Below are 144,179 nucleotides of genomic sequence, written 5' to 3' on the forward strand. Positions count from 1 at the left end.
AGAAGCCTGTCCCTAGGTGGGGATGCTCCCCTCTGGGTCTGGAGTGGAGACACCTGCTGCCAGAAAGCTCTGGGAACACAGCTGAATAGGCGCTAGAATGCAGAGGAAGTCACAGCCCCAACCCAGGGAGCCCCTTGTTTACACTGGGACCTGGACAAAACCTGAAACTCACAAGAGGAAGCCCAGCACTCACAGAGACAATCAAACGTTCTTTAAATTCCCTTGCCTGTTCCCACATGTGACTCGTGATTGAAAATGTCTGTGATTGAACAGGCATTCATAAACCACCCACACCTCCCTGAGGGGGTTAGGAAAGGGTGAGAGGGTGGGGAATGCTGTTTTTAAGGTGGATAAAATGCCACCCAGCAAGGGGACCTCGAGAGTGCAGCCACAGAGGGCCCAGAGATTACCGGGCCCAGCAAACCAAGGCTGGGCCCAGGCCTGGTGGAATGACTGGGAAGCAGCCAGGAGGGTGTGCACCTGCCTTGGCAGCATCCAACAGCTTGAGGTGGGGTGACAGGAGGCTAATAAGGGCTACCCAACCCCCAAGAAGCATAAACCCCATTTACAGTGTGTCTACTCCTCCCCAGAGAGCCAGAGCCACTCACATCTGCTCTGGAGGCCAACTGTACTCATATCGTCCAGCACCAGGATCGATGGTAGCACTGGAAGCCCAGAGTCGGCCCAGGTCTTTTACACCCACAAGCCAGCCCACCATGAACACTAAGGCCTTTCTTCTTGCCCGCACACCACCATACCCCTAAGTCCAAGTGGCTAGACTAAAGCAAATTCTGGTTGTCTCTAAAAATCCTGACACGTCATGTCCTTAGGCCTGCAAAGGGTTCTGTTAAGTCAGAAAGGGACTAGAAACATGTCCGCCCACTCCTGAAGGCATGAAAGGAAGGTGTCATCTCTCCCAAGAGTGCAGCTTCCTGCCTGTGTTGGGGGAACCAAGAATAAGGGTGAATGTTCACAAAAGGGAACACTTTCTCTCTCAGAGCACATACTTATTGAGCACTTTGCATGATTGCATTATTTACTTCTTTTAGAATTCAAGGAACAGACACATTTTATGCCCAATGTATTGATGAGGAAACAGAATCTCAGGCAGCCAAAGTGTATGGACCTCATGCCATGGTAGGGGCCAGAATCCCCCAGTGCTGTGGAGAGGGGTTCTGATCCCAGGGACTTCCTGGAAACCACTTCGGGAGCCAGGGTGGGGGTGCACACAGGAAAGCCGGGTATACCCCCAAACGAGCATATGGCATGCACTTCTCTTAGGGGCCACAGAGACCAGGTTGTTGAATGATACCCCCACAGAGCCAGGTCCTTAGGTCCCCCACTGCACAGGTATACACCCCTAGTCTCTGGGGTGAGACAGGTCACCCACAAGTGTGTGGGTGCGACAACAGAAGTCACACTCCACCAGGGAGAGCCCAGGCCACCTCCAGGGGTTGCTTTTCTATGGGGCTGCAGACTGTGGGGGCAGCCCAACTGGAAGACCGTTCACCTGACCAACAGCGGGCTGCTCTTGGACGCGGACTCAGGTCTCTGACAGTTTCTGGGAGCTCTGCCAAGGAGTCAGGGAGAGCAGCAGGGCTCCTCGCGGGGCGCCTGAACCCGGCGGCAGCAGCGTCTCTAGCTGGTGGGAGCAGTGAGAGCACAGCAGGCGGGCGGTTAGGAGGCCGTGGTGCATCCTCTCTACGCCTCTAGTGAAACACCTGGGTGTCTCTGAGGTCCATTCCAACTCAAACTTTGCTGCTGGGACTCGTCTTCTTCCTGTACCGCACCATCGGGCCCAGGAACAGGCACTGTTGTGTGGCCCCAGGCCCTGGCAGTCTCCCTCCACTCCCTCCTGGGACCCCCGCCCATGGACAGGTAGAGGTCCCACCCCTCGATGTGATTAAGCCATCTGAAGCCGTTAGGCAGGATCATCGACTAAAGAGTGCTAAACAGGCTGCACACTTAAGTCCAGGGTGACAGAGAGAACAGGCTGTCTGATCTGTTGTTAAGCAGTAGATTGTCATTCAAACACGATGTTCGTCATTCCACTGTGTGGATTCTAATTAACTGTCAGAAATGCACTGTTGAGGGGATGATGGATTGTACTGGGGAAACTATTAATACAGCTCATTCACTTCTGCCATGTGCAGCCTGGGCCCAGAGCACTTGACTCCGGAGTTGCCCAGCGGCACTGAGATGGCTGCTCCGAGCCAGCAATGAAGAGGTCATCAGCGTCACCACACCTGCACCAGTTCCAGGTCTGCCAATTGCAGCAGACCTGGGGGTGGCCTCAGATGACAGCCCACAGAGTAGTAAAGGATGCCTACAGCCTGAAGCAGGGCACTAAACTCAATGAAATGGAAATTACACATAGAGCTGTATGTATGTTGCTCTGCCAAAACTAATGGCATGATGGTGAGGAAGATGTAGGGTTGACAATAAGAGTCGCTAAGAAGGGTAAACCCACCACCCAAAAAGCTGGTGCAAAAACAGTCTGCACTGAGAGATGTTCCCTGTACGTATAGCTCCGTGAGGCTGCCTGCCTCCTGGTTTTACATTGGTCACAGTGTGCAAGTCTATCAAACACATATATTAAAAGATTATATTAGTTTGGGCTCTCTACAGAAACAGAATCAATGGGAGAGAGAGAAGGATTTCTTTGAAGGAATTAGGTCATGTGATTATAAGGATGGCATGCCCACATCCACAGGGCAGGCCAGCAGGCTGGAAACTGAGGTGAGCATTGATTCAGCTGTCCGAGCAGAATTCCTTCTTCCTTAGAAAAACTCCGTGTTTGGTCTTAAGGCCTTCAGCTATCCTCATGCAGGATAATCTTATTTACTTCTTTATAGTCAACTGATTGCAAACGTCGATCACATCTACAAAATACCCCCATAGCAATATCTAGACTAGTGTTCAACCACACGGGCAGCAGAGACTGACCAAGTTAACACAAAAATTAACCACCACAAACCAACCTGAACTTATTCAAAGGAGAGAGAACACAATTACATCACCATGTCATATGAGAATTACCTAAAGGAACCACTGATATTTGTGACTTACCTAATACTATATTACACTGAATCTGAGACATTAATGATTGTATTGTAGTTTTTATTTTATGCTCCATAAAGATAAGACTACCAATTAAAGTAGGAAGCTATGCATTCTTATGAAAAATTTTTTATTTTATATTTGTTCAAAGAGCTGCTTAGGCTTCTTTTCCTGTGTCTTTTATTACATGACGCTCTTTTATGTATGGAAAAAGAAAATGCTCAAATAAATTGAGTAAGATATTTTTAAAACTTCTTGCCATTCAGGGTCCAACTCCCCCATATTCCTTTTGATTCAGAGCTAGTGATGGTCAGGTTTTTCCACTCGATGTCATCTGTGCTGCCACAAGCATGGCTAACAACATTTTTAAAGGAAGCGATATAAGCTCTAAAAGCCTCAGGAGCTCTTAAACAGGTTTTGCAATTATGTAGCTTTGACTAACCAACTGTGACCCTCTCTTTGGGAAGGTTGTTAAACACTCCTAATTCACCATCCCCTGCAACACTTTGATCCTGGGGGTTTGAATGAGTCCATCTCTACTGTCCCCTGGGTGGTTTTCTGGGCCACTGACACCCTATCTGCAAGTTTGGAGGCTGGAGCTTTGATGTCTGTGCACCGGCAGGCAACAAGCCCACCCAGCTGAAGCCACTGTGAGAAGTGGTGCCACATTTCCATGGCGAAGCCATGGAAATGGGGGGCAAATTTGCCTTTCAAATCAATGAAACACATTCATGCCAAGTAATTCTGGGGCTCTTGCCATATGGCAGTCACTGGCCTGCAAGCCCCACATACATTGCCACATTTAATCCACACAGCAGTGTGTCAGGAGGCACTACCACCATCTCCATCTTACAAATGACATAAACAAGGGTGGGAGAAATTAAGCAACTTGGCCCACCTGACAGCTTGTCGGTGAAGATAGTGAGTGATAACCCGAGACCAGCCCTGGCTCTTCCCAAGCCTCTCAGAGGGGATGTCACCTCACAGAAGAGATGGTGGCCTGCCAGCACTTTGAAGGCTCTCTAGTGCTAAAATTGTGGGGACAGTGGAAGGGTCTGGCTCAGAGGGCAGCGAGCAACCCCATCCGCACACTGAGGTTTCTACTTGTGGTCAGGGCCCGGCCCCCACGTTATCTCTCCCCAGGTGTACATTTTAAAGAGGGGGGCAGGTGCAAGCAGCCTGCACACCTGCCGGAAACAAGCCCCACCCACCGGCACTCACGGGCGGGGGGGCGGCCACTCAGACCCTGCCTGGAGGAGCAGAGGACTCCTGTGCTGACAGACTAGCCCCCACCCTAATGAGGGAGTCATCCCTGTCAGCAGTAGAGGAAGGAAATCAGTATCTCAACTAACAGAAAGATCTTTAATGTTTTATTCCCTTGGATAAACATTGTGAAATCCTTATCGATTTTAAGTATGGTACTGGGCAAATACACCTTTTGAAAAGTGGCCTTTTAGAAAGTTGCTCACTGTTGATACAAAGTTGATCTTCCCCTCACCTGCTGAAAACCCTGAGGTCATCTCTCCCCAACCTGAGAGGACCTCCGGGGACTCGTGGAGGCACCTCAGATGGAGCCATCACTTTCAGGAAAGCCTGTGATGACCCTGTGCTTTGTGCCCTGGCAGCCCCCTGCCCCAGCTGGTGAGCACCTGCTGGTGAGCAGACCCCTTCTGCCCTCTTCAGATGCAGTTGTACTTAAAAGTTAAACTTCACAAAGCTTCACTTAAAAATTCTGCATATGGTCTTTCCCTGGCCATTAACTCATAATCAGGTAGGATCTACAAGCCCAACTATCTATGTGAAATGATTACTAGAGGGCTTATTTCACCCAGGACCTTAGAAAGACATCAGAAGTATGTATTGAGAATGTGTGAGACCACTTCTACAATGAGAAATATGTGTTTATTCTACAGGCTTATATACAGTGTCTGCGAAGACATGCTGTAGTTTTTTGTGTTGGCCTTCAGCTCTTCCTCAGTAAGAAGAATATAAAATACTCTTTTTACATTTACCAGAAGCTCTCCTGGCCCTGCATTTGGCAGAAAGTCCCTGATCCCATGTGGACCTCTTCTGGGAGCCCCAGGCAGTCTGCACTGTGCTGGGCCAACCCTCCTTTCCTCTGTCCTCACCAGTGCGGAGACAAAAGCACAGCTGCTAGGTGTCACACTTAACCAACCGTTACCTTTCAAAGGCTTTGCCCCCTCCCCGCCTGCACCAGTGCCGCCACTTACATCTTTCCACAGTGAATGTGCTAAGTTTGTGTGTGGTCTCATGCCCCGGGGGCTGTGCTGGCCCTTGGCAAGACCCACCCCACCCGCCACCACCTCTTCCCTCCTGCCTACCCTGGCTGAGCCAGAGAGTTCTGGTGGAAGAGACAGAAGACCTGGATTTGATTCCTGGAAATGAGATTGTGCACAAGGCACTTGGTTTCTTAGAGCTTCAGTTTCCTCATGGGTAAAGTCAGGATATATAGATGTTCCCCGTGATGGCTTCATGACCAAAGAACATTGTGTATATTAACAATCATTTATAAATATGTGAATCATCGTCACCATCATCCTTGTCATTGAAGAGGCATGATTACCATTAGCACTGTCATGTTTTCCTGTGAAAGCCGCGCCTGTCTCTGAGATAAGGCCTTCCAGGACTGGGTCCTCAAGATCAGGGGCTGGGAAGTGTTACTGTCACCATTAACCCCATTCAACAGCATTTATTAAATCCCCGGGTACTCTGGGCAGAGCTGGACAGGGGACAGGCAGAGTGCCTCTGCCTTCAGGGAGTTCAGGGTTTGACCTGGAGGCTGCCAGAGCTAATGTGTGGTGGGACACAGCAGAGGAGAAGTCAACTGCCATGGAGAGGGGTGAGCCTAGGGTCAAGGTGCTCCAGTCTCCACCTCCCATCAGGAGGCCTAGAACAATCCAGCGTGTGAACTATGCTGGTCCAACCCTTGGCCCTGAAGAAATGGCTTCTCAAAGACAAGGAATAACATCGGCAACTTCTAATATTCATATTACTGATATACTGAAATATGAAAAAGTAAAAACAAAGCAGTGTTATAAAAATTGAGATATAATTGTTTGCATGTAACAAACTAATCTATACAAAACTTGATGAGAAGTCTGCATTCAAAGCCCCTGAGTGAGACCTGGGCCTTACACGGCACCCTGACACCCCCCTGAGGGCACCACTTTCAGCATTTTGAGCTTCCAAGGAACTGGGGTTGTTCAAGGGGACATAACACAGAGTAGATGGTAACACAGGACTGAGTGAGACCCATCACATGCCCCAGCACACATTCTCTCAAGCTGCTACCAGCCTGTCGCCTCTGTCACCTCAGCTGCACTGCACACCTCTCTGTCTATGCAGCTTGGTTCTGAGGCACATACTGCCCCGGAAAGTGTGCACGTTAACACCCAGTGGGGTCACTGCTTGACCTCCTTTCTCTGTCCCACAGGAGATAATTCTGATACACATCCTACAGAAACCCAGTAGGGTGGAGCCCCAGTGGCCTCAGAGTGATGGCCAGCTCAGCCAAGCAGCCTTGGGAAAACTCCCCCATGCCCACCTCCTCGCCCTAACCCTTCACCCCGGGTCCTTGGTGTCACTGTCCAAATGAACAGTCTGCATCCAAGCCCTTCTCCTGGATGCTGTTTTTGGGAAAAACATAGGTAAGATGAGGACTACTGTGCTATGATTTTGGACTCCAAATGCAGAGAAGAGAAGGCTCAAGCGTCGGAATAGGTGAGATGTGAGAGAAAAGATGGAGAGAGCAGGAGACAGAGGCTGTGCACAGACTTTGGGGAAATCCTCATTTATAGGGTGATGAGGAAGGGAATGTGCTGGTCTTGATGGTGCATGACACGCCTCGGTCCCCACACTCGCCACTCTGCCCTCAGTCCTGCTCTCCTCCCACCATCCGTCCTCCCACCAGGCTCTCCAGCAGAGGGGAGGAGAACCCCAGGCGGTGGGAGGGTGCCCGAGGACCTGGCGTCACTGCACAGGGAGGCGGCGGTGAGCACGAATGGCGGTCATCGCATCTGATCACCAAGAGCCGCTGAGGCAGAGGAGGGCTGAGGAAATGCCGCTGACCCAGCATCTCAGGCCCTGGGGACCCTGGAGAAAGTGGGATGCAGACCGCGTGAAGCCAAAGACTGGGCGGCTGGCAGAGCCAGAGGGAGCGCCGGGGTCAGTGACTAGGCAGTGAGCAGGCGGGGACAGCCCCAGGGGAAGGGTGGGCACAGGACCTTGGAAAGGAAAGGGTCTGGGGGAGTGTGTCAGAGGACGTGCCAGGAGGGGGGACAGCACTGTGAAGATGGCAGGAACCCCTGCTGCCCTTAGCACCAGGCTCCACAGGCCCTGGCAAGGGAGTCTGTCTTGTTCTGTGTCCACACCACACACACCGGTCACCTAGCAGAGTCCAGCACACGCTGGGTGGTGCACAAGTACCTGCAAGTGAAATAGGAGAGAAGAAAGAGGGGAAGGTGAGGAATAGAGACTTTGAGATACCAAAGAAGGGAGTTAGATGAGGGTTTCCACTGAGTAATCTCAACTTTCTCACTTGAGTAGGAGGGAAATGTCATCTGCTTAAAATGAGATGGATGGAGGAAGCTCCAGAGGGTTCTGCCATGTGGAGGGGGCATGGAAAAGCCTCCATCTGCTAAGCAGAGCTTCCCAACTGTCCGGGCAGGTCAGAGCCTAAGACTGGAGCACCAGCCCTGAGCGCAGAGGGCCAGGTTGGCCCTGATGGTCCAAGCAGCCCAGAGGGGCTTCTCGAGAGTGACACACACACAATAAAGTCACCAGCACGGGACCAGCAGCCCAGCATGACGCTCTGAGTGTGGCAGAAGGGTGCCAGGCCACAGCTCCTCTGCTGCAGAGGCCCCTGCTTCTGGCCAGCAAGGGGGCCAAGGAGTCTCTGTGACCCCATCACCCAGGGCAGGGCCTGTAGCTAAGGAGCAGCCCTGCAGGCAGGGGCAGGGGCTGGAGGGGCCCGGCAGGGGGGCCTGCAGGGGAACCTGCAGGCAGGGGCCTGTATGTCTCTGACTACGTACTATCTGTGGCTGCTCTACCCTTCAGCAGTGTCCAAACTGGCCATTCGGATACTACACACAAATTCATTATTTTGAAATACTTGATATGAGAAAGACCAATAAGAAATGCATTAAAATCATTACAAGAAGTTCCAACATTACTTTTGCCAGTGAAAGAGAAGAAAAGAAGAATTGTATGAGCCTTTAAATATAATTTCAACTGCTGTAAATTTTTGAATGGTTGTAAAAAAAATGGTTTTAAAACTTTTATCACCTACTTGTGTGAACAAGGTTTTTAGTCAATGGTGCCTTCAGGAATTTGAACAAATTATCACTAAGTCTGAGGCATAAACTTAATTGTAGCTATTTTAATCCTCAAAACTGATATACAGAAAAAGTCAGCTCATGAAAGCCTGCTCACCTTTCTCATTTAAGAAGTTTTATGCATTCCTAGAACACTTACACAAGTTTATTATTTAATGTCTTTCTTAAAATTGTGTATTTTATAATTTCTCATCAACCTTAAGTAATATAAAAATAATGTAATGAATATTTTCACCAAGTGTCAAATAAACCCCCAAATCCCCTGCAGGTCACTCCAGTGCACCATTCAAATATTGTTTTCTGTGTAAGACACACAAGAAAGTAAGGTCAGGAAATGTTGTGGAAAGGAATCAAAGAGAAATGAATAAAAGGTTGATGTACATATGTGGGCCAGGCTGCCACACACCAGGCAACAGTCTTCCCAGCAAAGCGCCATGTCCAAGGGGTGAACCCCCAGGTGGGAACAGTACAGGAGGCCCAGAGGGTTACTGCAGCGGGTGGGGCCCAGGCAGAGTGAGCAACCAGCCGCATGCCTGCGCTTCAGGGGGAGAGGGTAGACGAGCGGCTGGTAGAAGGAGTGATGGGCTAAAACACAAGGCTTTGGGGAAGGGAGGAGTCAGGGATACCTGGGTTCAAATCCAATCCAGGTGAACGTCTGTGGGGCCCACTGCCTTTACCTGCTCCCCTTTCCACACAGAAGCCCTTCTCAGGGTGTCCAGAGGCACCCTCCCTGAGACGTCACACAGCATCACACAGGCAGGAAGTGTTTCCATTTCAGAAGTGCTCCTCGCATCTCGGACTTCAATCAGCCAAAATGTCGCTGTACTCCCTGTTGCAACCGCAGCCACAATGGGCACCCTCAGCCTGCCACTCAGCCACTCACAGACACCAAGTCTCCACCTGGAAAGTCAAGGGATGGGGTGGGCCTGCCCTGCATGATAGGAGACACTAAACAGACCTGGCTGCGCCCAGTTAGGGCCTCTGGCCAGCTGAGGGACTCGGCCCACCCATGCTCCTTTTCTGGCATCAGATTTCTCATTTGTGAAATGAAAGGGTTTTATTATACGATCTTTAAGGTACCTTCCATCCCTAACATTTTCCATTTCTGAGTTAACCAATATCCAGAAGATTTAATTAAATATTGGTTCAGATGATTGGATTAAAATCACTAGAATGCACTCCCTTGACAGGAAATATAGCTGCATTGTTCACAGCTATGTCCCTGGTGCTGAGAACAGACCTGGGCATACAGTAGGGACTCAATAAGTACTGGATGGATGGATGGATGGATGGATGGATGGATGGATGGATGGATGGATGGATGGATGTGCTTTCTAAGAATGTGGACAGGGCAAAGGCTGTTAAAGACATTGTTAAGTTAATTCACTTGGGAGAAATTCAACTGGGCACAAGGACTCATCCCACCATGACAAAAGTAACCTGATAGGGGCATCAGAGCCACATTGGGAAAATGCACTGAGAGTGGAGGCTTGTGGACACATGCACATCAGAATTCCCAGATGATGGGCTCAGGGATGCTGTCAATTCTCACTTCCCAATTTCGGAAGGTTTCTAGAAGGAGAGAAGACTTAAAACTCTGTGAGGAGGGTGAAACTCAATGCTGTGTGTAAAAGAGCACACAGACCACGTGTAAGAAGCCATCAGACGCAGACTGACGCCCAGGCGCAGGGACTGGGGGAGGAGGCGTGGCAGAACCACTCCTGAAGCTGAATGGCCCGGTTCTTTCATTTGTTCAGTGGCCCCAACATCGCTGCCCTGGCTCTTTTCTTAGGTTCTCCTCTGAGCCCTCATCAGGACGGTAATGCCCAGCATGCCAGAGAACGCCTAGGAGCTGCCCACCGTCCCCAGGGAGGACCTCCACCCTCTAAAGCCAGCACTGGGCACCGATTGGAGGTCTGTCCATCCTCTGGCAGTCGGCGCCTGCCCAGCTCTGGTCTCTTCCTCTGCTTTTATCAGCACTAGTCCCAGAAATGCAAAGACCTCAAAGGACAGCTGGGCAAAATCCTTAGGAAGGTGTCGTCCTCGGCATGGGACCACCCACCCACTGTGCAGGAGCCTCTGCTCTCGCAGACAGGTGAGAGGCTCTCCCTCCAGGCCCACCCGCTTCACTTACCTTTCCTCTCTGGGACTCCTGGTCCAGGGTCCGTGCCAGAACTCGATGTGCTTCGTCATCTGCAGTTGACCTGCAGGCCTCCCCCTACCCATCATCCCCTTTAAGTGGGAGAGCAGACTTCCCAGCTCCTAGCTCTGTTCTTCCAGTGGAATCACACACCCAGCCACCCAGAGAATTGCTCACTCATCATCAGAACACCATCCCTGACATTGTATTTGCTTCCTGATGTGGCACACATCTATTATTTTATAATCAATGGTCAGGAGGTCAGAAGCCCAAAATGGGTGAGGGGGCTGTGTTCCTTCTGGAGGCACCAAGGGACAGTCTGTGACTCTGCCTTTTTCAGCTTCTAGAGGCACCCGAAATCTCTGAGTGCTGGCCCTCCCCCACCTCCAAAGCCAGCGGCATAGTGCTGTCGTCTCCCCCCGACTCTGACTCCAACTCTGACTTCGACTTACTCTGCTTCCGTCCTCGCTTCTCCTCTCTCTCTGACTGTCCTGCCTCCCTCTTATATGGACCCTCATGATGACATTGGCCAGCCTAGATAATCCAGGGTAATCTCCCTGTCTCAAGATCCTTAGTCTAGTCATCGGCACATATTCTCAGGGCCCAGGGTTTGGAGTGGTGACATTGTTGGGGGCCATGGCATGGCTTCAGAGACTCAAAACCACCCAATGGCTTCCTATAAAAAAAAACGTAATGCCCTGACAATACCTGAGCCAGCAGGTCCCCAGCTACCTCTTTGAGGTCAGTATTGACTAGTCTCTTGTGCACACTTGGTTAGCCGCGTGAACCTGCTCGGGATTCCTGCGGGGCCTCAGCCTGCAAACCTTCTCTTGCAGATGAACATGGCGGCTCTCTCTCCTCTTCCGTCTCTGCCTGAATGTCACTTTCTCAGTGAGAACCTCCCAGACCACCCTTCCTAACATGGCAATGCTCCTCCTGCCTGCGCCTGCCTGGCATTCCCTACTCCCTGCTTTATTGCTCTTCTGGGCCCTTATCACCCTCCAGGACACTGTCTCAGTTCCTTTCCATCTGCTGACAGTCCACCCCTTGCACAGATAAGCTCCGTGAAGAAGCTTGTGTCTGTCTTGGCCTAACTATAATCTCAGGGCCTACAATAGCCCCTAAAACTGAGTGGGTACTCAGTAAACATCTGTGAAATTTCATTCCAAATAATATTTTAAGCACCTATTATCATTGCACAATTCCAGGAGGCTCTGTCCACATCATAGTTTATGCCCCATCGCATCTGGTGGGAGAGTCTCTGTGTTAGAAGCAGAAAAGATAAAGAAAGAAGACCGTCTCTGTCCTCAAGGATTAGGACATCTAGCAGGAAAGGCAGAAGCAAAACCAAATAACAGCACCGTGGTGAGGCAGGCAGTAACCGACGCCTCACCTCTCCATGTCACGTAGGCACTGACGGCACAGCCACCTTGCCTGTACTTGGCTTTGACAGCCTCATGCAGTAAACAGCAGGCTTCCTCCACGAGGCTCAGAAGGCAGGTGTGTGATGACTCAGAGGGTTGTTTCCAATAGAAGCATAATAAAGCAACCCAATATCACTGATGCCTTGTTGCAGAACTGGGTCAGGCCAGCAGAGGCCTTCGGCCGCATGCCGCCCATCTGAAAGAAGCTGGGTCCCCATGGCCCACAGCACAGTCTGCCAGGAGCCTACAGTGCTTAACTCCCTGAGCTCATACAACTAAGTGCCCAGCTTGGACTCAAAACCCACATTGCTCTCTTTTATCTCCTCCTGGAGATGCAGTAGAACAGCTAAAATGAAAACAATTAATCAAGGCTTCTAACACCAGAGCTTTTTATCTCTGTGTAGCACCAATTATTTAATGGCAAAGAAAGCAAGCTGCCTGCATGGGCTGAGGCTGCAATGCTTCCAGACAGCCTCCTCCCACAGACGAAGCAAAGGTAAAGTCCCTCTGGGTTGGGCAGCCTCTGCCGGTGGAAGGCCAGAGGCCAGGTCCCAGCCTGGAGATGCACGTGCGTCTGCAGCGCTGTGCCCCTTCATCCATGCCTGGACTGAACGTTCACTGCCTGGTCACGGAGCCTGGTCACGGAGGCTTCCTCCGCCTTAATTCAGGAGGCCAAGGGGCAGAAGGATCTACCCTGCTTACTCAGATCTGGCCATAAATGGCTTGCATTTGGGGGCACCAGTGAGAAAGGCACAGCCCTATCAGGCAGCAGACAGCGCCCTGGGTGAACCAGTGGGTCCTCCATCCCACAGTCCCCACTGTCCATGAGGCCTCAGGAGTGAATCAGCCCATTAGACAGAATTCCCAGAGCACTTACTACCACACCACACACCGTGGGGGAAAGAAGGAATTTAAGTAGAATCTGTGTTCTCAAGACTACATGGACAAGCAGCTGGAAAACCATCCCACTCACGTAAACACATACACAACTGGGAGCCACATAGAAAGCACAGAGAGGATGGGTCAAAGAGCCAGCCAGGGGACACAGAGGCCACAGTGAGCCGAGGCAGTCGGGGGAGGCGTCCCGGGAGACGGCGAGGGGGCTGCTTCCTGGTAACGAGGGTCTGGCAGGCACCCCCATGGGTGGAAGGAGGGGCATGTGCAGAGACCAGGCACAGGTGGTGCATGTCAAAAGGGTGACTGCAGACCCCTCTGCCTAGGACAGCGGAATCATTCGAGCAAAGCACAGGAGGCAAGCTTAGAGAAAGGCAAACAAGAAGCCAGCTGGTCTGCCTGCCAACCCACGTCATCCTCTTCCAAAATGGCAAACTCACAATGCCACCTCCAAAACCAACCACTCCAGAGCACGCACTGTGTCCAAGCACTGTCATCTGCACTTTTCAGGTCCCACGTTACTTATTCAAACCAACAACCCTATGACCTGGACGTCATTTTGTAAATGAGAAAACTGAGGCCCAGAAAGGCAGAAGTGAGTGGACTGAGGTTGCACAGCCAGCAAGTGTTGGAGATGGGTTTTGCAACTGAGAGAGTCTAGCTCCAGAGCTCACCGAGTTGTTTTTATTCCCAGTTCCTTTATTTCTTCAGAAGTGTTGTCCTTTTTAGTCGACACTTTGCCTGACAACATACATCAATGGAGCCTAAACAGAAACAACCACCCATAGCTGGACCCCCACAGATCAAAACCTGCGGGTCCTGGTTCCTGGAGCCTTGGAGCCCCCACCACTGGGTTGGTGTACTGGCCTCCCACACAGTCAGTTCACAGCAGCCTCTGATGCCTGTCCACTCTGCCTGCTGGAACACCTCCCTAGGACCCCCAGGCCTCCCCGCTCCAGCAACAAAAAGATTAATACCTAACAGCCCACATTTTTAACTGCTATGATACATTACCTTTTGCAAAACAAGTGCTGATGGTGTCCAGAGAGGATGATTACTTATCCCTCTTGAGTAAAAATAAGCAGAAGCCAACCTCAGGCTCTGGGGTTCCCTGTAGAATATGGCTCTACGTGTTGTCAGAGCAAGCAGTGGCTGTAATGAGACCTGGGAGAGGACACCTTCTGAAGGGCCAGCTCAGCCCTGCACATTTCCAGGTGCCTGCTCTCTCCCACCACAGGATGACCAGCAGGGAGCCTGTAAATGTGGGGACCTTTGGGGCTGGTGACAATTTTGATGGGCTGCACTAAAAGAATCTGTTAAGATGGTTAAGATTTAACATGAATGACTGCCTAAATGCTTCTTTTTATGTGTGTATAAAACTGGTATCATCAAAGCAGAGCCTTGGAATGATTAATGTGCCTGCATTCTGCAGGGAGCCCGGGCAAGGATTATTACCTGCCCAGAGGTATGGCCAGAGGGGCCCTGACAGGAAGGATGTGGGCAGCAGGTGAGAAGGAGCAGCGACAAGGCAAGGAGACGGAATGGGCCCGGGCGAGGGGCAGGGGCTCATCAGCGATGCTGGGCTTTGAGATGCCACCAGGAGAATGGAGATGCCACACATTGATGGGGAGGTTAGAAGGAGAGGAGTTTTATTTTATATGATAAATTGGTAGACTAGGCCAGCCTGGAACTCAGGAGAGAAGGGAGAGGTGGCGTCCCACCTCAGCTGGAGGGCCGGGTTCATACCTTGCTCATCACAGTATTCTCTGCGCATGAAGACGCGAAGCCCATGGCAGTCACTCATGTCTGGAACACGACGATTTGAATACTGTCACTGTGACCATGGAATCAGACCTTGACGTTTAACCAGGTTTGTGAGGACTCGGGACAGAAAGGTCGTGACTGTTAGGACCCATCCAGAAACCTGTGTATTTCTGTTCCGAGGTCATGAATGAGAGCTGTCTAATCTGATGACTGGAGCACAAAGGCCAGAAGCATGTAGTTCCAGCAGGAATTTTCCTGGGCTTCCATGTGCCCCTTCCACCACAATCCCCCAAATAGATGGCTCCATGAGAGAGAGCAGACCTCTGAAGCCACAGCCCATTTACAAAGGAGCTTGGGTGCTCACTAATGCAGCTCTGGTGCTACAGCAAAGAGTAGCAAAAGCCTCAGGGAAAATGGGGAGAGATTAAATCAAGGCTTTCTTATGTCTGGGTGATTTGAGAAACCACTGTTACCCAGAGGGCTGGCTCATGGTCTGGACTTTAAAATCCCTGGCCTGTGGAGTCTGGACCCACCAACCCAAATGCACCCAGGAAATCCCCCGTCCCTGCTGGAGTGTGACTATAGAGACCCTGCTTCCCATCCAGGCTCACAGCCCAAGACCCAGCCACGTCCCATCACCAAAGGCAAGGTTCTGTACTTCAAGCTCTCAGAATCACAGAGGTGGTTCACAATGTATAAGATAGAAATGTCACTCCAGATGACACATTGGCTTCCCCAGAGCTAGAGGGGTGCCTCACCCACTAACTGGGTTGCAGGGACAAGGGCACCCAGCCAATGACCTCAGTGCTCTGGGAAGACACTGTGCACCCCTCCCACCTCCCTCTGAGCAGCATGACCACCAGAAAAGAGCCAGGAGCTTCCTGGCTGGACTCTCAAATTCCACTCCCATTTCATAGGTAAGAAAACAGAAGTTCAGAGGAGGTAATGAGTTGCCCAGGAAATAAGGGGCAAGTCTGTGTTCTCACCCAGGTATGTGTGACCCAGAATCCTGCATGGGGCCAGGGGGATGGACTGAAGAATAAAGAAAGGGGAGCCACAGTCAAACAGCTCAGCACTGCCTCAGAGCCTGTCCACCCCCGGATGCCTTTCCCAGCCAATCCCTGTTAGGGTATAGGAAGGGTCAGGGCTCATACTGTAAGCTGGGCTCAGGCATCAGCCCGGCACACCCAGAAAGGAAGGGGATGTGTGTTCCATTCAGATGCCCCGGAATCTTACCTCACACAAAGTGGACATTATGTCATCCATTTCTCTCTCCACAATGGTAGATTTGACAGAAAGAGGAACTGTATGGGCTGAGAAACCTACTTCCCATCCCACCAATTCCCATCGGCTTGCCCCTCACGGAATCAGAGCATCTTATCTTCCTCTGCTGCATTCTCCCATCACCCAGGACTGTCGCCTGCTCTCTGTCCTCATCCCTCCAGCGCCGGGTCCTTCTCTGAGTGGCCCTGGGCTCTTTTACCACCACTCCGTCGCCCAGCAGAGATTCCTGCTAGACAGGATGACCCAAACCACTGCATGAAGGCTGTCCTGATGCCAGGACGGGCTGGGGTCTGTGCGATGGCCTGGGGGCTAGACCACACAGGAGCACCTGTGCCGCCTCTCCTGTGCTCATGGCCCAGCACCAACAGTGGAGAGGAAATCCTGGGAGACTTTCTCGAGGCAGAATCTGCTCTCTCAGAGGGGGCTCTCAGTGGCTATGATGCCTCAGCAACTTTAAAAAGCAATGATCTCTGTGCCAGGCTTCCCTCTGAGAGCTGATGGGACCAAAAGAACAGCTTCACTCAGGGGGAAAAACAAGGGACAGAAAGTGTCAGGGTGAATACAGCCAGTCAGAGAGCATGGCTCTGCTGAGCTGGAGACTCTGGGGTCTGGTTTCGTTTTTGCTTTTCTCTTTGATGAGATGCTTATGAGGCTGCTTCAGGGCACAGACAGCTCCTCTGGCTAAGATGCTTTGCAGGAGAGAAAGAAGGGAAGAGCCTCCAGCTTCCAGAAGAGTCTGCGTAAATCTGGGGGGTGATTTCAGGTCCAGAGCTGAGACTCTTGTATGAACGGGCAAGTCAGGGTAGTAAATAGGGATTACTAATCGGTAACTGGCTCCTACCCCTAGAATTTGTCAGGTGTTTGGTAGCTGTTCTGATCCTGCCTCCACTCTTCACAGTTCATGTGTCACAGGGGCCAGTGGGCAGACTGGAAGCAGACCCAGGATGCTTTCCTGCTGCCTGAGGTCCTGGCAGGGTGCAAAGGGCCTGGATGGAGCTGTGCTTCCTGTAGAGATCTGGGTAAAGGCACCTTGCCTGTGGACAGCAGAGAGACACTAGTCACAGGTGCAGACAGCTGTTGGGTTTAAACCTGGCTGCCTTATTTACCAGCTGCAGGGTCTTATTCTCAGAATAGGAACAGTTCCAGGTGGAAATGCTACCCAAGGCGAGAGGGAAACATCTCAGGCATCCATCTACCTCTTTCTGATGGACTTTGATCAGTATTTACTGATATATTAATAATAAAGTATTGATATATTTACTGCAACTAATACAGCACCTCAGATTCATTAAGCACCTTTTATGCACATAGTACTTTCTAAGCAATATGAAATAAAAAGCACAACACACCCCACATAGAACCACTAATACACAGAACAGCCCTTGAAAGCCCTTGGCTCATTTTCTACCCATTCACTCAGCATTTAATCACACTGCCCAGCAGCCCCAGCTCTGAGCTAGGCACTTCGGGAAATGCTAGGATGAGTTAGATACAGCTTCTAGCCTTACAGGGAATACATTCTGGTGGATAAAAATAAATTATGATTCACAAAAAGCCAGAGTGGAAGCTTAGGATTGTAGTGACTTCTGAGCTGGGCCCGGGCGTGTTCAGGAGGAGCTCAACAGATGGGAGAAGAATGGCTGCCTTTCCAGTAAAGACAGTGGATCACACATCGGGGAGGGGAGTTGCAAACACAGTAACAAATAACTGGCAAAGGGCAGAATGTGATAAATGTCAGATGAGTGTTTCTGACAGTAAATGTCAGACAAGTTAGAGAAAAGTGCCTGTTTGAATTGGGGGGATCGGGAAAACTATACAGAGAGGCCGGATTTTTACAAGGATCTTACAAAACACCCAGGCTTTGTTTAGTGGCTGGAGAAAGGAAGCGCACTCCAGGCAGAGGACAAGGTCAAGGAGAGCCAAATTCAGGACATCTGGAGGCAGGGCCACAGAGCTCAGAGTTTATTCTTGGAAGTGGGCAGTCGTGAAATGTCAGCTCCAAGGGGGCGGCTTGAGAAGAGGAGTGATTTCCCGTCCGAAGCAGAAAATCCCAAGCTGCAGAGCAGGACCGTCTCGGGCAAGCTCCGCAGCGAGGGATGGCAGGACAGCACCCATCTCCAGGGTGAGCCTGCTGCCCAGGGAAGCCTCCTTGCCCTTCAGAGGCTTACAAAGCACCCCTGCACCCCATCCGCCCCCACACACACAGTCCAGCAGCACTCACCCAGGGAGTGGCTGCTGCTCTTTATTCAGAGAGAGGCTTTTCTATCAAAAACAAAATGGAAACACCAAGGTCTCCTAAACAGTTCATCTTGAAAATACAATATTCCACTTTCTCTTTGCAGGTGGTGATGTGTGGTGCTCTGGACACCTTCTTAAGAAGATATGCCTCTTCTCTTGAAGCCTTGGAGCCCAGATGACTCCCCTCTGCTTTGTGCTACGTAGCAACTGCCCTGCCCAGTGGCCCAGCCAGACAACTCTCCAGTATTTACCTGAGGACACCAGGGAAGAGAAAACTGTGCATGAACAAATCAGTAGCCTGACTTCCACAGAAAGGAATCATGCAGGAAATAAAGATCACATATAATTCCATCAGCCTCTGCTAACATTTTAGTACTATATTTCTTCCTGGTATGTTTTTACAGATTTCTATACCATTGGTGTCATGTTATATGTACAATTGTGTATCCTACCTTTTTCCTAAGCACTTCCTGATGTCGGTTTGTAGCAGGATTCTCCTCTGACCCCTTGATCTGGCTAACTCTTACTCATTCTTGGTGTCCCAGCTTAGATGACATTTCTTCTAGGCAGAGTTCTCTGACTACTCATATTTTTAGTAACAGCCTCTCCTATGGGCTACCTTAGTCCTGTACCAAAGTCCTTATCAGCAGTAATAGAATTTCCTGGTTATGTAAGGGCCATGAGGCCAGGGAATGTGTCTGTTTTGACAATTGTATCCTCTATGCCTACCATAGTCCCTCACAATTATAGCCCCTATGCCTACCATAGTCCCTGACAATTGTATCCTCTATGCCTACCATAGTCCCTGACATTTGTATACTCTATGCCTACCATAGTCCCAGGTACATATTAAGTATTCCACAAATACTTGTTGGATGGATGCATGTCATTCTTTATAGACATCACATTTAAAGGTCACATAATATTTTAGTGTAAGAACATACCATAATTATACCATGGTTGTATACCATAGTTGAACAATCCTCTATTTTCTTACTTTCCAGTTTTATTGAGCTATAATTGACATATAGCATTGTAATAGTTTTAGGTATACAACATAGTGATTTTATATATGTATATATATATGTTGCAAAATAATTGCCACAATAAGTTTAGTCAGCATCTGTCACCTCACAGTTACAATTTTTTCTTTTAATGATAAAGAATTCTTAATTGTTTTACTCATTTGTTTCTTTTCTCTCCAGTAAACACTAAGTTCCACAAATTGCAGGAACCCTGTACTTTCTAGTCACCAGCATATCCCCAATATTGAATATGGTGTTTAGAACATAGCAGGTCTTGATATTTAAGGAATAAGTGATTTAAAGAGGGAATTAATATTTGGGTTGTGATTCTAATAAGTAACATTAGAATGAACATCCTTGTGCATGAATCTCAAACACAAAGGAGAACTATTTAATCAAATGGTTTGAACATATATAAAGACTTCTCATACATGTGCTCACACTGCTGTAGATTAAAGTCCTGCCATCAGTGATCAGCATATGAGAAAGCTGCTAATATGTCCTCAGTTCTTGAAGCACATCAAAACAGTTATCTTTCAAATCTTTGTTGATTTAGTAGGTGAAAATAGGAACTCATTTTCACTAATTTGCACTTATTTGATTCTAGGAAGAATTAACCTTTTTAATATGTTTCTTAGACCTTGGTATTTCAACCTGCCCACTTATTATCTTTATTATTTATGGGGTTTTAATATTTTTCTTCCCGATATAGGTGTGAGCTCTTCAGATAATTTATTCTTTGTTTTTGATAGCTGTAACTTTTTCCATTACATTTTCCTTTTCTCTATAGAACACTTCTGATGTACAGAATTTTCAAAAATCATCAAATTCTTGTTATTTCTTTTATTACTTTTATGTCTAAAATATGCTTTTTATTTCAAAGTATGCACAGACTTACATTTTTTTCTAATTTCAATTTCCCATTGACATATATCCCTTTAGACATATGGTATAAAGTGAAGTTCTAAAAAGCTTATTTTTCCCAAAGAACAAGTCATTTTTCCCCATAGTATCTGATTGCTTACCCCTTGCTGAGATGCCAGACCTCCTACAATCTATCAGGACTCTTATCTGGGTTACTCTGCGCTATATAAATCCCTCTCCTCCTCCTTGGCTACTATACTGCCTTGGTTAGTAATGATTTTTGATATGTTCTAACATATGGTAAAACACACCTCCCTATCATAATTCAACTCCTCTGTTCTCATTCTTAGCTGTTTTCTTAGCTCTGTATTTGGTGTGGGTGGGGCACGTGGGCAGGCAGAGAGCTGTGCGGGATCCAGTGAGCACTCACCCTTTCCGGCATGTCTCCCCCAGAAATAGAGGTCACAGGGCAGGGCCTGGCCCCTGCCAGCAAAGAGCTGCCAGCAGAAGATCCATACAGCAATTATGCAGCTAATCTAGAGCCCAAATGAACATTTTGATCTGAAATAATTTGGTACCTTGGGCCAAAATAAAGATAAGAAATAGAATATACAAAGTAGCAACATCATGGCATAATTACAAAAAAAAAAGGCACCTGTAAGTATGAATCCTGATCTCAGCTCTGCTGCTTCCCAGCTGTGTGATCAGGGATACCACGTCTCCTCTCTGGCTGCCCTATTTGCATCCGTGAATAGGTTGTATTAGATAGTCCTGAAATTCCTTTAGTTCTCTGAGTTTCTACCAGCCACATCTACAACTATTGTGCCTACATTTGCTTACTGATTAGCAAATTTGGAAGATCTCACTCATTGGCCCTTAACCGTAATTATATGACATGTAATTTATCTTCAGCATTCCTGTCAATGACCTTTAGGGTCAAGCCTAAGACACCTACAGGACACTGGAGCATATTCCTAGGACCTCTGTGCCGATGCTGAAACCAGGAGTCAGACGGCCCTCACACTGCCCCCTGCTCTTTGGGATCAAGGCTGATGACAATGCTCCGGCCAGCCTCTTTCCCTCAATGACCAGTCAAATGGAACCAGCATGGGAGACACAGCCAAAGCCACAGGACTCAGGAGGGTCTGGGGAGGGCAGGCACAGGGACAGCGTATCACTGAAGGGTGCAGTAGGCTGGAAATGCCCAGGGCTGTGGACCCTGCAGGCAGGCTGCCAGTCTCAGGGTAAGTCCCCTTACCGCTGCATGGACTGCGGTCAGCTGTGCGGTGACTTCTGGTGATACTTAGAAGAGGTCATTGTCCAGGTTCTTGTTGTTGCAGAAATTAGTTCTAATTCTGAAACACCCACTAACCCAAACAAATAAGGCTTTGCAGGGGGGCCCCAACTGTGGTTCTGGCTAAAATAAAGGAAATAGCTGAGTACCCCACAAAGCTCCATCATGAAGACTTAAGGGAGCTACACTGTGCCTGAACCCAGAGGAGAGATTGGGAAGAGAACCAGCCTATCCCAGAGCCAGAAGTATCGGGAATATCATGGAAAGAAGAAAGATACAATGAAATGAAGCCTGAAGCTAAATTCCAGCTCACCACTCAGCAGCTGAGCAACATAGGGCACGTTGTTTAACCCCTCTGGGCTTCAGTCTTCACCTATAAAGTAGGATTTATTATTCATATAGATAGTGTCTCCATATGAGAGGCAATCAATAAATATTATTTTCTTCCTTTCCTCTTCCCAACCCAGGAGCAGAGATAAACTAAATAGAGATACTGTCCAAAAAAAACTATTCAAATCCTGGCTCCCCACCTGTTTGTTAACAGTGTAAGTTGGATCTTCTCTTGAATCTCCCCCTTCTCAGCAGTGAAGGGGAATGATAATGCTCACAGCAGACAAGAGAGCAGTAGACAGATGTGAACATTCTTTATCCATTGAAAAGTGCCATGAAAAGGCAAGAACCCAGATTTTTAAAAATGGAGGAGGGCGCTTCTCTACAGATCCAGCGGTGCCTGGGGATGCCATGTGGCTGCTTGAGGGGTGGCTTCACCTAATGAGCACCCAGTTCCTGTCCTTAGAGCCAGTCCCGCAGGGGGCCTGGGTCCGGGAGGGAGGGCGCCCCCTGCTGCAGGAGCTAATGATGACATGATAACCTTCCCCGGGGGTGTCCTTCATCGCTGGGCAGCGAGCATGAGCTACTTTCTGGCTCGTCTTTGCCTCTCTCAGCGGGGCAGCGGCCTCTGTGCAGGAGCCCCGGGGACTCTCCAACAGTGGTTTTTCTTCACTGCAATGTTAGTCTTCAAGAAAATAGGATCAGAGGGCTCAGATACACTCCCTGACTCTGAGAAAATTTAAATGGGGCTGATATGTCCCTTAGACTCTGGGCTCTGCCGTCCTCCCTGTAGGACACCTTCTCCCTCTCCCTCTCCTGAGGGCCTTCTTCAGGATGCAGTTTGATGAGCCCAGAACGCCCCCAGAACTCACCACACCATACTGCTTACATGTCCCCTTCCCCAGGAGCATGACCAAGCGGACCGCACCTCCTCGCTGTGTGTGTCTCCAGCGCCTGCTCATAACGGGCACTGGATGCAAGACACACCTAGACGCGCCTCCCCCCAAGGTCACGTGCTGAGGGCCCAGAGCAGCCGGGGCGAGCAGGGCAGTGTGGGGGTGGGGCTTGGCACACTGAGAAGGGCAAGGGAAAAGAACTGCCAGGAAACGGGGGACTTTAGCAGTGGGCCACTCCTGATTCGGGAACGGCATCCCACAGTGGGGACAGAGGCCCCGTTTTTGCCAGGAGACTCCTCAATTTTGAGGTCATCTACCTACAGCAACCGTATTTTCGAACCAAAATCTGAAAAATGAGGATAAGAACTAAATCACACATGGTAGCGGATTCAAGGAATTTACTGAAATGAACACAATCATGAGAAATCAACAGCAGAGGTCGGGCTTTTTGGTGGAGGCATCCGTGCTCCCGGCCGAGCTGTAAGGAAGCCCCCCAAGCCAAGTTCCAGAAGCATATTGCAGGTTACTGTGCCGCAGCCAGTTCTGCGTCCTGGGCAACCTGGGGCAGTGGGGTGGGGCAGGAAGGGCTGTAGACTCACCCACCCAGTGCGTCGGGTCTCTGCAGAGAGCAGAGGTTTCCTCAGAGCCCATCTTGGCCAGGCATACTATCTTGAGCCCCTAAGGGACATAGAATGAACCAGGAGACCTGGGCCCTGCTCCAAGCTCTCAGATGCTGTGTGATCTTGGGCAAATCCCCTGGAACCTTAGTCTCCATACCCACAAAATGGGTGCATGGGACAGTCCATGGTTTTTCTGAGGCTCCCGGGAGCTCGCTGAGGTACTTGGGAAGCCAGGAAGAGGTGACCCACCACTGCCCCCACCACAGCCTGCCTCACCCTCAACCCCAGGGCTTAACCCACCTGAAGCAGGAACAGTAATTCTTTTATCTGTTGTAAACACTGGAGATTATTATTGTTTGGGAAAATCAAGTATGTAAACCACTGGACTGGATATCGTCTAAGAATCTTCCTGGCTTTTATCCCTGCGCGCCTCTTCAGTAGAGCTGGACAGCAGAGCAGAGCCTGGCTCCAGACGGTTTCCTAGGCAGCCCCATGAGCGGACACCTCCCAGAAGGCGGGGGCTTCTCCTGGTGGAACGAAAGGTTCAGGACGGAGGTAACGTCCCCCCTCTCAGCTGGGACCAGAAACACATGGTGCCCGCTGCCCTCCCGCTATAGTTCTGCACCCTCAAGCAGCTGTTTCAGCTTCTCTGACTTGCTGTTTCCCTGCCTGCTAACTAAGAGGAAAACACTTACCTGAAAGGTATTGACGCAAGGAAGTGTGGGACCCCTGGGTGCAGGTCCTTCCTTTCCCACTGTAAGGGGAGAACACTGGTTTGCTGCTTCTAAAAATAGCATTCCTGTATCCAGAGTTCTGTTTTTGGTTTATTTTTTCATAAGAGGCTTGACTGAGGAAAAATGTATAACCTTCTTGCATTATTATTAAAAGCATCCTTTAATCCTGCTGTGAAGAGCAGCAATTTATTTGGGGGTGGGGGCTCGGGAATAGCAAATTGCACCTCCAGAACAGAGTCGTCATCAGTTTATAAGCCCTCCAGGCCACTAAGCCAGGACTTCCACTGACCCTGCCAATGTGCAGGTACAGAAGAGGACAGGAAGGAGGGGGTCCCCTGCCCCTCGACCCCCACCCAGGATCCTGGGGAGCACCAGCCCCATCTCACGCAGCAGGACTGCAGCCTGACAAACATCTGGGAAAGGGAAGGTGAGCTGAGAGTGTGTGAGGTCCCCGAAGCTGCAGATGCTCACACCCCATGATCCGGCTTAGGCAGGGGTGTGTCAGTGCCTGCCTGTGGGCCCCAGATACTATGCTCAGCTACTGCTCATCCTGCCCCTCCTAGGCGAGTCCCTGTCTCTTCTAGGCCTCTAGGGCTGGCACACCCACTGCTTACCCCCTTCCAGGAACTGGGAAACTTTAGTTCATACAGTTGGTCTCCTGCTGCATCCGCCAGAGCTTTCTGCATAAGCCTCCTGCCAGCCTGACCTTCTCAAGGCACCTCTGTGCCAAGCTCTCCCACCTGCCAACCTTTTAGTTCACCTCCCCATTCCATGGCCCCTGGGATCCAGCTGGCTGTCTTCCCTGCTGCTAAAACCTGCTCTGTGGACTGCCCTGAGCTGCCCAGTCTCTTAACTCATAATCCTGATATTTTGCTGTCAAGAAAACCTCAGATCTAAGAGACCTTGTTTCCATCATCTCCCTTGATAGTGGCCCTTGAATGCTATCAAGCCTACTACCACGCCCAATCTACCTGAAGATCAAGGTTCTTTATCACCATGATGCTAAGCAGACAATGCTAAACAAATTCCCCCACAGAATTACTAAGAAGTAATTAGGTTTAGACATAGTCATACATGCTAATCAAAGACATCTAGAATTAAAAGTGTCTTATACACAGCTCACCAAGCCCATCTACCCCATTTCAATGTAAAAAAAAACTCAAACTCAGGAAGGGGAAGTGATTGCTGGTGGTCACATAGCAAGTCAATCACTTACAAAGGGAATAGCAATTCCTCCAGACACCGTGGGTGATAGGGATGGTCTAGGAATGGTCCTGCCTGGAGACAGGAACAGGACTAAGAGGCAGGAGTGGACACCAGGGCTCAGCAGCAGGAAAATGGAAGGAGCATTTTACTAATGGTGAGCTTCTCTGGCCCCTTCAAGTTAGTGTGGCTCTGAAGAGTTAAAAGAAAGGTTCTGAAAGCATTTGGTCTCTGTATGCTCCCAGTCCCAGCAAATTTATTTCCATTCTCTTTCTCTTGTACTCATCAGATACCATAGGCCAAGGCAATGTGGCCAAGAGACCCATATGCAAAAGATGGACCAGATTTGAGACCCTACATTCCAGAACACTCACAGAACATGGGCAGAGGACACGTTTGGGAGAAAGAATATGCTGCTCTCTTCCTACCTCGGTCCAGAGCTGTCCTCCCAGGGAGGGAAGATGGGGGAGAGCATCAGACTGGGCCAAAAGAACACCTCGTGTTTCTGGGCTTTTCTCCTTGAGGAGCCTCAGGACCCCAGTGTGGCTGTGCTGGTCTAACTGGATTGTAAGAGAGAGAAGGAATTTGAAGCCCACATGACAGAAGAATCCAGCTTACTCTGCAGCTTGCACTGAAGAGCTAAATGACATGTAATTCAGTTAAAGGAAAAAGAAGCAAACCTCATCACAACAGTTGAAAACACAAAAACAACAAATAAACAGCTGCTTTGAGCCTGCAACAAGGAGGCCAATTTGATTTTTGCAGAAAGAAAAGTGCCGTCTTTTGTGTGTGTGTGTGTGTGTGTGTGTGTGTGTGTCTGTGTGTGTGTGTCTGTGTGTGTGTGTGCCTGTGTTGGGAGGGGCAGCTCTCTTCAAGAAGCTGCAGCTGCAAGCAGTTCAGAGCACGGCATTAGCCACGTTCCTGGAATAATTTGCTAGATTAGAACTCCACAGTTCACAGCACACAGAGTAGGGCCCCAGGTCACAAAAATAATGAGCTGCACCCCGTACATGCCACCAGTGCACGTGCACACACACACTCACACACACACACGCACACAGGATTCTTGGCTGGACCATAGAGAGAAATATTTGCACCCTGAGGCCAACAGCCCTGATCTTGAAAAATGTATTCCGACACTCCTTCCCACCAGCCATGGGCCACTGAGGCAAGCAGTGCGGCTTTTCCCGTTCAGTGTGTATTAAGGCAAACCCCTGTCACAGAGCTTCAAGGCATCAAGTCAGGATGAAGATTCCTGGGGCCCTTCCGCATATTAGTAAATCTGAATCTCCTGGGGTCCAGTGAGCCTGTGTTTCCACAGGAATCTCAGTGAACCTTTTGCAGACAAAAGTTGAAGAAGTACTTGGTGACACTGCGTCTCAGAGCTTCAGCTGGCTATTGCTATAGAAATTCTGCGTAATGGAAACAAATGAACAAAACCTTAGTGGCTTAAAACAACGGCCATTTGTAGTCACAGATCTGCAGCCCAACAGGGCAACTCAGCTTCAGGCTGCAGGCCTGCAAATGCTGGGGCCTGTCCACAGGTTCTGGGCCCAGGCCAAGGGGCAATAACTCTTCTCACAGCTATGGCACAGGTGGAAAAAGGCAAAGGTCTACAGAGCCTCTTAAGCCCTGGCTTCAGCATGGCTTGATGTCACTTCCACCCCATTCCGATGTCCCAGGTAAGTTACATAGACAGGCCCCGAGTCAAAGAACAGGAAACCATACTGCCTGCAGCAAGACTATGACAGGGGTGTACATTCAGGGAGCGGTGAAGAATTGGGACCAACTGAGCCTCACAGTTCCTTATTTTCTTCATCTACAAAAAAGCCTCAGTTCTCTTATTCTATCTGTAAAATGGGTACATAGTAATCCCTGTCCCTACCTCTCTCATGGAAGCAATTCAAAGATGTAACATAGTCATAATAAGAAGATAGTGTGTTAGACAGTGGTTTGTAAATGGTATGAGATGATATGTACATTAGCTAAGATGACTATTATTCCTAAGCACAAGCCTAGAATAGTGGAGGCTGCTAACCAGATGACCTCTGCATTCTGACAGGTCTTCCAAACCCACATCGGAGGCTGAATTATATGGTGTTCCCTGTGCTTGCTTGCCTGCTCGCCCCTCCTGCTGCCATGCTCTCAGCACACTAGGGAACACAGAAGGAGCACCTTTGACCTAAGCCTTCCTACTGGAGAGGGTACATTGAAATTTCTAAATGCCCCAGCCATGTGAAAAGATCCAGAACCTTTCACGGTGGACATGGCCCCAACCTGACGCCCCTGCTCCTCAATACCCTTCATCATTTTGGCCTCCAGGAATGGATGGATCCCAGCTGGTCAGCAGGTATGTCACTCTCAGGGTGACCAGAGCTCCAGCACTTATGGTAAAAGCCTGTTCTGTTTGGTGAATTGGTGTGGTCCCCATGTGCTTATTAGGAAGAGCTCTGCCTGGTCCCTCAACCTCAGGGAAGATGCAGATTGGTGCTGGGGTACGTCTGCCCCACACACTCATGATGCTGGGCCAGCAGCATGGAATCATAGCTCCAGGTTTCATCACGCCTCTCCACAGCCCTGTGCTCTGTTCCTAGGTCACTCAGGGACACTGGGCACCTGCAAGTGAGCATGCGGTCTAGTGGAGGGGAGCCCCAGGTGCCCGGAATATGCCCATTTCCCTTAGACCACTGAGCCTAAGCTTGAAGCCAGACACTGGTCCCTAGCTAACTCCTTTGACATTCATCTGGGACTGGGCTCCTTCTGTGTTCTTGGATCCATGAACGTCAGGTGAGTCCTGCCACTCACAGCAGAAACGTGGTCTGAAGCCACATCCTCCCTTCCCCCACTCCCCTACCTCTCCCAGAGCTCCCTCAGGGTCAGTGTTGACTGGGTACTCATCTGTCTAGAACTGAGGGAGAGGTAATAAAGATGTAACTAGAGCTCAATGAGCTTTTTCAATCTTCAGATTCAAGATTTTTGAAAAACCAAGAAAAATGTCCGTGTTGCTACCTTTTCTCCTTCTTTTCCTTCTGCAGCTCCTGCTACTTACATGTGAAGTCTCCAGAATCTGCCCTCCACTTCCCTCTTTTTTTCTTCCTCATAATTCCCAACTATTTTTTACCCTGTATTTGAGATATTTCTTCCACTTGATCTTCTAAGACACTAATTTGCTTCTCAGGAGTTGGCATTTTCTTTAATCCAGCTACTGAAGTTTTCAGTTTGGAAACATGGCTTCCGAGCCTAGAAAGTCCCCACTATGCTGTGATTTCATCTCCCTAGGTGTTTGGGTTCTGTAGTCACTCTTGTTGTTCCCCTCTGTGGCCTCTAGCAGAGGCACCTACCCTGCGTGTTCTGATTGTTCTCTCCCTCATGCCGAAGGGATCTTTTCACTGTGCTTCAGTTTTCCTTTGCTACCCCATATTTATTTCATGGTGCTTTCAAGATACTGAATTTCCATGAGCAGAGGCAAAGCAGCATTGCTGTGAGTCCTGGCGATAAACTCTCAGTCCAAAAGAAATGAAAAGATGGACATCCTGCTGCCTCCAAACTCTCATCCTGTCTTGTGCCCAGGCTCCAGAAGGAAGGCTCTCTGATTCTATTCCATGCAGCTAGAGTAAGATTCTCTCAGCCTCCGGGGTGGAGAGGGACACAGGCCAGCCCTGCAGCTTCCAGCAGTTTTTCTTAATCTGGGGAGACCAGTCATTTCCAACTGTCTATTCGGAATTCATACTTATACTCTCTATTCAGAACTCAATATCCATCTCAAACTTAAAGACCAAAACAGAATTCTTGGTTTGTCCTAAAAAATCTGATTCTCTTTCTGCTATTCCCCTTCTTTGATCCACAAACCTCTTAATTCCTCAGTGTCCCTCATCATGCACATCCAAAATCCATCAAATCTTCTTGGTATCCTAGGTCTCATTAGCACATTTTCCTATCAAGACATTTTTTTTATAACTACAGTAATCAGACTTTCCTTATCAGGCCGTGTAGTCCTAAGTTTTGCCTCCCATTTCTGATTATTTAGTAAGGCGTTCATGCATTCGAACATGTGTGTGAAGTACCTACTGGACACTAGGCCCTAGGTTAGGTGCTTGGAATGTACTGGTCGACCAGTCCTGGTCCTCACCCTCGAGATGCTTATTATGTACAGCTGGGGAAATGTGTCTACAAGCAGGAAATACTGCACAAAGGGCAGAGGACTATAGGGAAAAGAAACGGGAGTGAGGGGCGCCCGTTTTCTCTGACACCATTTCTCTGATTCAGTCCCTTCCTTCTTCTCTCTACCTCCCAATATCTCTTCCTATTTAACAGGAGTCCCGAATGTTTTGCATTCTGCCTGTCCCCACTCTCCGTGAATGTTTTCCCCACCTCTCTGATGCCTTATTTCTCTCACGCATCTCTCCTGCTCCACCCTCTTTCCCCGGCAGGAGCTCCTGAGACCTTCTAGTCTTAATCCTATAGAGCATTGCTGGAAGGAGCTGCCTCCCCTGTGAGTCCACCTCCCCCAGCAGCTTGAGAACCACATTTTATTACCTTCTCTTACCTGCTCCCCTTACTTTCAATATCTGAAGTCAGCACCATTTAAGAGTAAAAGATCCTGGCTTGGCAAACCTTCATTCTAGCTGTTCTCAGCTCTGCCAGCCTTATAATTTTAGGGAAATATCAGGACCTCTTGGACTACAGTGTCCTCATTTGTAAAATGAAAAAAATTACACAAGATCTCTTTTGGAGGAGAAGGTCTCTTCTAGACTTGACATCCTATGATTTTATAAAACTTGTTGACTATGAACATAATGGAACATAGGAAATGAAAAGAAATGAAAAGATGGACATTCCTGCTGCCTCCAAACTCTTACCCTGTCTTGTGCCCATGAACTTGGCTACTCAAGGAGAAATTATTGGACTCATGGTATCAGCATCACCTTAGAACTTTACAGAAATTCAGGATATAAGGCCTTCTGAATCAGAATCTACATTTTAATCAGATTCTAATCAGAATCAGTAGATTCCTAATTACTTTAAATTTTGAGAGGCACTAGAGCACGTGACCCACAGAGTTAAAGGGAGGCAGATTTCAGTTTTCATAGAAAGAACTTCCTGATTTAAAAAGCTACCGTAGAGGGAAGGGATGTCTTAGAAGGTAATGGGGCCTCTGGCATCGGGTTAAATCGATCTAAGACAGGCACCCCTGAGGGTGTTGTACAGAATAGCATATCCTGCAGGGGTTTGGGTGAATTACCTCCGGTTCCTTCTAGTTCTGAGCTATAGGGGTTTTAAATCTACCTCTGCCCATTTCCTTGGTTCTATCCAAGGGGCCGCTGGAGCCAGAATGTAAGCCCACTACTCTACTTAGCTGGTTTTGAGAAACTATTGCCCAATGCAGATGTAATGGTGGAAGACAGCAGAGCAGCACAGAGGAGAGTGACAGGTGCCCCTCCCAATGGTGCACTATTTCCCTCTTGCCCAGGGACCCTTTCTGGAAAAACCCCTTGGCTTGTAACAGACCCATAAATCTCTTTCCTGCCTGGACTGCACAGAGCCCCTTTTTCCTTTCATGGTCAAGGGCTTGGATTCTCAACTTAGAAGCTTATTCTTGTTCAAATTAGTCCATCTCATAGATAGAATTAGAAACTGGGCGATGATTTGGAAAATACAATCAATTTAGTCCAATTGCACTTGCATGTCAGCTCCATCCAATAATGAAGAATTTGCTCCTCAGGCTCTGGTGCTGCCAGAGTGCCATTATCAATGGACTGAGGTAAGTCTGACAGCACAGGAGCCAAATAGGTTAAGGGCTACCTTCGGCCCCAAGCAAAGGCTCCTGCCAGGGCCAGAAGGGAGGTAGGGGAAGGGAAACTAGTGATCAGATTCTACCAAAGAAGGAACACCTGACCACAGAGGACAATGACTGCTGTGAGGTCAGACCCCAAGACAGGGGCAGAACAAGACAGTCACCCATCTGTGCTCAGCTTTCTTATATATAATTTGGGGGTAATGGGACCCACCTTGCCCTTATCATGGGGTTATACTCAGGAACAAACAACATAATTTATGTGAAACTTCTTTCATTTTTAATAAACACTTACAACATCTGATAATCATCTGGCATCTAGCATGTAAGAAGCATTGCGCTCAGTGAAAGAACTGATTTGATGAACAAGACATAGTCTGAACTCCTGTGGAACTCATGTGTAATTATATACTGACCAAATAAATAGTGGAGATGATGGTGATGAGCATAGAGGTGGTGGCGATGGTGATTACAATGAAGACATGATGATGATTAAGCTTTTGCCCCAGAAGGTACTCTTGGCCAGGGCTTGATTCTAATGTGCAGTGAAAGATTACTCCTCCCATGCACATCTTGGCTCTGAGCTAAGAGAAATTAAAATGCTTTTGTACAAAGCAAACAATGTACATATTTTATGAAATACATTTCTCTGCCTGTTTAATTGTGGGATCTTCAAGAGAAGCAAAGAGAGTCACCATTCACCACTGAGATGAATGGATTGGGTTTTATAGACCTCAGCCTCAGCAGGGCCTCTGCCCACTGGAAATGTCCGGGCTCTCCAGGCCCACTGGGGGTCAAAGCATGCAGGAGAACTGGCAGCCATGTGATGTGGCCCGGGCTGCTTTCTTTCCTCTCTGGCCTCAGTGTGAACCAAATGGAAAAATTTAAATGTCTACTTTCCCATTGCTTAAGGTTTCTTAAGCCTGTTTTATCACAAATGAATCTGCTGAAATTCATGAAGATGATAGGGAGAGAAGAAGCAAGGACAGTGGGAATGGCCTGCCTAGTAGCTCTAGTTGTATTCCCAAGTTGTCTCATTGCAAACACACTCCCAGCCTACCCCTTAATCCCAAACCTAAAACAAGGACATTTCAGCAACACACCCCAAACAATACTAGGAGCTTTAAGGACTGTTTCCAATTGTGAGTGTGCTGGGCCTTCCTGTCTGGCAACCATGGAGTTAGTTCTACTAGATGGTGTTTGTGTGACCACTTAGCTAGGCTAAGTCTAGAGGAGGTTCTCTGATTGCCCTAGCTTTATCAGCAGGCTACTGTCATTCAGCAAGGTGTATTTAATCTAAAAACAAAACAAAACAAAATGAACAACACACAGTAGGCTCATAGACACTAAGAAGTGACTGCTGGTCACTATGGGGAGGGGTTGGGGTTGAAATAGGTGAAGGGGATAAAGAGGCACAAAACTTAAATCAGAGTATAAATTACGGGGATGAAAGTACAGCATAGATAAAATAGTAGTTCTGTAACATCCTTCTTTATGGACAGATAGTAACTACACTAGTTGGGGTGAGTATCTAATAATGTACATAATGTTGAATCACTATGTTGTACACTTGAAACGAATTTAATATTGCATATCCTTTGTATATACTTCCGTTCAATACAATATCTATTGTATATACCTCAAAAAAATTATTATTTTTAAGAATGAGAAAAAAGAAAAACAAGGTCGGTGTACCAGCAAACTGGTGACTCAGAGGTGGACCTCAGAGCTATGTCATGGACAGCTCACTTTCAAGTTCTGCCAGTTGGGCCACTGACATGCAGAGAGGATTGTAATTTGATTTGGGAGACCCATTGTGCCAGGAACTCATCATATTTGTACTACCAAGAACATGTCATCAATTCCATAGAGTGCTGTCTTTGTGTCTATTTATTTGTCCCTTTTCCCTTTAGGCTGTAAGCTCATTGCAGGAAATATAATGTACTGCCCAAAAAAAAGCACCTAACAGACACTGGTAGAAGTTAGTTGAAGGGTGAACTAACTAATTTTTTTTTTAAAGAAAGAAAAAAAGGAGAACACACAGAATCACTAAGTTTTAGGGACATATAATCCCAGAAGGTAAAAGGATCTTAGATATCACTAGCATGAATGGCCATCACTACCCTACTACCCATCAAGGCAAACCTCATGGTGCTCTGTCCTGCTTGCCACAGATGTAATTTTAGAACACTTTACACAGCACTTCACTCACCCACAACTAATTTACTAAAACTGGCATGCACAATAAAGTTGATTTGCCATCCCTGATCTAGTTCAGACCCTCATTTGGAATATGGGACATCTTAAACTTCTTCAGTCCTCCCCTGAATATATTGTTTCTACTCATATGTCTTATCTGGCTGTCACTTTAAAGAAGCTCCTGCCTTTTTCAAAGAAACACAGCTATGAGGCCTGGAAACAGGCCGGTTTTGCATTGCAGATGATGGTTTTATGGGACACTTCTGGGAGTCAGACTGTAGGAGCTGGGCCAGGACCACAGCAGAGGCAGGGCTCCTGTCCTGCTTAACTACACAATAAACACGTAATAGCTTGTCCCACAGGACAGACTCGGGCTTTGCATACTAAATATTTTGGTGCTAGGTTTGGGGGGCCTCTGAGAAGAGGGGCTTCCTCATGGTAGTTTAAGGAGGAGGAGGAGGAGATGAAGTCATTCAGGGAGATCCAGGGGCCACGCAGATGTTTCCAGCAAGGGCTAAGTGATGGAGATGCACTAAAGCTCGATGTGGAAGGGAAGGATCTCCACTTACCTGTAGAGGCCAAGCAGAAAGAAAGAAAAAGGGTAGGATGGTGGTAGTTATGACCCCAACACCCTGTGGGACTAGTGTAAATGAATGTGCTTGTGTGTGTATGCACATGCATGTCTTTATGTAGTGGTGGATGCAGGTATGCAGATGTGCATGCACACATGTGTGCACTTGAGGTATAAGAGAGTTTAGTGTGCTGGGTGTGTGTCTGTTCCTGTGTGCCTGCTATGTGTCTACATAGCTGTTTGTGTATTTGTGTGTGTTCATGCACTTGGGGTATTGCCAAAACTTCCCACGGAAACTAATGGCAGGCTGTTCTCTCTTCACTGAGACTTATCGTGCTAATTTTAATCCCACATTATTGTTTTAAGTTGGCTCTAAAAATTAATATTAAAAATTTCTGTAAACAGAGCCTGGGGCTAAATTGCAAGACAGGTCCCTAGGAAGGGTTTTAATATCACTATTGTTCTTATAAGAATGGTGAAGGTAAAGCTTGTCACCTTCCCTGTTCCCAGTGATTACCTCCGGTTAGCAAAAGGGAGAGCCCCCAGGATACCTGCAGAGGGGGTCCAACTGACCACAGCCTGTCAGGACCAGCTGGACTCAGACCAGTTAGTCCAACCCCTGGTTTCATTACTGCGGAGACTGGCTGTGAGGGAAGGCAGTCTCCCAAATTAGTCTGAACCCAGGCCTCCTTACTGTGTGAGTCCCACCATGAGAGGCTGTGCCTGTCCCAGAGGAATTAAGGGAGAAATAGTCATGATCCCCACCAAGGTCTCACGCACATTCCCTACATGCTGCTGCTGATCCCCTCTGTTGGTCTCAGTTTCCCTGTTTGTAAAATGAGGGGTTAGAGCTTGAAACTCTCTAAGGTCATTTCTGCCTTGCCATTTGGTGATCTTGTGACTGGGACTGGCTGGCTCGGCTGGGGAAAGAGGCAGTTTATACACCATGCAAACTGATGGCCAGGCCCCTCCTTGTACTCTTATGTGCTGCCCTTTCCTGCTCCTGCACCTGCCCTTCCCTCCCTCTAGATGGTGCGAAGGGGGAAGAAGAACATGGTCATGTGTAGGCAAGGAGAACACGGTCTCAGCACAGGTTCTCTCAGCTGATAGTCTGAAGCAGCAAGGTTATTCCAACTGGGGAAGGAAAATGCAGAGTAGAGTTCACTATAATTTATGCCTTATTAAGAGACTAAGGAAATGATCCTGCAGTGCAGCAGGAGGTACTCAGGTTAGATCTGAAAGAATTTCCTTGCTGGCAATGAGGGCTGTTAAGCACAGGAACAGAAGAGGGAGTGAGAGGGAGGGACAGTTGTCCGTAGAGGCAGTAATTAGTTATTTTTTCAAGTGTCTGTGAGATGATGTGGACCGTAGAGTCCCTTCCTCACCTTAAGGTCTTGACCAATGTGGCTGATTCTGAAGCCCCTGCCCTACTGCTACCCCACCCTCCAGCCCCTGTACATACTTGGGAGAAGCAGGACCTGGCTCAGTACTGACCAGGACAGAGAAGGTGGCAGGCGTGGTACAATTCTCATTTAACAGTGCCCAACAGTGGGTCTAGAGTTGGTTACCAGGAAAGGGAAGAAGGTGTCAGACCTTGTGGAAGATTCTGCTACTTAAAATCTCTGACACACTCTGGCCCTACTGGGGCCAGAACCCCAGCGACAGGCGCTGGTCTTCATCTGTTGCTACGGAGAAGGCACAGATGGCCCTGACCACAGGTGTCCAGGAAGAGGAATAGCCTGGGATACAAACCTTTAAAGCGTATATAAGGACAGCTTCTAAGTCTGGGAAGTTGACACGAAAACATCTAGAAGTATCTCTATAGATGGCTACGTGTCATGGCTAGGTCTGCACTCCCCATACATGCGTGCACACACACGTGCATAGGCACGGACTCACTGGTCACACGTCCCCCAGTCCACCCCACGCACCCAGCCCAGGAGAAGTGACTTCTTTGCCCAGGCAGCCCTGGGAAACTCCTGGATAGCCTGCTGGCTCCTGTGCTCCAACCCTTGTCCTATTCTAAGTCCTGCTCCACCCCAAGAATCGCCTCTGGCCTTTCCTTTGGACCGTCAGGGGGCACTGTGAGCGGTGCTGACACTCAGCAGCTCGACGTACACTTCCAGGAGGCAGTAGGCCCGCAGGTGAGACTGCTTTATTGCCCCGTGCCTGAAGATCCCCATCTCCATCCCACCGAGGCGGGTGCCATCTGCCCCCAACAGCCATCCCGCACTCTGGGTGCCTGAAGCCAAGGAGGGAGCCACACCCTCCCTGCTCCCCAGCTCTGCCTAGCGGTCCGGGAGAACCGCCCCCCACCCCAACTGCCCGGCCAGGAAACAATCACCGTTTGAGAAAGGCTGCCAAGCTGGGCACCAGGAACAGCCAGGATGGAGGCGGGGTAGGATGGGGGTGCAGGCGGCTGGCCGGCAGAGCTTTAACCCTCGAGAGCCGAGACCGGGGGTGCTACCCCGGCCAGCAGCCCCCGCCGCAGCGCCCGGAGCCGGGGCCGCCCCCGCCGGAAAGGGACGGTGCGCAAGTGTGCAAGGGGGTGATTCCAATCCCGGGGGCTGGCGGCCTCCTCCTCGCGCCCCCGCCGCAGCTGCCGAGGTTGGTACCGACCAGTAGCTGCACGGTCCCGCCGGCAGCTCCGCTTGCGGCAGGCCGCGTGGGGGCGGTGCCGGGGCGGAGGCGCTCTCATCCGCGGCGGCACCGGCGCACCGCCGCCGAGGGGACTCCGTGCCTGCCGGGTCTGCTCAGCTCCGGCCGCGCGCCCGCCCCTCCCTGCCGCCTCCTGCTCGCCCTCCGCCTGCGGCCGCAGTTCCACTGAGCCCGGAGGAGCTGGCCGGGCCAGGCGGGCGCGCTGACCCGCGGTCATGAAGTGGCCCCCAGGGGCCCGGAGCCAGATTGCCCCGAGGGAGGGAGGCGCTCGCGGCCCGGGACAGCCACCTGGAGGCAACGGGGCTGGCGCGTAGGGGCCGCCGCCCGCGATGGACGCTAGGGACGATCCGGACTCACCGCCGCAGGTCAGTGCCCCCGAGCTCCAAGCCCCGCGCCCCCACAGGCGCTGCCGCCGCGCAAAGAACCCCTTTATGCGTCCCCATCAGTACCCATGCCATGTCCTCCTGGTGAGAACTTTTGTGTGTGTGTGTGTGTGTGTGTGTGTGTGTGTGTGTGTGTGTGTGTGTGTGTGTGTGTGTGTGTGTGTGTGTGTGTGTGTGTGTGTGTGTGTGTGTGCGCGCGCGCGGTCTTGGTTTTGCGTGCAGTGGGCAGCTGGAAGGGAGATCCGGAACAGGGCCGGGGCTGGGAGGCGCTGCCTCTGAAGGGCTGTGAGACAAAACCTGGGGGATGCCTGCTCTCTGCCGGCAGTAAGGGGGAGAGCTGGTTCTTAGCAGCCTCTAACAACTGGCCCAGGCTCTGGGCTCCAGAGTCCCTTTCCACCTCAGCAGGTGATTCCTGGTGGCCCTGAGGGCTCAGGGGCCAGTACCCTGAACGCACCCCTGCATCCCAGCAATCATCCCCACCCACTTGGAGCCTCCAGGCACTGACAAGTTAATGCTCTTCAGGGGACCCCAGCTCTGCACCTCTGCAGGGGAGGCTGAGGTGCTGAGAGGTAGCAAAGGTGGCAAAGAGAACTTGGGATCTTCATTGTAGCCAAGAGCTAGGAGTCATAGCCAACCCACCCTTCTGCCCCTGGGCTTAGGCCTGAGGTCCTGATCCCTCCAAAGTCAGAACATGCTCCTTCCCAAAGGCAGCTGAGAGGAGCCAGACGAAAGAAGGAAGGAAGAGACCACAGGGTCTCACGGTGCCAGTGAAAGGAGGTGACAGCCTGACACCAAGCTGCTAAGGTCAAGAGACACACCCCTCCCCAACACACACTAACAGATAAATGAACAAGGCCTTGATTAGCGCCCCCTTATCCTTCCTCCACCCTTCCAGTCCTACTCTCAGCCGTGCACTATTTGGATGGATTCTTGCAGAAGTGGGATCTGAGGGACTCAGGGATGTCTTAGTTCACAGGACTCTGAAAGCAGCCCTTGCTGATAATTGCTAGCCCTGTTTTGGTGGCGCAGCTCTACCTACCTAGGTACCACCAGCCTGGGTGGAGAGTCCTTGGGACCCTGAGCTTGGTCTGTGGGGCCTGCACTGTTGAAAAGGGGATTGGGTGGGGATGTCCTGGGTGCATAGCACTGTAGAGTCGTACGTTTTTATGTGGGTCTGGGAGGCACACAGCTTCATAAGTGACTCTGGTTGCGGTGGCGTGGGGGGTGGGGGAAGTGGCTGCTCTAGGGTTTCTAAGATTCATCTTCCATGCCTCCTGTCTCCCTACCTCTGCTAGTAGCCACGGTAGAGATTGAGGCATTTCCTCGCAGAACCTGCTTAGCTGGTGACCATTATTGACCTTATTAGACTGAACATCAAGTCCCCCTTCCTTCATATGAGGTGAAGACACTTCCCCATGAGACCCTCAAAGATACTGTCCACTCTGCCCAATCCATGCCTGGCACATGGAGCTACCTGCCATCTTCCTCTGCCCCTTTTGGTGGCAGAGGTTGGGGTCTGCAGAACTCTAAAATAAGACTCCCTGATTTGCAAGATGTAGTGGCATCTGTGGGGGCAAGGGGAGCAGTAACTCAGAGCCAGCAAAGGCCTCAGCAGGTACTAGGGCAGCTTTCTCTTTTTGGTCCTGAGCAACCAGCCATGCTACTCAAGGCTGACCATGTGCAAATTCTCCAGCCACTCTCCTTTCTGCACAGGTGGATGACCAGGAGCACCACATACATTTCTTCTCAGCGGGAGGCCCTCCTACCACCACTGTCTTCAAGGTCACCCCATGGGCTTATAGCGGGTCACAGCCCTTTGGTATTGTCTTGCACCCATCAAGCTTCTGTGAACTGAGACTGTCTTTCTAAGACTCTACCAGCTGCTAGTAGGGGCTGCCCACAGAGCCACAGCTGCAACCTGAAGTGAGACCTGGTGTACCATGGACGGTGATAGGGAGGTTCCCCTGCCTGGGTACTTCCTTTCCCCCTGCTCACTTGATCCTGGAGGACATGTTTGTGCCATCATCACCATGGCCTTTTAGCATCTTTACATTATGCACTGAATACTTCCAACAAGAGCCATCCAATTCCATAATCCAAAATAATTAACATGTCCTGCAAATTCCTCCAGCTGCTGAAATGCTATTTCTAGGAGGTACAGGTACACCCACTAAGGCATTCTCTCCCACCAGTGTTCCAGCCCAGATCATCCCCGGTGAAAAGGTTTTAACAATTTCACCAAAGCCACATGCTTCATCTACCACCAGTGATGGGCTCTCATGGCTGGCTTCCAATGGATGACACATTTCCAAAATCCCATTTTAGAGTCTGCATCCTAAGACTACATCCCATACCAACTGATGTAGGCTGAGTTCCTAGGGAAACAAACCCCAGAAGATTCTGAGATTTGCACGCAGGGCGTTTCTTGAGAAGTGCTCTTGAAATGGCACCCCAGGGCTGAGGGGAGCTGTGTTGGGCAGAAGCGGAAGTTAAGCTGCGATGTAACTGCAGGAGAGATGCCAGCCCATCCTACCAGCTGCTCAGGAGCTGGATGACCCTTCAGAGTCATTCCCACTGGAGCTACAACATTGGCATTTGTAATGCTGAACTCACCAGTCATTGAATGCTGCTGCCAGTAGGAAGAGGGATCGTGTTGGGTGGGCCACCAGCCTTCAGGGAGGATTGTTGCAAAATGTCAACAGGCAATGCTTCTGAAAGCAGGGGTTTGAGTGTGTCAGTCAGGAACCAGGCAGCACAGCATGGCATCCCCTCCTGGAAGTACAACGACCAGATGCTCTCTGCCCTCTTCTCATGACAGGGCACCACAGAGCCAATGAAAATGCCTGCACTTCTGAGTCAGACACACATAAGTCTCCACCCTGAATCTTCCAAAACAAAGAAAAAAAAACCCTCAGAATAGGGCTAATCATGCTTATGAGGCAGGGACCATGGGTTTAGACAGAGTAGGGTGAGGGCCTCAGGAAACAACAAAGCAAGATATTCTGGGATCTGCTTTGGCCTGCTGGGGAGCCCAGCTTGGTTTTCTGACTTTACCCAGGTGCTGCTTCTCTTCCTCCAGCCCTAGTCAAGTGATTTGCCACGTGGGCAATTTAACAAGCAAGCCCAAAACAAACAGGAAGGATTCCATCTTGAAAATAAGATTGCATTTTAAAACGGAATTTGTTATAAAGTAACTTTCTTAACAGCTTCTTTAACAACAGACAATAACTCAGCCCACCTTGGGAGCAAAGCAGGCAGCCTTGAGTGATAGGCTCCCAAACCAGGAAGCTGCTATCCTGGGAGGAAATCAGAGCAGTACATTTCTTGTAAATAACCCAGAAGACTAATAAGAAACTTAATGTCTCTTCAAACATAAACATTTTGGGGCCACGTGGCAGGTGTACATCCCTAGTCCTTTGTCTCTCAACTGCCTATAAAACCCCTAGACAGGGCACCACCCCGGACTCCTGTGCCCTCCTGGCCTGAGCAGGAGCTCTGTCCTCTTGCTTTATCTCTAAATGAAAGCCTCTGCCTTGCTCTCCTACGTTGAGTGTTTGAGAACAAGAACTTCGACATCACTTATGACTCAGAGTTGTAAAGATTCAGTATATGCAATGGTTTATTAATAACCTATTCTGGGTCAGGCACACCCCCAGCTCCTGCCCTGGGGGTGGTTTCAGTACAGTGGGGGGATACAGGTAGATGCTGGGAAGGCACAGGGACAGGCCTGTGGAAGTGTTTACAAAGGAATGCTGAGAAAATAACTGCAAGGATCTGGGACCATCAGCTTCTCCATAAATGGAAACCCTGGGTCACATGACTCAAAAAAAGTGCTGGACTGATGTTCCTATATGAACATGTCTGGGGGTTTAAATGTGGCTCCATGTGCAACACGCCTCCAGGCAGCTAGTGAGAACACAAGGGTTACTGGTCTTCCTCCCTCCAACACCAAATCTCCGAAAGACACGCATGAAACTGCAGCACTCTGGGGCTAGTTAGCTCACAAATCTGCATTTGCAGGAAGCACATGAGAGCTGCTGCTCCAGGCCCCCAGGACCCAGAGTGGCCCTAGCCCTCTGCTTTTATCTCACAGCTGTGAGACACAAGGACAGGGGAGGGGGCGTGGCCGTGTGAGGAAGCCATGCATCCCTGAGAGACACAAGCTTCCCAGGAAGGAGGAGAGGGCCAGAGCAAGCTCCCTGGTCAGGCACGGGCAGGCTGAGGTAAGTCTGCAGTAAGAGAAAATGCTCTGAAAGGAGAGCCTGGGAACCTGCCAACCAGCCCGTATGGCCATGGGTGAAGCCGCAGTCCCTGGGAGCTGAGTTGCATTCCTCTGAATTGCGGCTGGTCTCTGTGGCATCCATGCTGGGAGCGGCTGGGAGCGGTTGCAGGAGCGCAGGCAGGATGCTTACATGCAGGAAAAGGTGCAGTGCGACTTCACACTGTGTTCCCCAAGCCAGCCTGGTGTTCTTCACCAGCACCACCCTTGCGTGGGCCACAGGTGGTGCTGGGGCCACGGGTCCTGCCACCACCTCTTTGGGGACACACTCCTTCCACTTGCTTCTTAGAGAGCTGCTGAATCTGGAAAACGCTGCAGAGGCACAGAAAATGGGGCAGGAAGTGCAGAGCAGCATGCCCCAGGGACAAAAGTCTTGTAAGTGGGCTGTCGGCAGTGTGTAGAAGGGGAATGTCTGTCTTTGACACACAGGAGGACCCCTCTGGCCCCTGAGTCTACCCTCCTGCCCCTCCAGATCCCTGAGGTATCGCAGAGATTCTATGGCACCGTCACAGAGTCACTCCCATGGACACAGCCTCCTGGTGACCCCCAAGGCTGCCCAGTGTTAAATTCAGCAGCCATCTGTGTCACTCCCGTCTCTACGACCTCGGCATCACTCTCTCCCAGACACACCCTGTGCCTCCCTGTCTTCTCACCTCTTGGCCTTGAAAGCCCTCTGCTCCCCTCCTCTGAGTCCTTCAGAGCTCCCCTCAGCACTCACCCACTCCCACCAGCAGACCAGAGAGGTCTGCACCCCCCTGCCAGCATCACCCACCACACCTACCCGAGGCCTGCTGTGCCCTCCCCCCAGCGTCTCTCTGGCTGACTCACAGCTCTCTCATGAGCAGGGGTCTCACCTTCCTGCTTCCTGGAACTTCGTAGGCATTTAAGGATAGACACTAGCTTCTGCTTCCCAAAGATCTCTTAAAGGTTAAAAAGCAAAACTTTTATACTCCAAGGAATCTATCTCTTGATATTCCATGTTTGTATTTATGATTTGGGTGAAGTATCAAAGTAAATTTTGCTAACTTGGTGGAGTCATCCAGATGACCTGCCAGCAGCGCCATGGAATTCAGAAAGGCCTTGACATATAAAAATTAATAGAAATGACTTGCTTTCCTTGTGGCAATGTTCTGCACTAAGCTCTAGCACCTTGTTAGCTATAGGATGTCCTGATCAACCTGATTTCAAGTGTGAAAGAAGGGTTGTGCTTAGGGGCAGGTTGACAACAGCTAAGCCGTGGTATAATTTCCAGAAATGCATGGGAGTCTGTGTTGATGAGAAGCTCGGTTGTTACATCCAAAGCTGGTGGGCAGGTTACCACCCAAGTCAGTTCAAGGAAAAACACGCAGGAGTGCAGCCTCTCGTTCTGAGCACCAGATGGCAGGAGGGGCTGGCAGATGGATCCTGTCCATGAGCAGCGTTCACGGTCACAGAAATACGGAAACCACATGTGAGGGCCATTCTGTGTGAGAGGAGGGGCCCAGGAACACCGCCAGGGAAGAAATAACCCCAGCGGCTGGCCCCTCGGTGTGCACACTGTGCAGTCATGGAGCCCTGAGCTTAGAGGGCCCTGTGCTTGGCTTACTGCTCCACTGGCCCCAGTTTCAAGCTCTGGACCACAACGGGGCCCTGCCATCCCAGTCAGAGGGCACAGTGTGTATGGTTATTTCTGTTGCTCTGAAGGAGAATCCACAGGCGTCTAGTCAGGCATCATCATGTCGGGGTGTCCTGAGGCCCTCTGTGCTGCACGCCACACTGAGCCCTGTCCTGATCGTGGGTCAAATACCAGCCAGCCGGGCAGCCGAGGTCCCTACCCTGTGGGAGTCACCTTCCATACAGAGAGAGGAAAATAAGCAAGCAAACTGCTATATGGGCTAGGATCATTTCAGATGATAGCTCTGACTGCTACAAGGAAGAACAAAATCCAGCCAAGGTACGGAGTGAGAGGAGCCTGGGGGTTGCCGCTCTCCTTCTGAAGAGATGTCTGAGCCTGAGGATGCGCAGTCGGCACGCAGCTGTCAGGAGAGAAATTCTGCACCGGAGAACAGGCATTGCAACGAAAGAGACCGTCAGGCAATCACAGTCTGGAGGGAACGCCCGTGCGGCTGGGCCAGGTGGACAGGGAACGCGGGGGTGGCCAGTGGATCAGGGGTCCCAGGCCACAGAGCTGGGGGTTGCGGCGTGGAATTTGGGTTTTATTTTAGGTGGCCCAGGAAGCCATCAAAGGAGTTAAGCCAGGACCAAGCAGAACGAGTAGGTGCACCAAGGAGGCGGAGCTTGTGGAGATGTGAGGTCTCCTGAGCGGCTGTCACCCTGCTTGGGACCCTGGAGGGAAGGAGATGCACCTGAGACGGGAGTGGCCCAGCACTCCTCAGAGTCAGGGTAGTTGATGAAAAGCCAGACTCCACTCAATGTCTCTACACTTCAGGTTATATTTTTTTATATCATTAATCTACAATTACATGAAGAATATTATGTTTACTAGGCTCCCCCCTTCACCAAGTCCCCCCCACAAACCCCTTCACAGTCACTGTCCATCAGGGTAGTAAGATGCTGTACAGTCACTACTTGTCTTCTCTGTGTTGCACAGCCCTCCCCGTGCCCCCCCACATTATACATGTTAAATGTAATGCCCCCCTTCTTTTTCCCTGCCCTTATCTCTCCCTGCCCACCCATACTCCCCAGTCCCTTTCCCTTTGGTAACTGTTAGTCCATTCTTGGGTTCCGCTTCAGGTTATTGTTGTTTTTGCTATTGTTTTAGTACATAACATACAGGTAGTACCTCCTCCGTAAGGTCGTTGTGATGATTTAAGTAGACGAGGTATCAGTTGCTCAGAACAGCCTGGGACACAGCGAGGGTTAAGAAATGCAGCGATGTTATTATTGGTGATGCACAACCAGGTGAGATTTGGGAGCATCAACTGCATAACCTGCCTGTAAGTAACAGTCCTCTTCGCTTAAGCAGGAGATACATCAGTTCTCATATCTGAGAGATGGATAAGCCAGTGATAACCAGGGTCTCAGTGATGACCACAGAACAGAAAGTCTGACTGATACCAGCTGGCCAGCAGGAAGGGTCGGCCCCAGTAGGATCAGGCAGGAATAGTGGCCAGGGCCAGGATGGTGACTGAGTCACGAGGAGGTGGCACTGGATCGCAGGTGCTGAGGGAAGGACACCTTCAAGGTCATGGCAAACAGGTGTGCCTTTTGCTCCTTCAGTTCTTCCCTCCAGGCATGCTGAATGTTGCTTTGCTGGTAGCCAAGGTCTGCAGGGCCTGCTTGTAGTTCAAGCTGAGCATTCTCAGCATCGGAATCCAAACCCCAAACTGCCAGGGCAGCTGAGGGGTGAGGGGCAGGCTTCTGAAATTTCCTTAAATAGAAGGATTGAGAGTGCGTGTGGGTGAGAGGACAGAACAAGAAGAGATTCATTAGAAAATCTTTCATTCTTGCTAATTGCAAGACAACAAGGTGTGTCTGCTTAGAAAGTTAGAAATACTCCACACAAATGTGAGGAAGCCCTCAGAGAAGAACAAAACCCGCCTGCAGCCCCACACACCCTCCTTAGAACCACTCGCACTCACAAAGTGGGAATGGCCATTGCTGAGCAACGAAAGATGAAGTTGGAACATAGCTGTGCTCCTGCTTAATGACAATTTCTCTCTCCTCTAAGTGAGAAAATCATCACTTTTCCCAAGCTAAGAGAAATGTGGAACAGGAATGTATTGAAAAAAAGAGAAGACAGATGCAAATTTCCACTGCCAGGTCAACATGTGAAGAGCTTGGAAGCCATCACTCATGGACTTCTAACAAGAAAAAAAGCTAAATAAACCAAAAAATTCTTCTTACATATATCAGAGTATTGGGGTCATAGGCCAAAGGCTGATCTAATAACTGGAGAGGAGATAGATGCAGAGAATCACTGCTTTGCAGGAGCTGAAACTGGTGCTGGAGCCCAGTAGGGACACTTAACTGCAGTTGATGGATTGCTGGAGGCTTGATGTGGACTAGCCTGAGACACAGCCAGCTGATCTTTCACCAGTAGCAAAGGCAGTTTAATGAAGACAGGGGGGTCTTTTCAACAAATGGTGATGGAACTATTGGACATCCACATGCAAAAAAAAGGAAATTTAGGCAAAGAACTTAACAACTCACAAAAACTAACTCAAAACGGATCAAAGACTTAAATGTAAAATGCAAACGTAAACTATAAAACATCTAGGTGACCTTGGTTTTGGTGATTACCTATTAGATAAAATATCAAAGGCACAATCCATGAAAAGAAAAGTTGGTAAGTTGAATACTATTAAAATGAAACACTGCTCTGTCAAAGAAAGAAGACAAGCCACAGACCGTGAGAAAATATTTGCAAAACACACATCTGATAAAGCACTGGTACCCAAAATATGCAAAGAACTCTTAAAATTGAACAGTAAGAGAACAAATATCCCAACTAAAAAATGAACAAAAGATCTCAACAGACATTTCACTAAAGAAAAAATTCAGGTGGCAAATAAACATATGAAGTGATGCTTCACATCATATGTTATCAGAGAATCACAAATTGAAACAATGTGGTACCACCACAGACCTATGAGAATGGCCAGAATCCAAAACACTGACAACACCAAATGCCGATGAGGATGCGGCAACAGGAACTCGTTCGTTCCTGTATGGATGCAAAATGGTGCAGCTACTCTGGAAGACAGCTTGGTACTTTATTACTAAGGTAAGTATACTCTTATCATATGAGCAGCAGTGCTCCTTTGTATTTACCCACATGAGTTGAAAACTTATGTCCACCCAAAAGCCTGCACATGGATGTGTGGAGCAGTTTTAGTCAAAATTGCCAAAACTTGGGAACAACCGCCATGTCATTCAATAAGTGAATGCATAAGCAAACAATTGCACATCAATAGGAGGGGATACTACATTCAGTGAGATGAACTATCAAGCCATGCAATGATGGAAGAGATTTCAATGTGTGTTGCTAAGTGAAAGATACCAACTTGAAATGCCACCTACTGTATGATTTCAATTATATGACATTTTGGAAAAGGCAAAACTATAGAGACAGTGAAATGATTGGTGGTTGCTGGGGTTCAGGAGGCTGGAAGAGGGGAGAAACAGCAGAGCACATAGAAATTATAGGGCAGGGGAACTACTCTGTATGATAATAATAGAATGGAGGACCCACGACATTATGTGTTTGTGAAAACCCATAGAATGGACAACAAAAGAGTGAACCCTAATGTAAACTATGGACTTTGGTTAATAATGTATCAATGTTGATGTATTAATTGTAACCAATGTACCATAGCATGCTAATCACGATGCAAGATGTTAATAATGAGGGATGCTTAGGCTGTACGGGAACTCTGTACTTCCTGCTCAGGTTTTCTGTAAACCTAAAACTGCTGTAAAAATTCAAGCCTATTACTGAAAAAACATGATAAAACACAATTTTAAGACCTCTGTAGCCAGACATCATTTTTAGGTAGGATGGTGTCAATATAATTCAGGGCATTAACTAAAAAGGGAGAAAAATTCAATGACTTTTTGATAATTTTATTTTTTATTTTTTATTTTTATTTTTATTTTTGAGAGGGCATCTCTCATATTTATTGATCAAATGGTTAACAACAATAAAATTCTGTATAGGGGGGTCAATGCTCAATGCACAGTCATTAATCCATCTCAAGCCTAGTTCTCTTCAGTCTCCAAACTTCTGAAGCATAACGAACAAGTTCTTACATGGTGAACTAATTCTCACATAGTGAATAAGTTCTTACATGGTGAACAGTACAAGGGCAGTCATCACAGAAACTTTCGGTTTTGATCACGCATTATGAACTATAAACAATCAGGTCAAATATGAATATTCGTATGATTTTTATACTTGATTTATATGTGGATCCTACATTTCTCCCTTTATTATTTTTATTTTTAATAAACTGCTGAAGTGGTAGGTAGAAGCGAGATAAAGGTAGAAATCATAGTTTAGTGTTGTAAGAGAGCAATTGTAGATGATCAGGTGTGTGCCTGTAGATTATGTGCTAATCCGAGCTAGACAAGGCAGTAAAACATCCATGGATGCAGAAGCTTTCTCTCAACACAGGGGGGGTGAGGTTCTAAGCTTCACCACTGTTGGTCCCCAATTTCTCACCTGATAGCCCGCCTGTGACTGTGCCTGTCTTAGGTTGTTCCTCCCTTGAGGAATCTTACCCGTCTCTGGCTAACCAGTCATCTTCCGGGGCCATACAGGGAAATGTAAAGTTGGTAAGTAAGAGAGAAGCCATATTATTTGAAAAGCTTAGCTTTTTACTTCTTTGCAGATTTATGCCCTGTGGCTTCTATACCCAGCACTTGTCTCGAGGTATCTTTACCACCTGGAGGAATTATGATACTCAGTAAATTCGATATGAGGCACGAATTCTATTTAAGGGTTGTAATTAGGAAGGAGGAAGAAAAGCTATAGAGGTAGCATATGGAAGAAAACATGGGAGGGTTCATTATTTCTTTGACATATCTTCTTGTAGAGTACCTTAAGCATGTATAGGTTTTAAACTACTAACTAACTTGCGCACACATATTAACATAATAGGAATAGGGTGACATAAACAAAGCAAATCTATAATTACCAGCCATCTCCAGTGAAGCCAAGAAAACCATTTAGGCACCCTAGGCATTTGTGAAAATTAGTCTATGATATGATGGATATTGTCCAGCTGCACTTGAACAGTCTGAGAGAAGTCAGACAAACTAAAGCAACCCATTTCTGGGATCTGTTCACATCCCATATGTTCTTTTAACCGTAGATAGTCTATAGTCGTAAGATTTTGGAGCGCTACAACTTGCACCCCTCCCAACTCCTGATTGAGTTCCAACAGTACAGATCTGGTCAAATTCGTTGTCTCACTGTATGCACATGCCAGCCTAGACATCTCCCTCCTCATTCCAGTGGCAAGTCCAGGAAACGGTGGGGTGGACACAGCCACACCTGCAGCATCACACGGATCCCTGTGGAGGCTTTTTGATGATCATCCCCCGGCACGAGTCCTCCAGAGAGTGCTGATGCCGGAAGCTCCTCCTCATATCGTATCTTAGTTCATTTTCTGGGTAGCCAAGCTAGGCCTTGATCTTCTGCATAGAAACAAACAGACCCTTTTCCCACACTTTGACATGCCCTCTACACCACTGTGCAGAACTCATTGGAGGTCAGCACACAGGAACTGATTTTTTTTTAATCTTTAATGTACACTTACATGAAGAATACTATGTTTACTATGCTCTCCCCTATACCAGGTCCCCCCTTAAAACCACATTACGGTCACTGTCCATCAGCATATCAAAATGTAGAATCCCTACTTGTCCTCTCTGTGTTGTACAGCCCTCCCTCCCCTTTCTCCCTCCCCCCACTATGCATGCTAATCTTAATATCCCCCTTCTTCTTCCTCCTCCTTATCCCCCCTGCCCACCCATCCTCCCCAGTTCCTTTCCCTTTGGTACCTGTTAGTCCATTTTTGGGTTCTGTAATTCCGCTGCTGTTTTGTTCCTTCAGTTTTTCCTTTGTTCTTATACTCCTCAGATGAGTGAAATCATTTGGTGTTTCTCTTTCTTTGCTTGGCTTATTTCACTGAGCATAATACTCTCCAGCTCCATCCATATTGCTGCAAATGGTAGGATTTTTCCTCTTCTTATGGCTGAGGAGTATTCCATTGTGTATATGTACCACATCTTCTTTATCCATTCATCTACCGATGGACATTTAGGTTGCTTTCAATTCTTGGCTATTGTAAATAGTGCTGCGATAAACATAGGGGTGCATCTGTCTTTCTCAAACTTGATTGCTGCGTTCTTAGGGTAAATTCCTAGGAGTGGAATTCCTGGGTCAAATGGTAGGTCTGTTTTGAGCATTTTGATGAACCTCCATACTGCTTTCCACAATGGTTGAACTAATTTACATTCCCACCAGCAGTGGAGGAGGGTTCCCCTTTCTCCACAGCCTCGCCAACATTTGTTGTTGTTTGTCTTTTGGATGGCAGCTCTCCTGACTGGTGTGAGGTGATACCTCATTGTAGTTTTAATTTGCATTTCTCTGATAATTAGTGATGTGGAGCATCTTTTCATGTGTCTGATGGCCATCTGTATTTCTTTTTTAGAGAACTGTCTGTTCAGTTCCTCTGCCCATTTCTTCATTGGGTTATTTGTTTTTTGTTTGTTGAGGCGTGTGAGCTCTTTATATATTCTGGACATCAAGCCTTTATCGGATCTGTCATTTTCAAATATATTCTCCCATACTGTAGGGTTCCTTTTTGTTCTATTGATGGTGTCTTTCGCTATACAGAAACTTTTCAGCTTAATGTAGTCCCACTTGCTCATTTTTGCTGTTGTTTTCCTTGCCCGGGGAGATATGTTCAAGAAGAGGTCACTCATGTTTATGTCTAAGAGGTTTTTGCCTATGTTTTTTTCCAAGAGTTTAATGGTTTCATGACTTACATTCAGGTCTTTGATCCATTTTGAGTTTACCTTTGTATATGGGGTTAGACAAAGGTCCAGTTTCATTCTCCTACATGTAGCTGTCCAGTTTTGCCAGCACCATCTGTTGAAGAGATTGTCATTTTGCCATTGTATGTCCATGGCTCCTTTATCAAATATTAATTGACCATATATGTTTGGATTAATTTCTGGAGTCTCTAATCTGTTCCACTGGTCTGTGGCTCTGTTCTTGTGCAAGTACCAAATTGTCTTGATTACTATGGCTTTGTAGTAGAGCTTGAAGTTGGGGAGTGAGATCCCCCCTACTTTATTCTTCTTTCTAAGGATTGCTTTGGCTATTCGGGGTCTTTGGTGTTTCCATGTGAATTTTTGAATTATTTGTTCCAATTCATTGAAGAATGTTGCTGGTAATTTGATAGGGATTGCATCAGATCTGTATATTGCTTTAGCAGGATGGCCATTTTGACGATATTAATTCTTCCTAGCCATGAGCATGGGATGAGTTTCCATTTGTTAGTGTCCCCTTTAATTTCTCTTAAGAATGACTTGTAGTTTTCAGAGTATAAGTCTTTCACTTCTTTGGTTAGATTTATTCCTAGGTATTTTATTCTTTTTGATGCAATGGTGAATGGAATTGTTTTCCTGATTTCTCTTTCTATTGGTTCATTGTTAGTGTATAAGAAAGCTACAGATTTCTGTGTGTTAATTTTGTATCCTGCAGCTTTGCTGTATTCCAATATCAGTTCTAGTAGTTTTGGAGTGGAGTCTTTAGGGTTTTTTATGTGCAGTATCATATCATCTTCAAATACTGACAGTTTAACTTCTTCTTTACCAATCTGGATTCCTTGTATTTATTTGTTTAGTCTGATTGCCGTGGCTAGGACCTCCAGTACTATGTTAAATAACAGTGGGGAGAGTGGGCATCCCTGTCTGGTTCCCGATCTCAGAGGAAATGCTTTGAGCTTCTCGCTTTTCAGTATAATGCTGGCTGTGGGTTTACAATATATGGCCTTTATTATGTTGAGGTACTTGCCCTCTATTCCCATTTTGCTGAGAGTTTTTATCCTGAATGGATGTTGAATTTTGTCAAATGCTTTTTCAGCATCTACGGAGATGATCATGTGGTTTTTGTCTTTCTTTTTGTTGATGTGGTGGATGATGTTGATGGATTTTCGAATGTTGTACCATCCTTGCATCCCTGGGATGAATCCCACTTGGTCATGGTGTATGATCCTTTTGATATACTGTTGAATTCTGTTTGCTAATATTTTATTGAGTATTTTTGCATCTACATTCATCAGGGATATTTGTCTGTAATTTTCTTTTTTGGTGTGGTCGTTGCCTGGTTTTGGTATTAGGGTGATGTTGGCTTCATAGAATGAGTTTGGGAGTATTCCCTCCTCTTCTATTTTTTGGAACACTTTAAGGAGAATGGGTATTAAGACTTCTCTGTGTGTCTGATAAAATTCCGAGGTTAATCCGTCTGGCCCTGGGGTTTTGTTCTTGGGTAGTTTTTTGATTACCGTTTCAATTTCTTTGCTCGTAATTTGTTTGCGTTTCTTCCTTGGTCAGTCTTGGGAGGTTGTATTTTTCTAGGAAGTTGTCCATTTCTTCTAGGTTTTCCAGCTTGTTGGCATATAGGTTTTCATAGTAGTCTTTAATAATTCTTGGTTTTTCTGTGGGGTCTGTCGTGATTTTTCCATTCTCATTTCTGATTATGTTGATTTGTGTTGATTCTCTTTTTCTCTTAATAAGTTTGGCTAGAGGCTTATCTATTTTGTTTATTTTCTCAAAGAACCAGCTCTTGGTTTCGTTGATTTTTGCTATTGTTTTATTCTTCTCAATTTTGTTTATTTCTTCTCTGATCTTTATTATGTCCCTCCTTCTGCCGACTTTAGGCCTCATTTGTTCTTCTTTTTCCAGTTTCAATAGTTGTGATGTTAGACTATTCATTTGGGATTGTTCTTCCTTCTTCAGGTGTGCCTGGATCGCTATATACTTTCCTTTTAAGACTGCTTTTGCTGCATCCCACAGAAGTTGGGGCTTTGTGTTGTTATTGTCATTTGTTTCTATATATTCCTTGATCTCTATTTTGATTTGTTCATTGATCCATTGATTATTTAGAAGCATGTTGTTAAGCCTCCATGTGTTTGTGAGCCTTTTTGTTTTCTTTGTAGAATTTATTTCTAGTTTTATACCTTTGTGGTCTGAAAAGTTGGTTGGTAGAATTTCAATATTTTGGAATTTACTGAGGCTCTTTTTGTGAGCTAGTATGTGGTCTATTCTGGAGAATGTTCCATGTGCACTTGAGAAGAATGTATATCCTGTTGCTTTTGGATGTAGAGTTCTATAGATGTCTGTTAGGTCCATCTGTTCTAGTGTGTTGTTCAATGCCTGTGTGTCCTTACTTATTTTCTGCCCAGTGGATCTATTCTTTGGGGTGAGTGGTGTGTTGAAGTCTCCTAAGATGAATGCATTGCAGTCTATTTCCCTCTTTAGTTCTGTTAGTATTTGTTTCACAAATGCTGGTGCTCCTGTGTTGGGTGCATATATATTTAGAATGGCTATATCCTCCTGTTGGACTGAGCCCTTTATCATTATGTAGTGTCCTTCTTTCTCTTGTTACTTTCTTTGTTTTGAAGTCTATTTTGTCTGATATTAGTACTGCAACCCCTGCTTTCTTCTCACTGTTGTTTGCCTGAAATATGTTTTTCCATCCTTTGACTTTTAGTCTGTGCTTGTCTTTGGGTTTGAGGTGAGTTTCTTGTAAGCAGCATATAGATGGGTCTTGCTTTTTTATCCATTCTATTACTCTATGTCTTTCTATTGGTGCATTAAGTCCATTTACATTTAGGGTGACTATTGAGAGATTTGTACTTATTGCCATTGCAGGCTTTAGATTCATGGTTACCAAAGGTTCAAGGTTAGCTTCTTTAGTATCTTCCTGCCAAACTTAGCTCGCTTATTGAGCTGTTATATACACTGTCTGGAGATTCTTTTCTTCTCTCCCTTCTTATTCCTCCTCCTCCATTCTTCATATGTTGTATGTTTTGTTCTGTGCTCTTTTTAGGAGTGCTCCCATCTAGAGCAGTCCCTGTAAGATGCCCTGTAGAGGTGGTTTGTGGGAAGCAAATTCCCTCAGCTTTTGCTTGTCTGGGAATTGTTTAATCCTGCCATCATATTTAAATGATAGTCATGCTGGATACAGTATCCTTGGTTCAAGGCCCTTCTGTTTCATTGCATTAAATATATCATGCCATTCTCTTCTGGCCTGTAGGGTTTCTGTTGAGAAGTCTGATGTTAGCCTGATGAGTTTTCCTTTATAGGTGACCTTTTCCTCTCTAGCTGCCTTTAAAACTCTTTCCTTGTCCTTGATCCTTGCCATTTTAATTATTATGTGTCTTGGTGTTGTCCTCCTTGGATCCTTTCTGTTGGGGGTTCTGTGTATTTCCGTGGTCTGTTCGATTATTTCCTCCCCCAATTTGGGGAAGTTTTCAGCAATTATTTCTTCAAAGAGACTTTCTATCCCTTTTCCTCTTTATTCTTCTTCCAGTACCCTTATAATAGGAATATTATTCCTTTTGAATTGGTCACATAGTTCTCTTATTGTTGTTTCGTTCCTGGAGATCCTTTTATCTCTCTCTATGTCAGCTTCTATACGTTCCTGTTCTCTGGCTTCTATTCCTTCAATGGCCTCTTGCATCTTATCCATTCTGCTTATAAATCCTTCCAGGGATTGTTTCACTTCTGTGATCTCCTTCCTGACATCTGTGATCTCCCTCCGGACTTCATCCCATTTTTCTCTGCATCTCTGTCAGCATGTTCATGATTTTTATTTTGAATTCTTTTTCAGGAGGACTGGTTAGGTCTGTCTCCTTCTCAGGTGTTGTCTCTGTGATCTTTGTCTGCCTGTAGTTTTGCCTTTTCATGGTGATAGAGATAGTTTGCAGAGCTGGTACGAGTGACAGCTGGAAGAGCTTTCCTTCTTGTTGGTTTGTGGCCTTCCTCTCCTGGGAGAATAGTGACCTCTAGTGGCTTATGCTTGGCAGCTGTGCGCAGACAGGGCTTCTACTACCTGTCCATTTGCTACAGAGTTTATATCCGCTGTTGCTGTGGGCGTGGTCTGGTTAGGGCTGCTCCTCCAAAATGGTGGAGCCCCGTTGGATGGGGAGCGGCCGGGAGGCTATTTATCTCTGTAATGGGCCTCTGTGCTCTCTGTTGCCCAGGGGTTTAGAGTGCCCAGAGATCCCCAGATTTCCTGCCTCTGGGCTAAGTGTTCTGTCCTGCCCCTTTAAGACTTCCAAAAAGCACTCTCCAGACCAAAACAACAACAGCAACAACAAAAGAGGAAAAAGAAAAAAAAAGGAAAAAAACACGCGATTTTCTTTGTCCTCAGGCGACGGTCTCAGGCACCCACTCACTGGTCTTGCTGCGCTGTTTCCCTACTATTGGGGTCCCTGTCCCCTTAAGGCTTCCAAAAAGCACTCGCCAAAAAAAAAAGGGAAAAATGTGTGATATTCTTTGTCCACAGGCGCCAGTCTCAGGCACCCGCTCACTAGCCTTACTGCCCTGTTTCCCTGCTATTGGGGTTCCTGTCCCTTTAAGGCTTCCAAAAAGCACTCACCAAAAAAGAAAAAAAAGAACTGCTCCACTTTCTTTCCACCCGCCGGGAGCCGGGGGGAGGGGCGCTCGGGTCCTGCCGGTCTTGGGCCTGTATCTTACTCCCTTCGTGAGGTGCTGGGTTCTCGCAGGTTTGGATGTGGTCTGGATGTTTTCCTGTGTCCTCTGGTCTCTATTTTAGGAAATTGTCTTTGTTATATTTTCATAATTCTATGTGGTTTTGGGAGGAGAGTTCCTCTGCTCTGCTCATTCCGCCATCTTGGCTCCGCCCTGGGCCCTTGATAATTTTTTAAATAACATTTGATGAATTTTATTCATGATGAAAAAGATCTTAACACTATTAATCTTAAAAATGGTATCTATTAAGTTAAATCATATGAAATTGCCATTCTTGTAGATCAGACCCCCAAAACAAATACCATATTTACAGTGAATTACTGAAAGAGCAAGAAAAGAATGCCTACTGTAATTGCTGCTATTCAGGATTGTACTGGAGGTCCTAGTCCGTGTCTGAAAAAAAGAAATGATACACATGAGTAATGGAGAGAAGGAAATAAACTGTACCTATTAACAGCATAATTGTGAACATAGAACCAGAAGAATTCATGTAACAATTTTTGGAATCAGTAAGTTTTGTTGTAAAAATTCACATACACACACACATTGCCCGTGCCCTTATCTAACTTGGATCCGGCATCGTCAACACTCAATACCGGTTTGTTGGATTATTTTCCATAAAGGGCCACTGGGTCAGTTCTGAGAGCGCAGTGTCTGGTCCAGGATTCAGGCCGGCAAATTTCCAAGTGGCCAGGGACAGATGAGAGGGCTTCCAGTCGTGCAGCCCACCATTCCCCCATCCCTACCCAGAAAAAGGTGGGAAATGTGTTGCTGATCTGTTGAAGGATGTTGAGCGGCCAGCAATTACCCTGTATCAGCCCTGCCCCACCCTGTGAACTCTAATTGAAAGTTTAATTGTCTGTCCTGCCTGCAGGATTAGGAATTAATTTTGTGGATATGATCTGATCACTTTGGTATCCCCAGCACCTGGCAAAGAAGTGGCTTATAAAAGGGCATTGGAAGTGTTTGCCACTCTCGAATATGTGTAGCTTACTTATCTTACTTCTGAGATGGGAATATAGAGTTAGCTTCCTTTTAGGCATTATACTGACAGGCCTTGGGAAACTACCTATGACACTTAGCCAGCACTGTGGTCTCAGCACAGCAGTGAATTCTCCTACCTCCAGCCTGACGTTACATATTGTACATTATCTGAATTTACTAAGTCTGTGGTGGAGTGCCAGCTTCCAAGGGCACTTAAGGCCTCTAATAGTGTATGATTCAGTGGTCATCTCTAAAACAGAATGTACTGCACAGACTTGGTGAAATATTCCTTAGAGTAAGGGGGATTTATAAATCTTATAAAGAAGCAAACTTTGTAAAATGCGTGAAATGCAGGTCAATCTCATCTTGAGCCTATTGACTAAGATCTTTTATGCTTTCAGACAATTAGATCAGGGACTCACATCAGTGGATGCATCTTTATTGCAGCCAATCAAAGCTTCAAAGAAACTACAGAAGAAAAGAAACTTTAAGTGCCCCTGAGGGACCAATTAACACCTTGAAATTTTCTTCTAAAAGCTTTTTTATTGGATACCTGACTAACACATGCTTAAATTCTAGGCTGATAATAGAATCCTAGTAGGGTTCTTTGGGTTTTCTTTTTTTTTTTAACCCATTTGCCAGTCTACACTGAGCCGTAGATAATCAGAGTATGAGGAAGAAACTAATTTTAAATAAGTAAGAGTAATTGTGCATGGGAGAAAAAGCAAATCGTCAGCAAAAACATTCTTCATGATACCGTTCTGGTTAGTATATTCTGCTATGTACTTTACCCATAATATAGTCTATGATTATAGAATTTTCACAGAGATACAGGTATATTTTAATACTCATGGTATTTACATAAACTTATAAGTTGATAAACAATATGTCTACATAAAAGTACACAAATACGTGTATACTCTGCGTTTTGCAAAGTGAACATAGCCATGTAACCACCACCAACAAGGGAATAAATAGAACCCCTATCCTGATTCAGTCACTATTCACATCCTCTCCAAAGGGAATTCGGTCCTAACTGCTTATACCATAAATTCACTTTGGCTGCTTTTGATCTGGAAGAAGATAAGTATATATACTTCTGTTTCACTTCTTTTGCTCAGCATTTTATTCATACCATTCAACCTGCTGTAGGGTCTAGCAGTAGTTTATCATTGTTCTATACTATAGCATTATATGAATATACTACAGTTTTCCCCCACTGTTGACAGATATCTGTGTCGTTTCTCACTTGGCACTATTAATGACAGCTGCCACATTCAATCCTGTAGATGGCTGAGTTTTGATGCACTGTGTTTCTGTTGGGCATATACCTAGAGGTGAAATTTCTGGCTCACCTTTGTGCATGTATATGTTACACTTTAGTCAATATTAATAGCCAGCTCTTCGAATGGCTTTACCAGTCAATATTCCAGCCCTCAGAATGAAAATTCCAGTAGTTCCTTTGCTCTCCATCCCACCATTTCTGTTTGCATTTCCTATTTCAACCATCCTGGGGGGTATATAGTGTTAGTTAGTTGTGATTTGAATTTGCATTTCCCTGATAACCAACTAGTTTGAGTGTCTTCTTCATGTATGTATTTATCAGTTTGGACATCCTGTTTTGTGGGATGCCCATTCAACTGCTTTGCCATTTTTAAAAATCCTACTGCTTTGAAAGTTCTCTACATTCTGGATAGAGGCCCTTTCTTTGTTCAGTGTAAGTAATGTGGGCACCTCCCATTCCTTGGGCAGCCTGTTCCTTCCCATAATGGTCTCTGTCAATGGACAGAAAGCCTTCATTCGAATGTAGCACAAGTTATCAGCCCTTTTCTCCATGTTTCATGCCTTCCCTCCTGAGCTCAGGAAGATATTCTCTCATGTTACACACCCGAAGATTTACTTCTCATGTTTCAGTCTATCATCATGGAAATCATTTTTTGTTTATTGGGTGAATTGAAGGTTAAGGTCACCTCCCCTTCTATTTGCCCTCTGTTGCTCTGAAGGCATGATCTGTGGGTTGTGTGCTCTTCGGTCCTTCCAGCTTCTGCTTCATTTTTAAATCCACTTCTTTCCTCAGTTACATTGCCTCCTTTCTGAGCTTCCTTAATTATTTTCTTATGCTGATTATTCTTAAGTATCTGGAGCTGGTTAGGTTGTAGTTTCATCTGTTCTGTGAGCATGTCTTTCTGACATTCTTTGCTGTAAGGATTCTATTCTGTTCCTTACTCTCATTGGTCTACAAACATCATATGGGATTCAGCTAGAATCCTTTCCTGTTGCTCATTTTTATATGAAATTGGTTTTCCTAGACTTTAGAAAGGAGAGATCAGTAGAGCTTTGCTAGTTCACCTCTGTCGCTCTTTCTGCTGCATAAGTAAAATGGGCAACAGCATGACTGGGTGCTTTCGTGACCACCCGGCTCTGTCCCCTCTCCACCTTATCTGGGCCTCCCATTTCACTGGCCCACTGGCCCTGTCCTGTTCAGCTCGGCTTCTCTTCCCAGCAGATTTCCTCCCTGCATACAGCTCTGTCTTGTAAGGGATCTTCAGATGGCTGTTTTTCACAGCTCACAAGGCTCAGCTTGCTCAAGCCCTCAAAACATGACAGAGGACCTTGCATTCACTGGGGAACTGGAGAAAGAAGAGCCCGTGTCAGTTTCAGCTGCTCCTCTCAGACTGGCCCCCAGCTGTGCCTACCAGTGTCCTCACCGGGATGCTGATGGATTCTGCTCTTAGATCATCACACAGTCTCTTGTTTCCCTCATGCTGACAACATGCAGCACATAGAACAGCTGAGGCATTCCCTACTTGTTCACACTCGGGGTTCTACGGGATGACTTTGTTGTATCTACTATCTTATTTTTCTGGATTTCCTATCCTCTATGATGTTATGAATGGTTTCAGAAGGATTAAAAATCTAAGCTGTAGCTGCTGAAGAATTTTCACAGCATTCTTTCAGTAGGGTCTGTTTTCATGTCCCTAGCATTTTAGAATTTGGCCCATGCCAAGTGGGGTGGAGAGGAAGAGCTTGGCTTTATGGCTGCTGTCTCCCTTCTCCATTCAAATGTCCAGCTGCCTCCCTCACACGGGGCCTGGGGAAGCCGGCTTGGAGAAGCGCTTGCAGAAGAGTCTGCGGATTATGCCTTGTCAATCTGGACTCTTTCCAGAACGAGAACTGACACGCTGCCCACCACGGTGCACTGTCGGTCAGGAGTAAGTCGACGGCAGAGAGACTTAGGACGAGGATGTGGGCTCCCAGGTGCCAGAGGGCCAAGTTAGTGGTGGAAGACAGGTGTGGATTCAGGTCCCTGAGGACTTGGATAAGGTCCTATGTTTGGGGCTTCTAGGGTTAGAGAAGATAAATGAGAATGAGAAAAAGTAGCTTCAAAAGCCCCCAGAAGGACCCATAACTCAGAGATTTGCATAGGCCTTATCTATAAATGTATTCTCCATTCTGACTGATTAGAAATACAAAGAATATAATTAGTTAAAAACCACTTTTTTCTAAATTCTGAAATACTTTGGGGACACAGGTTCCATGTACTGGGGAGTAGACACTATGGTAATCTCTCTCCCTTTAAGAAAGTATTCCTTTTGGAACAAGTATATCTGCTGTTTGAAAACATGCAGCCAGTGTTCTTGAGCCCTTGATAGATGCCGGAGCAGTAGTCATGGTCAGTCAGGCTTGAGGCCTGGAACAATGGGCATTCTGAGCAGTGATATGAGGAGATGTCACTGAAGGCGACCTTCACCGAGGTGAGGGCGAGGTTAGGAAAATCACCCAGGGAGAGTGCCATCTCCAAGGGCTAGCAGTGTGGGGGGAGCATAAGGCCGTGAGGCGAGGGGGCTCTTCCAGGACCCAGGGAACTAGGACGCCCCACTCTTCCAGAGCCCCTGGAGCGGACTGCAGGCCAGGGTCAGGTGCCATGGCTGCCACAGTGCGCCAGGAGGATGCAGGGCACAGTGGGTGATCTCCATCTGCCCTGACACAGGGGAGCAAGCAGCAGAGGTCCCCGACCCCAAGGAGTTGATTTTCTAGTGGAGAAGGGAGACAAAAAGCAAGCATACAGTTTAAAGTTCAGTAGGAAGAAAAGCCGGGGGAGAGGAGGGGAAGGGGTGGAAGCGGGGTGCTGACGCCCCCAGGGGTTCATCTAGTAGAGGTTCTGAGAAACGCCTTGGGAGCATAGGCTTGACTGGGAGGCCAATTCAGGAGCAGAGAGAGCAAGTGCCCAGGGATGGGAGCTTGCTTGGGATGCTTAAGGTACATCGGCATTAAAAGGGGACTTGTTTTCTGTTAAGCTACTGAATAAAGCACGAGGACTTACCAGTAAATATCACCACCTGGAAGCAGGGTTTCCTCTGAACCTATAAGAGCAGCAAGGAACACAGGACAAAGCAGAAGTGTTCTCAGACGCCGAGACACCTTCCTACATGTCCAAATATTCAGGGGAGTCCTACCTGCCTTCCTCGCTGCCCCACACTTTGCCCTTTCAAGGAGACGGTGAGCTGTGAAGTGGCAGCAGGGAAAATGCAGCTCCTGTCCTGGAGGGGATGTAAAATCCCAGGAGGAATCCTGGATTGGGAGGTGCTCATCAGGGAACCCCCACCATTGCCTGGGGCCTCAGCTGCACCTGGGAGTCCTGGGGAACCCTGGTAGGGTAAAGGAAGGAGGGAGGAATGAGGGAGGAAGAAGAGGAGAGGGGGGAGGGGGAGGAGGGGGGAGGGGAGGGGGAGGCGGGTAGGAGAGGGAGCAGGAGCAGGGGTCCGAGCACTAATGGAGCCCAGACTGTGCTGGGAATATTCTAAGCACTGTGCGTCGTTGACTCATTTAACCCTCAGTCCTATGGGTTGGTACCGGAATCACAGCTTTCTTAAAGATGATGGGACGGAGACACAGAGGAGTCAGCCAGTCTGTGCCAAGGCCTCAGAGCACAAGTGGAGGCACTGGCCTGTGAGCCTGGGGCCTGACTCTAGAGCCAGGGCCTAAGGGCACAAGTGGTGGCACTGGCCTGTGAGCCTGGAGCCTGACTCTAGAGCCAGGGCCTCAGAGCACAGGTGGTGGCGCTGGTCTGTGAGCCTGGGGCCTGAGTCTAGAGTCAGGGCCTAAGGGCACAAGTGGTGGCGCTGGCCTGTGAGCCTGGAGCCTGACTCTAGAGTCAGAGCCTAAGGGCACAAGTGGTGGCGCTGGCCTGTGAGCCTGGGGCCTGACTCTAGAGCCAGGGCCTAAGGGCACAAGTGGTGGCGCTGGCCTGCGGGCCTGGAGCCTGACTCTAGAGCTGCACTCTCAAGGCCACAGCTCCTCCAGATGAGCCTTGAAGCAGGAAGGACCACCCCAGGGCCGCACACCTCCACCTGGACCCGAGAAGCATGGCGCCTCTCCCTCCAGCCCCCATGCTCCAGGCAGGACTTGGAGGGCCACTTTTCTTTCTGATTATAATTAAGGCCACCCCTAATTATAATTCCTCCAGATTTCACTTGGGGTAGCTGGGAGGAGGGAAAGGAACGGTGCTACACCCAAGGTTTCCCTATTTGGAGGTACATACTGCACGTCCTCTCCTTTCCCTATCCCAGCTGTACCCCAGAAGCCCCCAGTCACAGTGGCCTTCTGCTGCACCATCCACCCACCAGCTCTCAAAAAAGGCCAGGCTTCTGTGGGGTACAGATTACATCAGGCAGAAGTACATCGAGGCACACTCAGATTGGTCACTGAGCAACTGCTGATTCAGGGAAGGACAGAATGCAGAGAAAACACTAAAAATGATCAAGTTCCCAAGAGCAGCAACAGCAGCGCCCCCACCCCCCGCCAGATTCTTGCAGGGGTTGTCAGCAGACAGGACTGGAGTCTGGAAGGAGAAGCTGTGGGGAGAGAGCCCCCTAAGCAGCCAGCCCTCGGTGACCCCACAGGACAGAGGGAAACCGACCCCCACCTCTCTACCCCTGCCGTGCCAGTGGTGTTCTGCCTACTGGTGGGGCCTGTCCAGCAGAGGGAGCACAAGGCAGGGCCCACAAGGGAAGCCCCCAGGCCTGCAGGACCTGGGGGAGGGTGCATGCAGCTTTATTTATAATAGTCTCTAACTGCGAAAAACAGAATCAGCTGTCACATATCAGTACAACGACATACTGCTCAACAACGAAAACGAATGACCAGCCAATGCACACAACATCATGAATGAATATCGAAAGCCATATGCTGAGTGAAAGAAAATGGATGCGAAAGTCTGCAATGAATTCTAGAAAAGCAGAGACACAGTGACAGAAAAGGAAATATGGGTGCCAATTCCCAGGGGTCATGGGGGCTGCACTAAAATGGACATAAAGAAAATCTTCTATAACTCATTGTGGTGATAGATATTCTACTATGCATACTTGTCAAAATGCATCAAATTGTATACTTAAAGTTGATAACTCTTATTGAATGTAAATTATGTGTTAATAAAACTGATTAAACAGCACTGACAGCAACTGAATACAGAAGTAAAGTAAAGCGCAAGCAGTTGTTCTGAGGGAAGCACGGTCGTGTACTGGAGCAGAGCAAAATAACCAGCCCTGTATTCACAGAGATCCCAGTGAGGGAAAGCGGGTGTAGTCACAGAACACACAGCCGTCCTCTTTTTGAAGCTGAAGGAGGCGATGTAAAGCGATCTTTCCTGAGCAGGGCTCCCTGAAACAGATTTCCTCCTGCCTGCGCAAATACGGGTAGAGCTCCGTGTAAAGCCCTTTGCGTTAGAGCACCAGCCTTGGCCAGTGGGTGGGGGTGTCTGAAGGCAGCACCCCGAGGGCGAGTGTGCTGGGCGCCAGGCGGGGAGCACAGGCCAGCAGGGTGGGGCTGGGGCTGGCAGTCACATCCCTGAGGCGGGTGTCAGGTGAGTCTGACCACCAGATGTAGACACTAGACTCTCATTTATTTAAAATCATGATTCTCTTTCCAGACGTGAGGTAACTCAGTATGGATTTAGGAGATACTGAATTTTTGTTTAATTACCTTAATCCACGTGCCAGGTAAAGGCCTTAAGTCCCACTCTGGCTTCCAAGTGATGTCTTCACTGTTCTCAGATCTACCTGCTTGACTTCAAAGACACCAACTTATCATTATAGATTCTGAAACACAAATTCTGGCAACATGTGTATACATCAGAGTATTATGTTGAATTTGTTCTGTCTTTGTTTTCTGGAGAAAATGGAACAACCCATTTATTCTCACTTCTTTTGCAAAGTGTATGTTATCTTCCTTGGAAACACCACTTTCTGGCCCATTCCAGCCAGTGAGGACTTTCCCTACCAGTATGACATACGGAGGACCATCACTGGATGACAAGAAATCCTGTTATTTATTGAGAGATATATGAAATGAAGGGATGAGGACACATTTAAAAGGTTTAAAGAGAAGTGGAAAGTGCTTCCTCACCTCAAGGGTACATTTTAAAGCCTCCAGCTTCAGCTCTCAATTAACAGATCCACAATTCAATTCCCAAGCCAGACTTTCCTCTGGTCGGGTCAGGCAGAATTATCACAAGTGCAGAGATGAGTTGTTCCAAAAAGTCTCTCAACCAGGGAATAACTCCTCTTGATGAAGTAACCAGCTCTGGAGGGTCAGAGGCACTGAGGACAGGTTGCTCCATTTTCAAAGGAGGGCATGTTTATGGGGCTCTGCACCACTCCAGGCAAAGGGCGTATTCGTTTAATGAGGATTCTCTGTCTGGAGTTGAAATGAGGCACCATCAGGCACTACAGTCTGCTGCAAATTCAAGGTTCCCAGGTCGAATTCAGACAAAGCTGTTTGAGAAGTACTGTACAAAATTAAATATAGCTCTTTCTTCATCTCTCTTCCCTTATTGAATGAGCACATACCCCACTGTGTCCACTGATGTGTGTGCATGACCTTCCTTCCACATGAGGACGCAGTCCGAAGTTTGCAGACTGCCACCTGGAAGGCAGCCCGCGCCAGAGCCCAGCCAGGCTGGCACCCTGATCTTGGACTTCCAGACTCCAGACGTAGGCGGAAAAGATTTCTGTTGCTTACTGGGCACCTGGGCTGCGGTACTTGCTGTGTCTCCCAAAGGGCCAAGGCACATGTGTTCCTTGATCTACGTTCTGGGCTCTCCAGGTGAGGAAAAGGCAAACAGCTGCAGTGACTGACGCCTGGGGAGAGTCAGCACATGCCGGAGGCCTTCACACCCGCTCCCTCTGTAGACGGGAGGCTGTGGGAGTCAGGAAGCTGGAGGCCTCACGGAGACCAACAAAGGGACGCTCACGGGGAATCACGTCTCACTGTGCACGGGTGAGATCGGCCAGGGGCTCCTTCATCCGCCTGTGGCAGACGGTGCCTTCTGAGAAGCCCGAGCCACCGCGTTAGAGACAGACTCGCAGAGAAAGGGGTCTGGGCTACTCCCTGCGTCCGTCAGGGTCCTCCAGAGACACAGAACCAACAGCATGGGTATAGAGACAGAAATTTATTTTAGGAAGTATCTCACATGAATAAGCATAGAACAAATACCTGTAAGGAGGCTGGCCATTCCAAAATCTGCAGGGTGGACCAGAAGGAAAGAGCCAAATTTGCAGTTTATCTCTGAAGCCTGTCTACTGGAGAATTCCCTCTTCCTCTGGGGATGTCAGCCTTTTGTTCTAACCAGGCCTTCATCTGATCGGATGAGGCCCACCCATTCCTGGAGAGCAATCTACTTTACTCAAAGTCCACTGACTTAGGTGTTAATGTCGTTCAAAAACACCCTCACAGACACATCCAGATTTACGTTTTTTTTTTAATTACCAAAGTATTGTTGATATACAATTGTATATTGATTTCAAGTATACAACACAGTGGTTCAACCCATATTATTAAATCATCTGTATTAATGTTTGACCAGACATCTGGGCACCATGGCCAGCCACATGGACACATGAAGCAAAATCCGAGCCACAGATTATGGCTGGTCAGAGCTCAGGGCCACAGACAGGGCAAAGCCCCAAGACACAAGAATCGCGCTCTGCGTCCCCTGTTCCCAGGCGGCATCTCAGGGATGGTATGAAGCTGGCCACAGCTATAGAGCTCCTCTAACTTCTGCACCTAATGAACCTCCAAAGCTCCTGCCAGCCGAGCTACTACTCCCAACCAGGAACGGCAGAGCCCATCTTCAGCACTTCCTCTGCAGTCACAGTGCAGCTGGACAGGCAGCCGGCCAGCCCTCAGACAGCAGTGCTCTCCTCCCAGCAGCTCTGACATCCCTGCCGGTGCACAGGGCCCCTCCCCCTGACCTGCTCCCCGCTTTCCCAGGGTGACTGCATGCTCTCTCTGCCCCAGGGCCCTCACCTACCACACTGCACCCCTGTCTCCATCACTTCCCTCGCCCCCTTCCGTTCCAGCCCCTCCACACTCTTTCTCTCTTCTCCACTGCTGTTCCCATCCCTCTCCCCTCCTCCATTCCCCTCACCGGCATGACCCTCCTCCCTTCCCAGCCGCTCTCCCCATTTACCCACCTTCCTCTCCCACCAGCCACCCACCCAGTGCTGCCCTCCATCGCTGAGCTCCTAACCCCTGACCCCTCCCACAGGACCAGGAGGGAGTGGGAGCTGGGAGTTGCCCCTCCGGCTGGTGCCCAGCAGCTGGGTTGGTCCCTGAAGGCATGCCCTGAGAGGCTAGGAGTCCGGGGCCCACCTCGGACCCACTTGCCGTGTTCTCCTTGGTTCTCCTCACGTCCGTGAGACAGCCTCTCCTGCAAGTGCACGTCTGCTGACAGAAAGTGACGGCAGTCACACATCCCTGGGCTGAAGCACCAGTGGTCACCCAGTATGAGATGTCCAGTGGCCATGAGCTTAGTGTGGAGGCAGCGTCCTATGTAGGTAAGGTGCCTTCTGGGGTTAGAAGGCCTAGGCTCACATCCCAGGCCTCCCGATTGTTAGCTGCGGGAGCTTGGGGGGCAGTGTAGCCCCTGCTCTAGTGTCTGCAAAATGGAAATGTGACGTGTGGCCCACAGCCTCTCAGGAGGCTTAGATACATGGATGCCTGGGAAGCAAAGGGGCCAGCACGGAAGAGCTCTGCCCACGCCCTGCTGTGTGGGCCTGGTTCAGCCTTGGGCACCAAGGGGAATTGTTCACGTACCAGGACACTGTAGGAGGAGTGGGGGAGTCCTGGCCACCAGGAATGGCGTCCCCTCAGCCTCTTCCTAACAGGTAACAAGGTCTCCTGACCCTCCCTCACCTAGATGGGGATGGGGCTGACTTCCTTTCTCCTCCCAAGTTGCCAGGCGAGCTCCATTCCTCCTGCTCTTTCCCTCCTGATGTAAAACCAAACATTTGCCCTGTGCTGTGTGTGTTGCAGGATATCCCGTGCGTCTCACTCAGCGCACACAGAACCGTGCTGCACAGGATGTCCTCTGGGAGAGCGACGGTGAGATTCAAAGCATGAACTCGGAACTACGAAGCCGGCTTTGTCAAGGCTGCAGACCTAGAGGATGTGACCGTCTCCGGGATGGCAGGGAAGGTCCCCCTGGGCCTCCAGAGGCCTGACCTCCAGCAGAGGCTGGGACCAGGCTGCAGTTGCTGGAGGCTGACTGGTGCTAACCAACCACCACCACTGGGCAGAAATAGCTTTCACCAGGTGTGGGACACAGGTTACACAGGGAAACATTCTTCTCAGCAAAGAAGAAAAGGTAAAGAAACATATCCAAGAAAGAAAGAAAAACATATGGCAATAGAGAAGGAATTCTGCGGGCTCAGAGGAGAAGATTGCTTTATTTATCAGGAGAACTCAGCAAGACACTATGAGCCCTTGCTTGTGGGGTGTTGCCAACTCTCCCTGGTTTACACCAGGATCCTTTTAAGAAACAAAGCTGGAAATGGGGAAGGAGAGATCTCAGGCCTCCAAACACTCTTCCCTTATCACCTGCCCCCCAGTGCACTGGTAAGGAGTGGGGGACCCTTACCCTCTCCCAGTCTGTGGTCACCTGAAGCCTCAGCCCTGCCTGCCTCACCAAACTCATGTGGCACCCCCCTATTGATGATGCCTCAAGTAACAATCACAAAGGGGGCGGGACTGGGAGGAGAAAATACAGCCTTGATTGGCCTTTGTGCTGTGGCCCTGGGTTGAAATTACTCTGTAGGTGAACTTCAGTCTTTGCAAAAAACAAATTTCAAATCACTTGTTGTCAAGACCATATTTCAAATTATGTGTCTTTCTGGTTCTTAATTATTTTGGGGAACCAAGGACATAATTATGAAGGCCAGCTAATGCCCTCAAGTATGCATGTGTGTATGTGTACATGCAGGCCTATGTGTATATATATATGTTCATGTAGGTATGTGTGTGTCTAAGTCTGTGTGTGCATGAACATGCTTGAGTTAGGTGTGTGTGCGCATGTGTCTGTTTGCTTAGATAACTCTTTTCCATCTCTTACATGCATGGTAGGTAGACATCCATGTCACCCAAGCCTCCAGGAAGGCCAGCTCTTGGCCAGCAGACCTGGTGTGAGGGGCAGTGGTAGGGGTCTACAGCAGAGGTTCCTTGTCCCAGACTCAAACACCGTGCACTGTAAACAGAGTCTGCACACCAAAACAGGTCATTAATGGGCTCTGAGAGGACAAGAGGCCTTCAAGGAGGCCAGGAACTTCGGCTCCTAGCACGCCCCATAGCACAGAACTGCCTCCACAGACACAGACAGCCTGCCTGCGAGTCCAGTGTGGACAGGGCAGGATTAGGCTCCTTGCCAGCCTGCCTCCCCCTATCATGTCTGTCCATCCCCCACACCTGTGAGTGTGCTTCCAGCTGCAAGTGTGGAGATATCCACTAGCTGGGACACCACTGTAAGGACAGTCACTTCCTCAGGTTCTAACTACAAGTCTGGATGCAGAGCGGTGCCCGCTCAGGTCAGCAGAGCAGGGGGACAATGACATCAAGGACTTCCCTCATGGCATCTTTCCAGCTCGCATCCTCACAGACTGCAGACATCCCTCTTCCTGTTTGCAGAATGGCAGTAGCAGGTCCCAGCCTGAAATGTAGGCATGACCTTGTCATGAAACAAAGAAGTGGGGCATTTTCTTCCCTCCAAGTGTTCACCAAGGAGGAAAAACTTTGTCCCAAACTCTGCATCTGACTTTGCCTCAAGCTTTTTGGATAAGATTGGGTCACAGTCCCATGAACTAGTCGGAAAACAAACTGGAAGAGCACATGTCTGACCTCTTCAGCCCCCTGTGGAGTGATGGGGAGATCATTTAGGGAAGCAGACACCCATATGTGTATGGGGCAGCTGTACCCCAACACACCAGCCATCACACATGCTGGTCCCTCTGTCCTTATTGCCTTCCCCTCCCCAATCCCATCTTTGCTTACAAACTCCTACTGGATCTAGAAAGTTCCCTCACCTCCCTCTGAACATCATGGACTCCCCATGTAGTAGAGTTGCTTTATTAAATCCCACCCTGAAAATTCCATCTCGTTACCGTCCACATCTGCTCTGCTAATGTGAGCTTCCTGACCCCAGGGACTGTGCCTTACTTGTCTGCATGCTCCAGACTCCTCCTCTCTGGCCCCACTGAACCCCACACCCAGCTGGTCAGCTTATAGTCGTAACTCCGGAGGAAATATATTTATCTGTTTCTCTAGACAGTGGAAAGGGTTATCAAGGAGAGAGACTTCGGCAGGTGAGAGACACACTTCCCCATCACTTGGAGGAGCTGAGCAATGACCTATGGGATGCCCTTAAGGGAGAGGGACAGTTATTGAGAAGACAGGTTGCGCTCCTGGGAGATGCATTAGCAGCAAGGGAGGAGGCAGCAGAATCCGTGTTGCAGGAGGCCTTGGGGGAGGGGGAGGAAAGAGCCCTTCAGCCCCGGAGATGGCAGAGGAGCTGTCCAGGGAGCATGAGGGATGCGGCCGAGGGCCAGTCTGTTGCCAAGGCCACCACCAGAGGCACCAGCCTCTCCCATATTAAAGGCCCACCTGATTGTAATTAAGAAAATAAAAACTCATCAGCCATGGGCTCCTCAGGGGAAGGAGCCTGCCAATCCCCAGGTTGTAGGGCACTCCATGCTCCGCTCCTACCCAAGATGAGCTGGTGGACGTGAGCTTCCAGTTTCAGCAGAAGCTTTCGGAACCTCTGCCTCCACGGCTTTTGCATGTCTGGAATATGGGGTTGGAAAACCTTGTTATGTTGGGTTCTGAAATGGGTGGACTGCCTTCCCTAACGACTCACCCTTCACTCCAGCAGCAGTGGCCAAGTGCCCCTCACACCTCAGGGAATCAGGCCCTTCTGGACTGGCTGACAGCAGCCATCAGGGCAATTTGGCCTAATCAGGGTGATATACCCTACTTAAACACCAGCTGGGAAACATATGTAGAACTCCAGCAAGTATTACGGGAGTTGGACATGAAAAATATCATCTATAACATGGACCCCCAGGGCCCCAGTGCAGAGCTGTTCACTGTAGGAATGAGAAACCTGGTGCTGCATACAGCTCCCCCAATTCTCTTTGTGTCCCTAGTGACTATTCTTCCTCCCACCACAGGTCAACCTCGTAAGTGAGGCTACTCGTACTTTAGAAGATCTGGGGGAGGTTGAAACAATAAGGGCACAGAAGGAAGTACAGGCTACAACCGAAAGGAGAGGTGCAAAGGGCCCTGTGAAGGTCTCGAGGACACAGATGTGGGGTAATTTGATAAAGGCCGAGGTAGTGAAAGAAAAACTTGATGGCCAGCCCAATAGGATCTTGTTAGAACTGTGGCACCAATTAAAGCCAGAGCAGCAGTTCCAGACACTGAGGCCCAGGACTCGGAAGCAGCATGCAAAGCCCCATATCTGGCCTGTGTCCTTGCAAGACTCCTGGTGGGCAGTACGCAGGATTTGCCTGGCCGCCCCCCCCCACAGGATGATGATTGGGTGTCGTGGCTTGACTGAGGTGGGGGTCAAGGCCCCCACTTTGGGGGACGTGTTGGCAACCAGAGGCCACATCTTGAATTAGTAATTTATTGGTCCCTGCTGTATGTACAACGTGTCCTGGTGCTGCTGGACACAAGGGCTGAGTGTTCCCTGATTTATGAAACCCTGAGCATTTTCCTGGGACCCCTGTGTGAGAGATGGCTATGCGGGTAAGATAATTAGAGTGAAGAAAGCCCAAATCCCACTGGGGATAGGGCGTTACCCTCAAAGGAGTATACTGTGTACACTTCTCCCATCCCTGAATATATTTTGGGGGTAGATATCCTCCAGGGCCTGTGGTTAATACTGCAGGTGAGTTCAGACTAAGGGTACATGTGGTAAAGGCAGTTCTGAGGATACATGCAAAGCACCCATCTGTAGCTCTGCCCGAACCCAGGTGGGTGACAAGTATTAAGCAGTATAAATTGCCTGGGGGACACAAGGCAATTGGAGAAACTCTATAGGAATTGGAGAAGGTGGGCATCATAAAGCCCACTCATAGTCCTTTTAATGCCCTGGTGTGGCCAGTGAGAAAGCCAGATGTCTCCTGGCATATGACTGTGGCCTACAGGGAATTGAATGAAATCACACTCCCTTTGCATGCTACTGTCCCCTCTATAGTAGCTCTTATGGACACACTCAGTCATGAACTAGAGACGTATCACTATGCTGTGGACCTTGCTAATGCTTTCTTCACTATTGACATAGCACATGTCAGTCAGAAACAGTTTGCCTTCATGTAGGAAGGCCGGCAGTGGACGTTCACTGTCCTTCCACAGGGGTATCTCCACAGTCCCACCATCTGTCACGGACTTGTAGCCCAGGACTTGGTCACATGGAAGAAACCACAAATGGTAAGGCTGTATCACTACATTAATGATAGTATGCTCACATCTGAATCTCTTGCAGATTTGTGAGGGGCAGTTCCTAGACTGCTGCAACATCTACAGGAGAAAGGATGGGCTGTGAACAGCACCAAGGTTCAGGGACATGGCTTGTCTGTAAAGTTCTTGGGGGTTGTCTAGTCAGGTAAAACTAAAGTTTTTCCTGAAGCAGTCATAGAAAAGGTCCAGGCTTTCCTTACCCCAACCACTGTGGCAGTATTACCAGAGTTCTGGGTCTTTTAGGCTACTGGGGAATGTTTATCGCACACTTGACACAAATTCTGAGGCTGTTATATCAGTTGGTGTGAAAGGGCATCAGGTGGGACTGGGATGAAATATGTGCAGCAGCTTTTCCTACTACTAAACCAGCAGTCAAGGCCACATAGGCCTTGAGTGTAATGGACTCACCAAGGCCCTGTGAGCTAGATGTTCATGTAACCAAAGATGTTCATGGGTGGGGCCTTTGGCAGCAGCTTGAATGGACATGCCAACCTATTGGATTCTGGTCACAACTATGGAAAGGCACAGAGATCTGGTATACCCTGATAGAGAAGCAACTGGCTGCTATGCATCATGTCTTACTGGCTATGGAGCCCATCACCAGAACAGCTCCAATCAAGATAATAACCACCTGTCCCATCATGGGGTGGGTGAGAGACTGGACCCAAATGCCACAGAGTGGCATGGACAGACATCTACACTGGTCATATGGGGTACATATTTACAGCAGCATAGCGCCCTCTCCAATAGCCCTTTAAGTGGAGAACTCTAACACTTATTGGGGCCAGTGACCTATACCAGTGGAAAGCAGAAAAGAATTTGCTTTGGAACCACTGGTAGCCAAGAGTCCCTATCAGGAGGGAAAAGCCCCTATATCTGAAGATGCTTACATCTGTACAAATGGCCTCCCAAAGTGGAGGACTGTGGCTTTCCATCCTAAGACTGAGAGAATATGAATGGAGGATGGAGAGGGGAAAAGCAGCCAATGGGCTGAGTTGTGGGCTGTATGGCTTGTGATCACCCAGGAGCTCTCCCCCATAGTTGTCTGCACTGACATCTGGGCCGTCTATTGGCGCTTGACTCTGTGGCTACTGACATGGTACCATACCACCTGAATGGTTGGTCACTGGCCCCTTTGGTGGCAAGAGCTGTGGCAAGACCTACAGGCCTCTGGTCAGACTAAGACTGTTACCATATATCATGTGACTGACCAGTTGCTTTTGACATCCCCAGGAAATGATGAAGCAGACACATTGTCCCAGGTGCGTTGGCTAGAAGGAAAGCCTGCCTCTGATGTAACCCAATGGTTTTTTGCACACAGGGCAAAAGACATTGTTGGCTATAGCCTGTCAGAAGGGCTTGCTGTTGACCTCTGAAGAAGTCAGCAGAGCCTGGAAGGAGTGCTTTGTGAGCTCTAAGAGGGATTTGCACTGAGTCCCACAGCAACACGGGACAATAGTAAAGGAACTGATACCCCTTCTCGGGTGGCAGATAGACCATACTGGGCCACTGCCCGTATCAGAAGGATATCAGTATGCCACGGCTTGTGTGGACACAGCTACTGGACTGTTGGTTGCTTTCCCTGCACATCATGTAGCTCAGCAAACCACCAGAAGGGGTCTAGAGCATCTCTTTGCAGCCTATAGCCAGCCTCAGGTGATTGACAGTGATCAAGGCACCCATTTTACTGGACATGTATTACAAGAATGAGTACAGCAATTTAAGATAAAGTGGAAGTTTCATATACCATATAACCATACTGGGGCAAGCATGATAGAGAGGTACAATGGTTTGTTGAAATCTGGCCTGAAGTGAGACAACAATAATCTACAGGGCTGGTCAGCTCGCCTATGGACAGTGCTGTGGCATTTGAATGAGAAGCCACATAAAGGAGCTTTGACCCTGTGGATATGCTCACACACCTTGCTGCCTCTCCTAAACGTACGTGCAAACCAAAGAGGAGTTATTGAAGCCAGGATATGGTCAGCACAGCAACATCCTGCTACCAGCCCCAAAAGCATTAAACCCTGGAGACTCTGTTGATTGGATGTGGCCCTGGACATTTAAACACATGGACCAGCAATGGCTGGCCCTCCTGGCATATTGGGGAGAAGGCCTGGAAGCTGGCCTCCTGTGTATTCCTGCAGTAACAGCAGAGTGGCCCCCAAAGATCACAGTAGTGAACCAAAAACATCTGGAAGGTAAGAGCATTTATGGGAAAGTTTTGTTTTATATTTACAGCCAGTGCATGTACCTCCCATAGATCTGTATATGGACACATCTGTAACTCCCACAGGTCTGGGAGTGAAAGTCTAAAATACTAGACCAGGATGAGAACCCATTCCTGCCACTGTGCTATCACAGGAGCACTCAATTGCATGCATCCTACCCGATGGACAAGATTTGCCTATGCTGGTGTCATTAAAACATCTATCTTATTGCCCTTAAGGTTATTTTCTCCTACAGTTCCTCTGGCCTGGACGTGGCTCCTGGATGCAGCTGCTGCCTGGTGATTGCTCTGGACTCCCTACCTGTTCAACCACCGACCACCTGTGGAATGAATGAGCTATGAACTTAATCTGATATGAATTTGGACCTAGCTGAATCCTTCAGCTTGAGGATTATTATGATGTTACTGTTGTTGTTATTGTGCATTATTAGTCTGGTTACAGGGCTTCAGTTTTCTCACCCAAGGGCCATTGCAGAAAATGGGGAGTGAGTAGATTGTGAGGTGAGATTTCTGGAGGGATGTACTGTGGGTGAAATTGCAATATTTCCAGAATCTCTTGCCTGTCCTTAGTGCATCTCCATATAAATAAGTGTTTCTGGGGGTGGAAAGGAGTAGTTCATCTCCATATCAATAGGTGATTACATTGGGGAGGAGGGCATATCTGGACCTGAAAGGTTGGGTGGGGTCCCTTTTTGCAGACGTGTCACCAGAGACATGGGCAAGCAGATATGGACAACTGCTTGTAATTATATAAATAGGTTTCTCCCACTTAATTTCTCCCTTTGACTGATTTCAGTTTCAAAGGTGTTTTCCCCCAGGCTGGGAAAGAATTTTCTCCCTGGAGTTATAGACACCCGTGCGCATTTGGGAGCCTGGAGCTTTTTTGGCTGAGAGGAGGAAATCGTTCCTGGTGTCGTGGAGCGAGGGATGGTGCTCAGGTCTTCAGGCACCAAGTCAGGTGCTCCTGACACCCTTCCTGCCAGCAGGTGTCACCACCAAAAATGACAGTGACTGCGCATCCCTCTCCCAGAGGCTGGATAGCAAATGGCATCTCAGGAGGAGAGACACAGCCTTCCCCAGGAGCTTATCTCTGATGTGACTCGGACCACCTCCCACAGGGTCCCCAGAGGCCCGAGCAATGACTGGGGAGTGTTGGGGCATCTGCCACTCTGGGCCCTGCACAAAGGCGAGCTTTCCATTTGGCACTGGCTTTCAGCTTGGCTGCACCCCACCGAGCTCACCGGCCACCCATGGTCTCTGCTTCAGGAGAGATTTCACCTGCTGGGAGGTGGCCCATGCTGGGTCTCTGCAAGGTCGGCTCTGGGGCATGGGCTCGTGTGTGTGTGCGCTCTGCTCCAGTCCAAGTATTCATAAAGTGGTGGGATGTGAAATACAGCTTTGGAGCTTACCTTCCACAGTCCGGGGAGAATGTGTATATCCGTGTCTGGTTAACAGGAAAGGGACTGTATTTTCTACATCACTGATTTGTCATCATTAAGGCTTCATATACAGTGCTGTGTGAGTCAGCCTCAGGAACATGCTTCTCTTATTTTATTTAGCTTCAGCTGAAATCACCTCCAGCTCTCTGAATGTTCAAATAGACTGGATTCAATGTGGGGTGACTGCCACCCCTACTCTGTCAAGGGTTATTTCTCATTTATGTTCAGAGTGGTTTTAGTGAGGCCCTCACAATTAAATCACAGTACTAACAAAAGCACCTTGGGGTTTGGGCACCCAGATTATGCATGCTTGTGGGGAAGAGCAGGGGAGCCAACCCCACCAGCCCCTGGCCCCTCACCAGGTACACCCAGACCAGCTCCTGAACCTGGCAGTGCCCTCTGGCTGCAACAGGGATTTCCCAGAAGAAGGAAGTAGACAGCTTCCCCAAGGCACAAGTTTGGGACATGGGTTGTAGAGACCAGATTCCTGATTGAGACAAATACCCATTGGACTCAATAAAGAGTCTACACATCCCCAAACCCTCAGCCCCATCCTGCACCTCTGGGCAGTCACCCTTCAGGATCCAGTCCCCTCCAGCTGTGTGACAGGCCTGCCAGAGCAGAGGTTTGCCTCCTGACTCACACAGAAGCAGGTGACAGTCATCCTAATGCACAGTCGTGCTGTCACACACAGAAACACACTCAGGAGCAAGAACATAGGCTCGCGGCCACATGGTCATCTGCAGACGCTCACAGGGAGAGTCACATGATGCACACAGATATTCATTTACTGTTACATCACTCTTTTCTTTACAGCAATTGTCACTAAACTGAAATTATGTTAGTTGTCTTGATTTTTGTCCCTCTTCATAAGGCAGAGATGTTTACCAAATCTCTTTTGTCCTCCTCCTGGACCTGGTTAGACTGACCTCCCAGCCCCCTGGTAAGTAGATGTGCTCAACCTATATGCCTTGTGATGGATGTCGTGCCCCCAAAATACCATTCTCCATGATCCTGCCCCCTTACTGCCAGCCTCCTGCCAATGAACTCAATGGACACATTTTGAAATTTTCATTACAAATTAGAAATTAGAAAAGAATTTATCAGTCATTAAGGCACTGAGATTTTGGAGTTTATTTGTAGAGCACCTAACAGTGTCTGAATTCCAAATGCTCAGTACATTCTTCCAACCAGGAAGCCAGCTGCGTGGGGGTAGAGGCAAGTCTTTGCTCTATGCCACCCTCCATCCAGCACCCAACACACAGCAGGCTCTCATAAGTACTTGCAGAATGAATGAGTGAGTGAATGAATGAATGAGTGAATGAAGGACTGTGCCCTGGGTACTTTCACATGCCCTCCCTCTGCGTCCCCTACTTCTCCAGCACAGACGTCACCCTCTCTGGGAGGCTCTCCCTGACCCAGTCTGGATTGGGTGCCTCTTCCTGGCCATGTACAAAGGAGGACCTGTCTCTCAGGTCAGGGAGTCTTGGCATTGCATCCCATGCCCTACAAGCCGCAGAGCCTTACATGGCATGGCTGGGCTCCCAACTCTACTGTGGGGCTCCTCTGACAGCAGAAGCTTCATGAACATGGGCTACATGAGCAAATGGAGAAACTAATATTTATTAACACATTAGCCTGAAAATCACTTTCACAGACAAATGTCCCCCGCCATCCAGATCTGTTTGATTCCTAGGTTCAGACAGTGAGAACAGTGGTAACAAGGGCAGCATGACCTGAATCTGCTACTTCTTGTGTTGATACCAAGTACTGAGAATGCAGGTGATAAACTGGATCAATGATCTCTTTTGTTAATCTTCTAGTTAGTAAGTAAGAGAGCAAGTGTCACCTGCACTTCAGTGCATTTCACCTCTGCAGTAATCCTCTGAGGTATTAACATCCCCGTGGTAAATGGCGCTCTGTGTTCAGAAATGTTGAGTGTTCTGCCGAACCACGCCCAGCATGTGAATGGTAAAACTAGACCTGGACCTCAGCCAGGATGCTCGCTCCCTCTGTGCCCTCTACAGAAACCTGAGATTGTCTAAGAACAGCAGCAGGAGGGCCTGAATTTTCTGGTAAAGCCTGATTTTAAATGGTTTCCCTATTATACTTGCAAGTGCCCTCGAACTTATCAGGCCCTGGTGCAGTTCCCCCTTGGAGAACATGGTTTCCACCTGCCCAAGGCCCAGCCCAGGCAGACATGCGTATTATCTATCAGGTACTTCAGACACTGAGCTCCATGAAGACTCATCCCTGAAACCACCGCCATCCACCCTTGCTGCCATGCTGCCTGTCTTATCCCTACCACCCATGCCCACAACAGACCCTTTTCTCCTAGGAAACCAGGGGCCTCCTGGGGAAGCCTTTCCTCTTTCCCTGGCCTCCCAGCATTCTGGGGTCCAAGCTGACAAGGAGTGGGGAAAGCTCAGGGCTGGGAGGGCTCCCTGACCAGGGTGGGGCTGGGGGACAAGGCATCCAGACCCTGACTGAGCCATTTCACTGAACAGCACGGGAAAGTTGGCAGCACAATTGACTCCTGCACCTGTGAAAATGTAGGTCCGTGTTTCAAAGCAAATAAAAAAGCATGACCATCTGAGGGAAAGATAGAAGGGAAGCAATTACAAAACATAGATTAAATAACCAGCAGATAACAAGCCAAGTAATAAGTATCAACACATGGAGATAAAGGAAAACAAGTCAGTGGCTTGCAACTGCTTCCCAAACTTGTCAGGAGGACCCCTCCTTCCTGATGATGGCCAGTGGAACGCTGCTCCATCTCTGGGACCTGCTCACTCTTCTCTCTGCCCTGTGCTTGCAGCTGTCTCAACCCAGGCGATTCCCTGTCCCGGAGGGAGTAGCGGTTGGCCCCTGCCACAGGCTGTGTGGGCTTAGGTGCAGTTTGTGGGTGTTAGGAGGAGCCAGCACTTGGGGGTGCTCTGGGAGCTCTGAGAGCCCCAAGACTTCTGCTGGGGTTGTTAGCCTTGGACAGTGTTACTGTGAAGTCCTCCAAAACCCCATGTCCAAAACCCCCACTTGAATGGAGTTGTCTCAATATTGTTACAGCTTTGCTCCTTTCACTGGCAATTTAACTGCCAGAAGGGAAAGGCCAGAGAGGGTTCTGGAAGGTGAGCAATAATCTTTGTGAGAACACCCACATCTGGAGTTGGTTCTGTTGGTTCCCTGTTAACCTACTGTGTGGCCTTGAGTAAGTTAGTTAACTTTTCTGGGCCTCAGTTTCCCCTCAGTAAGACAAGGGTTTCACAAGATGATCTTTCTGACAGCAGGACACAAGCAACAATGGAAGGTTTCTTGTCTGCTCAGTGGATGAGGTGCAAAGCGGACAGAGCCCAGGAGGCAGACCACCCTTTTCCTCCTCGAAGGACTAAACAAGCCATGTGAGGTGTGTCACCTGAGGTTCCCCCCAAGATGGTCGCCACGTCATCATCCCTGCATCCCTCACTCCCTCACCAGCATCCTTCCAACCTACCTGGGTGACAGCTGAGTGATAGCTGGGGGCCTTAGCTGGGTGGCTTAGGGGGTGATAGTGAAATGCTTGGTTGGGGGGTTCAGCTGGGTGGCTTAATGGGTAACTCAGCTGAGTGGCTTAGCTGGATGACTGGCTGGGTGGATTATCTGGGTTGTTAAGTGGGCGACTTAGTGGATGACTTAGCTGGGGGGTTTAGCTGGGTGGCTTAATGGGTATCTTAGCTGAGTGGCTTAGCTGGGTGACTTAGTAGGTGACTTGGCAGGGTGACTTGGCTGGGTGACCTGGATGGCTGACTTAGTGGGTAACTGACTGGGTGACTTGGCAGACACTCAAAACTTCTATGCTTTCTGTTCTCACCTGTCCAACAAGGACAAGAATACCCATCTTCATTGACTTCACTGTTATGTTGTAAGGAACCATCAGGAGCATAGACATGAAAAATATTTAAAAATATAAAAATACAAGCTGAAAAGAGGAAGGAGCCAAGATTGCGGCATGAATAGGGCAGCAGAAATCTCCTCCCAGAACCATATACATTTTTGAAAATACAACAAATACAACTATTGTTAAAGAGAGACCAGAAGATATCATACAACAGCCAGGCTACATCTACACCTGCAAAAACCCAGTGCCTCATGAAGGGGGTAAGACAGCCACGGCCTGGTGGGACCCAAGCGCACCCCCCACACCAGATCCCCGGCAGGAGGAGAGGAGTTGGAGCAGGGGGGGGGTGGGAGCCCAGGACTGCTAAATACCCTTATTTATCCCAGTCACCTTCACTGGGAGCACAGACACACAGTGTGTGGTGTGCTGGATACTTGGGAAATGGAACCGTAAAACCTAGGAACGGCTTCCCACAGCTGACACTCCTGGGACAAAAGAAAAGCGAGTGCTTTTTGAAAGTCTTAAAGGGATAGGAGCCTCACAGCTGGATGGAAGCATCTCAGCACACTCAGCCCAGCAGCTGGGAATCCTAGGGAACTCCAGGTGCCCTAACACCCTGCGCAGCAGTGCAGGCTCTGAGGCCCCTCATGGCGATAAACAGGCTCCCACCTGTTCCCCTTCTGGTACGGCCCCGCCATAGCGGGGCAGCAGCCTGAGACAGGCCCGGATCACAGCAGCTGTGCGGAGCCTCCCCCCACAGCTGCCCAGTCCAGACTCAGAGACCCCATTGACATGCAGCTGCCCAGCACAAGCCACTAGGGGTTGCCTTCTTGCAGGAGAGGAAGGTGAAGAGCAAGCAGGAAGGAACTTTCTTCTCCCAGCTAATACATGCGCCAACTGTTCATGACTACTTATATCACCATGAAAAGGCAGGAGAATTTGATCCAGACCAGAATCACACAGACATCCCCTAAGAGGGAACCTGGGGAGATAGATTTAACCAATTTTCCTGAAAAAGAATTCAAAATGAAGGACTTAACCATGCTGATGGAGCTGCAGAGAAAAATGCAAGAGATAATGGATAAAGTTGGGAGGGAGAATACAGAAATAAAACAATATCTGGAAGAACTTTAAAGCAGAATGGGCGAGGTGCAAGAGGCCATTAATGGAATAGAAACCAGAGAACAGGAACACAGAGAAGCTGATGCAGAGAGGGATAAAAGGATCTCCAGGAATGAAAGAATATTAAGAGAACTGTGTGACCAATAAAAATGGAACAAAATTTGCATTATAGGGGTACAAGAAGAGAGAAAAAAGAGCTAGAAAGTGACTTTGAAGAAATAATTGCTGAAAACTTCCTCAAACTGGGGGAGGAAATAGGTGCTCAGACCACAGAAGCACACAGAAGTCCCAACAGAAGGGACCCAAAGAGGACACCACCAAGACACATAATAATTAAAATCGCAAAGATCATGGACAAGGACAGAGTATTAAAGGCAGCTAGACAGAGGAAAAAGATCACCTACAAAGGAAAACCCATCAGGCTATCATCAGATGTCTCAACAGAAACCTTACAGGCCAGAAGAGAATGGCGTGATATATTAAATGCAATGAAACAGAAGGATCTTGAACCAAGAATACTGTATCCAGCAGGATTATCATTTAAATATGAAGAAGGGATTAAACACTTCCAAGACAAGCAAAAGTTGAGGGAGTTTGCCTCCCAAAAACCACCTCTACAGGGTATTTTAGAGGGACTGCTCTAAATGGGAGCACTCCTAAGGCTCCCAGAGAAATGTCACCAGAGAAAATAAAATCACAGCAAAGAAAGCAGACCAACCAAAGACTAACTAAAGATGAAAAATAAAATCAACTACCCACAAAAGCAGTCAAAGGAAACACAAAAGAGCACAGAACAAAACACCCAACATATGAAGAATGGAGGAGGAGAAATAAGAAGAGAGAGAAATAATCACCAGACACTGTTTATAATAGCTCAATAAGCAAGTTAAGTTAGACAGTAAGATACTAAAGAAGCCAACCTTGAACCTTTGGTAACCACGAACCTAAAGCCTCCAATGGCAATAACTACATATCTTTTAATAATCACTCTAAATGTTAATGAACTGAATGCACCAATCAAAAGACACAGAGTAATAGAATGGATAAAAAAAAGCAAGACCCATCTATATGCTGCTTAAAAGAGACTCACCTCAAACCCAAAGACATGCACAGACTAAACTCAAGGGATGGAAAAAGATATTTCATGCAAACAATGCGGAGAAAAAAGCAGGTGTCGCAGTACTACTATCAGACAAAATAGACTTCAAAACAAAGAAAATTACAAGAGATAAAGACATTACATAATGATAAAGGGCTCAGTCCAACAAGAGGATATAACCATTATGAATATATATGCACCCAACACAGGAGCAGCAGCATATATGAAACAAATACTAATAGAATTAAAGGAGGCAATGCATTCATTTTAGGAGACTTCAACATAACACTCACTCCAAAGGATCCACAAAACAGATCCACAAAACAGAAAGTAAGTAAGGACACAGAGGCATGAATAGCACACTAGAACAGATGGACTTAATAGACATCTATAGAAATCTACATCCAAAAGCAACAGGATACACATTCTTCTCAAGTGCAAATGGAACATTCTCCAGAATAGACCACCTACCAGGCCACAAAAAGAGCCTCAGTAAATTCAAAAAGATTGAAATCCTACCAACCAACTTTTCAGAACACAAAGGTATAAAACTAGAAATAGATTGTACAAAGAAAGCAAAAAGGCTCACAAACACATGGAGGCTTAACAACATGCTCCTAAATAATCAATGGATCAATGACCAAATTAAAATAGAGATCAAGCAATATATGGAAACAAATGACAACAACAACACAAAGCCCCAACTTCTGTGACATGCAGCAAAAGAAGTCTTAAGAGGAAAGTATATAGCAATCCAGGCATAATTAAAGAAGGAAGAACAACCCCAAATGAATAGTCTAACATCACAATTATTGAAATTGGAAAAAGAAGAACAAATGAGGCTTGGAAGATCATGGCAGTAAGAACAAAGGTCATTCTAACTTTATATAATTTTCATTATGAATGTCCTTTGCTTTTCCAAGATTGAGTATGGCAAAAAATCATCAGACATGAAGAAACAGCTGGATATGGGGATTTTTTATTGAGAAGAGTGGTCCAAATTGAGGGTGTTGACATGAAGTAAAATAGACCTTGAATAGAGTTGCTTGAAGAAGCTGCTCTACCACCACTTGCAAAAACAAGCATCCAGTGGATGAAACTTCATTGGCAGCAGTGTCAAAAGAGATAATGGTGTCTGGGAGGAAGAATAAGCTGTTTGTCATCAATAATGTGGACTCAGCAGGTCCCGTGGCAGCACCGCAGGTTGTGAAGGCTCTGAGGTGTACACGTGCCCACACTTAGGGAGCCTCCACGTGTAAGAGAAGCGGGCTACCAAAACATCCCCCTGGGTTAGGGTGCAGGGAAACTGCAGCACCCGGAAGCCTTAGCAGAATGCACGGATGCAGGGCTCGGTGGTGCAGAGTTATCCAGTGAGGGTCCACCTGAAGAAAGGGCCTGAACATCAGGATCCTGAGCTGCGCATGCTGTGCTGAGCAAGAGGCGCTTCTTGGCCGGGGCCTGGTCAGTCAGCTCCTGAGTCCCCTGCTCCCGAGGACGACGGCCAGGACCACGCCTGCCAGTTGGGTGGAGACCCAGGTCAGATGGGTCCTGGGTTGTCAGCAGGGCTGAGCCACGCTCCACGGACCGACAAGTGGCATCCCTGCCCTGAGCCACAGAGGGAGGAACAGAGGCCTGCACATGGCGCCGAGATGCGGGCAGCCTAGGGGCGCGGCGGTGACCCCCTCGCCCCACAGCCACATTCCTGGCAGGGCTCAGTGAGCGGCGGGGCGGCAGGTCCCGGAGGCCCAGTGTGGCTCTCCTGGTTGCCCACAACTCCTTCCAGGTGCCCAGCTCTTGGCTGCCCATTGCTGCAGGTGCCACATGGTTCACTGCCTCCCGGTCCTGCCCGCGCTTCCAGAGCTCATAGCGCTCAGGCTGCAGGGTGCGCACGAAGACATCAATGGGAAAGCTGACCCTGGCCTCCCCGCAGCTGCACTGAGAGGCCGCTTTGCCGTAATCGATCCAGCGCGGCATGGCAAAGTTGATGGCCTCCGCGCAGTTGAAGCCGTGGTTGAAGCCAGCGTGGTACCCGTACGGAAATGTCACTATGAACTCGCCAGCCTCCTGCGTGACCCGACTGAAGGGGATCCTGTTGTCCCTGAGGACAGTAGGAGAGATGAGGGCCACCTTGTGCCGCAGGAAGGCCCCACAGCTGTGGGCACTAGCCGGGAAGAGCTCCTTGGCCAGGTGTTCCAGGCGCCAGCCATGCTCCGGGGGCACTGCATACCACGTTTTGGGCTCCCCGAAGTGCACATAGTTGATACTGTATAAGTCCATGTCCTCCGTGTGCCACGCGAACGTGGTCTTCCACATCCCGAAGTACAGGTAGGGTGTGTTGACACCTTCGATGACCACCCCACACTCCTGCTCCAGCAGATCCTGAATGGTTCCCAGGTGTCTGAGGTTCCACTGCTTGGTGTTTTTAGCAAATAAGGAGCCGTTGACGTCAGCGCCATAGATTGGTGAACTGTAGAGCCGGGTTTTCCAGAATTTTCGCTCCAAATCGTCAAAATCTGCGTGTGGTGGTGCCTGATATTTACCACTCTTCGCCAGGTCACGATACTCCCCGACCGTCATGGCCTTCTTCTTTTTGGAGTACTGAGTGAACACACCAGCCCTACCCAGGACGTCCTGCTGGAGGGGAGAGGGGATTAGGATGTCACCGATGTCATCGTAGGTCTTCCTGGCTTCCCACCCCTTGGGGGGGATTATCTTGGCCACACCTGCTCGGTGTGCACCTTGAGATTCCATATAAATAATGTATTTCTCAAAATCATTAAACTCTTCTTCAGTTGGGTAGAAGGTCATGATTCTACAACTTGGGTTCTGGGTACAGCTTGGCTGAGACATCATGGCTTCCGTAATGAAGAACAAACAAACTCTCAGGTCTTCAGCTATGGTCTGGATAGTTGAGCATGGTGGAAAATGCTATTATTCCAAAATTGGTTTGAGTGTCTCTGAGTCAGCAGGAAACACCCGTGGACTTTGGTGTAAATGAGATGATGTTTTGGGGCTTGCTGATTCACCAGGAGACGGCCCCCTGGGCAGAAGCTGATACAGGAGCTGAACGTGCAACTCTGTGATGTTCCTCAGCTGGCACTGGGGTTTGTTCTCTGAGGCCTCCTGACTCAACCAGTCCTGGGTGCACGGTGTCCAAATGTACTGTCTTCAGGACAGTGTTTAAAACAAACCCTAGAAGAAAGAATACAAAAGCTTGAACATTAATGTTTGGAGGAAGTTATTCAGGAGCTACAAGTAAAATACCATGGGATCCCACCATGGGATATTATCCCACACTCAAAGAAAGGCTAAAATTTTATAAGATTGACAATGTAGGATGTGGTGTTGATGTAGATCAATGGGAATTCTCATACCCTCATAGAAAGAATGGAAATCACACTTTGGGGAACTATTTGGACAGTATCTACTAAAATTGAACTTATGCATGTGTAAGACTGGACATACGCATGTGCCATGATTCAACGGTTACCACATGTCTAGGTAATCTGTATAGCTCTGCATGGAAAGTCACCTCCATTAATGCTCATAACAATATTATTTCTAGTAGCAAATACTGGAGACAAGCCAAATGTCCATCAACAGTAGAATGGACATACACTGTGGCACAGTCCTACAGTGGAATACAATAGAGCACTGCAAATTACATGAGCATACAGGGATAATTTTGCACACATAATACTGGGCAATATTATCCAGACCTAAAAGAATATCAAATCCATTATTCCAATTTTACATGAAATTTCATCTTTTTATATAAGTATATATAAAGAAGGAGGTAAAGTAATCTATGTTAGAAGTTAGAGCAGTGGTTACCTTTGAGAAAGAGAGGTTGTGAGTGGGAACGTGAGGGGGTCTCTGGAGAAACATTAATATTTTGTTTGGAATCTAGGTGCTGGTTACACAGCCATCAGAATAGCTAATTGTTATCATTCATCTGGCAGTTATGATTTTCACAAATTTCCATATGTTTATTTAAAAACAGAGTTTAGAGTGAGAAGCACTGAAGACTAAGAGACATATTTCATTGTATTAAAAGAAAAAGGAAGAATGAAAATAAATGAACTAAACATTTGATTGAAGAAGCTAGGAAATGGGAGAAGGAGGAGTAAAGAAATAAGAAAGAATAAAGATGAAATTAATGAAAATAATACATACAAAACAGAAGGATGATGGCAAAAATGTCATTTGAAGAGACTAAGAAATGCAACAAACCATGAGCATAACTGCTAAGAAAGGATAGAAAGTGGAAATAAACAATACTAGGAATTAAACTGTGCATAGATCTAGTAATATAGTAGAGAATTTTTCTAAATCTCAAGAGAATCTTATGAGCATCTGACATCAACATTTTCAACAGATAAGAAGACAATTTTCTAGAGAGGAAACATACATAAAATGAATCCAAGTAAAACAAGAAAGCTCCAATATCCCAAATAAGAATCTGGATCAAAGCATGACTCTTAAAAAACCCTGAGACACACATTTATAGGTGAACCTAGCAAATTTTTAAGAAAACAACTGATTATACAAATCTTTCATGCTATAGAAAAGGTTGTAAAGTTACTCAGATGAGGCTAACTTATCTGATTGCCAAGCTGGAAAAGGACAACAGAAAATAAAGCATAAATGAAAGCTTGCTAAGTAGAATATTATCTAACCAATAAAGCAAAATGCTAAAAGAATAATATATCATGATCAAATAGACTGTATCTCAGGAATGCAAGGATGATTCAGCATCACAAGATCTAATGATATAATCAGATATTAATGAAGGAAATGAAAAATAACATCAGCTCATAGGTACCAAAAAATGATTTCATAAATTGAACATTCATTCATGATTTGAAAACTCTTTACTTGAAAACCATTCAGAAAAATTTCTACAGTAAGATAAAGTGTTTCAATGTAAAAACAAATAGCAAGTGTCCTTAACAGTGAAACAAGAGAAACATTCTCTTGTTTAAGGTAGAAAAACAAGATACATCAGCAAACTCTCTCATTAGCATGATCTCAAGTGGTCCTTTCTTATAATTTCCTAGTTGTTCCCCTCTACAAATAATCTGTTTTCACCTTAAACTTTGGACACGCTGACTCCATCCTACTTAGAATCCTCCCACTGTTCTGAAGGTCCCTGCATGATCTGGGCTGCCATCAGCCCTTCCCCAGGCTTTCTCCTATTCCTGGCTGGGTCTCCTACCCCTTCAAGGCTGAGCTTAGATATGATCTTTTCAGTGAGGTCTCCTCTGGTAGTTGTTTAGGATAAAATTAGTGATTATTTTCTCACAAGAAAACATATACACTCTTCTCAAGAAAACCTCGCCAAATGAAACATACTGCTGATCAGGATTTATAAGTCTCTTCAAAATTCTAATCAAATCAGCCGCACCCCAATTCCATCAACCCCAGTCTAATCACAACTGAATCCAATCAGCTATCCAACCAGCTCTTTCAATAGAAATACCCTTCCTTGTTCTAGTAAGTGGCATCCTTTTCAGTGTTATCAGCCCACAAAACATTGGTGTTCTGCCTGAATTTTTTTCTCTGAGATTTCTTATAAGAAAATAGAAAGGGAAAAGAGGACTGCCAACCCTCAACAAATCTGAAATCATATTTTAAAAATAAAAAAACTTGTAAGCTCAAACAAATGGCTTACTTCCACAGCCAGAGTTACAGAGACTAGAGCTCAGGTCTGCAGCAAGCATTGGTTTGCTACAGTCTTACAAAAGCCACTAGCAAGGGCCAGAGAGAGCAAGCCTGTCATTTGCCCCAGAAAGCAGCCCCAAAGGAATGAGAGACCTCGGAATAAAAGACACACCTGTTAAGAGGCGAAACATGCCTACTCCTGTCATAAGTTGGTGTATGAAATCAGAGACTTCCTAGAGGTTCTGAATCCACTTGGAGTCACCTTACAGAATTATTGGGAATTTGTGAATTACTGGTTCTGGACAAATTCTCTGAAAATTTGTCAGAAACCTAGGGCAGATCCAGGTTTGTGGGGTCTGAAGATAATACAAATGTCAGGGCCTTCTTAGGAATGGAAAGATTTCCCTGGGAAAGCTGCCGGGATGGGAGGGAAAGTCGTAGAGTAAAGAGCACGGTGGTCTGGGCACAAAACACCGTTGGTGCTGCGGGGTCTGCACAGAGCCACATGGAGATGAAAGTCAGGCCAAGAAAATGGGGTGAGGGGGGGCTCCCAGGAGGAGGGAACCCCATTCCCTTTAGAGGTCCAGCCGTTTAATTTTCCTCACCCTGTTGTCTCCCCAATAAGACTTCAAAAGATCAGCTTGCCTGCCACAGTGTAAAATAGTAACACCCCCTATACCTCCTGTGGTCCCCAAGCATCTGTCTTTCCTTATTGGAGGTCCATTCAGATGAAAGGAAGCTGGGGCTGGGGCCCATTCTGCTACTACTACTGCCCCCAGGGGTGTTGCCAGTTTGGCTTCTTTGACTAAATATAATCCCTTCTTCCTTTGGGTCTAGGGTTTGGGGCAAAAATAGCAAAGGAAGGACTTGCTCCCTGTGACCCCTGCTGGTGGCTTTTGTAAGAGTGTGTCAAACCAATGTTTGCTGCAGACATGAATACTAGTGGCAGGGACCCTTGAAGTGAGCAGTAAGTGACCTCTGCCTTAGCTGGACCCTCATGCACCGAAGAATCTGCAAAACGTGGGATAAGGAGGATCAATACACTCTTCTCCTTTTTCAACGTGAACATCAGAGGATGGAAGGAGGGTCACAGCTGGTGAAACTATCTCCAGGGCTTTGTAGGACATATTGTAATTAAATGGAGGTGGAGGGAGATGATGACAATCTGGCTCATTCTTAGGGAGTATGAAAAATGCAATTTATTTAGACTCTAAAGAACACCATCTCCCTCTTCCCTTTTCCAGATATACCTAATGAAAACTCAGAGTTTGGGGATAGGTTGTTATAAAAGAGCAGCTTGTCCAAAAATGACCCTTGATATTCCCCCAGATGGATGGAACATGCTCAAGTTCAGATTCCTGTGGGAACAGTGGCTTCCTTCCCATGGCTGGGGAACTGTACTGTCCAAAGGAACTTGAGGTCCCCAGCTGCCTCCTAAAGCAGAGGGCTGCTGGCCTTCCCAGACAGCTCCTGTATATGGTGGCATGACTTCCAGGCTACTTGATTCCCCAAGTCTGTACATCCTTTTCCTGATAAAGTTGCTGTCACCAAAGCTCTATATGAAGGAAGAGCATTGGGGGAAGGGGCCCCTCCCTTAGAACAAAACCCAAGACACGCCCAGGATTCCTCCTGAAAAAGGGATTCCTCTCTGTGGAATTCTGAAGAAATGGGAAGACTGTGTGCGTTGTTTTGACACACACTTACAAGGGTATCAAGTCCTTAACTCATACTGTATAACTTTGTGGCATTTGTCCCCATACTTTGCACTACTATTGGCAACTCCACAATGGCCAATGACAGAATTACTCCCCATAGAGGAGGAGCATTTAAATAATAAGCTTCCAGCAGGGTTAGGGCTTTACCAGGCAGGTGTATTTCAGGGAGAGAGAAACAAGGGTACTGATGACTGGATGGAGGGACAAAGTGGTGATTATAAGCATGGATAATTAAATTTATCCTGTGTAAAAAGGAGATGAGAACATGAGGGTAGAGATGGAGAATGAAAGAGTATTTGATTTGTGGGCTGAATTTCTCCATTAGGTCAAATAATTCTGTTAAAACACTGGGAAATGTAAGCTAGAAAGAGAATGGGATGCTTGAAACAGATTTTTGAACTCAGGACATTTCTTAACTATCTTACTGATGTCTTCAAATTTTCCCTTTCACTTCATGCTATTCAACTTTAAACTGCCCTCCTCTTCCACCATTATTTCTCCCATATTTCCCTTCCATCTTTGTCCTTAAATTCCATCCTTTCTCAAGTACATCAACTTGATCTCATATCTTCCCTTACTGACCCAAAAAGCACCATGTCTTCCTTCACCTCTTGTAGTTCTTGTTTAGCACTTATAATTTATACCTTATATAATATGAACAGCAAGAGACACCTATACTTAGCACTTCCCTCTGCCAGGCCCTTTATTAAGCACTTTCTATATAATATCTCATTGAAAGCTCACAGCTAGTTTATGAAGTCGGCACTATTATTACCCCTAATCAGTGGAGTAGAAAATGAATTGTAGAAAAATGTATATTTAATTCAACAGCTTGTGTCTCCATCTCTAGAACTTCTTCTGTTCTCCCCATGGCTATCTCTTCTGTTAAATTCCTTAAATCAACACCTCCCCCTTATTCCAGGACACAGTCAATTAAATATCACAGTCATCTTTGTCTCTCTTAAATCATCAGTTATCAGTCTCTTTCCTGACTTAAGTTACCGTCTTCCCTCTCACCTTCACTTCAATTCCAAACATGTTGAAAACATACATGAAAATAGTTTGCGTCCACAAACGCATTTCCTCCCCTCTCTCACCTTCTGGTTCTGCCCCCACTTCTCTGCTGAAACTGATGGCTACAGATCAAGCTGTTCCCTCCCAAATGCCGCTCCAGGGGTTACACTTTATCTCTGTACATCCTTGGTTCATACACACCTTCTTGCTCCTAAAAGGTCTCTGACCTCACAAATTAAATATAGCTCATATGAATATGTGCTCATAGGTTTTTCCCAGTTTGCCATTTAGTTTATAACTTTAATTCTATTTCATTTAAAGTGTTTTTGACATACATTTCAATGTCTTATAGTGCTGTTTGTCTTTTCCTTTGTAATGTCTTTCATGTCTTTTATATTCAGTAAGTTACTTCCCTGTCCAGAGGCAGGTAAGTATTCCTTCATGGTTTTTTCTTTTTTATACATTAATTTTATCTTAACTCTGATTTTAATTATACCTTTCATTCTAACTGGTTTATTTTATTAATTTGTTTTATTGTCTTGTGTGTATGGTGTGAGGAATAAGGAAGATGAAACTGGTCCACAGGCCTCTATATATGACCTGTTTGCTGTGTGTTTTCTCTGTTTACAGAAGCTTTTCGCTGTCCCAGTGTTCTTAAATTTTTTCAATCTTAAAATTCAGGTGCTTTGGTTTTAAGACATTTTTTAAGTTACTTCTTTGAAGACTTCCTCTACATTTTTCCTATGCACATTAACTCTAATTCCTGTTATTTGGATATTGGACCTCATGGATTGGACCTTAATTTTTGTATCTTTTCTTCTCCCACTTTTCTATCCTTTTACCACTACACACTCTCTTTTGAAAAATCCCCTCATCTTTACCTCCCCAAACTCCTTCAATTGTCTTTTTCATTTCCCCTATCAAAATTTTAATTTCCAGCAGGTCATTTCTGATCCCTTAGCTTTTTTTGTACCTTCCCCCACCCTTTTTCCCCTCAGTCTTATTGTCCTGTTCTTATTTCACAGGCACACTTCTTCAATCTCTCTGAAAATACTAAAGTGTCAATGGCTTTGAAATGTTTTTTTCCCCCTGCATGGTCTGTTTCTTGAAATTTCTTTTTACATTTTTTTTTTCATTTTGTTTTCTATCTTTCAGGTGTAAGGCTTTCCTCAAATGTCTGATGATCCTTAGTAGTTGGCTCATATATGAGTATAGCCCAAAAAAAGCTGATTCAAAACTGAGTGTAAGGATAGGTTTGGTGATTGTGCTTCCCTGAATGGTGATCTGGCGGGGCTGGGTCTGGGTGAAGCTCTGACACCGGCATCTCTAAGAGCTGGTCATATGCAACAGTGAAGGGTCTTCCAATCTTCCTCCTGGGAGGGACAGGCCTGCTTCCCCACCACATGGAAAAAGATCCTGAAATTTCCAATGCCCAACTTGTGAAGCTCACCAAATCAATTTGTTTTCCCGATGACAAGCACACTGCCGATGGTTCCTGGAAGTTCTCAGTTCAGAGACTACCTTTTCCACTTGCTCTGGAAAATGAAACTTGGTTTTCCATCAAGATGAGAGAGGAGTTTATCCTGCTACCAGAGAATGCGAGGGAGTCTGAGACTCCAGCTGCTTCATAGACTTTCAGCAAATCTTCCTTAGCCTCCGTCCACATCCAGAGGAAGCCAGTGCCGGGAAATCCCAAGCCTTTTGGAGTCTGTGGACAGTTGTGTTCCTGCTTAGCTTTTCTCACTGCCAGTTTAAGATTCAACTTTCTCGGGTTTGAGAAATCGGTTTCTATGTGTCCATCTGTTTTCAAATTTTACTACTATCTTCTTTCCTTTACTGTATGCTCTCTTTGTAACATTTCTTAAAACAAAAATTCTAGTACTGTCACTTCAGTGGAGTTTGGATTGAGCAAAGTAAAAGATTGTGTCACCATCTTTTTCTCTTTGTTTTCCCAGATGTATCTTTCAATGGCTGCTTCCACAAACCCTTGGCTGCAAATGCTCCTAGCCATTGTCTCTGACTCTATGTTATCTCCCCCTCACTTCTCTTTTCTTAGTTATAACCCCTGCCTTCCTGATATAGGTCCTACTTTAGGGACCCTTCCCTAGCAATCCTAGACCTTAGTGAGGACTCTGTCTTCCACATTCCATGAGTACTATTTGCTTGGACCATTTATTTGGTGCTTGATACAAATTGCTGAGGTGAGAGCTCTCCAGCATATTCCTTTCACCTCTAATGGGCACTTATCTAAAGTAATAAATTACTTCCATTAGATGTGCTTGCTTCTCTCTCTCCAAGATATTTTCATGTTTCTGCCTCACAAGCTTCAACATTCCCTTCTTGATAAGCTACATGGAAAAGTTAAGATAAAAAGGTGACTTTTTCTGTATACTTTGTGCTCCAAAGTCCAATATTTGGTGTAGATTTCCTACTTAGGAACATCCAGGAATGAAGATATAAAGACTTCTGGCAGGAAGTGTCAGGCATGAACACCATAGAGTAATTGTGACATAGTTGGAAGAGTGCAGATGAAATCATGACAAATATTGGAGCTTGACCTTTATTTTTACTTGCCGGGAGGACATGTCCTTCATATTAGCAACTTAAATATCACATTATGACTTCATTGTGACATGAAGTAAGTTGAGCATGGTAATATGAACCTCATTAGTCTTCTCTATTTGCTTTCCTCTGTTACAGGGGCACTTAGCAGTCACAGTGGTACCCGGAGCAGAGAGCAGCAGGAGCCAGAAGCCTTCTTGAGCCCCTTATCGCCAAGACACAGCCACGCTGTTGAGTTTGGAGGCAACATCTAATATATGCTTCTTTGAATTGTCAATACATTTTGAAGACATTGCTTGAGTAGCACATAAGCCTCGTTCTTGGATTCTCCAAGAGATTCTGTAAATTACTTTAATGCTTAAAAAAAACACTTCTTCGCCTTAATGTAGTGAATTCTATGGTATGCAACTAAAGAATCCTGACCAATACACTGTCTCCCTCATTCCCATTCCTAAATTACTCTTACATATTTTAGCTGTTTCTTTTGTTTTCCTAGTATTTGCAGACTTTTCAGTTTTAGAGATTGTGGGCACTCATACCACAAAAGGCATGGGTTAAGTTCTGTTTCATCCTAACACAGAGACTTCCCCTGCCTCAGCCTGTCATGTAGATACAAAAACTTTTTGGTTAAATCAAGTCTGAATTTTTACCATGTAAAATTAGTCTCAGCTGAGTCACGTAGTGTGCTATGATTACACTGCCTTGCATGTACAAAATTGTATCTATCCTATAGTAAATAATTTTCTTATTATGTCATTTGCTTGGGTTAATACACATTAACTCATTCCCAAATTCATTTCCACTAGTGTACACCTCTTCCAACTACATAAACCACATCAGATTTCTCTTTTTAAAATATTCTGCCTGGAGCTTTAATATGCTTTCTTCAACCAGGATTGGCTAGTCTTTAGACTGTTGCAGAGCCTGCATCCTGGGATTGGTTAACCATAATTCTGGGGATTCCCTTTCCCTCAATATTATGTTAGACCCTTGATTCCACCCATCTCTCTTCTTCCCTAGTTTATGCCCTTGTGTCAGTGAGCACATCCACCAGAAGCATCTTTGGAAGCTTCATTAGAGATTATGAAGGAGCTCACAGCATCTCCAACAGGACAGGGGAATAGGGTTTGGAGTCTGCATCCAGAAACAGTATCCAAATTATCCATCAATCTATATTAAGGTATTCCTATACCTCCTGTGGTCAAAGGCACCAAAGACCTTGAGCAAGGGACACTACCAACTGGAACTTATGCCACTATTGCCTCTGAAAGCCCAATCTCTCACCAGTCTCTCCAGGAACAGTTCCTGTACAAACTCGATTTCCTCGCATTTCCTAAAATTGAGGTCTCCATGGAAGTGTCTGACTGGAGGAGCCCAGGTCATGTGCCTACATATTTGCTGCAATAGATGCTGGACAATTGAGTTCTGGCTTCAACCTTGTAAAGGGAAGGGTCATAATGTGGGAATTTCCCAATATAAAAAGGGAATTCAGAGTTATTGGCTGGTCACAAATATAACCACTGTCTGGCAAAGTTTCTATGTCTGAAGTGTCTTTGTTCTAATTTTATACTTTTCTTTTGGGATTCTGATGACACTGTTTCACTGAATTCTAGCTTCTAGAAATCCAAAACCAATTTGTTTTCTGATCCTTTTTGTGCAACCCACTTTTACTCTCTGCATAACTTTAGGATATTCTTTTGCTCTTTATTTTCTCAGATTCAATCAAGATGATTGGTCTTATTTGTCAACAATTGTTCTAGAACTTCTGATGTAGAAACTCATGTCCTTCATGGCTGAGAAATTTTCTTAAATAATTTCTTTGTATATTCCTTTCCACTATTTTTAGTTCTTGCTCTGTGGAAATACATTTGGATATTAAACCTCTTAGACTGATCATCTAATTTTGTTATCTTTGCTCTATTTTCCATCTTTTTGTTCATTATATTTTATTTTCCAAGCTTTCTAGCAGTTCATTTCCAGAAATTCTTTTGTTGTCTGGATATTCCTTTTATTATAGATTTCTGATGTTTTTCTATGGCTGCAGCTTTTCTTTTCTCTCTCTAGAAGTGTAAATTTTAGGGATTTTTTTTTAAAGATTCATTTGTGCTCTATGTTATATCTGTCTATTTCCTCTGAATCCACCCTTCCAGGATATTTTGGTTTCTTTTATGTTAAATGTTTTCCTCATATGTCTAGTTATCCTTAGTGTATGTTTAAGAGTCAAGCATTATAGAGTTGGTTTCCTTTGTAAACCTGGTTGGCTTCACGGAGAGTGCTCTGACAAGGAGCCAGTCATTTTTTGCAGCTGGGGGCAACTGTCAGTATCTAGAGGTAAGAGTATAATAAAAAGACTTTAAATGTATGCATCTGTCTCATTTGAAAGTAGAGCCCAGGAATTTATGCTGTCTTAATATTTTGTTCTTCAGACACATTAAAAATAGTGAAAAAAGAATATATAGCAAAAACCTGCATTCCAACCAGCCCAGAATTAACATCTTTATATTGCCATGTTTGCTTCAAATGGTTTTTAAAAATAGCTTTATCGAAATGTAACTTACATAACAAAAATATCACCCACTCTAAGTGTACAATTCAGTAATTTTTGGTATATTTACAGAGCTGTGCAACCATCACCATTACCTGATTTTAGAACATTTTCATCATTCCAAAAAGAAGCCTCATGCCATTTGCAGTCACAGCCCATTTCCATCCTCAGCTCCAGACGACCATTAATCTACTTTGTCTTGATTTGCCTATTCTGGACAGTTCATATAAAAAGGGTCATATGATATACAGTCTTTTGTGGCCATTTATTTCACTCAGCATGTTTTGGAGTTCATCCATATTGTAGCATATATGAGCATTTTCTTTCTTTCTGTGGTTGAATAATTTTTCACTTTTATGAATAGATCACATTTTATTTATGCACTCATCAGCTGATAACATTTGGGTTGTTTTAATCTTTTGGCTATTATGAATAATGCTGTTATGAAATTCATGTACAAATCTCTAAGTGGACATTAATTTTTCCTGTGTAGATACCTAGGAATGGAATTGTGTTATATAGCAGCCCTATGTTTAATGTTTTGAGAAACTGTTATGCATTTTCCCAAAGTGCCTTCAACATTTTAAATTTCCACCAGCAAATACATATGAGGGTTCTAATTTCTCAATGTCCTAATGAACACTTGTCTTTTTGTCTTTTTTTTATTCCATTTCTAGTCAGCATGAAGTCTTATCTCATGGTTTTGATTTGCATTTCCTCAATGACTAACGATGCTGAGCATTTTTCCCTATGTTTATTGGCCATATATATTTTTTGAAGAAATTTCTATTCCAATACTTTGCTCATCTTTTTGAGTTATTTGTCTTTTTGAGTTGCAAGAAGTGTTTATATGTCCTGGTTACAAGTCCTTTGTTGAATGTATGATTTGCAAATATTTTCTCTCAGTCTGTGGGTAATCTTTTCACTTTCTTATATCTTTTGAAGTGCACAAGTTTTAAATTTTGATGAAGTCCAATTTATCAATTTTCTTTATTGCTTGTGCTTTTGGTGTTTTATGTAATAAATTATTGCCTAGCTCAATGTCATGGAGATATATGCCTGTGTTTTCTTCTAAGAGTTTCTGGTTTTAGCTTACATTTGGGTCTATAGCCAATTTTGGCTTCATTTTTGTGAATGGCATGAGGTAGAGATCCATGTTCATTCTTCTGTAGGTAGATATCCATTGATTCAGCAACATTCATTGAAAAGACTACTATTTCACTTTTGTCTTGAAACATTTGTTAAAATCAATTGACCACAAATATAAGGGTTCATTTCAGACTCTCAATTGTATTCCATTCAACTACATAGCTATCCTTATACCAGTGTCTTATTATAGCTTTGTATATAGTTTTGTATATTAAAGTTTTGAAGTGGAGAAGTGTGAGTCATCCACATTTTAAAATTCCTTTTCAAGACTGTTATGGTTATTCTGGGTCCTTTATGTTTACATATCAGTTTATGATCAGCTTTTAATTTCTGGAGGTTAGGGGTGGGGAGTCAGAGGAAAAATAGAGATTACACTGAATCCATAGATCAATTTGGTGAGTATTGCCATCTTAACAATATTAAATCATCTGATCCATGAATATGGAATGCTTTTCCATTTATTTAGCTCTTCTTTAAGAGTGTTTCATAATTTCTACAGTAGAAGTGATGTACTTTTTTGTTTATTCCTAAACATTTATGTTTTTGATGCTATTGTGAATGGAATTAACTTTGCAGAATTTTCATTGTGTATAGAAAGCAATTGATTTTTGAATAATGATTTTGTATCCTGTAATCTTACTGAACTTGTTTATTAGGTCTAGTAGTTTGTTCATGGTTCCTTAAGATTTTCTCTACATAAAATCATTTCATGTATCAATATAGTTTTATCCTTCCTAATTTGGATGCCTTTTATTTCTTTTTGTTGCCTAACAGCCCTGACTAGAAGCTCCAGTGTAATGCTTAATAGAACTAGTGAGAATAGACATCCTGAAGGGTCTTGTCCCTGCAGCAAGTACTTTTAAATAGAAGAAATAAATACTTCCAGTGAAGAAGTTCCTTTCAGATTCAAACCCAAATCCTAATTTCTTTCTCCTCCCTAGCATTGTGGATGTAGTGCATTTTCTGTGGATGTTTTTGTGTGTGCATGTGCATTATATACTAATACAGAGTATTGTTTTGTGCATCTATTTTTATTTTATATAAATGATTTCATACTAAATATGCTAACACTTCTGCAATTTTTAAATTCAACACTAACAGATTCAAGATATATTTATATATACCTATATATACCTACATATGTAGTCTGTCATAAGAATATATTTTATTGATGTATTTCTCTATTGGGGAGTATTTGGATTAGTTCCAGTGTTTTACTATAAACAATGCTGCATTCAAAACCTTTTATATGTGTCCTTGTAATTATATGTGATAATTTACCTAAGGTAGATCTTCCTAAGTGTTATTTTTATGTGGTATAGAAATTATATCACCATATTTTTAGGTAGTGTAGAAATAATACAAATTACATTTTGTATATTGTTATGCAATGTCAAGTTGCTTTACCTACTAATTTTCCTAATTAACACACTCACTAGCAGAGAAAGAGTTTCTTTGTCCACACCACCAGATGTACTTGATGTCAAATTTCTGGTTGTTGGTGATTTGATTGGCAAAATAATTTATCTCCTTTTATATGAATACCTTGCCTGTCTCCTGATGATGTGCATTTTCATAGATTTAATGGCCTTTTCTGAGTTTTAGTTTTGTAAATTACTGGTTATATACTTCATTTTTTCAGTTAAATTTTTTTTTTGATTTATAAAATTTTCTAAATATTTGGGATACTAATTCTCTATCTATTGTATTGCAGCAAATATATCATCCCACGCCATCATCTTCACTTGGATTTATGGGTTTTAATTATTTTGAAAAATTAAGCATAATAATTTATTCATCTTTTCCATTGTGATTTGTTCCCTTCCTGTTTAAGTAATCCATTCTTCCATGAAGTCACAAAGGTTCATTTTCATTGTTTTCTTTGTTTTTCATCTTTGTTTTACCCATTTAGAATTGTGTTATTGTTGGGAGGTAGGGATCTGTGTGGTTATTGTTAGGATTTTTGGTATAAATCTAATTGTCTACTACCATTTTCCCCACCGAGTTGGAATACTCCACTCTTATATGCCAAGTTCAAATATGAGCATGGATGTCTTCCTAGACTCTTCATTTAAATCCATTAATTTGCCCATTTCTGTGCCAAAACTATAGTTTTAATTTAATTAAGTAGCCTTACACTTGGTATAGGCAAGTCCCCATGCCTTTATTCATCTTTAAAATTAGTAGAGCTAAATGTCAGTATTTATTTTAGAATAAATTTGTCAAGTTCCATAAAAATCCTATTGATTTGAACTGAAATTGCATGAAGTTAAAATAAATTTGGTGGTGGACATAGCTCCCATATTGGGCATTCCCATCAATGAATTGGTGTATTCCTCCATTTATTCAGATCTTTTATGTGTTTATAAAGTTTCAGAATTTTACCCATAATGATAATGTATGTTTCTTTAAATATATCCTTAGGAATTTTATAATTTTTGAGTGCTTTGTAAATGAACACTTGTTCTATTAATTTTTAATTATTTATTAATCTTATATCTCTTTTCAAACCTTATACTTATTTCCTATTAGTTTGCAAGCTTGGACATGATTCTAAAGTTTTTCATATAGATGATATTTTCTGGAAAAAAGGCAAAAATTATTATCCCTTCTTTTCCAATAGTCATAGCTCTTATTCTCTTTCTTTCTTTCTTTCTTTCTTTCTTTCTTTCTTTCTTTCTTTCCTTCTTTCTGTAGCTAGGTGGGAATGGCAGTCTTACATAATTAGATACAATCTCCAGTAAAATGTTGAATGTTGACTTAGTAGAAATTATACCCTCATTTCAGACTTTAGCAAGAGTGGCTCTCACCTTTAACATTAAGATACATCCTATCATTTATCACCTTAAGACACACTTTTAAGACTACCAGGGACCAAGGGAAATCAGACATCAATCAGGACTCTACTAACTCATGAAGTAGTTGAAAAACAACAAAGAATACATGAGCAAGGCAATCTAAAAATTGACCTGATGGGCATATATTGAACTTCTGTAGTCCCAAACTGTAGTATCAAAATTTTTTCAAGTATTTCTTAAATTTCACAAAATTGACTATAAAGCTGTGGCCGTAAAACAAGTTTTAACAAATGTAAGAGGATAGAAAGCAGGTTCTCTGACCATAAAATAAAGTTATAAATTACTTTTAAAAAGATAACTAGAAAAATCCCCAATTTTATAAAATTAAAAATGTGTTCTAAATAAAACTTTAACTAGAAAGAAGTAAAAATGGGAATTAAGAAATACTTTAAATGAGAGCAAATATTCTATGTTCTGAAACCTGCGAGATGTTGGTAAGCAATAGTAAAAGGGAGATTTATAGGCTTAAATAAATATCTAAGAAAAGATAGGAGGCTGGAAAATTAAATTAGCTAAGCATCTAACTTGTCTGGAAGTTAGAAAAAGAATACAGCAAAGAAAGTAGAAGAAAGAAAGTAATAAAAAGAATACCAGGATTGATGAAATAGAGAGGAACAAAAGTAAAAGTTGGCTTGTTGAAAAGTCAAAATTGACAAACTTCTGGTGAAAATGGGAAAAACCAGAGATCAAAGTCACACTCATACCGGAAAAGATAAAGCATCATCACTACAGATGCTGCACATGGAGACAAAAATTTAGTAAGTACAGTGTGACAAGTTTAAGCCAATGTATTTTGAAATTCAGGTGAAATAAGTAAATTCTTAGAAAAAAAACAGCAAAATTGACAAAAGAAAAAATAGAACACTGACTATAACCATCAAGGAAACTGAAGTGCTAGTCAAAACTCTTTAAACAAAGAAAATCTAGGCCCAGAAAATTTTACCAAACATTCAAGGAAGAAGTAGTTCCAAGCTTAGACAAATTTTCCCATAGAAGAGAAAGTATTTTCCAACATGTTCTATAATATAAACTTTATTAAAGAAGTCTTAAATAAAGACACTATGAAAAAGGAAAATAATGGGCCAATCTCTCTTAGGAACATAGGTGCAAAAGTCCTAAATAGAATCTGAGTAAACAGATTCCTGCCATATACTCATCATGATCAAGATGGGTTTATTTCAGGAATGAAAGGTTAGTTGACAGTTAAATAAATTAATATAATAATACACACAGACTAAAAGACAATCTCATTAGATGCCGACAAGTGTTTGATAAAATTCCTTATCCATTTAGCGAACTAAAATTTGTGGGGGGAAATTTTAATTGAATAAAATGCACTGACCCAAAACCTTCAGTAAAAATTGTACTTAACAATGAAAATTTGAAAGCTTTCCCGTTAAGATCAGGGAGAAGACAAGGAAGCCTATGATCTCACTGGATGTCCGACCTGACATAAGGCAGGAAGGGGAAAAAAGAAGTGGGAAAAAGACTGGGAAGGAGAGAGAAGCTATCCTTATTCACAGATATGACTGTCTACATAAAAAATCCCAAAGAGTTATGAGTTCACTAAGAGGGTTTAGCAAGGTCTCTGCATTTAAAGTAAAATATATAAAAAACAATTCTTCTTACATATACCAGAAAAAAACAATTGGACAATCAAATTAAGAAAGAGACAACTTATTAAAGTATTAAAAATTGAGCAGCACCTAAGGCTAAAGCTAACAGAAATTTACAAGATTTCTATGGAAACAATAATATAAATTTACTTAGAAGCAATTAAAGAAGACCTAAATAAATGGAAAGACATAACCTGTTAATAGATTTAGACTCAATATTGTAGAACTGTCAATCTCATCTTGAGATTCAGTTATCCCAAAAGTAATTTTGTAAAACATTACATTTAAGATTTTATATTTAAGTGCTAAGGGCCAAGAAGAGCCCAGCACGCAGAAGAGATGGACAAGGCCAGGCTTGCTTCACAGGATTATTCCAAGAACCTCTATCACACTACCCATAGAACAAATTTCTGATGCGTCTGTGAAAGGCATGACTATAAACCCTTCAGAAGATAGTATCTGACAATACCAATGTAACCTCAAAGTAGGGAAGAATTTCTTTAGAAATACCATGCACTAAGCAAAAAGGAAAAGACTGATAAACTGTATTACCCTAATATCAATGGTTTTGTACATCAAAATATACCAAAAAGAAAAGCCAAGAAGTGGAAAACATATATGTAGCTCAAATAAGTGACAGAGAACTGGTGCCCAATGTATTAAGAACTCACAGAAATCAATATAAAAAGAAGATAATTCAGTAGACTTAAACAGATATCCCACAAAAGAAGAAACTCAAGTGAACAATAAACATAAATGAAGTGATTAGCAATGAAGGAAAAGCAAATTAAGAGCTCCATAAGATATCACTATAAACCCACCAGATTACCTAGAATTGAAAAGTTGGACAATATCAAGTGTGGTGAGATTATAAGACAAGGAAAACTCAACCTGCTGATGGGGTATATAAATGAAATGTATACCCACGCACCTCTACACATTTACAAAAATGTACATCGTGGCATTATTTCTAATATCACCATACTGGAAACATAATTATTAGAATAAATTATCTTGTGTATTTTTTTAATTGAGCACTTTACTATAGAATTAGAAAGAACAAATATTATAAATCTAAGAAAACCTGGTGGAAGGACTAAGTGACATTAATATTAGAAATTAATGAATTGGTTAGTATTTGTAAAAGCTGAATGGTAAGTACATCCAAAAAGGTAGACGCCTGCAAAAGCAAAGCTAGTCAAGAGGGAAAAAGAGCATATGTGGTAGGAATAAGTGAAAAAGTAGGAGTAAGAAAAAAGGTACAGTAACATAATACTTTAGGTAAATACATGATATTAAAAGGAAGCTAAATAATTTTAAAATATTTTAATTGACATCATTGAAAAAAGTAACAACTATGGAATAAACTGGAAATAATTTTTTAAATTAATAAATAATCATTCTTCCTCCCAAGCTGTTGGGCCCAGATGTCCTCATGGGGGTAGCTTGGGGTTGGGAATCAGGGTGCAGAGTATAAACAGCCCAGTATACTGTGTACTTTTACCCAATTAAATTCTATAAAGTATACAACAGCTATATGAAAGCAAAACATAAAAGCATACAATTCATTTCCATAAACATTTTGAACATTTTACATGATTCATTTATATAAACATTTTTCACATTTATATAAAGTTCAAAAATTAGAAAGACTACATATCATTTAGAAATGAGTACATAGACATTAATTGAATTTATTTGGGGGCTTTACAGTTAATTGTATGAATGTCCAACATTTTTTGAAAAGAATATATATTTCTTTTGTTTTAGTTGAAGGATTTTATATACATATATAAATGAGACATATAAATATATATGCAAATATAAATACAGTAAGCATATGTATCTGTGCACACAATGCATCAATGTTGCTAATTTGTTTAATCTGGCAGAGATTGCCATTAAAAAAATTTCCATCATTACAGATTTGTCAGTTTTATCTTTTAATTCTTTATTATTGTCTCAACATTTCCAGACCATGCAATTAGTTACATACATGTTCATGACTTAATATTTTCCATTTCTTTGGAATGTAAAAGATGCCCCACAAATGTCCTTGTTAATGCTACTCAAAGAATACTTTTGATAATTAATTTGCTACACAGTTTTTTGTTGTTTTTTAATATTTGCCTGGTACGTCCTTTTCTATCCCTTTATTTTCTATATTTTAGTTCTCTCATTTTAACTGTTTTTTTTTAATATGCTTGCTTTTAATTGTCTTAGTAATAATGGAGTGGCCAGAAAGTGATAGGTAGCTATGTGCTTGGATCGGATAAGAGGTGGTTAAATTATAATATTATCTAGTAATGTAGCCTGGACCATCAGCAAATTTCATTTTGAGGGTGTTCCCAGGAAATCTCCTCTCTGGGTCCCAAAGTATCTTCAATTAAAATCAGGATTTGTTGGGAGAAGGCAAGCTACTTTCTTTTTCTATCCTTTTCACTTATCAAAACAGATTAAAGCACCAGCTTTTTATATTAGAAAATTAATCATTTTTAGGTTAAAAATAGAACAGATGCTATCATTTATACTACTTTAAATGTAATTTCTAACTTGTGAGCATTGAGTTTTTTCCTCCATTTTCTTACTAAAAGCCTCAAGCAAAATTGTCACATTTTGTGGGCTGGTAACTTTGTAATGAAAGGGTTTACTAGCATTGGAGAAAGTGATTCAATTAGAAGAGGAGGGAAGTGGATTAAATGAGAGTTGTGACTGGATTCAGGGTGGGGCTGACTGAATTAGAATTTTGATGGTATGTATAGAGCCTAATAATCACATGATTTTCATTTAGAGATTCTTTCCTGAAAAGAAATCATCTTTCTATGTCTTAGCATATCTTCACTGCAAATCTGAATTTCGGACTAGCAGAATGTTAATTATTTTTTCCCTTTAAAATATAAAAGAGATTAAGACAGTAACTTTTTACATAAAAATGTGACTTTTTCCTGTTAAAACTCATTCATTCATTCAGTCATTCACTCATTTGAAAATCGTTGTGGGTACCTATTGGTGCCAGGCTCTGTCTCAGATGCTTGGCTTACATCACTGGGCAAAACAAAGATTCTTGCATTTGTAGAATTTATATGCTGTATGGGACAGAGAAAGAAATAATAAAACAAATTTATATAGGGTTGAATAAGGATCATGCTATACAGGATCATGGATGATATGTGCTACACAGAAAAGAAAAGTAGAACAGGTTAAGGGAGATAAGGAATGCAGGAGGGTGGGGACCAAGGTAGAAGATGGCTGAAACGTTAAACAGGCTGTCACGGTTGGTAGACCTGATTTGAACAAAGACTTGAGCAAGACAGGTAAGAGTATTCTTGGCTGTGCAAAGGCCCTAAGACAGGGGCTATGTTCAGACAACACCAAGAGAGGCACAAGCAACACAGGAGGTCAACTAGATAGGGGAGAGTCTTGTAGGTTAGTATGAGTCCTTTGACTTTTACTGCAAGGGCAATGGGGAGCCAATGCCTCTCCACTGTCTGACTCTATCCCCTTTTCTCCCAATCCCATTCAATAATATTATTAATTAAAAGAATTATTGCCAGTTTGATGCTCTAATGTGGTAAATTCATTCTTAGTTTACTTTCATTTTCATAATAGGGAAGTTGAGTATCTTTTATGTTTGTTGTCTATTTGGAATTGCTGTTTCTGGATGGCTTCTTTATATTCTTTGCCTATTTTTTCACTGGGCTGTATTTGGTATGTGTACTACTATTAATAATAGTACTAGCAGTAATAAAGTTTTACATGTTATAGGCATAACAGAATTTACCTGCTAATTGAATATTTATCTTTTGACTTAATTTGGGGCATCTTCTGCCATAAAATTAAATTTTTATATAGATAAAAATTTTAAGTTATTTCTCTTGTAGCTCTTAGGTGTCCTGCCTTGATCGAAAGGTCTTTACAAACCCTAGGTTGTACAAAAAGTCTCTTAAATTTCCTTTTTAAATGTTTACAGTTTTTTTTTCTTTTGGATGTTTAATTCAACTGCACTGAAGCTGGAATTCCTACATCCTGCCATAAGAATAATCAGTTTTGCAATCACAGCTATTATATAAAACATCCTTTATACATTGATTAAAATAGTAATGTTGTCATATTAAAATGAAGGAGCATTTTTTTTTCAGTTGCCTAATGATTTATTCATTCTCTTTTGTGAAGCTTACATTGTAGGCATGTTTAGGCTAAATTTTTTTTTCTTCCTTTTCTTTTTGAAGGAGCGTTTTATTAGGCTAAGATATACTACACCAGATCCAAAAGCTGGTGAGAATGACCTGAAGGGGATGGATTCACAGATAATTAAAGATAGGAAATACAGCAGGGCGCCAGGTGCAAGGAAAGCTGGAGGACTTGGGATCCAGAGAACAACGGAGACGGTTTGGGGTCACCACACGTGGGAAACTGAGGGTACAGGCAGAGTCAAGGGCAGCTGGTAGATCTGCCTGGGGGGAGATAAGCAGGCCTTGTTTAAGAGCCTCTTTCCCCAGAGAAGTCAGGGCATCACCAGCTCCCGGGAAAGAGGGTCAGGAGGGAACATGGGTGGAAGAGGGGTGTGGACTTGAGCAACGGGGAATGTGGGAAGTCATATTATTTATTGCAGAGTGGCAATAGAAAATTAAGAGTATAAGAGGATTAGCAGGAGAAGTAAGGGCTCAAATAGATTTTTGTATTGATGGGTTTAAAATGAGAATTCTTGGGAGGTTATATAAGATTTTTGCGAGCAAAGGCAGCTGATAGGATGAATTTTAAGTTTTTAGTAAACTTTATTTTAGTTCCTTTTTCTAATACTTTCAAAACATTTAAGCCAAAAGCTTTGTAGTTTTCTTATTTGTACTTTAAAATCAGTTACATAAACTTTTTACTTAATGCTTATTAACACTTTAATTTTCTTATTTCTTATTAATACTTTTAGACCATTAAATCAAAGCTTTAAATTTCACAAACTGATTAGATGTTGCTATTAATGAAATTACAGGAGTGGTTATTTAATCATGGTTGGTTATCAAAAGATTAGGTGGTGGGCTAGATATTAAATGAATCAGGGTCATTAATTCAGACCTGATGAAGGCCACTAGAACAAAAACCAAGGGTATTTTCTGTAATGGTGTCAGCACCTTGTCATTATTACTTCATTTGTCCACTTCATAGTTCAACAATCAGTCATTCATTCAACAAATACTTACTCAGCACCTATTATGTGCCACGCACTGTTCTATCTGCGGAGGGTACACACGTGAACAAGACACAAGGTTCCTGTTTTCCTGGAACTTATGTTCTAATACAGGAAGATAGACAATAATAAAAAATAATATTAATAATAATAACAGCTAACATTTAGCAAGTATTGTTGGCTGAGACAGTTTTAAACACTTTCAAGTATTCATTTAAATCTTACAGCATTATATGGTAGAGACTAGAATTATCTTCATTCTGTACATGAGGAAACTGAGGCACAGAAAAGGAAAAGAACCTGCCTAAGGTCACAGAGCTAGCAGAGGGCACAGCTGGAATTTCAAACCATGAGAGTCAGGCTGTAGAGCTCTTTCTCTTAATGACTTTGCTATGCTTCCTCTCAGACAAGAAAAACGGCAGTAAACAATGAACAGAGTAAAGTTCAGGATCGTTTAGTACTATGAAAAAATAATAAAGGGTGATGCGACGGTATTTTTGTGTTGGAGGTGACGATGTAGATACGAGGGAAAAACTCATGGAGGTGACATCTGAGCTGAGACCTGAAGGATGGTGATCTGTTATCGTGGGACACAGGCAGCAGAGCAAAGACAGCACAGTGGAATCTTTCCCTGTTTGTGAAACAGAAATGCCCAGCTGGCGGTAGCTAGGGCTTAGTATGTGAGAGTGATTGATTGGAAGTGAAGTCAGAGATAGTCAGGAACAAGAGCCCATGGGGCCTCTGGTCACATTAAGGGATTTGATTTTTTTATTCTAAAATCAGTAGATTTTTATGCAGAGAAGCAACATTACCTGATTCATAACTTTTAAAGATCAGTCTCACTGCTATATTGACTTTAGGACAAAAGTGGAAGCAGGAACAGCTCCCCTCCCACCAGAACTTAGGCTTCTTTAAAAATACAACTTTTAACCAACAATACAAATACAACCTTTGCTTTGAAGACTAATATTTTTGCAGGAATGGTACCTTTATAAAGATTGTGGTTGTCCCCGTATATATATGTTCTTTCTTCAAATCCAATTAAATGAAAATACTAGTTATTCAGCCCAACTCTCTAGGCTCGCTGGGTCTAGCTCAGCAGAAACGAAGCAGGAGCCGGTGGATCAGCTGGGCGCAGTCCTTTTCTACGCTCTCTGTCGCTAGGCGGGGATGTGGACGCTCTGTCGGTAGCCGGAGATGTGGAGTCGGCTACCCGGAGCTTTCTGTCCACCAAAGAGTCTAGCAGGGAGTCGGGGAAGGAAAAGACGGACGAGACCCCCAAGGTACAGCACCGCGCTGAGAGTCCACTCTGAAGCACTGGTGTCAAAGGGCCACTCACTCTAACGCCTAGGCTCGGCCCCACCCAGTCGTCATGCCAACGTACCCCTTGGCTTCCGCGGATTGGTGGCTGCCTCCGACTATGACGTGTTTCCGCCTATGACGTGCGTCCGACTATGACGTGCCTCCTACTATGACGTGCCTCCGAAGAGCCCGGGTCCAAGCTGACAAGGAGTGGGGAAAGCTCGGGGCTGGGAGGGCTCCCTGACCAGGGTGGCGGAGGGAACAAGGCATCCAGACCATGACTGAGCCATTTCACTGAACACCAAGGGAAAGTTGGCAGCATAATTGACTCCTGCACCTGTGAAAATGTAGGTCCGTGTTTCAAAGCAAATAAAAAAGCATGACCATCTGAGGGAAAGATAGAAGGGAAGTAATTACAAAACATAGATCAAATAACCATCAGATAACAAGCAAGTAATAAGTATCAACACATGGAGATAAACGAAAACAATTAAGTCAATGGCTTGCAACTGCTTCCCAAACTTGTCAGGAGGACCCCTCCTTCTAGGTTAGGGCCAGCGGAACGCTGCTCCATCTCTGGGACCTGCTCACTCTTCTCTCTGCCCTGTGCTTGCAGCTGCCTCAGCCCAGGCTATTCCCTGTCCCGGAGCGAGTAGGGGCTGGCCTCTGCCACAGGCTGTGTGGGCTTAGGCGCAGTTTGTGGGTGCTAGGAGGAGACAGCACTTGCGGGTGCCGTGGGAGCTCTGAGAGCTGCAAGACTTCTGCTGGGGTTGTTAGCCTTGGACAGTGTTAGTGTGAAGCCTCCAAAACCCCATGTCCAAAACCCTCACTTGAATGGAGTTGTCCCAATATTGTTACAGCTTTGCTCCTTCCACTGGCAATTTAACTGCCAGAAGGGAAGGGCCAGAGAAGGTTCTGGAAGGTGAGCAATAATCTTTGTCAGAACACCTACATCTGGAGTCGGTTCTGTTGGTTTCCTGTTAACCTACTGTGTGGCCTTGAGCAAGTTAGTTAACTTTTCTGGGCCTCAGTTTCCCCTCAGTAAGACAAGGGTTTCACATGATGATCTTTCTGACAGCAGGAGTCAAGCAACTCAGGAAGGTTTCTTCTCTGTTCAGCGGATGAGGCCCAAAGCAGACAGAGCCCAGGAGGCAGACCACCCTGCCCCTCCTCAAAGGACTGAACAGGCCGTGTGAGGTGTAAGTGTCATCTGAGGTTCCCCCAAGCTGGTTGCCATGTCATCATCCCTGCATCCCTCACTCCCTCACCGGCATCCTTCCACCCTGCAGCAGGAGGCTGCCTGCCCATGGGGGTTACTTCCCTCAGCTTCCAGTGGGGAACAAGATGCTCTGAGGCTTGGCAGTTAGAGCCCTGAGGTCCTCCCAGAACTCCTAAGCCCACTGGTCTTGGTGTAGATGAGGACAGCCGCAGAGAGGTGACGTGACATGTGTCAGCATTCACACATGCGGGGTCGGGGCTTGGAGCAAACTACTTTGCAACTGGGCTTCACACCACCTATTCACGGTCGTTTGTGGGGGGAAATTAAGAAATGTATAACACCCAAGGATTCAAAGGGTTGGGCCGCACAGTAACAGGAGCAGGCCGGAAACTAGACTCCGGGTTTCCTGGATTTGAGACCCATATTCCTCCTACTATGATTTGTTTGTTCTGGAAAGAAATAGCACCTCCTCCTGACCTTTAGACACTACTCAATAGAGGACTTGGTGGAGTGGGGTCCTTTTTTTTTCCAGGACGGTGATATGAACTTGTCCAGGGGGAGTACTGAACTGGGGTGGAAGAGCTGGGCTCAAGTGCCAGCTCCACAATCGGGTGACAGCTGAGTGAAAGCTGGGGGCCTTAGCTGTGTGGCTTAGGGGTTGACAGTGAAATACTTGGTTGGGGGGTTCAGCTGGGTGGCTTAATGGGTAACTCAGCTGAGTGGCTTAGCTGGGTGACTGGCTGGGTGGATTATCTGAGTTGCTTAGTGGGCGACTTAGTGGATAACTTATCTGGGTGGCTTAATGGGTATCTTAGCTGAGTGGCTTAGCTGGGTGACTTGGCAGGGTGACTTGGCTGGGTGGCCTGGATGGCTGACTTAGTGGGTGACTGGCCAGGTGACTTAGTGGGTAACTGGCTGGGTGGCTTGACAGACACTCAACCCTTCTATGCTTCCTGCTCTCACCTGTCCAACAAGGACAAGAATACCCATCTTCACTGACTTCACAGGTATGTTGTAAGGAACCATCAGGAGCATAGACATGAAAAATATTTAAAAATATAAAAATACTGGCCCAACAGAAAGATTTGTTACTATTAAGGGTTTTCCAGACTGTGCTTAATGAAGACTGAAAAGATTATGGAAGTGTTTTCCTGCAATGTTCAAATACTCGGCAAGTGTAAGCATCCCTGCTGCTGTTCGCTGGGTGGGACGGCGCGGAGGTGGGGACCGACGTGCTCAAGGTCAGCGGCCTGGTCTCACGGGCAGAGATCCGACTTCCTCGGGGCATTCTCCCCAGGTCCTGGGCCTGCCCCTCATCCTGTTGACGTGCTGCAGGCAGGCTCCCAGCTGGGTTTGTTTGCCTGTTGAAACCCCTTCTGTTACAATCCCACTTATCAAAACAGCTTCCATTCGTCAGAAAGGGCAACTCTGCATAATAAATTACACTGGTGTAATCAAATATTTCCATCGATTGAATTAGGTTTAATTGGTTGTCCCTAAGACAGTTCCTCTCCTTTGCAGCAGAGCTGGCTGCCCTCTGCTAACCCCCTCCTATCCTCTGTGCCAGGAGCAGCTCCTGAAGCAGCCAGACCACTGGGGAGGCCTGGCCTGAGACCCTCCAGTTCCTGACTACACAGGGTATTTGCTTGGAGCACTGGCACGGGTACCTAGATGCTCCGCTATCACAGCACTCAGAGATCCTTCCGTATTGGTGCCTACAGAGTGTTGACATATTTCCTTTTAATAGCTGAAAAGTGTGTTATTCCATGGATGTAACATACTTGATTTATCTCCACTGGCAGAACACCTTTGGGTGGGATCTCAGCTCTTCATTCACTTGGGCAAGTCATTCTATTCTTGAGGCTCAAATCACTCTTCCGCAGCAAGGAGAAGGTGAACCTGCTGTGCCTACCTGACAAGGCGGGCGCTGAGCTAGAAGAGCAGTAAGCCTGCCACAGCATCATTTCACTTAATCTTCGGAGCAACCTACAAAGCAGGAGTTATCACCGCTGGATACAGAGGAGGAGGCCAAGGCACAGAGAGTTGAATGGAATTTGTAAGGTCATGTGACGGGTAAGTGACGCAGCTGGGTCAGGCCTCAAGAGGACACGTATGTCACGGGTAAGTGACGCAGCTGGGTCAGGCCTCAAGAGGACACATGTGGAAACAATCGGGTGTGGAAAAGCCCCATGAGACAAGGCTCGCTATGGCCATAGGGTCAAGGACCAAGCAGGTGGCATGCCCAAGGGAGCCCTGGCTGCCCACTGATCCACCTGCTGACACCTCATTCTTCCCTAGACGGAGCAGAAGCCAGGGTGACTCGGGGTTCAGTAGGAGGGGGCTTCAGAGTCCACCCTGGGCCTGCCTGTGGGGCCCCCGCTGCCTTCTGTGATGTTCTCACTGATGTCCTTACCTCCCTGCTCTTTCTCTGCTCTTGGCTCATGATTGCACCCCCAGGGCTCAGCCCAGTGTGCAGCAGAAGACAGGTGAGTACTCAATGCATGTTGTAGCCAAACAATTAGGCAAGGAACAACATTAAGGAAACCAGCCTCTGGCTGTGAGCAGGGCAGATGTTCAGCGGAGGAGAGCAGATAGAGCCAGCTGGTGAGAACTTCCCGCCATGGACCCAAAGCTGTGGCCCCTCCTGTGTTTCTGCCAGATTCCTGGGCATATGAGTTATCCCTACTCTGGCTAAACTCTAGTATCTCTCAGCACTGTTGAACTCCAGTACCTTCCTTCTGTCCTCAAACCCATAGCAACTGCCTTGTGGCAGACTTCACATAGACTCACCCTGCCCACAGCATCCCAGCCTTTGGGAATGAGCTCAGAAAAAAATCCCTGCACAGATTTCTGCCACCTCTGAATGTAGGTCTCTCTGCTCTAGTCCTTTGTGAACCAAGTCTTATTAAAATGACAATCCAGCAAAATTCAACTTATTTCATTGAAGAGATAATCTTTCCTCCCCTTCTACCTAAAAGAGGCAAATGAAGTGTAAGTAGAGGAATAAAACATCACCTAGAATCTTTAAAGCTCTTCTATACACAATATGTGGTACACAATGAAACAAAAATCACTAGACAGGCAAAGTAGAAAACAAAATGCCAACTCATTAAGAGAAAAAGCAGACAGACCAATGGATCTGGTGTTAGAGTTAGCAGCAAAAACTTAAAACTATGATTAAGATTTTTATAAATAGTAGAAAAGAGCAACAATATAGATGACAGATGGGGATTTTGACATGTATAATTGGAACCAGTCAGTAAGTGAAAAATGCAATATTTGAGTAGTAATCAATTAAGTATCAGTTATTCAATCAGTACATTTAAAGTTATATTGAATATAGCCAAATGCAAAGTTAGTGAACTATAAGGGAAATGAAAGGAAAGTACACAGAAAAATAAATGGAGAATGCACCCAGAGATCAGGACATGCAGGACGCGCTCCATAGGATTAGAATGAGTATAACAAGGGGCAGCAGAATGACAGGCGTGAAGATATGTGGCAGAAGCAATTTTCAAAGAAATCATGGTTGAAAACTGATAAAAGATAACTCACAGATTTAAGAAATCAGCAAACCTCAAGCAGGATAAATACCCAAAAATGTACACCTCTAGGCATATTATAGTCAAACTGCTGAAGGAGAGAAAAGAGAGAGTGGGAGGGAGAGATCTTAAAAATAACCAGGGCTTAAAAAATTACCTTCAAATAAACTATAATAAGAGCTGACTTTTCAAAATATTGAAATAAAAAATAATGGAGTGTTGTTTTTAAAACATTGTAAGAAAAAGATGAGAATCCTCTAAAATTGAAGATTATTTTTTTAAAAGCCTTTGGATAAATAAAATATTTGGCTAGCAAGCCTTAACTACAGTACATACTAAAAAGCATTATCAGGTGGAAAGGAAATGTCCTAGGTGGAAATACAGAATCACATGAATAAATGAAAATAACTGGAAAGTAAAAATATATAGGTCAATTAAAATGAATATCACCTGTAGAAAAAAATAATATTGATGTCTTGTACAGTTTCAAATATATGTAGAATTAAAATGAATAATAATAATAATAATAAAGCAAAAGGAACCAGGGGTAAATGGAATGGAAATATTCTAAAATTCTAGCAACATCAGAGAATTGGTAAAAACATCATTTTTATTTTATGGTGAGAGGTCAAAGATGTATGTTGTACTATCTATAGTAACTGGGAAAAAAATAATAGAAGATATGCATAACTAATTAATTTTTTTAAATGGGATAATAAAAGTATCAGATTAATTTAATGAAACTCAGGAAAGGAGCGGAAAATTTATCATAAACTTGTTTGTTCAACTAGGAAATTAATAGTAACATGGCAACTGTAGTCCCACTCAAGTCAGTAATGACATTAAACATAAATAGAGTGTTGGTAATATTCTGTTTCTTGAACTGTGGGCTCATTACCTAGGCGTGTTCAGGTTGTAAAGATGTAAACTTATGATTTGTACATTTTTCCGCTTGGATTTGTATCTTATGTATTATTTAAAAGGTATTTTTCAGCATTCTGGAAATGCCTACATTCTGGGAAGTTATATTCCAAAATGACAAAGGCAATGAGATGGGCTGGTGAAAGACACTTACCCTTTTATTTATGTGTATTTTATAATATTTAAAAAATTTTAATGTTTGTTCTTTGCATAATTACCAAAAATTTAAATATACTTTAAAAGCAATAGAAAATAAATAAATACAAAGAGGGTAGACCCAAACTCTGTCCCTGGCCCCTCCCTTAAGTGTACCACTCTTGACATCTGATGCTGGGTGTGCATGAACATCCCCCCACCCAACCCCTGCAGCTGTCAACTCACCTGGGTTTCAAGTTCAGGGCAAAAACTGAAATAAAATAGGTTGGAAATAAAGGATTCTTAATTATTAGGGGGCACAGAAGGCTCTCATAAGCCTGTAATTTTTCTTCCCTCCTTTATCATCCCCCCAACAGGAGCAGCTGCAGGCCCTGGTCTCATGGCTTGAGTTCTGGGTGGGGGCCACAAAGCTGGGCAATGGGAAAAGGCAGAGAGCTTTCTTTGCCCTTTCTTACTGGCTTGAAAGTATTGCAAATTCTTTACAATGTCTCACAGAAGAATGACTCAAACTCAGTACCAGTGGCTGGGGTATCTGGAGTTTTCTTCAGCACAAGGAAGGAATTTAGCCCAAGGTAGATGCATGTTTCTTTTGGTCCAATTCCTTGGAGCAAAAACATTGATGTCAACACACTCCAGGGATCACAGTGCAGTCCTTGGCGTCCAGGGACAAGTGTGGGTGTCGAGGCTGCCTCCTGGGCAATCAGCAATGTCAAACAAACCTGCGTGCCACCTCTCTCTTCCTCCAACAATCCTTGCCAGCATGCTTGTGTCCATTGGAACAGCTAGGTGAGGGGAGAATGTGAAGGGATGGGAGGAAAAACTTGCACGTAGACACTCCGTGGGCACCCCAAACCCAACACATCCACGAGTAGACTCATCACCGACTCCCAGCCCACCTGTCCTTCAGTAACCTTTACACCACTCACCCAAACTGGGGACCTTGGAGCCACCCCTCCTGGCCCCCATGGGCCCTTGTTGCCACAGCTGTCACCTGAGATTCACTTCAGTCTGTTTCTTCTGTTCCCCAAGACCCTCACCACGGACTTGTCACACTGACCTTCACCCCCACACACCATCTGTCATGCTGGTCCCAGGAAATCTCATTACAGGTGGTCTCGTGTGGCCAGCAGGGTGGAGATCAGCCCTTCAGGGCTACAGACAGGGCTTCTCACTACGGCTTCTCACCCACAAGCACCACCGACCTCCCTTCCTGCTCCTGTTCCCCATGCACGGCTACACAAAATTCCTCTCTACCACTTGGAGGACCATATTCCTGGGCACCTCCCTCCACCTCCTCCTTCAAGACCGAGCATAGATGCCCATCTTCAGAGAAGCCTTCCTTTCCCAGGTCAGAGCTCTTGCTCTGCCTCCGTAAGACTTTGCACATTCTCTTCTTTACCATCAGCTTTTAAGCATGTACTACATATGAAATATCACCCTAAGTGCCTTGTATAGCTCATCTAATTTAATACCTACAATTCTGCAATCCAAGTAACATAGTCATCCTTATTTTCCTGATGAAGAAAATGATCCATTAGTTAAAATATGTATTCAAAGTCTCTAATCCAGACTTGACTCAGATTTTAATGCAGGGCTATGTGAGTAGCTCCCGGAGCCCCACACAGTGTGTGTGCACAGGCTGTGAGCTTCCTGAGGCTGGGGATGGGCCATGCCTCACAGAGGAGAAGCTCAGTCCTTATTTATGAAAACAGTGGTGATCCTGCTTTATTTACTGAGGGCTAGTGAATAGGCTGAAGCAGTATACAAGGTGTCTCCAGTCTTCCTTTTTTAAATGCCATCTGAGCAAACGGATTGCAAATAGAGCTCAAGGTGTAGACCCTCCCTGGGATGCTGGTGAGCCTTAGGAGCACAGCACTGGTCAAGGCTGCCTGTTGCTCCCTGGGAAGATAGGCACACGCCCTCTGAGTGACAGCACTGGAGAGACAGAAGAAATAAAGCAGAATGCTGGGGTGATGTGACACCCTCTGTCACTTTCACCAAAATCTTACAAGAGAGACGGACTTCAACTAGAGCTAGCACGTGTGCAAGCAGGGTGGGAAAGAAATACCCCATTTTCTTTCCTGTGCCCTGCATAAGTTGAATGAGTTTTTGCAAAGCTAAAATATAGCTGAAAACGGCTGTACACCAAGCTGCAATAGTTGTAAAAGAGGCTGTGAAGTGGGAACATTAGTGGAAGATAAACGAAGATCCCAACCCAACCCTCTATCAGCCCTTTTATTAAGAGCTTTTTGCAGATATGGGAGTCCATGCCCCACAGAGGGCTGATTAGGGGTATTGTCGTAGCCATCATTAATTCATAAGCTAAGGGGATGGGCCAAGCTACAAAGGCCAATGAGTAAAAAGTACACAAATATTCTGGCTTAAAGGATGTCTAGACATGAAAAAATGTGGCTGTGGTTATTTGTACATTAAAATGCTCAGAAAAAAATAGACTGGAAGCCAATTTGGGTCGAGAGAACTGTATTTCTAAAGAAACCTCCAGCCCAGTCTGCCATAAACTGCAGAAGTCCTGAACTGTACTCATTTCTCTGGCCTCACGCACACTCATTTCAGGGTGTTAAACCAGGCATCCCCGGGAAGGACCAGCTCTCCAGTGCCCACTTACAAGGAGGCAGGATTAGGACTGGCAGGGAGGACCTCCTGAGGCAGAGCCAGAGACCGTAGGGGATAGGGAGCCACTCTCGGAGAGCTGCAGGGGCAGCCACATGGCCACCAAGGAGCCAGGTCCATGGTTGGGAGCGAGTCTCCTCTGTGCTTCACTAGCAGGGTCTGAGCATTGCTATGGACCAGTCATTTATGTGCTTCTCATTCCCCCTTTCATGAATGCAAAGTTGCTTTTTTTAACTGTGGTTATTTTAATTCTCCACAATGACAAATTGGGTAGATTGAGAGCAAACCTACCTACCTTCAGTTCATGGTCACCAGCCTATAGGAAGCTGTATCTGAGACCGATGGTGAGGTCGGCCCATAACACTGCAATACAAGGACCTGGACCATAAGCGGGATGCAGTGACTGGGCAAGATTGCGGGTCTGCCTTAGGAACAGAGGCATGGAGTCATCCATGTGGGAAGACCTCTGTCCACAGAAGGTGGCAGCAGAACCAAAGTGGCGGATGCAGCAGACACTGCCAGCAGCCTTCCCAGTACCCATTCCACCCATCTCTGTTACTAGCATCTCCCTACATCTAAGGGTAAAAATGTGCCAATCAGAAAACTACATTGCCCTTGCAAGTACTTATGGCTAGATGACTAAATCCTGGCCAGTGAGATGCAAGCAGAAGACTTGGTATGATGTTTGGAGGGAGATACCTCTTTGCCCTTTTCCCTAATGCTCCTAACAAGACATGAACATGGTGGGTGGAGACCCAGGCACTGTTTTGGTCCCTGAGGAGATCTGAAATCTGGAATTGAGGTGATAAAAATGCCAAATATAAATATAAGTAGGGTTATCACATCACCTGCCATGAGACAAAATCACCCACCCCTAGATTCCTAGATCCCTAGATTCATGGCAAGGGGAAACCTTCAGCTTTGTTAAGCTACTGGTTTTACATATCCTCTTTTCTTGCCAGAAACTGAACACAATTCTTAAGTAATCCAGGCTCATCGCTTTTCCTGAGTCTTAGTTTCAGCATCTGTAAAATGGGAACAAAAAATGCTTATATCCAAGATATTTTGTGAGAAGTTAAATGGAATAAAATATTTCAAAAGCCCAGCCAAATATTGATGAGGAAATAGAAACACTACTACTACTAAATCTACTACTACTACTACTACTACTACTACTACTACTACTACTACTACTACTATTATTATCATTATTCAGTCATTAGTGAGTGACTATTTCAAGCCAGGATTCAACACAGGGAGTCTGACAGCCAAGGCCCTATGTTTCATTTTAGAATCCTATTGATCCTTAACACTTTAGCACTGGCTAAGGGGCACTCAACAACCCAGAACAGAGGACAGGAATATTTTGTTTGACATCAAGCATCAGGAGGGTTCACTGCATGCAGCAGAAAGAGTTTAAAACAGGGTCAGAAAACATTTTTCACAAAGGACCAGGGAGTAAATACATTGGCTCTGTGGGTCATCCGACCTCTGTTGTAGCCACTAATATTGCAGTGGGAGGCGAAAAGCAGCTGTAGGAAGTATGCAAATGAATGATCATGGCTGTGTTCCAATTAAAATTGTATTTACAAAAATAATGGGGCTAGATTCGTCCAGTGCACTGTGGTTTGCCGGCCCCTGGCCTAGAGGGATGCACACTGAGAAGAGGCTCAAAGCAGACCTGGAGGAGTCTGGTTCTACAGCCAAGTATCCTAGGGCCCCAACTGGGACATGGAGGCCCTGTGACCTGCTCCTGCTGGTCCCCTTGTGCTCTTCCTGGGGCTCTTAGAACAAGTCCTGTCCAGCCTGCATACCCCTCGGTATGGAGCATTTCCTTCTCCACCCCCAGCTCTGCTTCACCTAAGTAGCTACTACTCATCCTTCAGTTCATGCAAGACACTTGGACATGACATCTTTCAGGAAACCATCCTGACCCCACACTGGGCGAGGCCACTTGGCTGATGGTTCCCCGTGCAACTGGTTCTCTTCCCTATTAGATTGTATCCGTCACAAACTGTGCACAGATGTTGAGAGAACAGAGTTCTCTCATGGGGGGCAGTGATGCTCTGGGCTAATCAGAGAGGGTTTCTGGGACAGGTGAGCTTTAAGCTGGAGGTCAGACAAGTGGGAGAACTTGACACCCAGGGCCCCAGGGCCAGGACTGAGGCATGAGTCGGCCCTTAACCCCAGCAGGTGGCATTAGCCAGTCCCAGCTCTGTGGGCACCTTGCCAAAAAGAGGTGTCTTCAACAGGCTGTTAACCTTGGTAATGAAAGCACAACTTTATGACCAAAAGAAATTGGCTAAATATTAATTTTATTCATACTAGGAAATTAATGCTTGGAGGAGTGACCCAGCAGTAGTAAGGACCTCTGGTTTCAACCATGAGGGGGAAAGCATGGAGTCATTTCCTGATGTTGAGGGTAATGTTCCCTTTATTATATTGCAGCAGAAGTAATTTTAACTCTCCTCCTTTTTGTGAGGGAGTATTCTGCTTTCCAGTTCCGGGAGTTTCACTTCTTTCTGGGGGAGGAGAGGGAGGGCGATGAGACAGCCTGGCCTGCCGCCCCTCTGCCCCCTCCCGCCCCCTCCATGTGGCATCAACTTGAAGGGGCTCCATGTGCCCTGGTCCCGTCTGCAGGGTTTAGGAGATGTGACCCAGGCTCTGCAGCCTCCGTGCAGCCGAGGGGCTCAGCGTTTCCTCACCTGTTCTCACCCACCAGACAGCACCTGGCCCTACAGGCTGAGGCTTGGGGAGCTGAATGAGGAAGAAAAGCAGACATGGGGGAAGAGAAGGCAGGAAGAGGAGGGAGGGCGGGGGAGGCGGGCATAAGCAGCGTTTACTGAGAGCCTGCCAGAAGCGACGCACATCAGGGGCTTTGCCTGCTTGACCTCATTTAAGTCTTACAACAATCCTTTGAGATTGAAACGACTCCCTTACTTTGGAGATGGAGAAACTGAGTCTTGGGGAAGGTACTGAAGTTGGAAACCATGTGATTTCAATCCAGCTCCGTGTGATTGTGCCTCACGGTGGTCCCTGCCCCTCCCTTGGCCTCCCGCCCTCATGGCATCCGCCATCTGGGCCCCTCTGGAACAAGGGGGCCAGACAGGAGGCAGAGGCACAGCAAGGTAGCACGGACGTGTTACCAAGAGTACTGAGGGATCCAGAGGGTCCAGTGCAGGTTCCTGCAAGCTTCTTCCTGTCACACAGATGTGATCTGATCCCTCTGAGGGGTCAGCAAACCTCCTGTGGCCGAGCCCCCGACCCTCAGCCTGCACTCCAGGGAAATCGCATGGCTAAGAAACTGCACAGTCACATGGATTCAAACAAAGGCTACTTGACTTACCTGAAAATGCCAGAGATGTGGCGCCGATCCTCAGGGCGCCTCCTGCCCGAGCTTGCGGAGTCACTCATGGAGTACAGTAGCCTTTGAGGGAAGGAAAACATGACTGAAGATAAACTGCTTCAGGAAGGCTGGCCTCCCTCTGGCCTTCTGGAGTAAAGGTGTGGTGAGTTTGGGCCTGGCAGGGATCCCGCCGGAGTGGCGTGGGTTGGGTTGAGAGCGTGGGCTTCAGTGTGGGACGGACCCGGCTCAAATCCACACCCTGACCCTACTTGTTTGGTACTTCAGGCGAGACCCTTAGTCCTTTGAGCCCCGGCCCCCGTGTCCATAGATGGATTAATAACACCACACAGCTTTGTGAAGGTTGGACAGGAAGGAATGTAAGGAACTCAGCACAAGAACCCCCAGCATGTGTGTGCAGCCACGGGGCACGTAGCATGAAGTTCTGCCACTGTGAGGACATATGAGAGGTTCTCTGTTTGCTGGGACACTTAATTCTCAACATGCATGCTTCCCCTTTTAGCACTCCGCTTCACTGACCACCAAGACATCACTGAACTATGGCTCCTTCTCCTGAAATCCAGGAAATCAGGGTCTAGAGAAAGTCTATTGCCAGACATAGATACAGTATCTTCTAGTGCAACTTCTCTGGCCATCCTCCCCAGCAGGTCAGCAGGTCATGACTGGCAGCAAGCTTGGGAAGCAGAAGAGCCTCACAGGGCACATACAGTCTCTGCCAAGCGTCGTCTCCCCAGAGCCACGAGAATCACATCCCAGGTACACGGAAAGGCTTTGAGCCAGCCTTGGTCAAGCTGATATTTAGGCACATCACTCTTATTTTCTCAGAGCACTTCTCTTCTGAAAGTGAATTGGTGCAGTGTTTGAATCCAGAATGATCACGACTGGGCCATTCTCCGGACTTCATTCCAATGGACTTTAAATGCCACTGACCACCAGGTGCCTCCTCTGCTCTCTGAGGTCTTAAATCTATTAACAAACAAGGCTGAAAATCTTCAAATGGCTTGAGCCCACTGTTAATAATTCTGAAAAACCTGGGAATTTTTAGTGCCCGCATTACTTGTAACTGATTGACACTCATTTTAAAATGTATCCAGGATTTGTTAAAATCAAGCCTAGTGAGGCCAACAGGGAGAATTGCTAGGGAAAAGGTAGTTTGTTACTGAGAGGAGGGGGCCCACACGCCATGCAGGGCAACACCAGGTTCCAGGATCTGTAAGAGCAAGAGGAAAACGATGTGAACAAAAGCCTTTAGGGTGGTTGTTGCGGGGAAGGAGTGGGTGAGGCGGAAGCAGCTAAGCAGGCCGAGGACTGAGCAAGAAGAGTATGGCTGGCAGGCTCTGCGAGATCAAAGTGATCCCTGGTTGTCCAGCACCTGACCCTGGGGTGATTTAGGACAGAGGGATGGTGTCCCAGACTGGAGGAGCCTTATGCAAGGAGCAGGTAGCAGACGGGCTCTGGTTTCGTTGGTTTCAGCATCAAAGACCGGCTCCCAGACAACTGCCATCTCCCGGAATCTCCATCCACGGGACTCCAAGATGTCAAAACTTCATAAAATAACAACAACAACAAAAAAAAGCATGATTAATACAACTCATTACAATGGCTTGCTGTCTTAAGATCATATTTGCATTTGATTTATATAATATTTTATTAGTGGAGTTATTAGCATTATTGCTATACACAGTCTTTCTGTCTATAGGCTTCTTTGGGTCATTACCAATATAATGCTGAATTTGGTCAAAGGGAGCATTAAATTATTCCCTGCATAAGGCTTACAAGGTGGCCCTGCACTTTTCCATCCAGGAATTTCCAAGTATGTTCCTTGGAGGTGCAGGTGGGCAGTTCTGCTTTGTAAGCAGCCCTGCCTTCACCGAGCTAGTGGTTCTGTTTGGAAAAGCTGTCTCTGTATTACCTGATGCTGCTGGTAAGCAACATACTTTTAACGATCTATAGTTCCTTTAGTGTCTTGGCATAAATGGAGAGAGAAAGAGAGAAAGGAGATGGGAGCGACAGCTTTATGACAGGCTCAGATGCCACAGGTCAAGAAAAGCCAGCCCACTTCTATTTGAGCTTTTATTTTCTTTGCCCGGAGGGTTGGTGGGTTGGGGGTACCTCCTCAGTGTCTGAATCTCAGGAATCTGGCTGACCAGAAGCAATCTTTAGCATACCTCCAAAGCAGTGCTTTTGACCTAGAGATAAGACTTTACCTCGAACGCCAGTAATCACATACATATTTATTAAAGGTTTTTTTAACAAAATAACACTTAACTTTGCATGTTTGTTTTGTGTTTTACTGCTGCCATCAAATTGATTTCACAACCAGTAATGGTCTTTAACCTGCAGTTTGGAAAACCCTGTTCTGAAGAAGCACAAAGCCTACCAGAAGTTGCCACTAGAAGCCATGGTCAATATCTTATTGATAGTTTATTTTTAATTAAATATCTTTACTTTTTTTATTGAAAATTCAAGCAATATGCAATTTGCTGCAATAAAGGAAAGAAAAAGTCTCCCACACCTGGAGACACCTGCCATTTCCTCTCAGTGACCTTCTGCCCAAACTAGCCCCTTGCCTACACACAAGTACATATGCATATATTTTTCTACAGATGGTATCATACTGCACAAGCTGTTCTATGCCTTTATTTAATGCTAAATGTCATTCAAGTAATTTCACTTTAATCACCATTTTTTAAGAGTTACAATGTTTTACTGTAAGGGTTTGCATAATCTGCTGTACTAATTCATGATCAGTAGGCAACAGAAACAACAATAGGCTGTTTCTATTGTTTTGTGGTTAGCAAGAATACTTTTACAAACACCCTTGATCATATACATTTTTGCACCGCTTTAATTTTCTACTAATGGTAAACCTGGAAATGGACTTGTTGTTTCAAAGGGTAAACACATTTATATTTGAGACATATTACCAAACTGCCCCCAAAATGTCAGGACACCTTCTATTAGCACTTGAGATTGTCCAAATTCTCACATCTCTAACACTGGGTTTTGTCTTATTTTTTAATTTTTTTCCAGTATGATGATAGAAAGATATCTCATTATTGTTTCTGTTTGCATTTATTTGTTAGTGAAGATAAAAATGTTTGCATAGGTTAATTGTACATCTGTATCTCTTTGGTATGTGTGTATGCATGTAAATCACCTGTTCAAACCCCGCCCCATTTTTCTATTTCCATTGGGTTGTTCATCCTGCTCTTGTTGATTTGGAAAAGGCAATCATGTTCTGTGGTACAGTTTGGGTTCCTAAGCCCGCCTGCCCAGGTTCCACAATCTGCATAACCCGTGGAGGAGTTAACCTCTCTTTATATGCTTCTTTATCCACAACCTGGCATAGTAATAATATCCTTCTTAGAGCTGCCATGGGGATTATGTGAGTTAGTGAGTCTAAGATAAGTAAGACAGTACCTGGTACCTAATAAGCACTCAGTAATATCACATTAAGGATGGGGCAAAATTCAAAATATTTTGGCAAGTGTGCAGCATGGGCATCAACCAATCGGGATGAAAGTCAGCTGCGGCATCTGAGCAGCCCCCTGCAGGCATTGGTCTAGATTCCTGGGTTTGAGGGAGGGGCGGCTGGTCCTGGGGGCGCTGGTGACAGGGTGCGGGTCACTCAGAGGCTCAGGGAAGCAGCAGCTCTTTACAAACTGGTGTGGAAGACTTCCCGGATTCTGGCATGAGTGCAGCTGCCCGCCTTTGCACGTGGCTGTGCTAACAACCTCCGCACGTGAGGCAAGAGGCTGCAGTTCCGCGCTTGTCCCTCGGCTTTGTCCACGAGTTCCTAAAGCTTTACAATGTATGTGATCAGGATTACCATCGTTCCTTTCATGCTTTTGAAAGGCCTTACCCCTCCAAACATTATAGTGTTCAGCCATGTTTTCTTCTAGTATTTTCATGGCCCTTTTTAACATGTAAAATCTTCTACAGTGAATTTACATTTTCTGTCAATGTTTAGCTTTTAAACAGTGATTCTTATTGCCAGAAATCACACTTTATGGACTGCAATTTAAAATACACACATATATGTATGTATAATATAGTAATATATATAACATCTGTGTATGCATATATGGTATTACACATAATGTACCATCAGTACACAAACAATGAAGAATAAAGGTGGTGGCATGCACCCAGCACCCGGACCATTACTGAGATTGCCCTGTGGGGGACTCACAGCTCCCTGGCCTGTGCACACGTCCCGATTACATACTTGGGTGTTTATTTGACTAGCAGTTGTCTCTCCCACTCTCTGGGGTGAATTGCATGAGGACAAGGATGGAGTCTGTTTCAACTCACCATTCTTCCCTGATCCCTAGCACAGAGCCCAGAATGTAGTGAGAGACCACAGTATTTGTTGACTGAGTCAATGAAAAAGGGGGAGATAGAGCGAGTGAAGGAGAGAGAGAGAGAGGTAGAGAAAGGGAGAGGGAAAGAGAGAGCAGAGAGAGAGAGGAAGGGTGGGAGGGGAGAGAGGGACTGAGGGAGCAGCCAGGGTCCTGCAGTCTACGCAGTCTGTGTGTCTCCAGCCTAGCCTGTCACTCCTCTGTGCTTTCCCACACAGGGGCTGGGCACAGGGGGTTGACCTACAGTAGGAATAGATCAGGTATACAGGACTGTATACAGGTATACAGCATGGCACCCGGAAGCCCCCACCTCCAGGCTCCTGGGGAGAGAAGGCTCTCGCACGGGTTTGCAGTCTGCAGAGCCCACACCAGTCACATTATCTCCACCTCAATCCACTGCAGCTCCAGGCACTGGGCGTGTGAATTGCCATCAGTGAAGTGACAAAGACTCAATTAAGGAAGGAGATCTGAAGACAAAGCTGTCACCTGACAAGAAGGGGACAACAGCAGCTCTTTTCAGGGAAAGTGCTCCCAGTGGACCCCTCCTTTGTACTGGAGAAAGGTGAGCCCCGCAGAGACTGCTGTCACGACTGCTGCCGGCACCTGCAACAGGCCCAGCGCCCTCGGCCATGCTGTGAGGAGGGCCAGGAGCAGGAGCACGGCCCTTTGCTCTGTCTGCCATCCTCCAGGCTGCCGGGGACAGTGGGTCCTAAAAGGGAGACGTGGAGAAGCTTGGCTGAGCTGCCACCTGGGGGCAAGTTGCCTTCTGAGTGAGGAGGACCCAGCGACACCTGCTCCTGTCTGCAGCTGCGGGTCAGCCCTGGGCTGGGCGCTTGGAGCAGCACAGTGAGCAGGACACTGGCCTGGCAGCACACTGGCCACAAGTCACGTGTGCTGGCCCCCGGGAACAGGCTGGATCCCCTGGCTTCTCCATGTTTCCATTCTCTGCTCAGAAAATGGGGCATTTCCAATAACATGGCTGCTTGTTGTCAGGGGGAGAAGCAAGGACTCAGGGGGTCAGTGCTGACCCCACTACCTGCTAACTACTGAGGCCTCAAACAAGACTCACCTCTCAACTGGGTCCCCCCCCCCATTTTCCCCCATTCTGCCAAAGGGTCACGATCTCACTCCCTGCTCACGTGCTTCCAGGATCTCAACGGTCCCCAATCCCATTATGACTGTCCTGGCTCAGCGTTTCAAAGCCCTCACCCTCTCTCAGCTCCCAAAGTGCATTCTAGCTTCGTGTCCCCACCCCTCTGCCCCCTACATGCTCACCAGTGCAGACCACCACTCCTCACAGTCCTCGTGATTCCCATCAGGTTTTATTCCTCCTTCCATGTGTGAGCTCACGGCAATCTTTATCTCCACTTCTTACATTATTTCTTTATTTCACATGCTCACATTTTATATTTTTTATTACTACATCATTTTACCTATTGGATTATGCCCTCCTAGGCAACATTTCCCACAAAATTTAGCTCACAGACGTGTACATATTATATACATATCATATATATTACATGGATGTGTCTGGAATGGATGAATAGATACATATATAAGTGAATGAATGAATAAACTTAACTTACCTCGTCCATACCTGTAAACCTCAGAGAAGCTCGGCTGAGCTGCCACCTGGGGGCAAGTTGCCTCCTGAGTGAGGAGGACCCTGTGACCCCTGCTCCTCTCTTTTCTCAGCTCAACTCTGTGAGTTGATATGAAAAGCGATTGTGATGTACTGAATAAAAGTGCTCTGCAATTTGAAAATAGTTACTGGATAAGAAGTGAAGTTATCATCGCGGAGTCTCTCCCTCTGTGTCTTCCGGCAGCAGGTGGTGTGGAGCACTGCCACAGAGCACAGGCCACGCAGCACGGCCACGGAGCACAGGCAGGAGGAAGAAGCACCGAAACCCCGGCTCCAAGACCCCCTGAAGCTGTGGTCTCTGCTTTCGTTTGGTTTGGTTGTCCAGGCCAGAGACATTTTTATTCCCTGAATACTTTTCCTGCCTCCAAGGTCACAGTGTCTCCCTAGATGCTGCCACTCACTGAGGCCTCCTCTAAGCCCAGGGGTGTCTGGAACTTAGAAAACCTAGAGGCTGAAGAGAAGCTTGCAGGAAGCATTGCTGGAAGGACACACAGACACATCCATGACCCTGGAGGGGAGGGAAGCGGGTACAGCAGAGAGTCAGGAAACTGACAAAGAGCAAGTTCCCCACAAACACTGAGGCGGGGCTCCATTCCCTGCCTTGTTTCAGGCAGCTTTGTCTTCTAAAGACCCTACATAAATGGCCACTGAAAATTGAGAGAACATAGCAATACGTGGAGAGCAGCAGACAGAACCTGCAGAGCTTGAGCTCTTCAAAGATGGAAGGGCCGTTCCTGACAGGTGGGGATGGAATGAAGCTGGGACACTGATGGGGCATCAGGCTAGAGACCCCAGACCTTGTGGCACCTCACTCCTAAGATAGACAGGAGAAGCCTGTCCCTAGGTGGGGATGCTCCCCTCTGGGTCTGGAGTGGAGACACCTGCTGCCAGAAAGCTCTGGGAACACAGCTGAATAGGTGCTAGAATGCAGACGAAGTCACAGCCCCAACCCAGGGAGCCCCTTGTTTACACTGGGACCTGGACAAAACCTGAAACTCACAAGAGGAAGCCCAGCACTCACAGAGACAATCAAACGTTCTTTAAATTCCCTTGCCTGTTCCCACATGTGACTCGTGATTGAAAATGTCTGTGATTGAACAGGCATTCATAAACCACCCACACCTCCCTGAGGGGGTTAGGAAAGGGTGAGAGGGTGGGGAATGCTGTTTTTAAGGTGGATAAAATGCCACCCAGCAAGGGGACCTCGAGAGTGCAGCCACAGAGGGCCCAGAGATTACCGGGCCCAGCAAACCAAGGCTGGGCCCAGGCCTGGTGGAATGACTGGGAAGCAGCCAGGAGGGTGTGCACCTGCCTTGGCAGCATCCAACAGCTTGAGGTGGGGTGACAGGAGGCTAATAAGGGCTACCCAACCCCCAAGAAGCATAAACCCCATTTACAGTGTGTCTACTCCTCCCCAGAGAGCCAGAGCCACTCACATCTGCTCTGGAGGCCAACTGTACTCATATCGTCCAGCACCAGGATCGATGGTAGCACTGGAAGCCCAGAGTCGGCCCAGGTCTTTTACACCCACAAGCCAGCCCACCATGAACACTAAGGCCTTTCTTCTTGCCCGCACACCACCATACCCCTAAGTCCAAGTGGCTAGACTAAAGCAAATTCTGGTTGTCTCTAAAAATCCTGACACGTCATGTCCTTAGGCCTGCAAAGGGTTCTGTTAAGTCAGAAAGGGACTAGAAACATGTCCGCCCACTCCTGAAGGCATGAAAGGAAGGTGTCATCTCTCCCAAGAGTGCAGCTTCCTGCCTGTGTTGGGGGAACCAAGAATAAGGGTGAATGTTCACAAAAGGGAACACTTTCTCTCTCAGAGCACATACTTATTGAGCACTTTGCATGATTGCATTATTTACTTCTTTTAGAATTCAAGGAACAGACACATTTTATGCCCAATGTATTGATGAGGAAACAGAATCTCAGGCAGCCAAAGTGTATGGACCTCATGCCATGGTAGGGGCCAGAATCCCCCAGTGCTGTGGAGAGGGGTTCTGATCCCAGGGACTTCCTGGAAACCACTTCGGGAGCCAGGGTGGGGGTGCACACAGGAAAGCCGGGTATACCCCCAAACGAGCATATGGCATGCACTTCTCTTAGGGGCCACAGAGACCAGGTTGTTGAATGATACCCCCACAGAGCCAGGTCCTTAGGTCCCCCACTGCACAGGTATACACCCCTAGTCTCTGGGGTGAGACAGGTCACCCACAAGTGTGTGGGTGCGACAACAGAAGTCACACTCCACCAGGGAGAGCCCAGGCCACCTCCAGGGGTTGCTTTTCTATGGGGCTGCAGACTGTGGGGGCAGCCCAACTGGAAGACCGTTCACCTGACCAACAGCGGGCTGCTCTTGGACGTGGACTCAGGTCTCTGACAGTTTCTGGGAGCTCTGCCAAGGAGTCAGGGAGAGCAGCAGGGCTCCTCGCGGGGCTCCTGAACCCGGCGGCAGCAGCGTCTCTAGCTGGTGGGAGCAGTGAGAGCACAGCAGGCGGGCGGTTAGGAGGCCGTGGTGCATCCTCTCTATGCCTCTAGTGAAACACCTGGGTGTCTCTGAGGTCCATTCCAACTCAAACTTTGCTGCTGGGACTCGTCTTCTTCCTGTACCGCACCATCGGGCCCAGGAACAGGCACTGTTGTGTGGCCCCAGGCCCTGGCAGTCTCCCTCCACTCCCTCCTGGGACCCCCGCCCATGGACAGGTAGAGGTCCCACCCCTCGATGTGATTAAGCCATCTGAAGCCATTAGGCAGGATCATCGACTAAAGAGTGCTAAACAGGCTGCACACTTAAGTCCAGGGTGACAGAGAGAACAGGCTGTCTGATCTGTTGTTAAGCAGTAGATTGTCATTCAAACACGATGTTCGTCATTCCACTGTGTGGATTCTAATTAACTGTCAGAAATGCACTGTTGAGGGGATGATGGATTGTACTGGGGAAACTATTAATACAGCTCATTCACTTCTGCCATGTGCAGCCTGGGCCCAGAGCACTTGACTCCGGAGTTGCCCAGCGGCACTGAGATGGCTGCTCCGAGCCAGCAATGAAGAGGTCATCAGCGTCACCACACCTGCACCAGTTCCAGGTCTGCCAATTGCAGCAGACCTGGGGGTGGCCTCAGATGACAGCCCACAGAGTAGTAAAGGATGCCTACAGCCTGAAGCAGGGCACTAAACTCAATGAAATGGAAATTACACATAGAGCTGTATGTATGTTGCTCTGCCAAAACTAATGGCATGATGGTGAGGAAGATGTAGGGTTGACAATAAGAGTCGCTAAGTAGGGTAAACCCACCACCCAAAAAGCTGGTGCAAAAACAGTCTGCACTGAGAGATGTTCCCTGTACGTATAGCTCCGTGAGGCTGCCTGCCTCATGGTTTTACATTGGTCACAGTGTGCAAGTCTATCAAACACATATATTAAAAGATTATATTAGTTTGGGCTCTCTACAGAAACAGAATCAATGGGAGAGAGAGAAGGATTTCTTTGAAGGAATTAGGTCATGTGATTATAAGGATGGCATGCCCACATCCACAGGGCACGCCAGCAGGCTGGAAACTGAGGTGAGCATTGATTCAGCTGTCCGAGCAGAATTCCTTCTTCCTTAGAAAAACTCCGTGTTTGGTCTTAAGGCCTTCAGCTATCCTCATGCAGGATAATCTTATTTACTTCTTTATAGTCAACTGATTGCAAACGTCGATCACATCTACAAAATACCCCCATAGCAATATCTAGACTAGTGTTCAACCACACGGGCAGCAGAGACTGACCAAGTTAACACAAAAATTAACCACCACAAACCAACCTGAACTTATTCAAAGGAGAGAGAACACAATTACATCACCATGTCATATGAGAATTACCTAAAGGAACCACTGATATTTGTGACTTACCTAATACTATATTACACTGAATCTGAGACATTAATGATTGTATTGTAGTTTTTATTTTATGCTCCATAAAGATAAGACTACCAATTAAAGTAGGAAGCTATGCATTCTTATGAAAAATTTTTTATTTTATATTTGTTCAAAGAGCTGCTTAGGCTTCTTTTCCTGTGTCTTTTATTACATGACGCTCTTTTATGTATGGAAAAAGAAAATGCTCAAATAAATTGAGTAAGATATTTTTAAAACTTCTTGCCATTCAGGGTCCAACTCCCCCATATTCCTTTTGATTCAGAGCTAGTGATGGTCAGGTTTTTCCACTCGATGTCATCTGTGCTGCCACAAGCATGGCTAACAACATTTTTAAAGGGAGCGATATAAGCTCTAAAAGCCTCAGGAGCTCTTAAACAGGTTTTGCAATTATGTAGCTTTGACTAACCAACTGTGACCCTCTCTTTGGGAAGGTTGTTAAACACTCCTAATTCACCATCCCCTGCAACACTTTGATCCTGGGGGTTTGAATGAGTCCATCTCTACTGTCCCCTGGGTGGTTTTCTGGGCCACTGACACCCTATCTGCAAGTTTGGAGGCTGGAGCTTTGATGTCTGTGCACCGGCAGGCAACAAGCCCACCCAGCTGAAGCCACTGTGAGAAGTGGTGCCACATTTCCATGGCGAAGCCATGGAAATGGGGGGCAAATTTGCCTTTCAAATCAATGAAACACATTCATGCCAAGTAATTCTGGGGCTCTTGCCATATGGCAGTCACTGGCCTGCAAGCCCCACATACATTGCCACATTTAATCCACACAGCAGTGTGTCAGGAGGCACTACCACCATCTCCATCTTACAAATGACATAAACAAGGGTGGGAGAAATTAAGCAACTTGGCCCACCTGACAGCTTGTCGGTGAAGATAGTGAGTGATAACCCGAGACCAGCCCTGGCTCTTCCCAAGCCTCTCAGAGGGGATGTCACCTCACAGAAGAGATGGTGGCCTGCCAGCACTTTGAAGGCTCTCTAGTGCTAAAATTGTGGGGACAGTGGAAGGGTCTGGCTCAGAGGGCAGCGAGCAACCCCATTCCACACTGAGGTTTCTACTTGTGGTCAGGGCCCGGCCCCCACGTTATCTCTCCCCAGGTGTACATTTTAAAGAGGGGGGCAGGTGCAAGCAGCCTGCACACCTGCCGGAAACAAGCCCCACCCACCGGCACTCACGGGCGGGGGGGCCACTCAGACCCTGCCTGGAGGAGCAGAGGAATCCTGTGCTGACAGACTAGCCCCCCCACCCTAATGAGGGAGTCATCCCTGTCAGTAGTAGAGGAAGGAAATCAGTATCTCAACTAACAGAAAGATCTTTAATGTTTTATTCCCTTGGATAAACATTGTGAAATCCTTATCGATTTTAAGTATGGTACTGGGCAAATACACCTTTTGAAAAGTGGCCTTTTAGAAAGTTGCTCACTGTTGATACAAAGTTGATCTTCCCTCACCTGCTGAAAACCCTGAGGTCATCTCTCCCCAACCTGAGAGGACCTCCGGGGACTCTTGGAGGTGCCTCAGATGGAGCCATCACTTTCAGGAAAGCCTGTGATGACCCTGTGCTTTGTGCCCTGGCAGCCCCCTGCCCCAGCTGGTGAGCACCTGCTGGTGAGCAGACCCCTTCTGCCCTCTTCAGATGCAGTTGTACTTAAAAGTTAAACTTCACAAAGCTTCACTTAAAAATTCTGCATATGGTCTTTCCCTGGCCATTAACTCATAATCAGGTAGGATCTACAAGCCCAACTATCTATGTGAAATGATTACTAGAGGGCTTATTTCACCCAGGACCTTAGAAAGACATCAGAAGTATGTATTGAGAATGTGTGAGACCACTTCTACAATGAGAAATATGTGTTTATTCTACAGGCTTATATACAGTGTCTGCGAAGACATGCTGTAGTTTTTTGTGTTGGCCTTCAGCTCTTCCTCAGTAAGAAGAATATAAAATACTCTTTTTACATTTACCAGAAGCTCTCCTGGCCCTGCATTTGGCAGAAAGTCCCTGATCCCATGTGGACCTCTTCTGGGAGCCCCAGGCAGTCTGCACTGTGCTGGGCCAACCCTCCTTTCCTCTGTCCTCACCAGTGCGGAGACAAAAGCACAGCTGCTAGGTGTCACACTTAACCAACCGTTACCTTTCAAAGGCTTTGCCCCCTCCCCGCCTGCACCAGTGCCGCCACTTACATCTTTCCACAGTGAATGTGCTAAGTTTGTGTGTGGTCTCATGCCCCGGGGGCTGTGCTGGCCCTTGGCAATACCCACCCCACCCACCACCACCTCTTCCCTCCTGCCTACCCTGGCTGAGCCAGAGTTCTGGTGGAAGAGACAGAAGACCTGGATTTGATTCCTGGAAATGAGATTGTGCACAAGGCACTTGGTTTCTTAGAGCTTCAGTTTCCTCATGGGTAAAGTCAGGATATATAGATGTTCCCCGTGATGGCTTCATGACCAAAGAACATTGTGTGTATTAACAATCATTTATAAATATGTGAATCATCGTCACCATCATCCTTGTCATTGAAGAGGCATGATTACCATTAGCACTGTCATGTTTTCCTGTGAAAGCCGCGCCTGTCTCTGAAATAAGGCCTTCCAGGAGTGGGTCCTCAAGATCAGGGGCTGGGAAGTGTTACTGTCACCATTAACCCCATTCAACAGCATTTATTAAATCCCCGGGTACTCTGGGCAGAGCTGGACAGGGGACAGGCAGAGTGCCTCTGCCTTCAGGGAGTTCAGGGTTTGACCTGGAGGCTGCCAGAGCTAATGTGTGGTGGGACACAGCAGAGGAGAAGTCAACTGCCATGGAGAGGGGTGAGCCTAGGGTCAAGGTGCTCCAGTCTCCACCTCCCATCAGGAGGCCTAGAACAATCCAGCGTGTGAACTATGCTGGTCCAACCCTTGGCCCTGAAGAAATGGCTTCTCAAAGACAAGGAATAACATCGGCAACTTCTAATATTCATATTACTGATATACTGAAATATGAAAAAGTAAAAACAAAGCAGTGTTATAAAAATTGAGATATAATTGTTTGCATGTAACAAACTAATCTATACAAAACTTGATGAGAAGTCTGCATTCAAAGCCCCTGAGTGAGACCTGGGCCTTACACGGCACCCTGACACCTCCCTGAGGGCACCACTTTCAGCATTTTGAGCTTCTAAGGAACTGGGGTTGTTCAAGGGGACATAACACAGAGTAGATGGTAACACAGGACTGAGTGAGACCCATCCCATGCCCCAGCACACATTCTCTCAAGCTGCTACCAGCCTGTCGCCTCTGTCACCTCAGCTGCACTGCACACCTCTCTGTCTATGCAGCTTGGTTCTGAGGCACATACTGCCCCGGAAAGTGTGCACGTTAACACCCAGTGGGGTCACTGCTTGACCTCCTTTCTCTGTCCCACAGGAGATAATTCTGATACACATCCTACAGAAACCCAGTAGGGTGGAGCCCCAGTGGCCTCAGAGTGATGGCCAGCTCAGCCAAGCAGCCTTGGGAAAACTCCCCCATGCCCACCTCCTCGCCCTAACCCTTCACCCCGGGTCCTTGGTGTCACTGTCCAAATGAACAGTCTGCATCCAAGCCCTTCTCCTGGATGCTGTTTTTGGGAAAAACATAGGTAAGATGAGGACTACTGTGCTATGATTTTGGACTCCAAATGCAGAGAAGAGAAGGCTCAAGCGTCGGAATAGGTGAGATGTGAGAGAAAAGATGGAGAGAGCAGGAGACAGAGGCTGTGCACAGACTTTGGGGAAATCCTCATTTATAGGGTGATGAGGAAGGGAATGTGCTGGTCTTGATGGTGCATGACACGCCTCGGTCCCCACACTCGCCACTCTGCCCTCAGTCCTGCTCTCCTCCCACCATCCGTCCTCCCACCAGGCTCTCCAGCAGAGGGGAGGAGAACCCCAGGCGGTGGGAGGGTGCCCGAGGACCTGGCGTCACTGCACAGGGAGGCGGCGGTGAGCACGAATGGCGGTCATCGCATCTGATCACCAAGAGCCGCTGAGGCAGAGGAGGGCTGAGGAAATGCCGCTGACCCAGCATCTCAGGCCCTGGGGACCCTGGAGAAAGCGGGATGCAGACCGCGTGAAGCCAAAGACTGGGCGGCTGGCAGAGCCAGAGGGAGCGCCGGGGTCAGTGACTAGGCAGTGAGCAGGCGGGGACAGCCCCAGGGGAAGGGTGGGCACAGGACCTTGGAAAGGAAAGGGTCTGGGGGAGTGTGTCAGAGGACATGCCAGGAGGGGGGACAGCACTGTGAAGATGGCAGGAGCCCCTGCTGCCCTTAGCACCAGGCTCCACAGGCCCTGGCAAGGGAGTCTGTCTTGTTCTGTGTCCACACCACACACACCGGTCACCTAGCAGAGTCCAGCACACGCTGGGTGGTGCACAAGTACCTGCAAGTGAAATAGGAGAGAAGAAAGAGGGGAAGGTGAGGAATAGAGACTTTGAGATACCAAAGAAGGGAGTTCGATGAGGGTTTCCACTGAGTAATCTCAACTTTCTCACTGGAGTAGGAGGGAAATGTCATCTGCTTAAAATGAGACGGATGGAGGAAGCTCCAGAGGGTTCTGCCATGTGGAGGGGGCATGGAAAAGCCTCCATCTGCTAAGCAGAGCTTCCCAACTGTCCGGGCAGGTCAGAGCCTAAGACTGGAGCACCAGCCCTGAGCGCAGAGGGCCAGGTTGGCCCTGATGGTCCAAGCAGCCCAGAGGGGCTTCTCGAGAGTGACACACACACAATAAAGTCACCAGCACGGGACCAGCAGCCCAGCATGACGCTCTGAGTGTGGCAGAAGGGTGCCAGGCCACAGCACCTCTGCTGCAGAGGCCCCTGCTTCTGGCCAGCAAGGGGGCCAAGGAGTCTCTGTGACCCCATCACCCAGGGCAGGGCCTGTAGCTAAGGAGCAGCCCTACAGGCAGGGGCAGGGGCAGGAGGGGCCCGGCAGGGGGGCCTGCAGGGGAACCTGCAGGCAGGGGCCTGTATGTCTCTGACTATGTACTGTCTGTGGCTGCTCTACCCTTCAGCAGTGTCCAAACTGGCCATTCGGATACTACACACAAATTCATTATTTTGAAATACTTGATATGAGAAAGACCAATAAGAAATCCATTAAAATCATTACAAGAAGTTCCAACATTACTTTTGCCAGTGAAAGAGAAGAAAAGAAGAATTGTATGAGCCTTTAAATATAATTTCAACTGCTGTAAATTTTTGAATGGTTGTAAAAAAAATGGTTTTAAAACTTTTATCACCTACTTGTGTGAACAAGGTTTTTAGTCAATGGTGCCTTCAGGAATTTGAACAAATTATCACTAAGTCTGAGGCATAAACTTAATTGTAGCTATTTTAATCCTCAAAACTGATATACAGAAAAAGTCAGCTCATGAAAGCCTGCTCACCTTTCTCATTTAAGAAGTTTTATGCATTCCTAGAACACTTACACAAGTTTATTATTTAATGTCTTTCTTAAAATTGTGTATTTTATAATTTCTCATCAACCTTAAGTAATATAAAAATAATGTAATGAATATTTTCACCAAGTGTCAAATAAACCCCCAAATCCCCTGCAGGTCACTCCAGTGCACCATTCAAATATTGTTTTCTGTGTAAGACACACAAGAAAGTAAGGTCAGGAAATGTTGTGGAAAGGAATCAAAGAGAATGAATAAAATGTTGATGTACATGTGTGGGCCTGGCTGCCACACGCCAGGCAACAGTCTTCCCAACAAAGCGCCACGTCCAAGGGGTGAAACCCCAGGTGGGAACAGTACAGGAGGCCCAGAGGGTCACTGCAGTGGGTGGGGCCCAGGCAGAGTGAGCAACCAGCCGCATGCCTGCGCTGCAGGGGGAGAGGGTAGACGAGCGGCTGGTAGAAGGAGTTATGGGCTAAAACTCAAGGCTTTGGGGAAGGGAGGAGTCAGGGATACCTGGGTTCAAATCCAATCCAGGTGAACATCTGTGGGGCCCACTGCCTTTACCTGCTCCCCTTTCCACACAGAAGCCCTTCTCAGGGTGCCCAAGAGGCACCCTCCCTGAGACGTCACACAGCATCACACAGGCAGGAAGTGTTTCCATTTCAGAAGTGCTCCTCGCATCTCGGACTTCAATCAGCCAAATGTCGCTGTACTCCCTGTTGCAACTGCAGCCACAATGGGCACCCTCAGCCTGCCACTCAGCCACTCACAGACACCAAGTCTCCACCTGGAAAGTCAAGGGATGGGGTGGGCCTGCCCTGCATGGCAGGAGACACTGAACAGACCTGGCTGCGCCCAGTTAGGGCCTCTGGCCAGCTGAGGGACTCGGCCCACCCATGCTCCTTTTCTGGCATCAGATTTCTCATTTGTGAAATGAAAGGGCTTTATTATACGATCTTTAAGGTACCTTCCATCCCTAACATTTTCCATTTCTGAGTTAACCAATATCCAGAAGATTTAATTAAGTATTGGTTCAGATCATTGGATCAAAATCACTAGAATGCACTCCCTTGACAGGAAATATAGCTGCATTGTTCACAGCTATGTCCCTGGTGCTGAGAACAGACCTGGGCATACAGTAGGGACTCAATAAGTACTGAATGGATGGATGGATGGATGGATGGATGGATGGATGGATGGATGGATGGATGGATGGATGTGCTTTCTAAGAATGTGTACCAAGCAAAGGCTGTTAAAGACATTGTTAAGTTAATTCACTTGGGAAAAATTCAACTGGGCACAAGGACTCATCCCACCATGACAAAAGTAACCTGATAGGGGCATCACAGCCACATTGGGAAAATGCACTGAGAGTGGAGGATTGTGGACACATGCACATCAGAATTCCCAGATGATGGGCTCAGGGATGCTGTCAATTCTCACTTCCCAATTTCAGAAGGTTTCTAGAAGGAGAGAAGACTTAAAACTCTGTGAGGAGGGTGAAACTCAATGCTGTGTGCAAAAGAGCACACAGACCACGTGTAAGAAGCCATCAGACGCAGGCTGAAGCCCAGGCACAAGGACTGGGGGAGGAGGCGTGGCAGAACCACTCCTGAAGCTGAATGGCCCGGTTCTTTCATTTGTTCAGTGGCCCCAACATCGCTGCCCTGGCTCTTTTCTTAGGTTCTCCTCTGAGCCCTCATCAGGACGGTAATGCCCAGCATGCCAGAGAATGCCTAGGAGCTGCCCACCGTCCCCAGGGAGGACCTTCACCCTCTAAAGTCAGCACTGAGCACCCACTGGAGGTCTGTCTATCCTCTGGCAGTCGGCGCCCGCCCAGCTCCGGGTCTCCTCCTCTGCTTTCATCAGGACTAATCCCGGAAATGCAAAGACCTCAAATGACAGCTCTGCAAGATCCTTAGGAAGGTGCCGTCCTCGGTACGGGACCGCCCACTCACTGTGCAGGAGCCTCTGCTCTCGCAGATAGGTGAGAGGCTCTCCCTCCAGGCCCACCCGCTTCACTTACCTTTCCTCTCTGGGACTCCTGGTCCAGGGTCCGTGCCAGAACTCGATGTGCTTCGTCATCTGCAGTTGACCTGCAGGCCTCCCCCTACCCATCATACCCTTTAAGTGGGAGAGCAGACTTCCCAGCTCCTAGCTCTGTTCTTTCAGTGGAATCACACACAAGCCACCCAGAGAATTGCTCACTCATCATCAGAACACCATCCCTGACATTGTATTTGCTTCCTGATGTGGCTTAAATAACACACATCTATGATTTTATAATCAATGGTCAGGAGGTCAGAAGCCCAAAATGGGTGAGGGGGCTGTGCTCCTTCTGGAGGCACCAAGGGACAGTCTGTGACTCTGCCTTTTCCAGCTTCTAGAGGCACCCGAAATCTCTGAGTGCTGGCCCTCCCCCACCTCCAAAGCCAGCGGCATAGTGCTGTCGTCTCCCCCCAACTCCGACTCCAACTCCGACTTACTCTGCTTCCATCCTCGCTTCTCCTCTCTCTCTGACTGTCCTGCCTCCCTCTTATATGGACCCTCATGGTGACATTGGCCGGCCTAGATAATCCAGGGTAATCTCCCTGTCTCAAGATCCTTAGTCTAGTCATCTGCACATATTCTCAGGGCCCAGGGTTTGGAGTGGTGACATTGTTGGGGGCCATGGCATGGCTTCAGAGACTCAAAACCACCCAATGGCTTCCTATAAAAAAAAAAGTAATGCCCTGACAATGCCTGAGCCAGCAGTTCCCCAGCTACCTCTTTGAGGTCAGTATTGACTAGTCTCCTGTGCACACTTGGTTAGCCACGTGATCCTGCTCCGGATTCCCCGTGCAGGCCAGGCCTGTGCTCAGGCGGGGCCTCAGCCTGCAAACCTTCCCTTGCAGATGAACATGGCAGCTCTCTCTCCTCTCCCGTCTCTGCCTGAATATCACTTTCTCAGTGAGAACCTCCCTGACCACCCTTCCTAACATGGCAATGCTCCTCCTGCCTGCGCCTGCCTGGCATTCCCTACTCCCTGCTTTATTGCTCTTCTGGGCCCTTATCACCCTCCAGGACACTGTCTCAGTTCCTTTGCATCTGCTGACAGTCCACCCCTTGCACTGATAAGCTCCATGAAGAAGCTGGTGTCTGTCCTGGCCTAACTATAATCCCAGGGTCCCTACAATAGCCCCTAAAACTGAATGGGCACTCAGTAAACATCTGTGAAATTTCATTCCAAATAATTTTTTAAGCACCTATTATCATTGCCCAATTCCAGGAGGCTCTGTCCACATCATAGTTTATGCCCCATTGCATCTGGTGGGAGAGTCTCTGTGTTAGAAGTAGGAAAGATAGAGAAAGAAGACCGTCTCTGTCCTCAAGGATTAGGACATCCAGCAGGAAAGGCAGAAGCAAAACCAAATAACAGCACCGTGGTGAGGCAGGCAGTAACCGACCCCTCACCTCTCCATCTCACGTAGGCACTGACAGCACGGCCACCTTGCCTGTACTTGGCTTTGACAGCCTCATGCAGTAAACAGCAGGCTTCCTCCACGAGGCTCAGAAGGCAGGTGTGTGATGACTCAGAGGGTTGTTTCCAATAGAAGCATAATAAAGCAACCCAATATCACTGATGCCTTGTTGCAGAACTGGGTCAGGCCAGCAGAGGCCATCGGCCGCATGCCGCCCATCTGAAAGAAGCTGGGTCCCCATGGCCCACAGCACAGTCTGCCAGGAGCCTACAGTGCCTACACCCTGAGCTCATAAAACTAAGTGCCCAGCTTGGACTCAAAACCCACATTGCTCTCTTTTATCTCCTCCTGGAGATGCAGTAGAACAGCTAGAATGAAAACAATTAATCAATGCTTCTAACACCGGAGCTTTTTTTCTCTGCGTAGCACCAATTATTTAATGTCATAGAAAGCAAGCTGCCTGCATGGGCTGAGGCTGCAATGCTCCCAGACAGCCTCCTCCCAAAGATGACGCAAAGGTAAAGTCCCTCTGTGTTGGGCAGCCTCTGCCTGTGGAAGGCCAGAGGCCAGGTCCCAGCCTGGAGATGCACGTGCGTCTGCAGCGCTGGGCCCCTTCATCCATGCCTGGACTGACCGTTCACTGCCCCCACCCCAGGGTCTGGTCACGGAGCCTTCCTCTGCCTTAATTCAGGAGGCCAAGGGGCAAAAGGATCTACCCTGCTTACTCTGATCTGGCCGTAAATGGCTTGCATTTGGGGGCACCAGTGAGAAAGGCACAGCCCTATCAGGCAGCAGACAGCGCCCTGGGCAAAACAGTGAGTCCTCCACCCCACAGTTCCCACTGACCATGAGGCCTCAGGAGTGAATCAGTCCGTTAGACAGAATTCCCAGAGCACTTACTACCACACCACACCCCGTGGGGGCAAGAAGGAATTTAAGTAGAATCTGTGTTCTCAAGACTACATGGACAGGCAGCTGGAAAACCATCCCACTCACGTAAACACATACACAACTGGGAGCCACATAGAAAGCACAGAGAGGATGGGTCAAAGAGCCAGCCAGGGGACACAGAGGCCACAGTGAGCTGAGGCGGTCGGGGGAGGTGTCCCGGGAGACGGCGAGGGGGCTGCTTGCTGGTAACGAGGGTCTGGCAGGCACCCCCGTGGGTGGAAGGAGGGGTATGTGCAGAGACCAGGCACAGGTGTTGCATGTCAAAAGGGTGACTGCAGACCCCTCCGCCTAGGACAGCAGACTCATTCGAGAAAAGCACAGGAGGCCAGCTTAGAGAAAGGCAAACAAGAAGCCAGCTGGTCTGCCTGCCAACCCGCGCCATCCTCTTCCAACATGGCAAACTCACAATGCCACCTCCAAACCAACCACTCCAGAGCACGCACTGTGTCCAAGCACTGTCTCTGCACTTTTCAGGTCCCACGTTACTTATTCAAACCAACAACCCTATGACCTGGACATCATTTTGTAAATGAGAAAACTGAGGCCCAGAAAGGATAAGTGAGTGGACTGAGGTTGCACAGCCAGCAAGTGTTGGAGCTAGGTTTTGAACTGAGAGAGTCTAGCTCCAGAGCTCACCGAGTTGTTTTTATTCCCAGTGCCTTTATTTCTTCAGAAGTGATGTCTTTTTAGTCCACACTTTGCCTGACAACTACATCAATTAAGCCTTAACAGAAACAACCACCCATAGCTGGACCCCCACAGATCAAAACTGCGGGTCCTGGTTCCTGGAGCCTTGGAGTCCCTACCACTGGGTTGGTGTGCTGGCTCCCACACAGTCGGTTCACAGCAGCTGCTGAAGCCTGTCCACTCTGCCTGCTGGAACACCTCCCTGGGACCCCCAGGCCTCCCCCCTCCAGCAACAAAAAGATTAATACCTAACAGCCCACATTTTTAACTGCTGTGATACATTACCTTTTGCAAACAAGTGCTGATGGTGTCCAGAGAGGATGATTACTTATCCCTCTTGAGTAAAATAAGCAGAAGTCAACCTCAGGCTCTGGGGTTCCCTGTAGAATATGGGTCTAGGTGTTGTCAGAGCAAGCAGTGGCTCTGATGAGACCTGGGAGAGGACACCTTCTGAAGGGCCAGCTCAGCCCTGCACATTTCCAGGTGCCTGCTGCCTCCCACGACAGGACGACCATCAGGGACCCTGTAAATGTGGGACCTTTGGGGCTGGTGACAATTTTGATGGGCTGCACTAAAAGAATCTGTTAAGATGGTTAAGATTTAACATGAATGACTGCCTAAATGCTTCTTTTTATGTGTGTATAAAACTGGTATCATCAAAGCAGAGCCTTGGAATGATTAATGTGCCTGCATTCTGCAGGGAGCCCGGGCAAGGATTATTACCTGCCCAGAGGTATGGCCAGAGGGGCCCTGACAGGAAGGATGTGGGCAGCAGGTGAGAAGGAGCAGCGACAAGGCAAGGAGACGGAATGGGCCCGGGCGAGGGGCAGGGGCTCATCAGCGACGCTGGGCTTTGAGATGCCACCAGGAGAATGGAGATGCCACACATTGATGGGGAGGTTAGAAGGAGAGGAGTTTTATTTTATATGATAAATTGGTAGACTAGGCCAGCCTGGAACTCAGGAGAGAAGGGAGAGGTGGCGTCCCACCTCAGCTGGAGGGCCGGGTTCATACCTTGCTCATCACAGTATTCTCTACGCATGAAGACGCGAAGCCCATGGCAGTCACTCACGTCTTGAACACGACGATTTGAATACTGTCACTGTGACCATGGAGTCAGACCTTGACGTTTAACCAGGTTTGTGAGGACTTGGGACAGAAAGGTCGTGACTGTTAGGACCCATCCAGAAACCTGTGTATTTCTGTTCCGAGGTCATGAATGTCAGCTGTCTAATCTGATGACTGGAGCACAAAGGCCAGAAGCATGTAGTTCCATCAGGAATTTTCCTGGGCTTCCATGTGCCCCTTCCACCACAATCCCCCAAATAGATGGCTCCATGAGAGAGAGCAGACCTCTGAAGTCACAGCCCATTTATAAAGGAGCTTGGGTGCTCACTAATGCAGCTCTGGTGCTACAGCAAAGAGTAGCAAAAGCCTCAGGGAAAATGGGGAGAGATTAAATCAAGGCTTTCTTATGTCTGGGTGATTTGAGAAGCCACTGTTACCCAGAGGGCTGGCTCATGGTCTGGACTTCAAAATCCCTGGCCTGTGGAGTCTGGACCCACCAACCCAAATGTGCCCAGGAAATCCCCGTCCCTGCTGGAGTGTGACTATAGAGACCCTGCTTCCCATCCAGGCTCACAGCCCCAAGACCCAGCCACGTCCCATCACCAAAGGCAAGGTTCTGTACTTCAAGCTCTCAGAATCACAGAGGTGGTTCACAATGTATAAGATAGAAATGTCACTCCAGATGACACATTGGCTTCCCCAGAGCTAGAGGGGTGCCTCACCCACTAACTGGGTTGCAGGGACAAGGGCACCCAGCCAATGACCTCAGTGCTCTGGGAAGACACTGTGCACCCCTCCCACCTCCCTCTGAGCAGCATGACCACCAGAAAAGAGCCAGGAGCTTTCTGGCTGGACTCTCAAATTCCACTCCCATTTCATAGGTGAGGAAACAGAAGTTCAGAGGAGGTAATGAGTTGCCCAGGAAATAAGGGGCAAGTCCATGTTCTCACCCAGGTATGTGTGACCCAGAATCCTGCATGGGGCCAGGGGGATGGACTGAAGAATAAAGAAAGGAGAGCCCCAGTCAAACGGCTCAGCACTGCCTCGGAGACTGTCCACCCCCGGATGCCTTTCCCAGCCAGATCCCTGTTAGGGTAGAGGAAGGGTCAGGGCTCATACTGTAAGCTGGGCTCAGGCATCAGCCCGGCACACCCAGAAAGGAAGGGGATGTGTGTTCCATTCAGATGCCCCGGAATCTTACCTCACACAAAGTGGACATTATGTCATCCATTTCTCTCTCCACAATGGTGGATTTGACAGAAAGAGGAACTGTATGGGCTAAGAAACCTACTTCCCATCCCACCAATTCCCATCGGCTTGCCCCTCACGGAATCAGAGCATCTTATCTGCCTCTGCTGCATTCTCCCATTACCCGGGTCTGTCACCTGCTCTCTGTCCTCATCCCTCCAGCGCCGGGTCCTTCTCTGAGTGGCCCTGGGCTCTTTTACCACCACTCCGTCGCCCAGCAGAGATTCCTGCCAGACAGGATGACCCAAACCACTGCATGAAGGCTGTCCTGATGCCAGGACGGGCTGGGGTCTGTGCGATGGCCTGGGGGCTAGACCACACAGGAGCACCTGTGCCACCTCTCCTGTGCTCATGGCCCAGCACCAACAGTGGAGAGAAAATCCTGGGAGACTTTGTCAAGGCAGAATCTGCTCTCAGAGGGGGCTCTCAGTGGCTATGATGCCTCAGCAACTTTAAAAAGCAATGATCTCTGTGCCAGGCTTCCCTCTGAGAGCTGATGGGACCAAAAGAACAGCTTCACTCAGGGGGAAAAACAAGGGACAGAAAGTGTCAGGGTGAATACAGCCAGTCAGAGAGCATGGCTCTGCTGAGCTGGAGACTCTGGGGTCTGGTTTTGTTTTTGCTTTTCTCTTTGCTGAGATGTTTATGAGGCTGCTTCAGGGCACAGACAGCTCCTCTGGCTAAGATGCTTTGCAGGAGAGAAAGAAGGGAAGAGCCTCCGGCTTCCAGAAGAGTCTGCGTAAATCTGGGGGGTGATTTCAGTTCCAGAGCTGAGACTCCTGTGTGAACGGGCAAGTCAGGGTAGTAAATAGGGATTACTAATCGGTAACTGGCTCCCACCCCTAGAATTTGTCAGGCGTTTGGTAGCTGTTCTGATCCTGCCTCCACTCTTCACAGTTCATGTGTCACAGGGGCCAGTGGGCAGACTGGAAGCAGACCCAGGATGCTTTCCTGCTGCCTGAGGTCCTGGCAGGGTGCAAAGGGCCTGGATGGAGCTGTGCTTCCTGTGGAGATCTTGGTAAAGGCACCTTGCCTGTGGACAGCAGAGAGACACTAGTCACAGGTGCAGACAGCTGTTGGGTTTAAACCTGGCTGCCTTATTTACCAGCTGCAGGGTCTTATTCTCAGAATAGGAACAGTTCCAGGTGGAAATGCTACCCAGGGCGAGAGGGAAACATCTCAGGCATCCATCTACCTCTTTCTGATGGACTTCTATCAGTATTTACTGATATATTAATAACAAAGTATTGATATATTTACTGCAACTAATACAGCACCTCAGATTCATTAAGCACCTATTATGCACATTGTACTTTCTAAGCAGTATGAAATAAAAAGCACAACACACCCCACATGGAACCACTAATACACAGAACAGCCCTTGAAAGCCCTTGGCTCATTTCTACCCATTCACTCAGCATTTAATCACACCGCCCAGCAGCCCCAGCTCTCAGCTAGGCACTTCGGGAAATGCTAGGATGAGTTAGATACAGCTTCTAGCCTTACAGGGAATACATTCTGGTGGATAAAAATAAATTATGATTCACAAAAAGCCAGAGTGGAAGCTTAGGATTGTAGTGACTTCTGAGCTGGGCCCGGGCGTGTTCAGGAGGAGCTCAACAGATGGGAGAAGAATGGCTGCCTTTCCAGTAAAGACAGTGGATCACACATCGGGGAGGGGAGTTGCAAACACAGTAACAAATAACTGGCAAAGGGCAGAATGTGATAAATGTCAGATGAGTGTTTCTGACAGTAAATGTCAGACAAGTTAGAGAAAAGTGCCTGTTTGAATTGGGGGGATCGGGAAAACTATACAGAGAGGCCGGATTTTTACAAGGATCTTACAAAACACCCAGGCTTTGTTTAGTGTCTGGAGAAAGGAAGCGCACTCCAGGCAGAGGACAAGGTCAAGGAGAGCCAAATTCAGGACATCTGGAGGCAGGGCCACAGAGCTCAGAGTTTATTCTTGGAAGTGGGCAGTCGTGAAATGTCAGCTCCAAGGGGGCGGCTTGAGAAGAGGAGTGATTTCCCGTCCGAAGCAGAAAATCCCAAGCTGCAGAGCAGGACCGTCTCGGGCAAGCTCCGCAGCGAGGGATGGCAGGACAGCACCCATCTCCAGGGTGAGCCTGCTGCCCAGGGAAGCCTCCTTGCCCTTCAGAGGCTTACAAAGCACCCCTGCACCCCATCTGCCCCCACACACACAGTCCAGCAGCACTCACCCAGGGAGTGGCTGCTGCTCTTTATTCAGAGAGAGGCTTTTCTATCAAAAACAAAATGGAAACACCAAGGTCTCCTAAACAGTTCATCTTGAAAATACAATATTCCACTTTCTCTTTGCAGGTGGTGATGTGTGGTGCTCTGGACACCTTCTTAAGAAGATATGCCTCTTCTCTTGAAGCCTTGGAGCCCAGATGACTCCCCTCTGCTTTGTGCTACGTAGCAACTGCCCTGCCCAGGGGCCCAGCCAGACAACTCTCCAGTATTTACCTGAGGACACCAGGGAAGAGAAAACTATGCATGAACAAATCAGTAGCCTGACTTCCACAGAAAGGAATCAGGCAGGAAATAAAGATCACATATAATTCCATCAGCCTCTGCTAACATTTTAGTACTATATTTCTTCCTGGTATGTTTTTACAGATTTCTATACCATTGGTGTCATGTTATATGTACAATTGTGTATCCTACCTTTTTCCTAAGCACTTCCTGATACCGGTTTGTAGCAGGATTCTCCTCTGACTCCTCTGACTCTGGCTAACTCTTGCTCATTCTTGGTGTCCCAGCTTAGATGACATTTTCTTCTAGGCAGAGTTCTCTGACTACTCATATTTTCAGTAACAGCCTCTCCTATGGGCTACCTTAGTCCCTGTACCAAAGTCCTTATCAGCAGTAATAGAATTTCCTGGTTATGTAAGGGCCATGAGGCTAGGGAATGTGTCTATTTTGACAATTGTATCCTCTATGCCTACCATAGTCCCTGACAATTGTATCCCCTATGCCTACCATAGTCCCTGACAATTATAGCCCCTATGCCTACCATAGTCCCTGACAATTGTATCCTCTATGCCTACCATAGTCCCTGACAATTATAGCCCCTATGCCTACCATAGTCCCTGACAATTATAGCCCCTATGCCTACCATAGTCCCTGCCAATTGTATCCTCTATGCCTACCATAGTCCCAGCTACATATTAAGTATTCCACAAATACTTGTTGGATGGATGCATGTCATTCTTTATAGACATCACATTTAAAGGTCACATAATATTTTAGTGTAAGAACATACCATAATTATACCATGTTTGTATACCATAGTTGAACAATCCTCTATTTTCTTACTTTCCAGTTTTATTGAGCTATAATTGACATATAGCATTGTAATAGTTTTAGGTATACAACATAGTGATTTTATATATGTATATATATATGTTGCAAAATAATTGCCACAATAAGTTTAGTCAGCATCTGTCCACCTCACAGTTACAATTTTTTCTTTTAATGATAAACAATTCTTAATTGTTCTACTCATTTGTTTCTTTTCTCTCCAGTAAAACACTAAGTTCCACAAATTGCAGGAACCCTGTACTTTCTAGTCACCAGCATATCCCCAATATTGAATATGGTGTTTAGAACATAGCAGGTCTTGATATTTAAGGAATAAGTGATTTAAAGAGGGAATTAATATTTGGGTTGTGATTCTAATAAGTAACATTAGAATGAACATTCTTGTGCATGAATCTCAAACACAAAGGAGAACTATTTAATCAAATGGTTTGAACATATATAAAGACTTCTCATACATGTGCTCACACTGCTGTAGATTAAAGTCCTGCCATCAGTGATCAGCATATGAGAAAGCTTGCTAATATGTCCTCAGTTCTTGAAGCACATCAAAAGCGTATCTTTCAAATCTTTGTTGATTTTAGTAGGTGAAAATAGGAACTCATTTTCACTAATTTGTACTTATTTGATTCTAGGAAGAATTAACCTTTTTAATATGTTTCTTAGACCTTGGTATTTCAACCTGCCCACTTATTATCTTTATTATTTATGGGGTTTTAATAGTTTTCTTCCCAATATAGGCCTGAGCTCTTCAGGTAATTTATTCTTTGTTTTTGATAGCTGTAACTTTTTCCATTACATTTTCCTTTTCCCTATAGAACACTTCTGATGTACAGAATTTTCAAAAATAA

At 46.5% G+C, this 144,179-nt stretch overlaps 1 protein-coding gene and 2 long non-coding RNA genes across 5 annotated transcripts; 1 reads left to right on the top strand and 2 right to left on the bottom strand.

Annotated features, from left to right (window-relative positions):
• Positions 1-22,956: 22,956 nt before the first annotated feature.
• On the bottom strand, positions 22,957-36,290 carry LOC140850000 (uncharacterized). 2 transcript variants are annotated; one of them, XR_012132603.1, is made up of 4 exons: positions 36,033-36,290; positions 25,553-25,684; positions 23,488-23,714; positions 22,957-23,245 (listed from the first exon to the last, which is right to left on the bottom strand). It is a non-coding gene; the product is annotated as an uncharacterized lncRNA (long non-coding RNA). The 2 variants fall into 2 exon arrangements; XR_012132602.1 differs by lacking the exon at positions 36,033-36,290 and having other exon boundaries at positions 25,553-25,869.
• Positions 36,291-36,308: 18 nt separating this feature from the next.
• On the top strand, positions 36,309-75,306 carry LOC140849999 (uncharacterized). 2 transcript variants are annotated; one of them, XR_012132601.1, is made up of 3 exons: positions 36,309-36,711; positions 65,540-72,216; positions 72,465-75,306. It is a non-coding gene; the product is annotated as an uncharacterized lncRNA (long non-coding RNA). The 2 variants fall into 2 exon arrangements; XR_012132600.1 differs by having other exon boundaries at positions 72,482-75,306.
• A 5,444-nt stretch (positions 75,307-80,750) lies between these two features.
• LOC140850202 (lysine-specific demethylase 4D-like) lies at positions 80,751-82,629 on the bottom strand. Its single transcript, XM_073239960.1, has one exon. It carries the CDS (start codon positions 82,627-82,629, stop codon positions 81,067-81,069), a length of 1,563 nt encoding a protein of 520 aa, XP_073096061.1. The 3' UTR covers positions 80,751-81,066.
• Between the last annotated feature and the right edge of the window lie 61,550 nt (positions 82,630-144,179).

Source organism: Manis javanica, chromosome 6 (assembly GCF_040802235.1).
Source record: "Manis javanica isolate MJ-LG chromosome 6, MJ_LKY, whole genome shotgun sequence".
Lineage (NCBI taxonomy): Eukaryota > Metazoa > Chordata > Mammalia > Pholidota > Manidae > Manis > Manis javanica.

Bases quoted from the DNA above. Each gene is read 5' to 3' on its own strand.
- LOC140850202 (XM_073239960.1), bottom strand. From the start codon at position 82,629: ATGATGTCTCAGCCAAGCTGTACCCAGAACCCAAGTTGTAGAATCATG.